Source organism: Engystomops pustulosus, chromosome 7 (assembly GCF_040894005.1).
Source record: "Engystomops pustulosus chromosome 7, aEngPut4.maternal, whole genome shotgun sequence".
Classification (NCBI taxonomy): Eukaryota; Metazoa; Chordata; class Amphibia; order Anura; family Leptodactylidae; genus Engystomops; species Engystomops pustulosus.
Genome location: NC_092417.1, coordinates 180,626,343 through 180,770,521, shown reverse-complemented (window position 1 = coordinate 180,770,521; position 144,179 = coordinate 180,626,343). Strand labels below are relative to the sequence as shown.

The window sequence follows — 144,179 nt, the reverse complement described above, 5'->3', positions numbered from 1 at the left end:
TCAACCAGAAATCAAATATATAGAACGCTACTGTAGGCGTAAGTAAGCTGTTTGTATTCTCCTATGGCTATTTTCTAGCCAAGTATCAAAGCACACTACTATGCCAGATGAGATGACACTGAGTTAGTGCCTAATTGAAATCCAACCCCTACTAAATTTTCCCACTTCGGTCTTTGCTATGGATATGTGCGTCACTAAGCGCAGAACACAGCGGTCGCAAGTCTCACTACAAATTGCTCAGAATTGGCTAGTACATGCACTGCAGAAAGTACAGCCACCAGCAGATCAACCAGAAATCAAATATATAGAACGCTACTGTAGGCGTAAGTAAGCTGTTTGTATTCTCCTATGGCTATTTTCTAGCCAAGTATCAAAGCACACTAATATGCCAGATGAGATGACACTGAGTTAGTGCCTAATTGAAATCCAACCCCTACTAAATTTTCCCACTTCGGCCTTTGCTATGGATATGTGTGCCACTAAGAGCTAAACACAACGGTAGCAAGTCCCCCTGCTAATTCCTCACAAATGGTACTAGATGCAAATTAAAATAAAAAAAGTAGGACGTTATTGTAGCCCTAAGAAGGGCTGTTGGGTTCTTTGAGAATCACTCCTGCCTAACAGTAAGCTAATAGAACACCCTAACGCTTTCCCTGACCAGCAGCAGCTCTCTCCCTAGCGGCATCCAGACACAGAATGATCCGAGCAGCGCGGGCAGCGGCTAGTCTATCCCAGGGTCACCTGATCTGGCCAGCCAACCACTGCTATCGACGTGTAAGGGTACCACGTCATGCTGGGTGGAGTGCAGAGTCTCCTGGCTTGTGATTGGCTCTGTTTCTGGCCGCCAAAAAGCAAAACGGCGGGAGCTGCCATTTTCTCGAGCGGGCGAAGTATTCGTCCGAGCAACGAGCAGTTTCGAGTACCCTAATGCTCGACCGAGCATCAAGCTCGGACGAGCATGTTCGCTCATCTCTAATCAGCATCTAGATGTCTTTGACAAATACCCTTTATCACTTTATTAATTATTTATTACTATTATTCGTTTTTAAAGAAAAAATTAACTCAACTTACAAAAAAACCCTGTCAAATCTTCATTTACAGATAAGCCGGAACTTGAGACTTGCTGATAATAATGAGCAGAGAAAACTGGCAACCAAATACTTCGTCTATAACAGTATAATAATCAACCAAACGTGGTGTAAAGTTTATGTTGTGTCCTTCCTCCTGTACACTACAGAGCATTATAGTATGAAAATGAATGTCACCACAATAACATGGAAAACCGTCAAGAATGAGGTGAGCAGAAAAAGTAAAATGGGTTGTCCGACTATTAGAAAAATGTATCAAGAGGGCTGGGGAGGGCTTTTTAGAAAATAAAACTTTGCTCGCCTCCTTTGGCACTCCCAGTGTCCTGCACCACGGTCCGTCAGAGCCTTCCCCCTGTTTGTTCAACAGCTTCCGCCGGCCTGGCACACCCATCCGTCTCCTGATACAACAATGGGACATAGGGATGGATGGGCCAGGAGTTGCCAGGGCAGAGCTGTCATGTCCCTGTAAACAAACATGGACACAGCTCTGACAACCCGTCAGAAACGGGGCATTGAAACATTGAAGTCTCAAAGTTGAGCACATGCACCAGGTAAGGGATGAGCGTCAACCAGGCTAGTCCCAAAGCGTCTAGTAGGTTGTACACCACCTTGTTGGGCTTAAAGTTCAGTGTCAGACAGATGAGTTTCAACTCAGCATGCTCCTGTTTCCCCATGGCTGTGTACAAGTTGGTGGTGCTGGTGCTGCACTGACTGGATAAGGAGACAGGAGTGGAAGATGTGGAGTCGGAGGAAACAGAAGGCAACGAGTGATATCCGGTAACCATTGGTTGTGGAAGTATATGTGCCTAGCTGCCACTTCATTAACGGAGGGCAGTTAAAGAGACATAAGGTCTCTGTCCATGCCAACTACTCCATGAGTCAGTAATGATGGTCACCTTGCCTATAATGGCATTGCGCAATGCAAACCTTATTTTCTCTGTAACCCATTGGTGCATGGCAGGGATGGCCTGCAGAGAAGGTTGGAAATTACGTATTGTGGGACAGTCACCACCATAAGATTCTTAAAGCCGACCATCTCCAACAGCCTGAATTTCAAAGGCCGGCTATTTTGAAATGCTCCCGTTCAGGACTAAAGCTCATGGGTGAGATGGGCCAAACTTCCAATTTTCCCTGAATTGCCCCGGGCTTTTGCAACACGCAATCAGAATGTGGCGCATCGGCGCCGGCATGCACGCAACGGATTTGAAAAACTGCAGTATTTAAAAAAAAAAGTGTCGCTTGACACGCACTTACCTGCACCCAGTAATGGATAGTGAACTCCAGTGAACACCGACATCGGGCGCACTACCTTAGTGAATCGCCGGAAGACCCGAATCCTCCAGCGAGCACGGATCCAAACAGTGAGGTCTGCTCATCCCGAGCCCAGAGGAGACATCCCTGTAGGAGACATATTATCAAAAGGAGGACAAACCCAATAGGATATTGTGCCCATCAGCTCCGGTACCTTAGAGTCCAGTCAGAAGCTTTTGTAGCAAAACCGATGGTCAACAATTCTTTCTTTATCTCGTATTCGTAGATACCAAAGTCACAATGTACAGAAAGTTGTCAACCAGGAAGCAGAAAGGTCCAAGGGGATTCTATACATCATTGCTGTGTGCCGTGTTCTGAGGGAACAATCTCCAGTGAACCAGGTAGATGATCCCAATGATCTTAACTACAGTCTGTCTGGAATATAGGACATTTCATCTGTTTTTATTTCTCATTACTTCAGACAGTGGAAGCTATAGACCCTGTCCTGACCATGAGTGGCCCAATGAGCACAAGACTCAATGTATCTCCAAACTGGTGGAATGTCTCTCGTTTCCAGAGGACATGATCTCTGTTATTGTTCTAAGTGGATCCTTTGTACTTCTTGTTTCCGCTGCAGTAATATTGAGGATACTTATCAGATATCGTGACACCCCAATAGTGAGAGCCAATAACAGGAGCCTGAGCTTTGTTCTCCTGGTCTCCATCATGCTGAGCTTCCTCTGTGTCTTCTTGTTCCTCGGTCGTCCTGTGGATATAACCTGCATGTTACGTCAGATCTCTACTGGAATATTCCTCTCAGTGTCCATCTCTTCATTGTTGGCCAAGACCATCATGGTTTACATCACCTTCAAAGCCACCAGGCCTGGAAGTGTGTGGAGAACATGGACTGGAGTGAGACTCCCTAATTGTGTGCTCCTGATCTGCTCCTCGGTCCAGGTTGTCCTCTGTATGAGTTGGGTGACCCTCTCTCCTCCCTTCCAGGAGCTGGACACACACTCTTATAAGGAGAAGGTCGTAGTTCAGTGTAATGAAGGGTCAGATCTTTGGTTCTACTCTGTCCTGGGTTATATGGGGGTTCTGGCTGCGGTTAGTTTTATTACAGCTTTCTTAGCCAGGACATTACCAGACAGTTTTAATGAGGCCAAGTACATCACCTTCAGCATGCTGGTGTTCTGCAGTGTCTGGATCGCCATGATCCCGGCTTATCTCAGCACCAGAGGCAAATACATGGTGGCCGTGGAGATATTTGCCATCCTGACCTCTAACGCTGGGCTGCTGGGATGTATATTCCTCCCAAAATGTTATATAATTCTGTTCAAGCCTGAGCTAAATACAAGAAAATATATCCTAGAACATAAACATGCGATGCTACATCAGTGATCATGTTTTGTACAGTGAAGAACGCTATCACTATGACGAGAAATCATCCTTAGACTCCATCCCCACAACAGTTTTTCTCGTGTGAATCCAATGTGATCCATTATCGCACTGGACTTGCACATCACTGTTCAGATATGTTTTGTTTCTTCAGTATAAATCTGCGTTGTGTCACATGTAGAGCATGTCCTACGTAGATGTGAATCTCTGGAAAAAAACACCCTTTGAAGTCTATAGGTGCATGAAAAAAACTGAGGGCACTAAGGAAGTAGCTAAGAGCAGAGAGAATCTGAAACAGGTGAACGATTTGTGCTCCAAAAAATACATTGTTGCATTACACTCAGACTGAACCCTGGCCAGACCATGGCCAATCCCTGGCCAATCCCTGGCCAAACCCTGGCCAAACCCTGGCCAAACCCTGACCAAACCCTGGCCAAACTTATATGTAAGACTTTCCCATAATTTCTGCATATAAACGGCTGAGAAAATACAATGGGAATCCTCTAAGTGGACACCAATAGTAACAGGGTTCCTAAATACTGAAACAAAACACGAACATATAATGAGCTCCTCCTAGTGGTGGTGTATAATGTGTATGTAGTGATCTCCTCCTAGTGGTGGTGTATAATCTGTATGTAGTGATCTCCCCCTAGTGGTGGTGTATAATGTGTATGTAGTGATCTCCTCCTAGTGGTGGTGTATAATGTGTATGTAGTGAGCTCCTCCTAGTGGTGGTGTATAATGTGTATGTAGTGATCTCCTCCTAGTGGTGGTGTATAATCTGTATGTAGTGATCTCCTCCTAGTGGTGGTGTATAATGTGTATGTAGTGATCTCCTCCTAGTGGTGGTGTATAATCTGTATGTAGTGATCTCCTCCTAGTGGTGATGTATAATCTGTATGTAGTGATCTCCTCCTAGTGGTGGTGTATAATCTGTATGTAGTGATCTCCTCCTAGTGGTGATGTATAATCTGTATGTAGTGATCTCCTCCTAGTGGTGGTGTATAATGTGTATGTAGTGATCTCCTCCTAGTGGTGGTGTATAATCTGTATGTAGTGATCTCCTCCTAGTGGTGGTGTATAATGTGTATGTAGTGATCTCCCCCTAGTGGTGGTGTATAATGTGTATGTAGTGATCTCCCCCTAGTGGTGGTGTATAATGTGTATGTAGTGATCTCCTCCTAGTGGTGGTGTATAATGTGTATGTAGTGATCTCCTCCTAGTGGTGGTGTATAATGTGTATGTAGTGATCTCCCCCTAGTGGTGGTGTATAATGTGTATGTAGTGATCTCCTCCTAGTGGTGGTGTATAATGTGTATGTAGTGAGCTCCTCCTAGTGGTGGTGTATAATGTATATGTAGTGATCTCCTCCTAGTGGTGGTGTATAATGTGTATGTAGTGATCTCCTCCTAGTGGTGGTGTATAATCTGTATGTAGTGAGCTCCCCCTAGTGGTGGTGTATAATGTGTATGTAGTGATCTCCCCCTAGTGGTGGTGTATAATGTGTATGTAGTGATCTCCCCCTAGTGGTGGTGTATAATGTGTATGTAGTGATCTCCCCCTAGTGGTGGTGTATAATGTGTATGTAGTGATCTCCCCCTAGTGGTGGTGTATAATGTGTATGTAGTGATCTCCTCCTAGTGGTGGTGTATAATGTGTATGTAGTGATCTCCTCCTAGTGGTGGTGTATAATCTGTATGTAGTGAGCTCCCCCTAGTGGTGGTGTATAATGTGTATGTAGTGAGCTCCCCCTAGTGGTGGTGTATAATGTGTATGTAGTGATCTCCTCCTAGTGGTGGTGTATAATGTGTATGTAGTGATCTCCTCCTAGTGGTGGTGTATAATGTGTATGTAGTGATCTCCCCCTAGTGGTGGTGTATAATGTGTATGTAGTGATCTCCTCCTAGTGGTGGTGTATAATGTGTATGTAGTGATCTCCCCCTAGTGGTGGTGTATAATGTGTATGTAGTGATCTCCCCCTAGTGGTGGTGTATAATGTGTATGTAGTGATCTCCCCCTAGTGGTGGTGTATAATGTGTATGTAGTGATCTCCTCCTAGTGGTGGTGTATAATGTTTATGTAGTGATCTCCCCCTAGTGGTGGTGTATAATGTGTATGTAGTGATCTCCTCCTAGTGGTGGTGTATAATGTGTATGTAGTGATCTCCCCCTAGTGGTGGTGTATAATCTGTATGTAGTGATCTCCCCCTAGTGGTGGTGTATAATCTGTATGTAGTGATCTCCCCCTAGTGGTGGTGTATAATGTGTATGTAGTGATCTCCCCCTAGTGGTGGTGTATAATGTGTATGTAGTGATCTCCCCCTAGTGGTGGTGTATAATGTGTATGTAGTGATCTCCCCCTAGTGGTGGTGTATAATCTGTATGTAGTGATCTCCTCCTAGTGGTAGTGTATAATGTGTATGTAGTGATCTCCTCCTAGTGGTGGTGTATAATGTGTATGTAGTGATCTCCCCCTAGTGGTGGTGTATAATCTGTATGTAGTGATCTCCCCCTAGTGGTGGTGTATAATCTGTATGTAGTGATCTCCCCCTAGTGGTGGTGTATAATGTGTATGTAGTGATCTCCCCCTAGTGGTGGTGTATAATGTGTATGTAGTGAGCTCCCCCTAGTGGTGGTGTATAATGTGTATGTAGTGATCTCCCCCTAGTGGTGGTGTATAATCTGTATGTAGTGATCTCCTCCTAGTGGTGGTGTATAATCTGTATGTAGTGAGCTCCCCCTAGTGGTGGTGTATAATGTGTATGTAGTGAGCTCCCCCTAGTGGTGGTGTATAATGTGTATGTAGTGATCTCCCCCTAGTGGTGATGTATAATGTGTATGTAGTGATCTCCTCCTAGTGGTGGTGTATAATGTGTATGTAGTGATCTCCTCCTAGTGGTGGTGTATAATCTGTATGTAGTGATCTCCCCCTAGTGGTGGTGTATAATCTGTATGTAGTGATCTCCTCCTAGTGGTGGTGTATAATGTGTATGTAGTGATCTCCCCCTAGTGGTGGTGTATAATGTGTATGTAGTGATCTCCTCCTAGTAATGGTGTATAATGTGTATAAAGTGAGCTCCCCCTAGTGGTGGTGTATAATGTGTATGTAGTGATCTCCCCCTAGTGGTGGTGTATAATCTGTATGTAGTGAGCTCCCCCTAGTGGTGGTGTATAATCTGTATGTAGTGATCTCCTCCTAGTGGTGGTGTATAATGTGTATGTAGTGATCTCCCCCTAGTGGTGGTGTAAAATCTGTATGTAGTGATCTCCTCCTAGTGGTGGTGTATAATCTGTATGTAGTGATCTCCTCCTAGTGGTGGTGTATAATCTGTATGTAGTGATCTCCCCCTAGTGGTGGTGTGTAATCTGTATGTAGTGAGCTTCCCCTAGTGGTGGTGTATAATCTGTATGTAGTGATCTCCCCCTAGTGGTGGTGTATAATGTGTATGTAGTGATCTCCTCCTAGTGGTGGTGTATAATCTGTATGTAGTGATCTCCTCCTAGTGGTGGTGTATAATCTGTATGTAGTGATCTCCTCCTAGTGCTGGTGTATAATCTGTATGTAGTGATCTCCCCCTAGTGGTGGTGTATAATGTGTATGTAGTGATCTCCTCCTAGTGGTGGTGTATAATCTGTATGTAGTGATCTCCCCCTAGTGGTGGTGTATAATCTGTATGTAGTGATCTCCCCCTAGTGGTGGTGTATAATGTGTATGTAGTGATCTCCTCCTAGTGGTGGTGTATAATCTGTATGTAGTGATCTCCCCCTAGTGGTGGTGTATACTATATATGTAGTGAGCTTCCCCTAGTGGTGGTGTGTAATCTGTATGCAGTGATCTCCCCCTAGTGGTGGTGTATAATATGTATGTAGTGATCTCCCCCTAGTGGTGGTGTATAATCTGTATGTAGTGATCTCCCCCTAGTGGTGGTGTATAATCTGTATGTAGTGATCTCCCCCTAGTGGTGGTGTATAATGTGTATGTAGTGAGCTCCCCTTAGTGGTGGTGTATAATCTGTATGTAGTGATCTCCTCCTAGTGGTGGTGTATAATGTGTATGTAGTGATCTCCCCCTAGTGGTGGTATATAATCTGTATGTAGTGAGCTCCCCCTAGTGGTGGTGTATAATCTGTATGTAGTGATCTCCTCCTAGTGGTGGTGCATAATCTGTATGTAGTGATCTCCCCCTAGTGGTGGTGTATAATCTGTATGTAGTGATCTCCTCCTGGTAGTGGTGTATAATCTGTATGTAGTGATCTCCTCCTAGTGGTGGTGTATAATGTGTATGTAGTGATCTCCCCCTAGTGGTGGTGTATAATGTGTATGTAGTGATCTCCTCCTAGTGGTAGTGTATAATGTGTATGTAGTGATCTCCTCCTAGTGGTGGTGTATAATGTGTATGTAGTGATCTCCTCCTAGTGGTGGTATATAATCTGTATGTAGTGAGCTCCCCCTAGTGGTGGTGTATAATCTGTATGTAGTGATCTCCTCCTTGTGGTGGTGTATAATCTGTATGTAGTGATCTCCCCCTAGTGGTGGTGTATAATCTGTATGTAGTGAGCTCCCCCTAGTGGTGGTGTATAATCTGTATGTAGTGATCTCCCCCTAGTGGTGGTGTATAATGTGTATGTAGTGATCTCCTCCTAGTGGTGGTGTATAATCTGTATGTAGTGATCTCCCCCTAGTGGTGGTGTATAATCTGTATGTAGTGATCTCCTCCTAGTGGTGGTGTATAATCTGTATGTAGTGATCTCCCCCTAGTGGTGGTGTATAATGTGTATGTAGTGATCTCCTCCTAGTGGTGGTGTATAATCTGTATGTAGTGATCTCCCCCTAGTGGTGGTGTATAACCTGTATGTAGTGATCTCCCCCTAGTGGTGGTGTATAATCTGTATGTAGTGATCTCCCCCTAGTGGTGGTGTATAATCTGTATGTAGTGATCTCCCCCTAGTGGTGGTGTATAATCTGTATGTAGTGATCTCCCCCTAGTGGTGGTGTATAATCTGTATGTAGTGATCTCCCCCTAGTGGTGGTGTATAATCTGTATGTAGTGATCTCCTCCTAGTGGTGGTGTATAATGTGTATGTAGTGATCTCCCCCTAGTGATGGTGTATAATGTGTATGTAGTGATCTCCTCCTAGTGGTGGTGTATAATGTGTATGTAGTGATCTCCTCCTAGTGGTGGTGTATAATGTGTATGTAGTGATCTCCCCCTAGTGGTGGTGTATAATGTGTATGTAGTGATCTCCTCCTAGTGGTAGTGTATAATGTGTATGTAGTGATCTCCTCCTAGTGGTGGTGTATAATGTGTATGTAGTGATCTCCTCCTAGTGGTGGTATATAATCTGTATGTAGTGAGCTCCCCCTAGTGGTGGTGTATAATCTGTATGTAGTGATCTCCTCCTAGTGGTGGTGTATAATCTGTATGTAGTGATCTCCCCCTAGTGGTGGTGTATAATCTGTATGTAGTGATCTCCCCCTAGTGGTGGTGTATAATCTGTATGTAGTGATCTCCCCCTAGTGGTGGTGTATAATGTGTATGTAGTGATCTCCTCCTAGTGGTGGTGCATAATCTGTATGTAGTGATCTCCCCCTAGTGGTGGTGTATAATCTGTATGTAGTGATCTCCTCCTAGTGGTGGTGTATAATCTGTATGTAGTGATCTCCCCCTAGTGGTGGTGTATAATGTGTATGTAGTGATCTCCTCCTAGTGGTGGTGTATAATCTGTATGTAGTGATCTCCCCCTAGTGGTGGTGTATAACCTGTATGTAGTGATCTCCCCCTAGTGGTGGTGTATAATGTGTATGTAGTGATCTCCTCCTAGTGGTGGTGTATAATGTGTATGTAGTGATCTCCTCCTAGTGGTGGTGCATAATCTGTATGTAGTGATCTCCCCCTAGTGGTGGTGTATAATCTGTATGTAGTGATCTCCTCCTAGTGGTGGTGTATAATGTGTATGTAGTGATCTCCTCCTAGTGGTGGTATATAATCTGTATGTAGTGAGCTCCCCCTAGTGGTGGTGTATAATCTGTATGTAGTGATCTCCTCCTTGTGGTGGTGTATAATCTGTATGTAGTGATCTCCCCCTAGTGGTGGTGTATAATCTGTATGTAGTGAGCTCCCCCTAGTGGTGGTGTATAATCTGTATGTAGTGATCTCCCCCTAGTGGTGGTGTATAATGTGTATGTAGTGATCTCCTCCTAGTGGTGGTGTATAATCTGTATGTAGTGATCTCCCCCTAGTGGTGGTGTATAATCTGTATGTAGTGATCTCCTCCTAGTGGTGGTGTATAATCTGTATGTAGTGATCTCCCCCTAGTGGTGGTGTATAATGTGTATGTAGTGATCTCCTCCTAGTGGTGGTGTATAATCTGTATGTAGTGATCTCCCCCTAGTGGTGGTGTATAACCTGTATGTAGTGATCTCCCCCTAGTGGTGGTGTATAATCTGTATGTAGTGATCTCCCCCTAGTGGTGGTGTATAATCTGTATGTAGTGATCTCCCCCTAGTGGTGGTGTATAATCTGTATGTAGTGATCTCCCCCTAGTGGTGGTGTATAATCTGTATGTAGTGATCTCCCCCTAGTGGTGGTGTATAATCTGTATGTAGTGATCTCCTCCTAGTGGTGGTGTATAATGTGTATGTAGTGATCTCCCCCTAGTGATGGTGTATAATGTGTATGTAGTGATCTCCTCCTAGTGGTGGTGTATAATGTGTATGTAGTGATCTCCTCCTAGTGGTGGTGTATAATGTGTATGTAGTGATCTCCCCCTAGTGGTGGTGTATAATGTGTATGTAGTGATCTCCTCCTAGTGGTAGTGTATAATGTGTATGTAGTGATCTCCTCCTAGTGGTGGTGTATAATGTGTATGTAGTGATCTCCTCCTAGTGGTGGTATATAATCTGTATGTAGTGAGCTCCCCCTAGTGGTGGTGTATAATCTGTATGTAGTGATCTCCTCCTAGTGGTGGTGTATAATCTGTATGTAGTGATCTCCCCCTAGTGGTGGTGTATAATCTGTATGTAGTGATCTCCCCCTAGTGGTGGTGTATAATCTGTATGTAGTGATCTCCCCCTAGTGGTGGTGTATAATGTGTATGTAGTGATCTCCTCCTAGTGGTGGTGCATAATCTGTATGTAGTGATCTCCCCCTAGTGGTGGTGTATAATCTGTATGTAGTGATCTCCTCCTAGTGGTGGTGTATAATCTGTATGTAGTGATCTCCCCCTAGTGGTGGTGTATAATGTGTATGTAGTGATCTCCTCCTAGTGGTGGTGTATAATCTGTATGTAGTGATCTCCCCCTAGTGGTGGTGTATAACCTGTATGTAGTGATCTCCCCCTAGTGGTGGTGTATAATCTGTATGTAGTGATCTCCCCCTAGTGGTGGTGTATATTCTGTATGTAGTGATCTCCCCCTAGTGGTGGTGTATAATCTGTATGTAGTGATCTCCCCCTAGTGGTGGTGTATAATGTGTATGTAGTGAGCTCCCCCTAGTGGTGGTGTATAATCTGTATGTAGTGATCTCCTCCTAGTGGTGGTGTATAATGTGTATGTAGTGATCTCCTCCTAGTGGTGGTATATAATCTGTATGTAGTGAGCTCCCCCTAGTGGTGGTGTATAATCTGTATGTAGTGATCTCCCCCTAGTGGTGGTGTATAATGTGTATGTAGTGATCTCCTCCTAGTGGTGGTGTATAATGTGTATGTAGTGATCTCCCCCTAGTGGTGGTGTATAATGTGTATGTAGTGATCTCCCCCTAGTGGTGGTATATAATCTGTATGTAGTGAGCTCCCCCTAGTGGTGGTGTATAATCTGTATGTAGTGTTCTCCCCCTAGTGGTGGTGTATAATCTGTATGTAGTGATCTCCTCCTAGTGGTGGTGCATAATCTGTATGTAGTGATCTCCCCCTAGTGGTGGTGTATAATGTGTATGTAGTGATCTCCTCCTAGTGGTGGTGTATAATCTGTATGTAGTGATCTCCTCCTAGTGGTGGTGTATAAGCTGTATGTAGTGATCTCCCCCTAGTGGTGGTGTATAATGTGTATGTAGTGATCTCCTCCTAGTGGTGGTGTATAATGTGTATGTAGTGATCTCCCCCTAGTGGTGGTGTATAATCTGTATGTAGTGATCTCCCCCTAGTGGTGGTGTATAATGTGTATGTAGTGATCTCCCCCTAGTGGTGGTGTATAATCTGTATGTAGTGATCTCCCCCTAGTGGTGGTGTATAATCTGTATGTAGTGATCTCCCCCTAGTGGTGGTGTATAATGTGTATGTAGTGATCTCCTCCTAGTGGTGGTGTATAATCTGTATGTAGTGATCTCCTCCTAGTGGTGGTGTATAATGTGTATGTAGTGATCTCCCCCTAGTGGTGGTGTATAATCTGTATGTAGTGAGCTCCCCCTAGTGGTGGTGTATAATCTGTATGTAGTGATCTCCTCCTAGTGATGGTGCATAATCTGTATGTAGTGATCTCCCCCTAGTGGTGGTGTATAATCTGTATGTAGTGAGCTCCCCCTAGTGGTGGTGTATAATCTGTATGTAGTGATCTCCTCCTAGTGGTGGTGTATAATCTGTATGTAGTGATCTCCCTCTAGTGGTGGTGTATAATCTGTATGTAGTGATCTCCTCCTAGTGGTGGTGTATAATGTGTATGTAGTGATCTCCCCCTAGTGGTGGTGTATAAAGTGTATGTAGTGATCTCCTCCTAGTGGTGGTGTATAATGTGTATGTAGTGATCTCCTCCTAGTGGTGGTGTATAATGTGTATGTAGTGAGCTACCCCTAGTGGTGGTGTATAATCTGTATGTAGTGATCTCCCCCTAGTGGTGGTGTATAATGTGTATGTAGTGATCTCCCCCTAGTGGTGGTGTATAATCTGTATGTAGTGATCTCCCCCTAGTGGTGGTGTATAATCTGTATGTAGTGACCTCCCCCTAGTGGTGGTGTATAATCTGTATGTAGTGATCTCCCCCTAGTGGTGGTGTATAATGTGTATGTAGTGATCTCCTCCTAGTGGTGGTGTATAATGTGTATGTAGTGATCTCCCCCTAGTGGTGGTGTATAATGTGTATGTAGCGATCTCCTCCTAGTGGTGGTATATAATCTGTATGTAGTGAGCTCCCCCTAGTGGTGGTGTATAATCTGTATGTAGTGTTCTCCCCCTAGTGGTGGTGTATAATCTGTATGTAGTGATCTCCTCCTAGTGGTGGTGTATAATCTGTATGTAGTGATCTCCCCCTAGTGGTGGTGTATAATCTGTATGTAGTGATCTCCTAGTGGTGGTGTATAATGTGTATGTAGTGATCTCCCCCTAGTGGTGGTGTATAATGTGTATGTAGTGATCTCCCCCTAGTGGTGGTGTATAATGTGTATGTAGTGATCTCCCCCTAGTGGTGGTGTATAATGTGTATGCAGGGAGCTCCCCCTAGTGGTGGTGTATAATGTGTATGTAGTAATCTCCTCCTAGTGGTGGTGCATAATCTGTATGTAGTGATCTCCCCCTAGTGGTGGTGTATAATGTGTATGTAGTGATCTCCTCCTAGTGGTGGTGTATAATCTGAATGTAGTGATCTCCTCCTAGTGGTGGTGTATAAGCTGTATGTAGTGATCTCCCCCTAGTGGTGGTGTATAATGTGTATGTAGTGATCTCCCCCTAGTGGTGGTGTATAAAGTGTATGTAGTGATCTCCTCCTAGTGGTGGTGTATAATGTGTATGTAGTGATCTCCTCCTAGTGGTGGTGTATAATGTGTATGTAGTGAGCTCCCCCTAGTGGTGGTGTATAATCTGTATGTAGTGATCTCCCCCTAGTGGTGGTGTATAATGTGTATGTAGTGATCTCCCCCTAGTGGTGGTGTATAATCTGTATGTAGTGATCTCCCCCTAGTGGTGGTGTATAATCTGTATGTAGTGACCTCCCCCTAGTGGTGGTGTATATTCTGTATGTAGTGATCTCCCCCTAGTGGTGGTGTATAATGTGTATGTAGTGATCTCCTCCTAGTGGTGGTGTATAATGTGTATGTAGTGATCTCCCCCTAGTGGTGGTGTATAATGTGTATGTAGCGATCTCCTCCTAGTGGTGGTATATAATCTGTATGTAGTGAGCTCCCCCTAGTGGTGGTGTATAATCTGTATGTAGTGATCTCCCCCTAGTGGTGGTGTATAATGTGTATGTAGTGATCTCCTCCTAGTGGTGGTGTATAATGTGTATGTAGTGATCTCCCCCTAGTGGTGGTGTATAATGTGTATGTAGTGATCTCCTCCTAGTGGTGGTATATAATCTGTATGTAGTGAGCTCCCCCTAGTGGTGGTGTATAATGTGTATGTAGTGATCTCCTCCTAGTGGTGGTGTATAATGTGTATGTAGTGAGCTCCCCCTAGTGGTGGTGTATAATGTGTATGTAGTGATCTCCTCCTAGTGGTGGTGTATGATCTGTATGTAGTAATCTCCTCCTAGTGGTGGTGTATAATGTGTATGTAGTGATCTCCTCCTAGTGGTGATGTATAATCTGTATGTAGTGATCTCCCCCTAGTGGTGGTGTATAATCTGTATGTAGTGATCTCCTCCTAGTGGTGGTGTATAATGTGTATGTAGTGATCTCCCCCTAGTGGTGGTGTATAATCTGTATGTAGTGATCTCCCCCTAGTGGTGGTGTATAATCTGTATGTAGTGATCTCCTCCTAGTGATGGTGTATAATCTGTATGTAGTGAGCTCACCCTAGTGGTGGTGTATAATGTGTATGTAGTGATCTCCCCCTAGTGGTGGTGTATAATCTGTATGTAGTGATCTCCTCCTAGTGGTGGTATATAATGTGTATGTAGTGATCTCCCCCTAGTGGTGGTGTATAATGTGTATGTAGTGATCTCCCCCTAGTGGTGGTGTATAATGTGTATGTAGTGATCTCCTCCTAGTGGTGGTGTATAATGTGTATGTAGTGATCTCCCCCTAGTGGTGGTGTATAATGTGTATGTAGTGAGCCCCCCCTAGTGGTGGTGTATAATGTGTATGTAGTGATCTCCCCCTAGTGGTGGTGTATAATCTATATGTAGTGATCTCCTCCTAGTGGTGATGTATAATCTGTATGTAGTGATCTCCTCCTAGTGGTGGTGTATAATCTGTATGTAGTGATCTCCTCCTAGTGGTGGTGTATAATGTGTATGTAGTGAGCTCCCCCTAGTGGTGGTGTATAATCTGTATGTAGTGAGCTCCCCCTAGTGGTGGTGTATAATCTGTATGTAGTGATCTCCCCCTAGTGGTGGTGTATAATGTGTATGTAGTGATCTCCCCCTAGTGGTGGTGTATAATCTGTATGTAGTGATCTCCTCCTAGTGGTGGTATATAATGTGTATGTAGTGATCTCCCCCTAGTGGTGGTGTATAATGTGTATGTAGTGATCTCCCCCTAGTGGTGGTGTATAATGTGTATGTAGTGATCTCCTCCTAGTGGTGGTGTATAATGTGTATGTAGTGATCTCCCCCTAGTGGTGGTGTATAATGTGTATGTAGTGAGCCCCCCCTAGTGGTGGTGTATAATGTGTATGTAGTGATCTCCCCCTAGTGGTGGTGTATAATCTATATGTAGTGATCTCCTCCTAGTGGTGATGTATAATCTGTATGTAGTGATCTCCTCCTAGTGGTGGTGTATAATCTGTATGTAGTGATCTCCTCCTAGTGGTGGTGTATAATGTGTATGTAGTGAGCTCCCCCTAGTGGTGGTGTATAATCTGTATGTAGTGAGCTCCCCCTAGTGGTGGTGTATAATCTGTATGTAGTGATCTCCCCCTAGTGGTGGTGTATAATCTGTATGTAGTGATCTCCCCCTAGTGGTGGTGTATAATCTGTATGTAGTGATCTCCTCCTAGTGGTGATGTATAATCTGTATGTAGTGATCTCCCCCTAGTGGTGGTGTATAATCTGTATGTAGTGATCTCCCCCTAGTGGTGGTGTATAATCTGTATGTAGTGATCTCCTCCTAGTGGTGATGTATAATCTGTATGTAGTGATCACCCCCTAGTGGTGGTGTATAATCTGTATGTAGTGAGCTCCCCCTAGTGGTAGTGTATAATCTGTATATAGTGATCTCCCCCTAGTGGTGGTGTATAATCTGTATGTAGTGATCTCCCCCTAGTGGTGGTGTATAATCTGTATGTAGTGATCTCCTCCTAGTGGTGGTGTATAATGTGTATGTAGCGATCTCCCCCTAGTGGTGGTGTATAATCTGTATGTAGTGATCTCCCCCTAGTGGTGGTGTATAATCTGTATGTAGTGATCTCCTCCTAGTGGTGGTGTATAATGTGTATGTAGTGATCTCCTCCTAGTGGTGGTGTATAATCTGTATGTAGTGATCTCCCCCTAGTGGTGGTGTATAATCTGTATGTAGTGATCTCCTCCTAGTGGTGATGTATAATCTGTATGTAGTGATCTCCTCCTAGTGGTGGTGTATAATCTGTATGTAGTGATCTCCTCCTAGTGGTGGTGTATAATGTGTATGTAGTGATCTCCTCCTAGTGGTGGTGTATAATGTGTATGTAGTGATCTCCCCCTAGTGGTGGTGTATAATCTGTATGTAGTGATCTCCCCCTAGTGGTGGTGTATAATCTGTATGTAGTGATCTCCTCCTAGTGGTGATGTATAATCTGTATGTAGTGATCTCCTCCTAGTGGTGATGTATAATCTGTATGTAGTGATCTCCTCCTAGTGGTGGTGTATAATGTGTATGTAGTGATCTCCCCCTAGTGGTGGTGTATAATCTGTATGTAGTGATCTCCCCCTAGTGGTGGTGTATAATCTGTATGTAGTGATCTCCCCCTAGTGGTGGTGTATAATCTGTATGTAGTGATCTCCTCCTAGTGGTGGTGTATAATGTGTATGTAGTGATCTCCCCCTAGTGGTGGTGTATAATCTGTATGTAGTGATCTGACCCTAGTGGTGGTGTATAATCTGTATGCAGTGATCTCCCCCTAGTGGTGGTGTATAATCTGTATGTAGTGATCTCCTCCTAGTGGTGGTGTATAATGTGTATGTAGTGATCTCCTCCTAGTGGTGGTATATAATCTGTAAGTAGTGAGCTGCCCCTAGTGGTGGTGTATAATCTGTATGTAGTGATCTCCCCCTAGTGGTGGTGTATAATCTGTATGTAGTGATCTCCTCCTAGTGGTGGTGTATAATCCGTATGTAGTGATCTCCCCCTAGTGGTGGTGTATAATCTGTATGTAGTGAGCTCCCCCTAGTGGTGGTGTATGATCTGTATGTAGTGATCTCCTCCTAGTGGTGGTGTATAATCTGTATGTAGTGATCTCCCCCTAGTGGTGGTGTATAATGTGTATGTAGTGAGCTCCCCCTAGTGGTGGTGTATAATCTGTATGTAGTGATCTCCCCCTAGTGGTGGTGTATAATCTGTATGTAGTAATCTCCCCCTAGTGGTGGTGTATAATCTGTATGTAGTGAGCTCCCCCTAGTGGTGGTGTATAATCTGTATGTAGTGAGCTCCCCCTAGTGGTGGTATATAATGTGTATGTAGTGAGCTCTCCCTAGTGGTGGTGTATAATCTGTATGTAGTGATCTCCCCCTAGTGGTGGTGTATAATCTGTATGTAGTGAAGTGATCTCCCCCTAGTGGTGGTGTATAATCTGTATGTAGTGATCTCCTCCTAGTGGTGGTGTATAATGTGTATGTAGTGATCTCCCCCTAGTGGTGGTGTATAATCTGTATGTAGTGATCTTCTCCTAGTGATGGTGTATAATCTGTATGTAGTAATCTCCCCCTAGTGGTGGTGTATAATCTGTATGTAGTGAGCTCCCCCTAGTGGTGGTGTATAATCTGTATGTAGTGAGCTCCCCCTAGTGGTGGTGTATAATGTGTATGTAGTGATCTCCCCCTAGTGGTGGTGTATAATGTGTATGTAGTGATCTCCTCCTAGTGGTGGTGTATAATGTGTATGTAGTGATCTCCTCCTAGTGGTGGTGTATATTCTGTATGTAGTGATCTCCTCCTAGTGGTGGTGTATAATGTGTATGTAGTGATCTCCTCCTAGTGGTGGTGTATAATCTGTATGTAGTGATCTCCTCCTAGTGGTGGTGTATAATCTGTATGTAGTAATCTCCCCCTAGTGGTGGTGTATAATGTGTATGTAGTGATCTCCTCCTAGTGGTGATGTATAATGTGTATGTAGTGATCTCCCCCTAGTGGTGGTGTATAATGTGTATGTAGTGATATCCCCCTAGTGGTGGTGTATAATGTGTATGTAGTGAGCTCCCCCTAGTGGTGGTGTATAATGTGTATGTAGTGATCTCCTCCTAGTGTTGGTGTATAATCTGTATGTAGTGAGCTCCCCCTAGTGGTGGTGTATAATGTGTATGTAGTGATCTCCCCCTAGTGGTGGTGTATAATGTGTATGTAGTGATCTCCTCCTAGTGGTGGTGTATAATCTGTATGTAGTGAGCTCCTCCTAGTGGTGGTGTATAATGTGTATGTAGTGATCTCCCCCTAGTGGTGGTGTATAATGTGTATGTAGTGATCTCCCCCTAGTGGTGGTGTATAATATGTATGTAGTGATCTCCCCCTAGTGGTGGTGTATAATCTGTATGTAGTGATCTCCTCCTAGTGGTGGTGTATATATTGTGTATGTAGTGAGCTCCCCCTAGTGGTGGTGTATAATGTGTATGTAGTGATCTCCTCCTAGTGGTGGTGTATAATGTGTATGTAGTGATCTCCCCCTAGTGGTGGTGTATAATGTGTATGTAGTGATCTCCCCCTAGTGGTGGTGTATAATATGTATGTAGTGATCTCCCCCTAGTGGTGGTGTATAATCTGTATGTAGTGATCTCCTCCTAGTGGTGGTGTATATATTGTGTATGTAGTGAGCTCCCCCTAGTGGTGGTGTATAATAGTTCTTTTATATCCTGTTATTACAGTGGTCATTAAGGGTTCATCTATTGATTGGAAACCTTTGGATTTCCCGGCCGGGGCTGTGTTATCACTTATTGCCCTCTGGGTCGGAGAAACTCCTCTGAGCGCCCCCTATGGCCGCAGTCACAGACTGACGGTACATCTATACAAGAGATGAGATAAAAATGTAAAGTCTAAAAAGAAAAGCAAAAAAACACCAATACACAAAAATCCCCCCCCAGGCTATAAAATAACTGTAATATTATATATCCCGTCACAGAATCCTGAATCTCCTCATTGTACATTTGTAAATTAGCATCAGACGCTTCCTACAGCTGAGCACCAGAGGGCAGCGCTGCACTGCATGGAGACTGTGCTGCAGCCTCTCACCACTAGAGGGCAGCGCTGCACTGCATGGAGACTGTGCTGCAGCCTCTCACCACTAGAGGGCAGCGCTGCACTGCATGGAGACTGTGCTGCAGCCTCTCACCACTAGAGGGCAGCGCTGCACTGCATGGAGACTGTGCTGCAGCCTCTCACCACTAGAGGGCAGCGCTGCACTGCATGGAGACTGTGCTGCAGCCTCTCACCACTAGAGGGCAGCGCTGCACTGCATGGAGACTGTGCTGCAGCCTCTCACCACCAGAGGGCAGCGCTGCACTGCATGGAGACTGTGCTGCAGCCTCTCACCACTAGAGGGCAGCGGTGCACTGCATGGAGACTGTGCTGCAGTCTCTCACAACTAGAGGGCAGCGCTGCACTGCATGGAGACTGTCCTGCAGCCTCTCACCACTAGAGGGCAGCGCTGCACTGCATGGAGACTGTGCTGCAGCCTCTCACCACTAGAGGGCAGCGCTGCACTGCATGGAGACTGTCCTGCAGCCTCTCACCACAAGACGGCAGCGCTGCACTGCATGGAGACTGTCCTGCAGCCTCTCACCACTAGAGGGCAGCACTGCACTGCATGGGGACTGTGCTGCAGCCTCTCACCATCAGAGGGCAGCGCTGCACTGCATGGAGACTGTGCTGCAGCCTCTCACCACTAGAGGGCAGCGCTGCACTGCATGGAGACTGTGCTGCAGCCTCTCACCACCAGAGGGCAGCGCTGCACTGCATGGAGATTGTGCTGCAGCCTCTCACCACCAGGTGGCAGTGCTGCACTGCATGGAGACTGTGCTGCAGCCTCTCACCACCAGAGGGCAGCGCTGCACTGCATGGAGATTGTGCTGCAGCCTCTCACCACCAGGTGGCAGTGCTGCACTGCATGGAGACTGTGCTGCAGCCTCTCACCACCAGAGGGCAGCGCTGCACTGCATGGAGACTGTGCTGCAGCCTCTCACCACCAGAGGGCAGCGCTGCACTGCATGGAGACTGTGCTGCAGCCTCTCACCACAAGACGGCAGCGCTGCACTGCATGAAGACTGTGCTGCAGCCTCTCACCACCAGGTGGCAGCACGTTTCTTGCCATAAGTATAAAGATGATACAACGAGATTCTCCATCGTCTCATATTGGCATACGAGGGCTTGTTTTCTGTGTCACACATTGCACTTCCCAGTGATGGTATATAATATTTCCTGCCGTGTACTGGGAAGTGGGAAAAAAATTCCAAATGCAGTGAAATTGGTGAAAAAACACATTTGCGCTGTTCCTTGTGGGCTTGGATTTTCCGGCTTTCACTGTTCGCCCCAAATGACGCGTCTACTTTATTCTTTGGGTCGGTGCGATCACGGGGATACGATATTTATACAGGGTTTATGATGTTTTCATACATTTACAAAAATTAAAACCTCTTCTACGAAAATTTTTTTTTTATTATTTTGCCATTTCTGGGGCTAATAACTTTTTCATACTTCGGTGCCCGGAGCTGTGGGTGGAGTCATTTTTTGCGGCTTTTGATGAGGTTTTCAATGCTTCCGTTTTTAGGACTGTACAACGTTTTTATCACTTTTTATTGAGTTTTTTACATTATTCAAAATGGCGAAAAAATTGCATTTACAACTTTGGTGCTATTTTCCGTTACGGGGTTAAATGCAGTGAAAAAACGGTTATTATATTCTGATAGATCGGGAATTTTCGGACGCGGCGATGCCTCATGTGTTTATGATTTTTTTCTGTTTATTGATATTTATATCAGTTCTAGGGAAAGAGGGTGATCTTAATTTTTAGGGGTTTTTTTAACATTTTTTTACAATTTTTTTAAATTATTTTTTAGACCCCCTAGGGTACTTTAACCCTAGGTTGTCCGATCGATCCTACCATATACTTCCAGACTACAGTATATGGGGCATTTCCTCCTCATTTATTACAATGTATGAATCGCACATTGTAATGAAGGGGTTAAAACGAGACAGCCCCCGGGTCCTCGGAAGACCTGAGGCTGTAATGGCGACTGATGGCCACTGCCCAATGGCAGCAGCGATGTAGGGGTTTACACCTGCGATTGTTTCTAGCACCGATCGCGGGTGTCACAGGTAAGTGTTTGCAGCAAAATGCAGCAACTACTTACCGGCTATGGAGAGGGCTCCGCCCATGTGACTTCTCCATGCACCCGGCGTGTGACATACTATTACATCATAAGTCTTTAAGGGGTTAAATATACTCAGGGTAATAAAATATCACATTCTGTAACTCTATGTTATTACAGCATCTCTGCTATTACAGCATCGAGTCCAGCATCTCACAGACATCAGTCCTGGTGCACACCCTGGATCTTCTGACTTAAAGAGAACCCGTCATGCAAAATAACCCCCCTAAACTAAATATATTTTCATACACTGCCATTAGAGAGCATTGTCTCTATTAGAGATGAGCGAGCACTAAAATGCTCGGGTACTCGTTATTCGAGACGAACTTTTCCAGATGCTCGAGTGCTCGTCTCGAATAACGAGCCCCATTGAAGTCAATTTGAGACCCGAGCATTTTTCAAAGGGACCATGGTTCAGGAATAAAATGTGTTATTTAATTGAAAAAGAATGTCTTCTGATAAGTGATCAGATGTATGCAAACATCTGCAATCTATTCTCCACTGTTCCGCGCGTATATTATCTCCCGACAAGTTATCAGATGTGAAGAACAGTGAAGAATAGAATAAAAACGGTGAACACAGGATGATTTAAGTGAAAAACACAGTGCAGAACACAGTGCAGAAAAGATTACAGATGTTCGGCACATCTGCTTACTTGTCGGGGTGATACGCTGTCCCGGGATCCGCTCCTCTTCTTCCACTGAAGTCTCCCCCGTGCTGCCCGATGTCTGTGTCCCCCGTGCTGGCAAATGTCTGTGTCCCCCGTGCTGGCAAATGTCTGTGTCCCCCGTGCTGGCAAATGTCTGTGTCCCCCGTGCTGGCAAATGTCTGTGTCCCCCGTGCTGCCCGATGTCTGTGTCCCCCGTGCTGCCCGATGTCTGTGTCCCCCGTGCTGCCCGATGTCTGTGTCCCCCGTGCTGCCCGATGTCTGTGTCCCCCGTGCTGCCCGATGTCTGTGTCCCCCGTGCTGCCCGATGTCTGTGTCCCCCGTGCTGCCCGATGTCTGTGTCCCCCGTGCTGCCCGATGTCTGTGTCCCCCGTGCTGCCCGATGTCTGTGTCCCCCGTGCTGCCCGATGTCTGTGTCCCCCGTGCTGCCCGATGTCTGTGTCCCCCGTGCTGCCCGATGTCTGTGTCCCCCGTGCTGCCCGATGTCTGTGTCCCCCGTGCTGCCCGATGTCTGTGTCCCCCGTGCTGCCCGATGTCTGTGTCCCCCGTGCTGCCCGATGTCTGTGTCCCCCGTGCTGCCCGATGTCTGTGTCCCCCGTGCTGCCCGATGTCTGTGTCCCCCGTGCTGCCCGATGTCTGTGTCCCCCGTGCTGCCCGATGTCTGTCTCCCCCGTGCTGCCCGATGTCTGTCTCCCCCGTGCTGCCCGATGTCTGTGTCCCCCGTGCTGCCCGATGTCTGTGTCCCCCGTGCTGCCCGATGTCTGTGTCCCCCGTGCTGCCCGATGTCTGTGTCCCCCGTGCTGCCCGATGTCTGTGTCCCCCGTGCTGCCCGATGTCTGTGTCCCCCGGGCGGCTGCCCGATGTCTGTGTCCCCCGGGCGGCTGCCCGATGTCTGTGTCCCCCGGGCTGCTGGCCGATGTCTGTGTCCCCCGTGCTGCCCGATGTCTGTGTCCGCCGGGCTGCTGCCCGATGTCTGTGTCCCCCGGGCGGCTGCCCGATGTCTGTGTCCCCCGGGCGGCTGCCCGATGTCTGTGTCCCCCGGGCGGCTGCCCGATGTCTGTGTCCCCCGTGGTGCTGCCCGATGTCTGTCTCCCTGCTGCTTGATGTCTCCCTGCTGCTTGATGTCTCCCTGCTGCTTGATGTCTCCCTGCTGCTTGATGTCTCCCTGCTGCGCCCGATGTCTCCCTGCTGCTTGATGTCTCCCTGCTGCTTGATGTCTCCCTGCTGCTTGATGTCTCCCTGCTGCTTGATGTCTCTCTGCTGCTTGATGTCTCCCTGCTGCTTGATGTCTCCCTGCTGTGCGATGTCTCCCTGCTGCCGTTCCGCGCGTATCTTCCGACAGGTAAGCAGATGTGCCGAACATCTGTAATCTATTCTTCACTGTGTTCTTCACTGTGTTTTTAACTTAAATGATCCTGTGTTCACTGTTTTTATTCTATTCTTCATTGTTCTTCACTGTGTTTTTTTAATTAAATGCTCGATCTCGAGCAGGGGAAATACTCGTCCGAGCAACGAGCCGTTTCGAGTACCTTAATACTCGAACGAGCATCAAGCTCGGACGAGTATACTCGCTCATCTCTAGTCTCTATCCCTTCATTGTCCCTCTACATGCCTGTAACCCTAAGCAATGAGGTCCTAAAGCTGTATGCAAATGACCTGTGAAATGTCCAATGAAGCATTAGCATATTCAAGCTGTCCACTCTATTCATGAGTGGGAGGCACAGCCACACCCCCAGTGCATGACTGACAGCCTGTGTAATGATGTGAGGCTGTATAATGATGTGCTTCCTGGTGCTGGTGGCCACGCCCCCTGCAGCCTGTGTGTGTATGAGATACTCCTATACACATGACTGACAGCCTGTGTAATGATGTGAGGCTGTATAATGATGTGCTTCCTGGTGCTGGTGGCCACGCCCCCGTCAGCCTGTGTGTATGAGATACTCCTATACACATGACTGACAGCCTGTATAATGATGTGCTTCCTGGTGCTGGTGGCCACACCCCCTGCAGCCTGTGTGTGCATGTGTGTGTGTATAGGAGAGATACAGCAGCTCCAGGCAGCCATGTTACAGCAGAACATGTCAGGTACTTGTGTAGCTGATGTCTGTGTCTCTCACCTGTATATTAGGAGGATGCAGCATGTCAGCAGATGCAGCACACACACCAGCCATGCTTTACTATACATTACACACAGACATAAGCAGGGAGAGGAGAGGGGAGGGGTAACAGGGGTGACATCACTGCCTCTGACCATGTGACCAGCCTCATTTACATAATAAAGAAAAGATGATTTTACAATGAATAATGTATGAAATAACTAGATAAAGGCTGGGATGGGATCCTGGGAGCTGCTCCAACAGGTACTAGTGACACAGACCTGATGACAGGTGTCCTTAAAGGCACGGCAGCTTGTCTGATGCTCTGCAGCTGAGCTCCTCCCTGCACTCTAGCCCCTCCCCCTGCATTCCAGGACAAGCTCAAACTGATACACAGACACTGACTTCCAGCCAGCACGAAGGAGAATCTCCTCCTCTTATACACCCCCAGTCACACACAGCCCCCTCCTCTTATACACCCCCCAGTCACACACAGCCCCCTCCTCTTATACACCCCCCAGTCACACACAGCCCCCTCCTCTTATACACCCCCAGTCACACACAGCCCCCTCCTCTTATACACCCCCCAGTCACACACAGCCCCCTCCTCTTATACACCCCCCAGTCACACACAGCCCCCTCCTCTTATACACCCCCCAGTCACACACAGCCCCCTCCTCTTATACATCCCCAGTCACACACAGCCCCCTCCTCTTATACACCCCCCAGTCACACACAGCCCCCTCCTCTTATACACCCCCCAGTCACACACAGCCCCCTCCTCTTATACACCCCCCAGTCACACACAGCCCCCTCCTCTTATACACCCCCCAGTCACACACAGCCCCCTCCTCTTATACACCCCCCAGTCACACACAGCCCCCTCCTCTTATACACCCCCCAGTCACACACAGCCCCCTCCTCTTATACATCCCCAGTCACACACAGCCCCCTCCTCTTATACACCCCCCAGTCACACACAGCCCCCTCCTCTTATACACCCCCCAGTCACACACAGCCCCCTCCTCTTATACACCCCCCAGTCACACACAGCCCCCTCCTCTTATACACCCCCCAGTCACACACAGCCCCTCCTCTTATACACCCCCAGTCACACACAGCCCCTCCTCTTATACACCCCCCAGTCACACACAGCCCCCTCCTCTTATACACCCCCCAGTCACACACAGCCCCCTCCTCTTATACACCCCCCAGTCACACACAGCCCCCTCCTCTTATACACCCCCCAGTCACACACAGCCCCCTCCTCTTATACATCCCCAGTCACACACAGCCCCCTCCTCTTATACACCCCCCAGTCACACACAGCCCCCTCTTCTTATACACCCCCCAGTCACACACAGCCCCTCCTCTTATACACCCCCAGTCACACACAGCCTCCTCCTCTTATACACCCCCAGTCACACACAGCCCCCTCCTCTTATACATCCCCAGTCACACACAGCCCCCTCCTCTTATACACCCCCCAGTCACACACAGCCCCCTCTTCTTATACACCCCCCAGTCACACACAGCCCCTCCTCTTATACACCCCCAGTCACACACAGCCCCCTCCTCTTATACACCCCCCAGTCACACACAGCCCCCTCCTCTTATACACCCCCCAGTCACACACAGCCCCCTCCTCTTATACACCCCCCAGTCACACACAGCCCCCTCCTCTTATACACCCCCCAGTCACACACAGCCTCCTCCTCTTATACACCCCCAGTCACACACAGCCCCCTCCTCTTATACACCCCCCAGTCACACACAGCCCCCTCCTCTTATACACCCCCAGTCACACACAGCCCCCTCCTCTTATACATCCCCAGTCACACACAGCCCCCTCCTCTTATACACCCCCCAGTCACACACAGCCCCCTCCTCTTATACACCCCCCAGTCACACACAGCCCCCTCCTCTTATACACCCCCAGTCACACACAGCCCCTCCTCTTATACACCCCCAGTCACACACAGCCCCCTCCTCTTATACACCCCCAGTCACACACAGCCCCCTCCTCTTATACACCCCCAGTCACACACAGCCCCCTCCTCTTATACACCCCCAGTCACACACAGCCCCCTCCTCTTATACACCCCCAGTCACACACAGCCCCTCCTCTTATACACCCCCAGTCACACACAGCCCCTCCTCTTATACACCCCCAGTCACACACAGCCCCTCCTCTTATACACCCCCAGTCACACACAGCCCCTCCTCTTATACACCCCCAGTCACACACAGCCCCCTCCTCTTATACATCCCCCAGTCACACACAGCCCCTCCTCTTATACATCCCCAGTCACACACAGCCCCCTCCTCTTATACACCCCCAGTCACACACAGCCCCCTCCTCTTATACACCCCCCAGTCACACACAGCCTCCTCCTCTTATACATCCCCCAGTCACACACAGCCCCTCCTCTTATACACCCCCCAGTCACACACAGCCCCCTCCTCTTATACACCCCCCAGTCACACACAGCCCCCTCCTCTTATACACCCCCAGTCACACACAGCCCCCTCCTCTTATACCCCCCCAGTCACACACAGCCCCCTCCTCTTATACACCCCCCAGTCACACACAGCCCCCTCCTCTTATACATCCCCAGTCACACACAGCCCCCTCCTCTTATACACCCCCCAGTCACACACAGCCCCCTCCTCTTATACATCCCCCAGTCACACACAGCCCCCTCCTCTTATACACCCCCCAGTCACACACAGCCCCCTCCTCTTATACACCCCCCAGTCACACACAGCCCCCTCCTCTTATACACCCCCCAGTCACACACAGCCCTCTCCTCTTATACACCCCCCAGTCACACACAGCCCCCTCCTCTTATACACCCCCCCAGTCACACACAGCCCCCTCCTCTTATACACCCCCCCAGTCACACACAGCCCCCTCCTCTTATACACCCCCCAGTCACACACAGCCCCCTCCTCTTATACATCCCCCAGTCACACACAGCCCCCTCCTCTTATACACCCCCCAGTCACACACAGCCCCCTCCTCTTATACACCCCCCAGTCACACACAGCCCTCTCCTCTTATACACCCCCCAGTCACACACAGCCCCCTCCTCTTATACACCCCCCAGTCACACACAGCCCCCTCCTCTTATACATCCCCCAGTCACACACAGCCCCCTCCTCTTATACACCCCCCAGTCACACACAGCCCCCTCCTCTTATACCCCCCCCAGTCACACACAGCCCCCTCCTCTTATACATTCCCCCAGTCACACACAGCCCCCTCCTCTTATACACCCCCCCAGTCACACACAGCCCCCTCCTCTTATACACCCCCCCAGTCACACACAGCCCCCTCCTCTTACACATCCCCCAGTCACACACAGCCCCCTCCTCTTATACACCCCCCAGTCACACACAGCCTCCTCCTCTTATACACCCCCCAGTCACACACAGCCCCCTCCTCTTATACACCCCCCAGTCACACACAGCCCCCTCCTCTTATACACCCCCCAGTCACACACAGCCCCCTCCTCTTATACACCCCCAGTCACACACAGCCCCCTCCTCTTATACACACCCCAGTCACACACAGCCCCCTCCTCTTATACACCCCCAGTCACACACAGCCCCCTCCTCTTATACACCCCCCAGTCACACACAGCCCCCTCCTCTTATACACCCCCCAGTCACACACAGCCTCCTCCTCTTATACACCCCCAGTCACACACAGCCTCCTCCTCTTATACACCCCCCAGTCACACACAGCCCCTCCTCTTATACACCCCCCAGTCACACACAGCCCCCTCCTCTTATACACCCCCAGTCACACACAGCCCCCTCCTCTTATACACCCCCAGTCACACACAGCCCCCTCCTCTTATACACCCCCCAGTCACACACAGCCCCCTCCTCTTATACACCCCCAGTCACACACAGCCCCCTCCTCTTATACATCCCCCAGTCACACACAGCCCCCTCCTCTTATACACCCCCAGTCACACACAGCCTCCTCCTCTTATACATCCCCCAGTCACACACAGCCCCCTCCTCTTATACACCCCCCAGTCACACACAGCCCCCTCCTCTTATACATCCCCAGTCACACACAGCCTCCTCCTCTTATACACCCCCCCAGTCACACACAGCCCCCTCCTCTTATACACCCCCCAGTCACACACAGCCCCCTCCTCTTATACACCCCCAGTCACACACAGCCCCCTCCTCTTATACATCCCCCAGTCACACACAGCCCCCTCCTCTTATACATCCCCAGTCACACACAGCCCCCTCCTCTTATACACCCCCAGTCACACACAGCCCCCTCCTCTTATACATCCCCCAGTCACACACAGCCCCCTCCTCTTATACACCCCCAGTCACACACAGCCCCCTCCTCTTATACACCCCCAGTCACACACAGCCCCCTCCTCTTATACACCCCCAGTCACACACAGCCCCTCCTCTTATACACCCCCAGTCACACACAGCCCCCTCCTCTTATACATCCCCCCAGTCACACACAGCCCCCTCCTCTTATACACCCCCAGTCACACACAGCCCCCTCCTCTTATACACCCCCTAGTCACACACAGCCCCCTCCTCTTATACACCCCCAGTCACACACAGCCCCCTCCTCTTATACACCCCCCAGTCACACACAGCCCCCTCCTCTTATACACCCCCCAGTCACACACAGCCCCCTCCTCTTATACACCCCCCAGTCACACACAGCCCCCTCCTCTTATACACCCCCCAGTCACACACAGCCCCCTCCTCTTATACACCCCCCAGTCACACACAGCCTCCTCCTCTTATACACCCCCAGTCACACACAGCCCCCTCCTCTTATACACCCCCAGTCACACACAGCCCCCTCCTCTTATACACCCCCCAGTCACACACAGCCCCCTCCTCTTATACACCCCCAGTCACACACAGCCCCCTCCTCTTATACATCCCCCAGTCACACACAGCCCCCTCCTCTTATACACCCCCAGTCACACACAGCCCCCTCCTCTTATACACCCCCCAGTCACACACAGCCCCCTCCTCTTATACACCCCCAGTCACACACAGCCCCCTCCTCTTATACACCCCCCAGTCACACACAGCCCCCTCCTCTTATACACCCCCCAGTCACACACAGCCCCCTCCTCTTATACACCCCCAGTCACACACAGCCCCCTCCTCTTATACACCCCCAGTCACACACAGCCCCCTCCTCTTATACACCCCCCAGTCACACACAGCCCCCTCCTCTTATACACCCCCCAGTCACACACAGCCCCCTCCTCTTATACACCCCCCAGTCACACACAGTCCCCTCCTCTTATACACCCCCCAGTCACACACAGCCTCCTCCTCTTATACACCCCCAGTCACACACAGCCCCCTCCTCTTATACACCCCCAGTCACACACAGCCCCCTCCTCTTATACACCCCCCAGTCACACACAGCCCCCTCCTCTTATACACCCCCCAGTCACACACAGCCCCCTCCTCTTATACACCCCCAGTCACACACAGCCCCCTCCTCTTATACACCCCCAGTCACACACAGCCCCCTCCTCTTATACACCCCCAGTCACACACAGCCCCCTCCTCTTATACACCCCCCAGTCACACACAGCCCCTCCTCTTATACACCCCCCAGTCACACACAGCCTCCTCCTCTTATACACCCCCCAGTCACACACAGCCTCCTCCTCTTATACACCCCCCCAGTCACACACAGCCCCCTCCTCTTATACACCCCCCAGTCACACACAGCCCCCTCCTCTTATACACCCCCCAGTCACACACAGCCCCCTCCTCTTATACACCCCCAGTCACACACAGCCTCCTCCTCTTATACACCCCCCAGTCACACACAGCCCCCTCCTCTTATACACCCCCCAGTCACACACAGCCCCCTCCTCTTATACACCCCCCAGTCACACACAGCCCCCTCCTCTTATACACCCCCAGTCACACACAGCCCCCTCCTCTTATACACCCCCCAGTCACACACAGCCCCCTCCTCTTATACACCCCCCCAGTCACACACAGCCTCCTCCTCTTATACACCCCCCAGTCACACACAGCCCCCTCCTCTTATACACCCCCCAGTCACACACAGCCCCTCCTCTTATACACCCCCCAGTCACACACAGCCTCCTCCTCTTATACACCCCCCAGTCACACACAGCCCCCTCCTCTTATACACCCCCCCAGTCACACACAGCCTCCTCCTCTTATACACCCCCCAGTCACACACAGCCCCCTCCTCTTATACCGTGTAGTACAGTCCAGGTCACATGACCTCCGCTGTCATGTGACCTGTGACGTCACGTCTCCTGTCAGCTAGTGACTACATTTCCCGTCATGCCCCGCGCTGTCTTCTGACTTGTTCTCTGGAGTTTCTTTAGTTTGAGGGGTCGTCGGTCGTTCGTTTGCAGATCGGTGTCGGATGGAGTCGGAGCCTCTCCTGCGGTCGGTGGAGAGGAGCTGGTGTGCGGACCCGGACTTCAGCTCCCAGGAGCGGCCGCAGACAGCGCGGAGAAGCTCCTACTGCTCCACAGCATCCTCAGGACCCGGCCAGGAGGAGAACCATGGTGAGTGCTCACACTGCTGTGCTCTGTGCTCCCTGCATGACATGTGGCTCCCAGGACTGCGCTGGGTTGTATCTCCGTGTTACTCCCATAACTCTTACCCGGACCCTGCTGTGCTCTGATCCTCTGCCGTCATGCGAGTTGTAGGGAATTGTCTACTAAGAAGTGTCCAATCACTGGGGGTCCGTGAAAGTACCAGGATGAGGGTCCCAGATCCCCCTAAAGATTAGAGAGGTCAGGGACAGAAGACATTATACTCAGCGCTGACATTCACAAAGACCCCCAAACTCATGAGCATCAGGTCCTATCGCCTGTGGTTTGCCCATGTCCTGAGTAAGGGTCCTTCAGGTGAGTCCTCACACTGCTGTGCTCTGTGCTCTCTGCAGCCAGTGTTATGTATTGTCCCTGGAGAGATGTGTAATCAGACCTCACACTGCTGTGCTCTGTGCTCTCTGCAGCCAGTGTTATGTATTGTCCCTGGAGAGATGTGTAATCAGACCTCACACTGCTGTGCTCTGTGCTCTCTGCAGCCAGTGTTATGTATTGTCCCTGGAGAGATGTGTAATCAGACCTCACACTGCTGTGCTCTGTGCTCTCTGCAGCCAGTGTTATGTATTCTCCCTGGAGAGATGTGTAATCAGACCTCACACTGCTGTGCTCTGTGCTCTCTGCAGCCAGTGTTATGTATTGTCCCTGGAGAGATGTGTAATCAGATCTCACACTGCTGTGCTCTGTGCTCTCTGAAGCCAGTGTTATGTATTGTCCCTGGAGAGATGTGTAATCAGACCTCACACTGCTGTGCTCTGTGCTCTCTGCAGCCAGTGTTATGTATTGTCCCTGGAGAGATGTGTAATCAGATCTCACACTGCTGTGCTCTGTGCTCTCTGCAGCCAGTGTTATGTATTGTCCCTGGAGAGATGTGTAATCAGATCTCACACTGCTGTGCTCTGTGCTCTCTGCAGCCAGTGTTATGTATTGTCCCTGGAGAGAGGTGTAATCAGACCTCACACTGCTGTGCTCTGTGCTCTGTGCAGCCAGTGTTATGTATTGTCCCTGGAGAGATGTGTAATCAGACCTCACACTGCTGTGCTCTGTGCTCTCTGCAGCCAGTGTTCTGTATTGTCCCTGGAGAGATGTGTAATCAGACCTCACACTGCTGTGCTCTGTGCTCTCTGCAGCCAGTGTTCTGTATTGTCCCTGGAGAGATGTGTAATCAGACCTCACACTGCTGTGCTCTCTGCTCCCTGCAGCCAGTGTTATGTACTGTCCCTGGAGAGATGTGTAATCAGACCTCACACTGCTGTGCTCTGTGCTCTCTGCAGCCAGTGTTATGTACTGTCCCTGGAGAGATGTATAATCAGACCTCACACTGCTGTGCTCTGTGCTCTCTGCAGCCAGTGTTATGTATTGTCCCTGGAGAGATGTGTAATCAGACCTCACACTGCTGTGCTCTGTGCTCTCTGCAGCCAGTGTTATGTACTGTCCCTGGAGAGATGTGTAATCAGACCTCACACTGCTGTGCTCTGTGCTCTCTGAAGCCAGTGTTATGTATTGTCCCTGGAGAGATGTGTAATCAGACCTCACACTGCTGTGCTCTGTGCTCTCTGCAATCAGTTCTGTGCTGTGAGTGACCGCTGTTGCAAACATCTAGAAACCTGCTGCAACAGGGACTGTAGAGGAGGTCAGTGCTGAGAGCTCAGCAGTGTGAGGAAAAATGACAATCTGATTACAATGTCTGTAGGGACAATTTCTGAGCGAGAGAGTGCAGAGGTAGGTGGCCATGATGTGGGTAGTGTGTAGTCAGTGACTGCAGGGTGACGGCGCCTCCTATTTGCCATCAGGACAGAAGCCTCTTACTCCTCAGTCACCTGATAAGAAGTTACAGCTGCAGCAGATACAATGTATCAGCCTGAGCTCCCAGCTGTAGAATAGATACAATTGTAGCAGCATCTCAGCTGTGAATATCTAATCTACCTGTATTCCTACAGGGGCAGCGGACGAGACCCTCTATGTGAATCAGGCAGTCGTGTTCATCGAAGATGCCATCCAGGTAAGTGTCTGACGAATCACAGAGAGCGCAGCTTCGGAGTATAATACAGGATGTAACTCAGGATCAGTACAGGATAAGTAATGTCATGTATGTACACAGTGACTGCACCAGCAGCAGAATAGTGAGTGCAGCTCTGGGGTATAATACAGGATGTAACTCAGGATCAGTACAGGATAAGTAATGTCATGTATGTACACAGTGACTGCACCAGCAGCAGAATAGTGAGTGCAGCTCTGGGGTATAATACAGGATGTAACTCAGGATCAGTACAGGATAAGTAATGTCATGTATGTACACAGTGACTGCACCAACAGCAGAATAGTGAGTGCAGCTCTGGGGTATAATACAGGATGTAACTCAGGATCAGTACAGGATAAGTAACGTCATGTATGTACACAGTGACTGCACCAGCAGCAGAATAGTGAGTGCAGCTCTGGAGTATAATACAGGATGTAACTCAGGATCAGTACAGGATAAGTAATGTCATGTATGTACACAGTGACTGCACCAGCAGCAGAATAGTGAGTGCAGCTCTGGAGTATAATACAGGATGTAACTCAGGATCAGTACAGGATGAGTAATGTCATGTATGTACACAGTGACTGCACCAGCAGCAGAATAGTGAGTGCAGCTCTGGGATATAATACAGGATGTAACTCAGGATCAGTACAGGATAAGTAATGTCATGTATGTACACAGTGACTGCACCGGCAGCAGAATAGTGAGTGCAGCTCTGGGGTATAATACAGGATGTAACTCAGGATCAGTACAGGATAAGTAATGTCATGTATGTACACAGTGACTGCACCAGCAGCAGAATAGTGAGTGCAGCTCTGGGGTATAATACAGGATGTAACTCAGGATCAGTACAGGATAAGTAATGTCATGTATGTACACAGTAACTGCACAAGCAGCAGAATAGTGAGTGCAGCTCTGGAGTATAATACAGGATGTAACTCAGGATCAGTACAGGATAAGTAATGTCATGTATGTACACAGTGACTGCACCAGCAGCAGAATAGTGAGTGCAGCTCTGGAGTATAATACAGGATGTAACTCAGGATCAGTACAGGATAAGTGATGTCATGTATGTACACAGTGACTGCACCAGCAGCAGAATAGTGAGTGCAGCTCTGGGGTATAATACAGGATGTAACTCAGGATCAGTACAGGATAAGTAATGTCATGTATGTACACAGTGACTGCACCAGCAGCAGAATAGTGAGTGCAGCTCTGGGGTATAATACAGGATGTAACTCAGGATCAGTACAGGATAAGTAATGTCATGTATGTACACAGTGACTGCACCAGCAGCAGAATAGTGAGTGCAGCTCTGGAGTATAATACAGGATGTAACTCAGGATCAGTACAGGATGAGTAATGTCATGTATGTACACAGTGACTGCACCAGCAGCAGAATAGTGAGTGCAGCTCTGGGATATAATACAGGATGTAACTCAGGATCAGTACAGGATAAGTAATGTCATGTATGTACACAGTGACTGCACCGGCAGCAGAATAGTGAGTGCAGCTCTGGGGTATAATACAGGATGTAACTCAGGATCAGTACAGGATAAGTAATGTCATGTATGTACACAGTAACTGCACAAGCAGCAGAATAGTGAGTGCAGCTCTGGAGTATAATACAGGATGTAACTCAGGATCAGTACAGGATAAGTAATGTCATGTATGTACACAGTGACTGCACCAGCAGCAGAATAGTGAGTGCAGCTCTGGAGTATAATACAGGATGTAACTCAGGATCAGTACAGGATAAGTAATGTCATGTATGTACACAGTGACTGCACCAGCAGCAGAATAGTGAGTGCAGCTCTGGGGTATAATACAGGATGTAACTCAGGATCAGTACAGGATAAGTAATGTCATGTATGTACACAGTGACTGCACCAGCAGCAGAATAGTGAGTGCAGCTCTGGGGTATAATACAGGATGTAACTCAGGATCAGTACAGGATAAGTAATGTCATGTATGTACACAGTGACTGCACCACCAGCAGAATAGTGACTGCAGCTCTGGAGTATAATACAGGATGTAACTCAGGATCAGTAAGGGATAAGTAATGTCATGTATGTACACAGTGACTGCACCAGCAGCAGAATAGTGAGTGCAGCTTCGGAGTATAATACAGGATGTAACTCAGGATCAGTACAGGATAAGTAATGTCATGTATGTACACAGTGACTGCACCAGCAGCAGAATAGTGAGTGCAGCTCTGGGGTATAATACAGGATGTAACTCAGGATCAGTACAGGATAAGTAATGTCATGTATGTACACAGTGACTGCACCAGCAGCAGAATAGTGAGTGCAGCTCTGGGGTATAATACAGGATGTGACTCAGGATCAGTACAGGATAAGTAATGTCATGTATGTACACAGTGACTGCACCAGCAGCAGAATAGTGAGTGCAGCTCTGGGGTATAATACAGGATGTAACTCAGGATCAGTACAGGATAAGTAATGTCATGTATGTACACAGTGACTGCACCAGCAGCAGAATAGTGAGTCCAGCTCTGGGGTATAATACAGGATGTGACTCAGGATCAGTACAGGATAAGTAATGTCATGTATGTACACAGTGACTGCACCAGCAGCAGAATAGTGAGTCCAGCTCTGGGGTATAATACAGGATGTAACTCAGGATCAGTACAGGATAAGTAATGCCATGTATGTACACAGTGACTGCACCAGCAGCAGAATAGTGAGTGCAGCTCTGGGGTATAATACAGGATGTAACTCAGGATCAGTACAGGATAAGTAATGTCATGTATGTACACAGTGACTGCACCAGCAGCAGAATAGTGAGTGCAGCTCTGGGGTATAATACAGGATGTAACTCAGGATCAGTACAGGATAAGTAATGTCATGTATGTACACAGTGACTACACCAGCAGCAGAATAGTGAGTGCAGCTCTGGGGTATAATACAGGATGTAACTCAGGATCAGTACAGGATAAGTAATGTCATGTATGTACACAGTGACTGCACCAGCAGCAGAATAGTGAGTGCAGCTCTGGGGTATAATACAGGATGTAACTCAGGATCAGTACAGGATAAGTAATGTCATGTATGTACACAGTGACTGCACCAGCAGCAGAATAGTGAGTGCAGCTCTGGAGTATAATACAGCATGTAACTCAGGATCAGTACAGGATAAGTAATGTCATGTATGTACACAGTGACTGCACCAGCAGCAGAATAGTGAGTGCAGCTCTGGGGTATAATACAGGATGTAACTCAGGATCAGTACAGGATAAGTAATGCCATGTATGTACACAGTGACTGCACCAGCAGCAGAATAGTGAGTGCAGCTCTGGGGTATAATACAGGATGTTGTGTCCCCATGTGGCTGGAGGTCAGGGTGGGGTCACATGACGCTCGGTGGTGATATCACTCCTGGCCGGGGGCTTGTTCTGTACTATATTGCGGGGTCTCCATGTGACATGGGAGGGTTTCCAGTCTTTCCTTTAAGCTATTTACATATTTCGGACAATGAGACCCTTTCTTGTGGGGGGTGTAGGATCGGTATGTACGCTCCGGGCATCTCGCTGTGTGGATAGGGGGAGCCTGAGCTTCACCGGGATCTGTGTATATAGCCTCTGTGCAGAACTATGCGTCTCCGTGGTTACAGACTACAGACCTGCCCTGTGTAGTCAGATCCTGTAGTAGAGACATACACTCACCGGCCACTTTATTAGGTACACCTGTCCAGCTGCTCGTTAACACTTAATTTCTAATCAGCCAATCACATGGCGGCAGTGCATTTAGGCATGTAGACATGGTCAAGACAATCTCCTGCAGTTCTCCCGAGCATCAGTATGGGGAAGAAAGGTGATTTGAGGCCTTTGAACGTGGCATGGTTGTTGGTGCCAGAAGGGCTGGTCTGAGTATTTCAGAAACTGCTGATCTACTGGGATTTTCACGCTCAACCATCTCTAGGGTTTACAGAGAATGGTCCGAAAAAGAAAAAAAATCCAGTGAGCGGCAGTTCTGTGGGCGGAAATGCCTTGTTGATGCCAGAGGTCAGAGGAGAATGGGCAGACTGGTTCGAGCTGATAGAAAGGCAACAGTGACTCAATTCGCCACCAGTTACAACCAAGGTAGGCAGAAGAGCGTCTCTGAACGCACAGTACGTCCAACTCTGAGGCAGATGGGCTACAGCAGCAGAAGACCACACCGGGTGCCACTCCTTTCAGCTAAGAACAGGAAACTGAGGCTACAATTTGCACAAGCTCATAGAAATTGGACAGTAGAAGATTGGAAAAACGTTGCCTGGTCTGATGAGTCTCGATTTCTGCTGCGACATTCGGATGGTAGGGTCAGAATTTGGTACAACAACATGGTGGTGTCATGGATCCATCCTGCCTTGTATCAGCGGGTCAGGCTGGTGGTGGTGGTGTCATGGATCCATCCTGCCTTGTATCAGCGGGTCAGGCTGGTGGTGGTGGTGTCATGGATCCATCCTGCCTTGTATCAGCGGGTCAGGCTGGTGGTGGTGGTGTCATGGATCCATCCTGCCTTGTATCAGCGGGTCAGGCTGGTGGTGGTGGTGTCATGGATCCATCCTGCCTTGTATCAGCGGGTCAGGCTGGTGGTGGTGGTGTCATGGATCCATCCTGCCTTGTATCAGCGGCTCAGGCTGGTGGTGGTGGTGTCATGGATCCATCCTGCCTTGTATCAGCGGCTCAGGCTGGTGGTGCTGGTGTCATGGATCCATCCTGCCTTGTATCAGCGGGTCAGGCTGGTGGTGCTGGTGTCATGGATCCATCCTGCCTTGTATCAGCGGGTCAGGCTGGTGGTGGTGGTGTCATGGATCCATCCTGCCTTGTATCAGCGGGTCAGGCTGGTGGTGGTGGTGTCATGGATCCATCCTGCCTTGTATCAGCGGCTCAGGCTGGTGGTGGTGGTGTCATGGATCCATCCTGCCTTGTATCAGCGGCTCAGGCTGGTGGTGGTGGTGTCATGGATCCATCCTGCCTTGTATCAGCGGGTCAGGCTGGTGCTGGTGTCATGGATCCATCCTGCCTTGTATCAGCGGCTCAGGCTGCTGGTGGTGGTGTCATGGATCCATCCTGCCTTGTATCAGCGGCTCAGGCTGGTGGTGGTGGTGTCATGGATCCATCCTGCCTTGTATCAGCGGCTCAGGCTGGTGGTGGTGGTGTCATGGATCCATCCTGCCTTGTATCAGCGGGTCAGGCTGGTGGTGGTGGTGTCATGGATCCATCCTGCCTTGTATCAGCGGGTCAGGCTGGTGCTGGTGGTGTCATGGATCCATCCTGCCTTGTATCAGCGGGTCAGGCTGGTGGTGGTGGTGTCATGGATCCATCCTGCCTTGTATCAGCGGGTCAGGCTGGTGGTGCTGGTGTCATGGATCCATCCTGCCTTGTATCAGCGGGTCAGGCTGGTGGTGGTGGTGTCATGGATCCATCCTGCCTTGTATCAGCGGCTCAGGCTGGTGGTGGTGGTGTCATGGATCCATCCTGCCTTGTATCAGCGGCTCAGGCTGGTGGTGGTGGTGTCATGGATCCATCCTGCCTTGTATCAGCGGGTCAGGCTGGTGGTGGTGTCATGGATCCATCCTGCCTTGTATAAGCGGGTCAGGCTGGTGGTGGTGGTGTCATGGATCCATCCTGCCTTGTATCAGCGGGTCAGGCTGGTGGTGGTGGTGTCATGGATCCATCCTGCCTTGTATCAGCGGGTCAGGCTGGTGGTGCTGGTGTCATGGATCCATCCTGCCTTGTATCAGCGGCTCAGGCTGGTGGTGGTGGTGTCATGGATCCATCCTGCCTTGTATCAGCGGGTCAGGCTGGTGGTGGTGGTGTCATGGATCCATCCTGCCTTGTATCAGCGGGTCAGGCTGGTGGTGGTGGTGTCATGGATCCATCCTGCCTTGTATCAGCGGTCAGGCTGGTGGTGGTGGTGTCATGGATCCATCCTGCCTTGTATCAGCGGTCAGGCTGGTGGTGGTGGTGTCATGGATCCATCCTGCCTTGTATCAGCGGGTCAGGCTGGTGGTGGTGGTGTCATGGATCCATCCTGCCTTGTATCAGCGGGTCAGGCTGGTGGTGGTGGTGTCATGGATCCATCCTGCCTTGTATCAGCGGGTCAGGCTGGTGGTGGTGGTGTCATGGATCCATCCTGCCTTGTATCAGCGGCTCAGGCTGGTGGTGCTGGTGTCATGGATCCATCCTGCCTTGTATCAGCGGGTCAGGCTGGTGGTGCTGGTGTCATGGATCCATCCTGCCTTGTATCAGCGGGTCAGGCTGGTGGTGGTGTCATGGATCCATCCTGCCTTGTATCAGCGGGTCAGGCTGGTGGTGCTGGTGTCATGGATCCATCCTGCCTTGTATCAGCGGGTCAGGCTGGTGGTGGTGGTGTCATGGATCCATCCTGCCTTGTATCAGCAGGTCAGGCTGGTGGTGGAGGTGTCATGGATCCATCCTGCCTTGTATCAGCGGGTCAGGCTGGTGGTGCTGGTGGTGTCATGGATCCATCCTGCCTTGTATCAGCGGCTCAGGCTGGTGGTGCTGGTGTCATGGATCCATCCTGCCTTGTATCAGCGGGTCAGGCTGGTGGTGGTGGTGTCATGGATCCATCCTGCCGTGTATCAGCGGGTCAGGCTGGTGGTGCTGGTGTCATGGATCCATCCTGCCTTGTATCAGCGGCTCAGGCTGGTGGTGGTGGTGTCATGGATCCATCCTGCCTTGTATCAGCGGGTCAGGCTGGTGCTGGTGGTGTCATGGATCCATCCTGCCTTGTATCAGCGGGTCAGGCTGGTGGTGGTGGTGTCATGGATCCATCCTGCCTTGTATCAGCGGCTCAGGCTGGTGGTGGTGTCATGGATCCATCCTGCCTTGTATCAGCGGCTCAGGCTGGTGGTGGTGGTGTCATGGATCCATCCTGCCTTGTATCAGCGGGTCAGGCTGGTGGTGGTGGTGTCATGGATCCATCCTGCCTTGTATCAGCGGGTCAGGCTGGTGGTGGTGGTGTCATGGATCCATCCTGCCTTGTATCAGCGGCTCAGGCTGGTGGTGGTGGTGTCATGGATCCATCCTGCCTTGTATCAGCGGCTCAGGCTGGTGGTGCTGGTGTCATGGATCCATCCTGCCTTGTATCAGCGGGTCAGGCTGGTGGTGCTGGTGTCATGGATCCATCCTGCCTTGTATCAGCGGGTCAGGCTGGTGGTGGTGGTGTCATGGATCCATCCTGCCTTGTATCAGCGGGTCAGGCTGGTGGTGGTGGTGTCATGGATCCATCCTGCCTTGTATCAGCGGCTCAGGCTGGTGGTGGTGGTGTCATGGATCCATCCTGCCTTGTATCAGCGGCTCAGGCTGGTGGTGGTGGTGTCATGGATCCATCCTGCCTTGTATCAGCGGGTCAGGCTGGTGCTGGTGTCATGGATCCATCCTGCCTTGTATCAGCGGCTCAGGCTGCTGGTGGTGGTGTCATGGATCCATCCTGCCTTGTATCAGCGGCTCAGGCTGGTGGTGGTGGTGTCATGGATCCATCCTGCCTTGTATCAGCGGCTCAGGCTGGTGGTGGTGGTGTCATGGATCCATCCTGCCTTGTATCAGCGGGTCAGGCTGGTGGTGGTGGTGTCATGGATCCATCCTGCCTTGTATCAGCGGGTCAGGCTGGTGCTGGTGGTGTCATGGATCCATCCTGCCTTGTATCAGCGGGTCAGGCTGGTGGTGGTGGTGTCATGGATCCATCCTGCCTTGTATCAGCGGGTCAGGCTGGTGGTGCTGGTGTCATGGATCCATCCTGCCTTGTATCAGCGGGTCAGGCTGGTGGTGGTGGTGTCATGGATCCATCCTGCCTTGTATCAGCGGCTCAGGCTGGTGGTGGTGGTGTCATGGATCCATCCTGCCTTGTATCAGCGGCTCAGGCTGGTGGTGGTGGTGTCATGGATCCATTCCGCCTTGTATCAGCGGGTCAGGCTGGTGGTGGTGTCATGGATCCATCCTGCCTTGTATAAGCGGGTCAGGCTGGTGGTGGTGGTGTCATGGATCCATCCTGCCTTGTATCAGCGGGTCAGGCTGGTGGTGGTGGTGTCATGGATCCATCCTGCCTTGTATCAGCGGGTCAGGCTGGTGGTGCTGGTGTCATGGATCCATCCTGCCTTGTATCAGCGGCTCAGGCTGGTGGTGGTGGTGTCATGGATCCATCCTGCCTTGTATCAGCGGGTCAGGCTGGTGGTGGTGGTGTCATGGATCCATCCTGCCTTGTATCAGCGGGTCAGGCTGGTGGTGGTGGTGTCATGGATCCATCCTGCCTTGTATCAGCGGTCAGGCTGGTGGTGGTGGTGTCATGGATCCATCCTGCCTTGTATCAGCGGTCAGGCTGGTGGTGGTGGTGTCATGGATCCATCCTGCCTTGTATCAGCGGGTCAGGCTGGTGGTGGTGGTGTCATGGATCCATCCTGCCTTGTATCAGCGGGTCAGGCTGGTGGTGGTGGTGTCATGGATCCATCCTGCCTTGTATCAGCGGGTCAGGCTGGTGGTGGTGGTGTCATGGATCCATCCTGCCTTGTATCAGCGGCTCAGGCTGGTGGTGCTGGTGTCATGGATCCATCCTGCCTTGTATCAGCGGGTCAGGCTGGTGGTGCTGGTGTCATGGATCCATCCTGCCTTGTATCAGCGGGTCAGGCTGGTGGTGGTGTCATGGATCCATCCTGCCTTGTATCAGCGGGTCAGGCTGGTGGTGCTGGTGTCATGGATCCATCCTGCCTTGTATCAGCGGGTCAGGCTGGTGGTGGTGGTGTCATGGATCCATCCTGCCTTGTATCAGCAGGTCAGGCTGGTGGTGGAGGTGTCATGGATCCATCCTGCCTTGTATCAGCGGGTCAGGCTGGTGGTGCTGGTGGTGTCATGGATCCATCCTGCCTTGTATCAGCGGCTCAGGCTGGTGGTGCTGGTGTCATGGATCCATCCTGCCTTGTATCAGCGGGTCAGGCTGGTGGTGGTGGTGTCATGGATCCATCCTGCCGTGTATCAGCGGGTCAGGCTGGTGGTGCTGGTGTCATGGATCCATCCTGCCTTGTATCAGCGGCTCAGGCTGGTGGTGGTGGTGTCATGGATCCATCCTGCCTTGTATCAGCGGGTCAGGCTGGTGCTGGTGGTGTCATGGATCCATCCTGCCTTGTATCAGCGGGTCAGGCTGGTGGTGGTGGTGTCATGGATCCATCCTGCCTTGTATCAGCGGCTCAGGCTGGTGGTGGTGGTGTCATGGATCCATCCTGCCTTGTATCAGCGGCTCAGGCTGGTGGTGGTGGTGTCATGGATCCATCCTGCCTTGTATCAGCGGCTCAGGCTGGTGGTGGTGGTGTCATGGATCCATCCTGCCTTGTATCAGCGGCTCAGGCTGGTGGTGCTGGTGTCATGGATCCATCCTGCCTTGTATCAGCGGGTCAGGCTGGTGGTGGTGGTGTCATGGATCCATCCTGCCTTGTATCAGCGGCTCAGGCTGGTGGTGGTGGTGTCATGGATCCATCCTGCCTTGTATCAGCGGGTCAGGCTGGTGGTGGTGGTGTCATGGATCCATCCTGCCTTGTATCAGCGGCTCAGGCTGGTGGTGGTGGTGTCATGGATCCATCCTGCCTTGTATCAGCGGCTCAGGCTGGTGGTGGTGTCATGGATCCATCCTGCCTTGTATCAGCGGGTCAGGCTGGTGGTGGTGGTGTCATGGGTCCATCCTGCCTTGTATCAGCGGGTCAGGCTGGTGGTGGTGGTGTCATGGATCCATCCTGCCTTGTATCAGCGGGTCAGGCTGGTGGTGGTGGTGTCATGGATCCATCCTGCCTTGTATCAGCGGTTCAGGCTGCTGGTGGTGGTGTCATGGATCCATCCTGCCTTGTATCAGCGGGTCAGGCTGGTGGTGGTGGTGTCATGGATCCATCCTGCCTTGTATCAGCGGGTCAGGCTGGTGGTGGTGGTGTCATGGATCCATCCTGCCTTGTATCAGCGGCTCAGGCTGGTGGTGCTGGTGTCATGGATCCATCCTGCCTTGTATCAGCGGCTCAGGCTGGTGGTGGTGGTGTCATGGTGTCTTTGGGCCCCTTGGTAACGCCACAGCCTACCTGAGTATTGTTCCTGCCCATGTCCATCCCTTTATGACCACAATGTACCCTGTAACATCTGATGGCTACTTTCAGCAGGATAATGCGCCATGTCATAAAGCTGGAATCATCTCAGACTGGTTTCTTTTTTTTTTTCAAATTCCTTTATTAAAAGAATAACAGGTGTACATATAAAGAGTCACATTTTGGCAGGTACATACTTGTGATTCTCACAACTATATGTAAGTTACAGCATAACTTAGAATATTCATTTAAGTATCTCTATGTCATTGTGAATTGCAGTTCTTGCTTATTGACAGTGTCTAAGTCTAAATTCTTATAACATTGTTGAGATATAAAAACAAAAACAAAGGTTGAACAAGAGTATGGGGATGGAAAGACGCAGGGGGAGAAGGGGGGGAAAAGTTGGGTAGGGTAATCTTAGTCTGTCAGTGTTGTGTATTCAGGTGAGTTTACAAATTTTGTCCAAGGGCTCCATGTTTGTGTGTGTTCTGTCCCTGAGTGGTAAAGCTCTGCAGAGAGCTCCTCCATTTTTTGCAGATGTAGTATTTCACTAAACCAGTCTGTCACTGAGGGTACCCTAGTGGATTTCCATAGTCTTGGAATCAAGGATCTAGCTGCAATTAAGAGGAAGCCGACCAGGGACCTTCTAGCCTTGGAGGGGGGTGTGTCAAACATGGATAGAAGTAGTGGCGCTGGTTCGTTCCTCACATTGTGTCCTGTGACTTTATTTGTGATACTGACAACTCGGGACCAGAAAGGTTGTAAAGATGGGCATTCCCACCAAATGTGAAGCATACTACCCAAGCTCTGTCTGCACCTCCAGCATTCCCCTGGGCATGACGGATACACTGAATTTAGTTTGGCTGGGGTCCAATACCACCTAGACATAATTTTGAAATTAGTTTCCTGTGCTTTACCGGAGATCGATATTTTATGACAGAGTTCAAATGCTTTTTGCCATTCTTCTGGTGTAAAAGTTGTTTCCAGTTCCTTTTCCCATATTTTCACGTATGGCGGAGATGTTTTTGCCCATTCATCTTGGAATAAACCATAGAGAGCTGATATTGTGTGGGGTGTTGCTGAGGAGGATGTGCACAGGTTTTCAAAGGGCCTGGTTTCTCTGTGTAGATTTAGGAGGTCTTTGTGCGAATTGTAAAAGTGGGAAACTTGAGTGTATTCCCAAGATGTGCAGGGGGTGCCTTGATTTGGAGGGGAGAGGCTGTTAAGAGGACGGAGAGAGTCGTTCTCTAAAAGGTCTATGAACCTAAGCGGTGTGTTCCGCCTGAGAGGATTTAAAAAGTCTGGGTGTATCCCTGGGGGGAAGTCAGGATTGTCTGTGATAGGAGTCATGGGCCCGTCAGGGTCAAGTAGTCTGGAGTGGGTGTCCAGTTTTTTAAGTGTTTTGAGAACCTGAAGAGCCACAAAGGGGAGGGTGTTTTGGCGGTGGGTAAATGAGGTGTAAGTTTGCGACCAGGGTAAGGTAGTCAATGGGACTGGAGACAGATTGTCTTCCAGTTGGACCCATAACTTGTTTTTTTTACCGTGAAACCAGTCTAGTATCCTTGCGTAAGTTGTAGCGAGGTAGTAGCTTTTGCAGTCTGGTAATCCCAGACCCCCTTGCAATTTTCTAAGAATTAATGTGGTTCTGGCTATTCTGGGGGGGGAGGCTGACCAGAGAAACTTATTAATGAGGCTCGTTAATTTACGAAAGAATAGTTTAGGTAGAGCTAATGGGATTGTCTGGAAAAGGTATAAGAGTTTTGGTAATAGGGTCATCTTGACTGCATTTACTCTTCCTATCCATGAAATCTGTTTGGAGGACCAATTTATTAATTCCCTTTTTGTTTTTTGTAGGAAAATGTCATAGTTTAATGTGTAAATGGATTTGAGATCTGAAGGAATTTGAATTCCCAAGTATGTGATGGCTTTTTGTTGCCACGAGAAGGGAAATCTAGAGCATAATTCTCTATTCTCTACTTCTGAAAGGCCTATACCTATTGCTACGCTTTTGGTTATATTGATTTTGTGGTTACTAAAATAACCAAAGGTTTCAAGGACATTCATGAGCGCCGGCAATGAGGTGTTTGGGTTGGTTAAGTATAGGAGAACATCATCCGCAAAGGCGGAACATTTATATTCATGGCCCCCAATTGAGATTCCTGTTATTTCAGGGTTTGTTCTGATTGCATTGAGGAGATGTTCTATTACCAGGGCATATAGCAGGGGGGATAGGGGACAACCCTGTCTTGTTCCATTAAGAATAGGAAAAGGAGAGGAGAGTGAGCCATTGATTTTTATTTGCGCTTGAGGGGCGCAATATAGGGATTTGATTTTATCTCTTATTGTTGGGCCCAGACCTATTTGTAGTAAAGTTTCTTCTAGGAAGTTCCAGTTCACCCTGTCAAACGCTTTTTCAGCGTCCAGAGAGAGTAAGAGGGTGGGGATCTTTTTCTGAGTAATATGGTGAACAAGAGAGAATGATTTCAGGGTGTTGTCCCTAGCCTCTCTAGAGGGTATGAACCCTACTTGATCAGGGTGGACCAGGTTCCCCACCAGTTTAGCAAGTCTGTTGGCTATCATTTTTGCATATATTTTGGTGTCTGTGTTGATGAGCGATATGGGTCTGTAACTGGGGCATAATTGGGGGTCTTTCCCATCTTTAGGAATTACCGTGATGTGAGCGTGGAGGAATGAGGGTGGGAAGGGATTGGTTGGAGAGACTGCATTAAAACTAGCTAATAAGCTTGGTGAAGCCTCATTTAGTAGGGTTTTATAGAAGGCTGCAGTATACCCGTCAGGCCCAGGGCTTTTGCCCCCCGGTAGGGAGTTTACTACAGTTTGGAGCTCTTCTAGTGTGAAGGGCAGATCTAGTTTTTCTGTATCTGTTTTTGTCAAGGTGGGGAGAGCCGTGTTCCGGATAAATTGGTTCAATGATTGCATGGGGTGTGGGGGTGCGAAGGTTGTAGATGGCGGGGGGAGATTGTAAAGGGAATGGTAATATGAAGAAAAGGCTTTTGCAATCTCTTCAGTAGTATGGACTGTTGTGCCAGCTTTGTTTTTGATCGAGGCTATGTAGGTTGAGGCCCTTTTGTCACGCAAAGCTTTGGCTAAGAGTCTGCCTGGTTTATTCCCCCATTCATAAAGAGAGCGGGAACATAGGTGTTTGTATCGTTTTTGTTTGGCTTCAATTAGGGTGTTAATTTGGTGTCTTACTGCTGTAAGCTCTCTGAGGGTAGTCAGAAGGAGGTTTTGTTTATGTTTAGCTTCGAGATTGTGGAGAGTGTTCATTAGGGATTTAAGTTTAATCCCCGCGGCTCTTTTTAGTCGTGACCCATGTTTTATAAGGATACCCCTCAGGTTTCTCTTCAAAATCTCCCACTTAAAGGCCGGGGAAGTGGTGTCATGTTGATGGTCTGAGTGAAACCTGTTGGAGACTTCTTTTAATTCTGTGAGACATAGCTGGTCTTGGAGTAGCGATTCGTTTAACCTCCAATTAAAAGGTGTACGTTTCCCTGGTAGGAGGGATAAAGAGCACGTTACTGGGGCGTGATCTGATGAAATGATTGAGCCAATTTCTGAGCTCATTGCGGATGATAGGAGGTGATGCTGTATGTAAATGTAGTCGATCCTACTGTAGGAATTGTGGACCTGGGAATAAAATGTGTAGTCCCTATCCTCTGGATGGTGTAACCTCCATATGTCGCATAATTGTAAAGAGTGAAGAAATTTGCGCAAGCGATTAAGCTTACTGTAGGACACCGAGGATTTGCCTGCCGACGTGTCCAGGAGAGGATTTATTGCGAGGTTAAAATCGCCACAGAGGATTAAGGTGCCTCTTGCAAATTCAGATAAGTCCTCTAGGGTTTTGAGTAGGTAGTTAGTCTGGTCAATGTTCGGAGTGTAAATATTGGCCAAGGTGTATTCTGCACCTTGAATGTCACATTTTATGAAGAGGTATCTGGCCTCGGGGTCTAATTTTGAGTCTAATACTGTACAGTTTGCAGATTTGTGAATAAAAATTGAAACTCCTTTGGACTTACTCTCCGGGTTCGTACAATGGAGTTGCGTGGGGTAATATTTACAGTTAATTATCGGCAAGTGGTTTGTCTTGAAATGTGTCTCTTGCACACATAATACGTGGACCCTCTGCTTATGAAAAGAGTATAAGGTCCGTGCCCTTTTCTCAGGTAGGTTTAAGCCTTTGGCATTGAAGGAGGCAATTTTGAATGGGAGAGCTGATGTTGCACTCATTGTCCCAGGGCCCTTGGGAGTGTCTGACTTTGACTGTAGTGGTGGAATGAGGAGGGAGGGGGGAAGGAAAGGTTTAGGGGAGAGTTGAGGGATAAGGTGTTAAATTCTTATGACGTGGGTCGAGGGGGGGGGGGGGAAAGAAAACTTCCGGGTTGATAGCTTTCCCGGTGAGGGTGCTATTTGAGGTAGTGCTTAAGCACAAATTTCAACCGTAGTGTCTTACTACAGCTACACCTATGGGGGTAGGTGGTTATGACAAGATCACAAAAGTTAAGGTAGTAAATTAATAAAAGAACAGGTAATGTCAAAATGTTCCGTTTAGGCCTTTGGCTTTTATAAGAATAAGAAATACATTTGGGGTTCCTATATGTATGTTGGAAATGCAGATGGGGAATAAGGGTGTAGTATGGTTGCCTTTAGTTTGTGGCATCCCATTTTCGTTTAAGGAATATGGGTTATCTGAGTCACTTTGACTTTTCTGCTATAGGGTAAAGGAACGAATGACTATTTAGTCCAAACCTGAAGAGTTGAGATAAATAACTCCTAGAACCAGGTTGAGACAGTGAAACACCTGTAGGAACATAAGAGTTAATACAAAGGGTATAAAACCTCCAGGTTTGGAGTTTCGCTTATAGACTTTAAATTAGTTCCTTGGATTTAATTAAGAGCAGGTCGTCCCCTGTTTCTTTGGCGTTGTGGTCGAGGTGAAGTAGATCTTGATGACCATCCCGTTCCGGCTGTAGAGGAATCAGAGTGTAAGTTTGGGCGGTCAACTGTTGGGGCATCCCAGTCAGGGAGTGTCATTGGAGGAAGATCTAGAGATCTTAGGAAAGATGGCAACTCTTCCGGATGTGAGAGGGACGCTTGACCTTTACTGGAGCGAGCATGGAGGGCAAAGGGAAAGCCCCATCGGTAAGTGATATTTTTATCTTGCAGAACCTGAAGAAGAGGGCGTAGAATGGCTCTCTGTCTGAGGGTACGCCTGGAGAGGTCTGGGAATAATGCTATTCGTGCTCCATCAAAGTCCAAATCGCCTTTTTGTCTTGCTTTTTGCATTATTTGGTCTTTTACAGCGAAGAAGTGGACTCTGCATATGACATCCCGTGGTCTAGCAGGGTCTGAGCTCCGGGCTCGGAGTGCCCTATGGGCACGGTCGATTTCTATATGTGTATCGACAGGGCGATCCAATAATAAGTTGAATATTCCTGTGAGTGTAGGAATGAGATCAGCGGCGTGTGTTGCTTCAGGGAGGCCCCTGATTCTAATATTGTTTCGACGGTTTCTGTTCTCTAGGTCATCCAAGTGGGAAGCTAGTTGTTTCATTTGAGCAGTTTGGTTTGCAGTTTTCTCTTGTATTTCTGAGATGGCAACAGTGACCTCTTCTCTGAAAGTTTCAAGTGCACCGACTTTTTCTTGTATAGCGTTAACTTCTGTTTGGACCTTCTGTAGGTCCTGATGCCAGGCCCCTTTTAGATCGTTTGCTAGTGTGTCCATATCTCCCTTAGATGGAAGAAGTGCCAAAAGGGCCTGTAGTTCAGGATGGCCCTGTAATGCAAGAATAGCAGCTTCTGGGGATGGAAGGCTAGCTTGTGATATTCCTCCAGTGTCCCTTTCAGTGTCCTTCTGGGGAGTGGGAAGAGATGGCCCTGGTGTATCTATGCTTTCATTCAGTAGGGGGCGCTTGGAGGGAGGACTTTGTAAAGGGGTATTAACCCCTTTGAGCCCTTTTCTTGGTGTTTCTAGGGCTGGTTGTGAGGGAGTTACTGTTGGTGTCTTAAATGGTGGTGCCATTGTGTTGCAGGCTTGTATGCCACTCTCCTGCTGTCTGCTGGATGCGCTCCTGGTGAGGGTTATTCCCTGCTGTGGGTAAGTGGTTTTGATGTGCTCACCTTTAGCTGGGCCTTCTATCACAGTGGAGAGGCCTGGAGCTTTACGTGCACGTGAAGGGGTTTCAGGCTTCTGAGTTCGGGCCTCTGATGACTCCACTCTGGCCGCGTGTGAGGATTTCTGGCGCGTCTTCCGCGCTCTCGTGGCTGAGGGGGAGATCTGAATGCCGTTGGCTCCGCTCTCCGGCAGGGACCGGGATGCGTCCCTACCTCTTGCCCGGTAGTTCTCCTTGCCGCTCGGATGATCGTTCGGGTGGCGGATTGCTGCCGGCGTTCTGGCCTTAACTCCACGCGGCGCGCAAGATGGCCGCGGGCTGGTGGATGGATCGCGGGACTCCGAGTCGGAGGGTGAGTAGTGCTCCCGGAGAGGAGCGAAGAAATTGAAGGTCGGGATTTCTTGTGCCCGTTTTCTTAGTCGGCTGGATGCCTTTCTCGTGCCTAATTTCCCCATATAAAGTGGCTTTTGACCCCTATTTTGCTCGGCCAGGCACGGAGCACTGATTATGTGCGTCTGCTCGGCATCTTGGTCAGGCCACGCCCCCTCAGACTGGTTTCTTGAACATGACAATGAGGTCACTGGACACAAATGGCTCCACAGTCACCAGATCTCAGTACAATAGAGCATCTTTGGGATGTGGTGGAACGGGAGATTCGCATCATGGATGTGCAGCCGACAAATCTGCGGCAACTGTGTGATGCCATCATGTCAATATGGAGCAAAATCTCTGAGGAGCTTCCAGCACCTTGTTGTATCTATGCCACGAAGAATTAAGGCAGTTCTGAAGGCAAAAGGGGGTCCAACCCGTTACTAGCATGGTGGACCTAATAAAGTGGCCGGTGAGTGTATATACTGATGCTCCTGTATACAGGGTGTGTATATATGTATATGGGATGTGTATATATGTGTGTATGTATGTATATGGGATGTGTATATACTGTATATGGTGTAATGATACCCTGTGTGTGTGTGTGTGTGTGTGTGTGTGTGTGTGTATGTATATGGGATGTATGTGTGTATATATGTATATGTGATGTGTTTATACAGACCATCCTCTTCCTCTGTGTCCGCAGTATCGCTCCATAGATCACCGTGTGGACCAGAACTCGCTGCAGCTGTATCGATGGTACTACTCGGACCTGTGCCAGTGGTGAGCTCTCTGCCCAGTGTTCTGTCTGGACCCCATTATCCTCTCTGTGACCTGTATAGGGGGTCATGTGCCCCTCATCCTCTCTGTGACCTGTATAGGGGGTCATGTGCCCCTCATCCTCTCTGTGACCTGTATAGGGGGTCATGTGCCCCTCATCCTCTCTGTGACCTGTATAGGGGGTCATGTGCCCCTCATCCTCTCTGTGACCTGTATAGGGGGTCATGTGTCCCTCATCCTCTCTGTGACCTGTATAGGGGGTCATGTGTCCCTCATCCTCTCTGTGACCTGTATAGGGGGTCATGTGTCCCTCATCCTCTCTGTGACCTGTATAGGGGGTCATGTGCCCCTTATCCTCTCTGTGACCTGTATAGGGGGTCATGTGCCCCTCATCCTCTCTGTGACCTGTATAGGTGGTCATGTGTCCCTCATCCTCTCTGTGACCTGTATAGGGGGTCATGTGCCCCTTATCCTCTCTGTGACCTGTATAGGGGGTCATGTGTCCCTCATTCTCTCTGTGACCTGTATAGGGGGTCATGTATCCCTCATCCTCTCTGTGACCTGTATAGGGGGTCATGTGCCCCTCATCCTCTCTGTGACCTGTATAGGGGGTCATGTGTCCCTCATCCTCTCTGTGACCTGTATAGGGGGTCATGTGTCCCTCATCCTCTCTGTGACCTGTATAGGGGGTCATGTGTCCCTCATCCTCTCTGTGACCTGTATAGGGGGTCATGTGTCCCTCATCCTCCCTGTGACCTGTATAGGGGGTCATGTGTCCCTCATCCTCTCTGTGACCTGTATAGGGGGTCATGTGTCCCTCATCCTCTCTGTGACCTGTATAGGGGGTCATGTGTCCCTCATCCTCTCTGTGACCTGTATAGGGGGTCATGTATCCCTCATCCTCTCTGTGACCTGTATAGGGGGTCATGTGTCCCTCATCCTCTCTGTGACCTGTATAGGGGGTCATGTGCCCCTCATCCTCTCTGTGACCTGTATAGGGGGTCATGTGTCCCTCATCCTCTCTGTGACCTGTATAGGGGGTCATGTGTCCCTCATCCTCTCTGTGACCTGTATAGGGGGTCATGTGTCCCTCATCCTCTCTGTGACCTGTATAGGGGGTCATGTGTCCCTCATCCTCTCTGTGACCTGTATAGGGGGTCATGTGCCCCTCATCCTCTCTGTGACCTGTATAGGGGGTCATGTGTCCCTCATCCTCTCTGTGACCTGTATAGGGGGTCATGTGCCCCTTATCCTCTCTGTGACCTGTATAGGGGGTCATGTGTCCCTCATCCTCTCTGTGACCTGTATAGGGGGTCATGTGCCCCTTATCCTCTCTGTGACCTGTATAGGGGGTCATGTGCCCCTTATCCTCTCTGTGACCAGTATAGGGGGTCATGTGTCCCTCATCCTCTCTGTGACCTGTATAGGGGGTCATGTGTCCCTCATCCTCTCTGTGACCTGTATAGGGGGTCATGTGTCCCTCATCCTCCCTGTGACCTGTATAGGGGGTCATGTGTCCCTCATCCTCCCTGTGACCTGTATAGGGGGTCATGTGTCCCTCATCCTCTCTGTGACCTGTATAGGGGGTCATGTGTCCCTCATCCTCTCTGTGACCTGTATAGGGGGTCATGTGTCCCTCATCCTCTCTGTGACCTGTATAGGGGGTCTTGTGTCCCTCATCCTCTCTGTGACCTGTATAGGGGGTCATGTGCCCCTCATCCTCTCTGTGACCTGTATAGGGGGTCATGTGTCCCTCATCCTCTCTGTGACCTGTATGGGGGGTCATGTGTCCCTCATCCTCTCTGTGACGTGTATGGGGGGTCATGTGTCCCTCATCCTCTCTGTGACCTGTATGGGGGGTCATGTGTCCCTCATCCTCTCTGTGACCTGTATGGGGGGTCATGTGTCCCTCATCCTCTCTGTGACCTGTATGGGGGGTCATGTGTCCCTCATCCTCTCTGTGACCTGTATGGGGGGTCATGTGCCCCTCATCCTCTCTGTGACCTGTATAGGGGGTCATGTGCCCCTCATCCTCTCTGTGACCTGTATAGGTGGTCATGTGCCCCTCATCCTCTCTGTGACCTGTACAGGTGGTCATGTGTCCCTCATCCTCTCTGTGACCTGTATAGGGGGTCATGTGCCCCTCATCCTCTCTGTGACCTGTATAGGGGGTCATGTGCCCCTCATCCTCTCTGTGACCTGTATAGGGGGTCATGTGCCCCTCATCCTCTCTGTGACCTGTATAGGGGGTCATGTGTCCCTCATCCTCTCTGTGACCTGTATAGGGGGTCATGTGTCCCTCATCCTCTCTGTGACCTGTATAGGGGGTCATGTGCCCCTCATCCTCTCTGTGACCTGTATAGGGGGTCATGTGCCCCTCATCCTCTCTGTGACCTGTATAGGGGGTCATGTGCCCCTCATCCTCTCTGTGACCTGTATAGGGGGTCATGTGCCCCTCATCCTCTCTGTGACCTGTATAGGGGGTCATGTGTCCCTCATCCTCTCTGTGACCTGTATGGGGGGTCATGTGTCCCTCATCCTCTCTGTGACCTGTATGGGGGGTCATGTGCCCCTCATCCTCTCTGTGACCTGTATAGGGGGTCATGTGCCCCTCATCCTCTCTGTGACCTGTATAGGTGGTCATGTGCCCCTCATCCTCTCTGTGACCTGTACAGGTGGTCATGTGTCCCTCATCCTCTCTGTGACCTGTATAGGGGGTCATGTGCCCCTCATCCTCTCTGTGACCTGTATAGGGGGTCATGTGCCCCTCATCCTCTCTGTGACCTGTATGGGGGGTCATGTGTCCCTCATCCTCTCTGTGACCTGTATGGGGGGTCATGTGTCCCTCATCCTCTCTGTGACCTGTATGGGGGGTCATGTGCCCCTCATCCCCTCTGTGACCTGTATGGGGGGTCATGTGCCCCTCATCCTCTCTGTGACCTGTATGGGGGGTCATGTGCCCCTTATCCTATCTGTGACCTGTATGGGGGGTCATGTGTCCCTCATCCTCTCTGTGACCTGTATAGGGGGTCATGTGCCCCTCATCCTCTCTGTGACCTGTATAGGGGGTCATGTGCCCCTCATCCTCTCTGTGACCTGTATAGGGGGTCATGTGCCCCTCATCCTCTCTGTGACCTGTATAGGGGGTCATGTGTCCCTCATCCTCTCTGTGACCTGTATAGGGGGTCATGTGTCCCTCATCCTCTCTGTGACCTGTATAGGGGGTCTTGTGTCCCTCATCCTCTCTGTGACCTGTATAGGGGGTCATGTGCCCCTCATCCTCTCTGTGACCTGTATAGGGGGTCATGTGTCCCTCATCCTCTCTGTGACCTGTATAGGGGGTCATGTGTCCCTCATCCTCTCTGTGACCTGTATAGGGGGTCATGTGCCCCTCATCCTCTCTGTGACCTGTATAGGGGGTCATGTGTCCCTCATCCTCTCTGTGACCTGTATAGGGGGTCATGTGTCCCTCATCCTCTCTGTGACCTGTATAGGGGGTCATGTGTCCCTCATCCTCCCTGTGACCTGTATAGGGGGTCATGTGTCCCTCATCCTCTCTGTGACCTGTATAGGGGGTCATGTGTCCCTCATCCTCCCTGTGACCTGTATAGGGGGTCATGTGTCCCTCATCCTCCCTGTGACCTGTATAGGGGGTCATGTGTCCCTCATCCTCCCTGTGACCTGTATAGGGGGTCATGTGTCCCTCATCCTCCCTGTGACCTGTATAGGGGGTCATGTGCCCCTCATCCTCTCTGTGACCTGTATAGGGGGTCATGTGCCCCTCATCCTCTCTGTGACCTGTATAGGGGGTCATGTGCCCCTCATCCTCTCTGTGACCTGTATAGGGGGTCATGTGCCCCTCATCCTCTCTGTGACCTGTATAGGGGGTCATGTGCCCCTCATCCTCTCTGTGACCTGTATAGGGGGTCATGTGTCCCCCAGCCGCTCTCTCCATGTCCTGTTTTCTCCTCAGGATCCTGAATGTCACGATATTCGTGAATCTGGCGTTGGCCTTCGTGGAGAAGCCGTCCTCCCTGACGCTGACCTCAGACGTGCGTTTCCGTGCCGCATCCTGGGAGCCGCCGTGCGGCCTGACAGAGGGGGTGGAGCTCGTCACCTTCCTGCTCTTCACTGCAGATCTCTCTGTGAAGGTGAGAGCCCCGGGGAGAGCCCTTCCCCAGCAGAGGCCACGCCACAAAATCTATCATTTCTGTTTAAAAAAAATTAATCAGAATGTTTTTAAAACTTTTTATTTTTAAGAGTTATTTAATTGGATGGACGGAGTTTATGAAGAACAAGTGGCTCCTGGGCTACATCCTGGTCCTGGCCGTGTCCCTGGCGGATTGGACGGTGTCCATGTGCTTCATGTGCCGGGAGGTAACGTATCTGCAGAGTCATGTGACCATGAGCAGAGATGAGCCGCATTTTACCTGAGATGAGTCAAGTTTAGAGGCTGCAGGCATTAAGCACATAGACCATAGTTCTGGACTCAGCCTCACATAATGACCGTGTTTTATCCCCAGGGGGTGAGGATACGGAGGCTCCTGCGCCCCTTCTTCCTTCTCCAAAACTCCTCTCTAATGAAGAAGACTCTGAAATGTATCAAGAGGACGCTGCCGGAGATGGGCAGGTGAGGGGTACGGGGGGCGTCGGGGAGCCGGTTATGTGGATCCATAGACTCCTGAACCACCAAATTTGCATAAAAGGGCGGGCCAGAGATCTGACTACATTGGTCGTGTTTGTAGTCTGTAACCATGGAGACACATAGGTCTGCATAGGATGTATGCAGTCGTATATTTTATGTAGGTTTTGTCTCGTGACAGTGTGATGCTGCTCCTGGCTCTGCACCTCTGCCTCTTCACCATGTTCGGGATGCTGCTGTTCACTCATTCAAAGGTAAGTACTACACCCCCCACTGTGACCACTAGACACCCCCTCCACCCCCCCCCCCCTCCCCCCCTCCACACTGCAGTTACTTCCTTTTGACTAGTTCAGAAAATCCCTTTAAAGTCTCAGCCCTTTCCTATAAGACGATGCTGAGCCCCCGGAGTCTCTGACCTCTGCTCCCTCCTGAGGCATGATGGGAGTTGTCATCCGTGGTCATAATCTTGTTCTGTATAATTATAATACACGTCACATCGCTGAGGTTTTCGTTGCTTTTAGAATTGCAGATATGACACCCCCTTTAAGACTCCGTGTTATCTGCGCTCTCCCCCTCCTCTGCAGCGCCCCGCGCCCCTTTTCTTGGGGTGCTGATGGGTGTCTTGGCAGCAGAAGTGAAGTATTACATGACTACACTTTGTGGCTATGTAGTCTGTCACCATGGAAACCCTCTGAGTTGCTGCCTCTATTCCTAATTTTGTAGATTTTGTAGCTGTAGATTATACACAAGGAACCGGATGGAACCATTGACACAATCTGGAAAGTAACAGTAACATTCTATGAACATAAAAGCGGGGGGGGGGGGGGGGGGGGAGGGGTAAAGGGGCGGTGCCCAAGGTTACCCCTGATCCTATAGCTCCATACACATAAGGGTTAAGGAGGCACATTGCAGGACCCTCGTGGGTCAGGACCCCTGTAACTTGTACACGTGATCTTTTCTTGTTTCTGTGTAGGTTGACAACTTTCTGTTCCCCTCTGTTGTCAGGACTGTGCTCTCCTCTATGTAAGCAGCTTCTTCTTCCTTCGCCCTCCCCTCCTCTCTTCCTACTCTTCTCTCGCCCTCCCCTCCTCTCTTCCTACTCTTCTCTCGCCCTCCCCTCCTCTCTTCCTACTCTTCTCTCGCCCTCCCCTCCTCTCTTCCTACTCTTCTCTCGCCCTCCCCTCCTCTCTTCCTACTCTTCTCTCGCCCTCCCCTCCTCTCTTCCTCTTTGCCCTCCCCTCGTCTCTCTTCCTCTTCGCCCTCCCCTCCTCTCTTCCTCTTCGCCCTCCCCTCCTCTCTTCCTCTTCCTCTTTGCCCTCCCCTCGTCTCTCTTCCTCTTCCTCTTTGCCCTCCCCTCCCCTCGTCTCTCTTCCTCTTCCTCTTTGCCCTCCCCTCGTCTCTCTTCCTCTTCCTCTTTGCCCTCCCCTCGTCTCTCTTCCTCTTCCTCTTTGCCCTCCCCTCGTCTCTCTTCCTCTTCCTCTTTGCCCTCCCCTCGTCTCTCTTCCTCTTCCTCTTTGCCCTCCCCTCCTCTCTTCCTACTCTTCTCTCGCCCTCCCCTCCTCTCTTCCTACTCTTCTCTCGCCCTCCCCTCCTCTCTTCCTACTTTTCTCTCGCCCTCCCCTCCTCTCTTCCTCTTTGCCCTCCCCTCGTCTCTCTTCCTCTTCGCCCTCCCCTCCTCTCTTCCTCTTCGCCCTCCCCTCCTCTCTTCCTCTTCCTCTTTGCCCTCCCCTCGTCTCTCTTCCTCTTCCTCTTTGCCCTCCCCTCCCCTCGTCTCTCTTCCTCTTCCTCTTTGCCCTCCCCTCGTCTCTCTTCCTCTTCCTCTTTGCCCTCCCCTCGTCTCTCTTCCTCTTCCTCTTTGCCCTCCCCTCGTCTCTCTTCCTCTTCCTCTTTGCCCTCCCCTCGTCTCTCTTCCTCTTCCTCTTTGCCCTCCCCTCGTCTCTCTTCCTCTTCCTCTTTGCCCTCCCCTCGTCTCTCTTCCTCTTCCTCTTCCTCTTTGCCCTCCCCTCGTCTCTCTTCCTCTTCCTCTTCCTCTTCCTCTTTGCCCTTCCCTCGTCTCTCTTCCTCTTCCTCTTCCTCTTCCTCTTTGCCCTCCCCTCGTCTCTCTTTCTCTTCCTCTTTGCCCTCCCCTCGTCTCTCTTTCTCTTCCTCTTCCTCTTTGCCCTCCCCTCGTCTCTCTTTCTCTTCCTCTTCCTCTTTGCCCTCCCCTCGTCTCTTTCTCTTCCTCTTCCTCTTTGCCCTCCCCTCGTCTCTCTTTCTCTTCCTCTTCCTCTTTGCCCTCCCCTCGTCTCTCTTTCTCTTCCTCTTCCTCTTTGCCCTCCCCTCGTCTCTCTCTCTCTTCCTCTTCCTCTTTGCCCTCCCCTCGTCTCTCTCTCTTCCTCTTCCTCTTTGCCCTCCCCTCGTCTCTCTCTCTCTTCCTCTTCCTCTTTGCCCTCCCCTCGTCTCTCTCTCTCTTCCTCTTCCTCTTTGCCCTCCCCTCGTCTCTCTCTCTCTTCCTCTTCCTCTTTGCCCTCCCCTCGTCTCTCTCTCTCTTCCTCTTCCTCTTTGCCCTCCCCTCGTCTCTCTCTCTCTTCCTCTTCCTCTTTGCCCTCCCCTCGTCTCTCTCTCTCTTCCTCTTCCTCTTTGCCCTCCCCTCGTCTCTCTTCCTCTTCCTCTTTGCCCTCCCCTCGTCTCTCTTCCTCTTCCTCTTTGCCCTCCCCTCGTCTCTCTTCCTCTTCCTCTTTGCCCTCCCCTCCTCTCTCTTCCTCTTCCTCTTCCTCTTTGCCCTCCCCTCCTCTCTCTTCCTCTTCCTCTTCCTCTTTGCCCTCCCCTCGTCTCTCTCTCTTCCTCTTCCTCTTTGCCCTCCCCTCGTCTCTCTCTCTCTCTTCCTCTTCCTCTTTGCCCTCCCCTCGTCTCTCTCTCTCTTCCTCTTCCTCTTTGCCCTCCCCTCGTCTCTCTCTCTCTTCCTCTTCCTCTTTGCCCTCCCCTCGTCTCTCTTCCTCTTCCTCTTCCTCTTTGCCCTCCCCTCGTCTCTCTTCCTCTTCCTCTTTGCCCTCCCCTCGTCTCTCTTCCTCTTCCTCTTCCTCTTTGCCCTCCCCTCGTCTCTCTTCCTCTTCCTCTTCCTCTTTGCCCTCCCCTCGTCTCTCTTCCTCTTCCTCTTCCTCTTTGCCCTCCCCTCCTCTCTCTTCCTCTTCCTCTTCCTCTTTGCCCTCCCCTCCTCTCTCTTCCTCTTCCTCTTCCTCTTTGCCCTCCCCTCCTCTCTCTTCCTCTTCCTCTTCCTCTTTGCCCTCCCCTCCTCTCTCTTCCTCTTCCTCTTCCTCTTTGCCCTCCCCTCGTCTCTCTCTCTCTTCCTCTTCCTCTTTGCCCTCCCCTCGTCTCTCTCTCTTCCTCTTCCTCTTTGCCCTCCCCTCGTCTCTCTCTCTCTTCCTCTTCCTCTTTGCCCTCCCCTCGTCTCTCTCTCTTCCTCTTCCTCTTTGCCCTCCCCTCGTCTCTCTCTCTCTTCCTCTTCCTCTTTGCCCTCCCCTCGTCTCTCTCTCTCTTCCTCTTCCTCTTTGCCCTCCCCTCGTCTCTCTCTCTCTTCCTCTTCCTCTTTGCCCTCCCCTCGTCTCTCTCTCTCTTCCTCTTCCTCTTTGCCCTCCCCTCGTCTCTCTCTCTCTTCCTCTTCCTCTTTGCCCTCCCCTCGTCTCTCTCTCTCTTCCTCTTCCTCTTTGCCCTCCCCTCGTCTCTCTTCCTCTTCCTCTTTGCCCTCCCCTCGTCTCTCTTCCTCTTCCTCTTCCTCTTTGCCCTCCCCTCGTCTCTCTTCCTCTTCCTCTTTGCCCTCCCCTCCTCTCTCTTCCTCTTCCTCTTCCTCTTTGCCCTCCCCTCCTCTCTCTTCCTCTTCCTCTTCCTCTTTGCCCTCCCCTCGTCTCTCTCTCTTCCTCTTCCTCTTTGCCCTCCCCTCGTCTCTCTCTCTCTCTTCCTCTTCCTCTTTGCCCTCCCCTCGTCTCTCTCTCTCTTCCTCTTCCTCTTTGCCCTCCCCTCGTCTCTCTCTCTCTTCCTCTTCCTCTTTGCCCTCCCCTCGTCTCTCTTCCTCTTCCTCTTCCTCTTTGCCCTCCCCTCGTCTCTCTTCCTCTTCCTCTTTGCCCTCCCCTCGTCTCTCTTCCTCTTCCTCTTCCTCTTTGCCCTCCCCTCGTCTCTCTTCCTCTTCCTCTTCCTCTTTGCCCTCCCCTCGTCTCTCTTCCTCTTCCTCTTCCTCTTTGCCCTCCCCTCCTCTCTCTTCCTCTTCCTCTTCCTCTTTGCCCTCCCCTCCTCTCTCTTCCTCTTCCTCTTCCTCTTTGCCCTCCCCTCCTCTCTCTTCCTCTTCCTCTTCCTCTTTGCCCTCCCCTCGTCTCTCTCTCTCTTCCTCTTCCTCTTTGCCCTCCCCTCGTCTCTCTCTCTCTTCCTCTTCCTCTTTGCCCTCCCCTCGTCTCTCTTCCTCTTCCTCTTCCTCTTTGCCCTCCCCTCGTCTCTCTTCCTCTTCCTCTTTGCCCTCCCCTCGTCTCTCTTCCTCTTCCTCTTCCTCTTTGCCCTCCCCTCGTCTCTCTTCCTCTTCCTCTTCCTCTTTGCCCTCCCCTCGTCTCTCTTCCTCTTCCTCTTCCTCTTTGCCCTCCCCTCCTCTCTCTTCCTCTTCCTCTTTGCCCTCCCCTCCTCTCTCTTCCTCTTCCTCTTCCTCTTTGCCCTCCCCTCCTCTCTCTTCCTCTTCCTCTTCCTCTTTGCCCTCCCCTCCTCTCTCTTCCTCTTCCTCTTTGCCCAAGGTTACCCCTGATCCTATAGCTCCATACACATAAGGGTTAAGGAGGCACATTGCAGGACCCTCGTGGGTCAGGACCCCTGTAACTTGTACACGTGATCTTTTCTTGTTTCTGTGTAGGTTGACAACTTTCTGTTCCCCTCTGTTGTCAGGACTGTGCTCTCCTCTATGTAAGCAGCTTCTTCTTCCTTCGCCCTCCCCTCCTCTCTTCCTACTCTTCTCTCGCCCTCCCCTCCTCTCTTCCTACTCTTCTCTCGCCCTCCCCTCCTCTCTTCCTACTCTTCTCTCGCCCTCCCCTCCTCTCTTCCTACTCTTCTCTCGCCCTCCCCTCCTCTCTTCCTACTCTTCTCTCGCCCTCCCCTCCTCTCTTCCTACTCTTCTCTCGCCCTCCCCTCCTCTCTTCCTCTTTGCCCTCCCCTCGTCTCTCTTCCTCTTCGCCCTCCCCTCCTCTCTTCCTCTTCGCCCTCCCCTCCTCTCTTCCTCTTCCTCTTTGCCCTCCCCTCGTCTCTCTTCCTCTTCCTCTTTGCCCTCCCCTCCCCTCGTCTCTTCCTCTTCCTCTTTGCCCTCCCCTCGTCTCTCTTCCTCTTCCTCTTTGCCCTCCCCTCGTCTCTCTTCCTCTTCCTCTTTGCCCTCCCCTCGTCTCTCTTCCTCTTCCTCTTTGCCCTCCCCTCCTCTCTTCCTACTCTTCTCTCGCCCTCCCCTCCTCTCTTCCTACTCTTCTCTCGCCCTCCCCTCCTCTCTTCCTACTCTTCTCTCGCCCTCCCCTCCTCTCTTCCTACTCTTCTCTCGCCCTCCCCTCCTCTCTTCCTCTTTGCCCTCCCCTCCTCTCTTCCTCTTTGCCCTCCCCTCGTCTCTCTTCCTCTTCGCCCTCCCCTCCTCTCTTCCTCTTCGCCCTCCCCTCCTCTCTTCCTCTTCGCCCTCCCCTCCTCTCTTCCTCTTCCTCTTTGCCCTCCCCTCGTCTCTCTTCCTCTTCCTCTTTGCCCTCCCCTCCCCTCGTCTCTCTTCCTCTTCCTCTTTGCCCTCCCCTCGTCTCTCTTCCTCTTCCTCTTTGCCCTCCCCTCGTCTCTCTTCCTCTTCCTCTTTGCCCTCCCCTCGTCTCTCTTCCTCTTCCTCTTTGCCCTCCCCTCGTCTCTCTTCCTCTTCCTCTTTGCCCTCCCCTCGTCTCTCTTCCTCTTCCTCTTTGCCCTCCCCTCGTCTCTCTTCCTCTTCCTCTTTGCCCTCCCCTCGTCTCTCTTCCTCTTCCTCTTTGCCCTCCCCTCGTCTCTCTTCCTCTTCCTCTTCCTCTTCCTCTTTGCCCTCCCCTCGTCTCTCTTCCTCTTCCTCTTTGCCCTTCCCTTGTCTCTCTTCCTCTTCCTCTTCCTCTTTGCCCTCCCCTCGTCTCTCTTTCTCTTCCTCTTTGCCCTCCCCTCGTCTCTCTTTCTCTTCCTCTTCCTCTTTGCCCTCCCCTCGTCTCTCTTTCTCTTCCTCTTCCTCTTTGCCCTCCCCTCGTCTCTTTCTCTTCCTCTTCCTCTTTGCCCTCCCCTCGTCTCTCTTTCTCTTCCTCTTCCTCTTTGCCCTCCCCTCGTCTCTCTTTCTCTTCCTCTTCCTCTTTGCCCTCCCCTCGTCTCTCTCTCTCTTCCTCTTCCTCTTTGCCCTCCCCTCGTCTCTCTCTCTTCCTCTTCCTCTTTGCCCTCCCCTCCTCTCTCTTCCTCTTCCTCTTCCTCTTTGCCCTCCCCTCGTCTCTCTCTCTCTTCCTCTTCCTCTTTGCCCTCCCCTCGTCTCTCTCTCTCTTCCTCTTCCTCTTTGCCCTCCCCTCGTCTCTCTCTCTCTTCCTCTTCCTCTTTGCCCTCCCCTCGTCTCTCTCTCTCTTCCTCTTCCTCTTTGCCCTCCCCTCGTCTCTCTCTCTCTTCCTCTTCCTCTTTGCCCTCCCCTCGTCTCTCTTCCTCTTCCTCTTCCTCTTTGCCCTCCCCTCGTCTCTCTTCCTCTTCCTCTTTGCCCTCCCCTCCTCTCTCTTCCTCTTCCTCTTCCTCTTTGCCCTCCCCTCCTCTCTCTTCCTCTTCCTCTTCCTCTTTGCCCTCCCCTCGTCTCTCTCTCTTCCTCTTCCTCTTTGCCCTCCCCTCGTCTCTCTCTCTCTCTTCCTCTTCCTCTTTGCCCTCCCCTCGTCTCTCTCTCTCTTCCTCTTCCTCTTTGCCCTCCCCTCGTCTCTCTTCCTCTTCCTCTTCCTCTTTGCCCTCCCCTCGTCTCTCTTCCTCTTCCTCTTTGCCCTCCCCTCGTCTCTCTTCCTCTTCCTCTTCCTCTTTGCCCTCCCCTCGTCTCTCTTCCTCTTCCTCTTCCTCTTTGCCCTCCCCTCCTCTCTCTTCCTCTTCCTCTTCCTCTTTGCCCTCCCCTCCTCTCTCTTCCTCTTCCTCTTCCTCTTTGCCCTCCCCTCCTCTCTCTTCCTCTTCCTCTTCCTCTTTGCCCTCCCCTCCTCTCTCTTCCTCTTCCTCTTCCTCTTTGCCCTCCCCTCCTCTCTCTTCCTCTTCCTCTTTGCCCAAGGTTACCCCTGATCCTATAGCTCCATACACATAAGGGTTAAGGAGGCACATTGCAGGACCCTCGTGGGTCAGGACCCCTGTAACTTGTACACGTGATCTTTTCTTGTTTCTGTGTAGGTTGACAACTTTCTGTTCCCCTCTGTTGTCAGGACTGTGCTCTCCTCTATGTAAGCAGCTTCTTCTTCCTTCGCCCTCCCCTCCTCTCTTCCTACTCTTCTCTCGCCCTCCCCTCCTCTCTTCCTACTCTTCTCTCGCCCTCCCCTCCTCTCTTCCTACTCTTCTCTCGCCCTCCCCTCCTCTCTTCCTACTCTTCTCTCGCCCTCCCCTCCTCTCTTCCTACTCTTCTCTCGCCCTCCCCTCCTCTCTTCCTACTCTTCTCTCGCCCTCCCCTCCTCTCTTCCTACTCTTCTCTCGCCCTCCCCTCCTCTCTTCCTACTCTTCTCTCGCCCTCCCCTCCTCTCTTCCTACTCTTCTCTCGCCCTCCCCTCCTCTCTTCCTCTTTGCCCTCCCCTCCTCTCTTCCTCTTTGCCCTCCCCTCGTCTCTCTTCCTCTTCGCCCTCCCCTCCTCTCTTCCTCTTCGCCCTCCCCTCCTCTCTTCCTCTTCCTCTTTGCCCTCCCCTCGTCTCTCTTCCTCTTCCTCTTTGCCCTCCCCTCCCCTCGTCTCTCTTCCTCTTCCTCTTTGCCCTCCCCTCGTCTCTCTTCCTCTTCCTCTTTGCCCTCCCCTCGTCTCTCTTCCTCTTCCTCTTTGCCCTCCCCTCGTCTCTCTTCCTCTTCCTCTTTGCCCTCCCCTCCTCTCTTCCTACTCTTCTCTCGCCCTCCCCTCCTCTCTTCCTACTCTTCTCTCGCCCTCCCCTCCTCTCTTCCTACTCTTCTCTCGCCCTCCCCTCCTCTCTTCCTCTTTGCCCTCCCCTCGTCTCTCTTCCTCTTCGCCCTCCCCTCCTCTCTTCCTCTTCGCCCTCCCCTCCTCTCTTCCTCTTCCTCTTTGCCCTCCCCTCGTCTCTCTTCCTCTTCCTCTTTGCCCTCCCCTCGTCTCTCTTCCTCTTCCTCTTTGCCCTCCCCTCCCCTCATCTCTCTTCCTCTTCCTCTTTGCCCTCCCCTCGTCTCTCTTCCTCTTCCTCTTTGCCCTCCCCTCGTCTCTCTTCCTCTTCCTCTTTGCCCTCCCCTCGTCTCTCTTCCTCTTTGCCCTCCCCTCGTCTCTCTTCCTCTTCCTCTTTGCCCTCCCCTCGTCTCTCTTCCTCTTCCTCTTTGCCCTCCCCTCGTCTCTCTTCCTCTTCCTCTTCCTCTTTGCCCTCCCCTCGTCTCTCTTCCTCTTCCTCTTCCTCTTCCTCTTTGCCCTTCCCTCGTCTCTCTTCCTCTTCCTCTTCCTCTTCCTCTTTGCCCTCCCCTCGTCTCTCTTCCTCTTTGCCCTCCCCTCGTCTCTCTTCCTCTTCCTCTTTGCCCTCCCCTCGTCTCTCTTCCTCTTCCTCTTTGCCCTCCCCTCGTCTCTCTTTCTCTTCCTCTTTGCCCTCCCCTCGTCTCTCTTTCTCTTCCTCTTCCTCTTTGCCCTCCCCTCGTCTCTCTTTCTCTTCCTCTTCCTCTTTGCCCTCCCCTCGTCTCTTTCTCTTCCTCTTCCTCTTTGCCCTCCCCTCGTCTCTCTTTCTCTTCCTCTTCCTCTTTGCCCTCCCCTCGTCTCTCTTTCTCTTCCTCTTCCTCTTTGCCCTCCCCTCGTCTCTCTCTCTCTTCCTCTTCCTCTTTGCCCTCCCCTCGTCTCTCTCTCTTCCTCTTCCTCTTTGCCCTCCCCTCGTCTCTCTCTCTCTTCCTCTTCCTCTTTGCCCTCCCCTCGTCTCTCTCTCTCTTCCTCTTCCTCTTTGCCCTCCCCTCGTCTCTCTCTCTCTTCCTCTTCCTCTTTGCCCTCCCCTCGTCTCTCTCTCTCTTCCTCTTCCTCTTTGCCCTCCCCTCGTCTCTCTCTCTCTTCCTCTTCCTCTTTGCCCTCCCCTCGTCTCTCTTCCTCTTCCTCTTTGCCCTCCCCTCGTCTCTCTTCCTCTTCCTCTTCCTCTTTGCCCTCCCCTCGTCTCTCTTCCTCTTCCTCTTCCTCTTTGCCCTCCCCTCGTCTCTCTTCCTCTTCCTCTTTGCCCTCCCCTCCTCTCTCTTCCTCTTCCTCTTCCTCTTTGCCCTCCCCTCCTCTCTCTTCCTCTTCCTCTTCCTCTTTGCCCTCCCCTCGTCTCTCTCTCTTCCTCTTCCTCTTTGCCCTCCCCTCGTCTCTCTCTCTCTCTTCCTCTTCCTCTTTGCCCTCCCCTCGTCTCTCTCTCTCTTCCTCTTCCTCTTTGCCCTCCCCTCGTCTCTCTCTCTCTTCCTCTTCCTCTTTGCCCTCCCCTCGTCTCTCTTCCTCTTCCTCTTCCTCTTTGCCCTCCCCTCGTCTCTCTTCCTCTTCCTCTTTGCCCTCCCCTCGTCTCTCTTCCTCTTCCTCTTCCTCTTTGCCCTCCCCTCCTCTCTCTTCCTCTTCCTCTTCCTCTTTGCCCTCCCCTCCTCTCTCTTCCTCTTCCTCTTCCTCTTTGCCCTCCCCTCCTCTCTCTTCCTCTTCCTCTTCCTCTTTGCCCTCCCCTCCTCTCTCTTCCTCTTCCTCTTCCTCTTTGCCCTCCCCTCCTCTCTCTTCCTCTTCCTCTTTGCCCTCCCCTCCTCCTCATTGACCTGATCCATAATAGGGCAGATTTACTTACCCGGTCTGTTCGCGATCCAGCGGTGCGTTCTTTGCGATGGATTCGGGTCCGGCCGGGATTCATCAAGGCAGTTCCTCCGACGTCCACCAGGTGTCGCTGCTGCGCTGAAGTTCCCCGGAACGCACTCAAGTTCACCGGCCTATTCCTAGTGAAGGTAAGTGCAAGCTCTGCGACATTTTTTATTTTTTTTTAAAATGCGGCGGTTTTTCCGAATACGTCGGGTTTTCGTTCGGCCACGCCCCCCCGATTTCCGTCGCGTGCATACCAGCGCCGATGCGCCTCAGTCCGATCGCGTGCGCCAAAGTCCCACGGCAATACAGGGAAAATCGGCGCAAATCGGAAATATTCGGGTAACACGTCGGGAAAACGCAATTCGGGCCCTTGGTAAATGACCCCCAATGTGTCGATTTTTCACCGTAATCTCGGATATTTCTGACTCCACCTCTCTCTACCTCCAGGACTCTAAGGTGGACGTTGAGTGGTTGAGATACTTCCGCAATCTCCCGGACTCCCTGACCTCACTCCTGGTGCTGCTGACCACCGCCAACAACCCGGACGGTGAGGAGGACCCATATATATTCTATAAGTGACACATTCATGTCATTGTCGGCTGTGTACATACCCATAAAGGGTTAAGAGAATCCTCTATCAAGGGCAGCCAGTGTTATGTATTTTTCCCACACTGCTTTGCTCTGTGCTCTCTGCAGCCAGTGTAATGTATTGTCCCTGGAGAGATGTGTAATCAGACCTCACACTGCTGTGCTCTGTGCTCTCTGCAGCCAGTGATATGTATTGTACCTTGGAGAGATGTGTAATCAGTCCTCACACTGCTGTGCACTGTGCTCTCTGCAGCCAGTGTTATGTATTGTCCCTGGAGAGATGTGTAATCAGACCTCACACTGCTGTGCTCTGTGCTCTCTGCAGCCAGTGTTATGTATTGTCCCTGGAGAGATGTGTAATCAGGCCTCACACTGCTGTGCTCTGTGCTCTCTGCAGCCAGTGCTATGTATTGTCCCTGGAGAGATGTGTAATCAGACCTCACACTGCTGTGCTCTGTGCTCTCTGCAGCCAGTGTTATGTATTATACCTGGAGAGATGTGTAATCAGACCTCACACTGCTGTGCTCTGGTCTCTCTGCAGCCACTGTTATGTATTGTCCCTGGAGAGATGTGTAATCAGACCTCACACTGCTGTGCTCTGGTCTCTCTGCAGCCACTGTTATGTATTGTCCCTGGAGAGATGTGTAATCAGACCTCACACTGCTGTGCTCTGTGCTCTCTGCAGCCAGTGTTATGTATTGTCCCTGGAGAGATGTGTTATCAGACCTCACACTGCTGTGCTCTGTGCTCTCTGCAGCCACTGTTATGTATTGTCCCTGGAGAGATGTGTTATCAGACCTCACACTGCTGTGCTCTGGTCTCTCTGCAGCCAGTGTTATGTATTGTCCCTGGAGAGATGTGTAATCAGACCTCACACTGCTGTGCTCTGTGCTCTCTGCAGCCAGTGTTATGTATTGTCCCTAGAGAGATATGTAATCAGACCTCACACTGCTGTGCTCTGTGCTCTCTGCAGCCAGTGTTATGTACTGTCCCTGGAGAGATGTGTAATCAGACCTTTGTGTATGTTGTTAGTAGCAGCAGGACTATGGTATATGAATTTATTTTTTAGATTCTCCCATCCCAGCCATTCAGCAGATTCAATCCCTCCCATCTGATCTGAATAAAAGCTGAAGCAGACTTCTGGTTGAATATTACAGCACTGGTTCAGTACAGTGCAGCAAACAAAGAATAGATCAGTACAGCAGTACTTCACACTGGCTGCAGAGAGCACAGAGCACAGCAGTGTGAGGTCTGATTACACATCTCTCCAGGGACAATACATAACACTGGCTGCAGAGAGCACAGAGCACAGCAGTGTGAGGTCTGATTACACATCTCTCCAGGGACAATACATAACACTGGCTGCAGAGAGCACAGAGCACAGCAGTGTGAGGTCTGATTACACATCTCTCCAGGGACAATACATAGCACTGGCTGCAGAGAGCACAGAGCACAGCAGTGTGAGGTCTGATTACACATCTCTCCAGGGACAGTACATAACACTGGCTGCAGAGAGCACAGAGCACAGCAGTGTGAGGTCTGATTAAACATCTCTCCAGGGACAATACATAACACTGGCTGCAGAGAGCACAGAGCACAGCAGTGTGAGGTCTGATTACACATCTCTCCAGGGACAATACATAACACTGGCTGCAGAGAGCACAGAGCACAGCAGTGTGAGGTCTGATTGCACATCTCTCCAGGGACAATAATAACACTGGCTGCAGAGAGCACAGAGCACAGCAGTGTGAGGTGTGATTACACATCTCTCCAGGGACAATACATAACACTGGCTGCAGAGAGCAGAGAGCACAGCAGTGTGAGGTCTGATTACACATCTCTCCAGGGACAATACATAACACTGGCTGCAGAGAGTACAGAGCACAGCAGTGTGAGGTCTGATTACACATCTCTCCAGGGACAATACATAACACTGGCTGCAGAGAGCACAGCAGTGTGAGGTCTGATTACACATCTCCCCAGGGACAATACATAACACTGGCTGCAGAGAGCACAGAGCACAGCAGTGTGAGGTCTGATTACACATCTCTCCAGGGACAGTACATAACACTGGCTGCAGAGAGCACAGAGCACAGCAGTGTGAGGTCTGATTACACATCTCTCCAGGGACATTACATAACACTGACTGCAGAGAGCACAGAGCACAGCAGTGTGAGGTCTGATTACACATCTCTCCAGGGACAATACATAGCACTGGCTGCAGAGAGCACAGAGCACAGCAGTGTGAGGTCTGATTACACATCTCTCCAGGGACAGTACATAACACTGGCTGCAGAGAGCACAGAGCACAGCAGTGTGAGGTCTGATTACACATCTCTCCAGGGACAATACATAACACTGGCTGCAGAGAGCACAGAGCACAGCAGTGTGAGGTCTGATTGCACATCTCTCCAGGGACAATAATAACACTGGCTGCAGAGAGCACAGAGCACAGCAGTGTGAGGTGTGATTACACATCTCTCCAGGGACAATACATAACACTGGCTGCAGAGAGCAGAGAGCACAGCAGTGTGAGGTCTGATTACACATCTCTCCAGAGACAATACATAACACTGGCTGCATAGAGCACAGAGCACAGCAGTGTGAGGTCTGATTACACATCTCTCCAGGGACAGTACATAACACTGGCTGCAGAGAGCACAGAGCACAGCAGTGTGAGGTCTGATTACACATCTCTCCAGGGACAATACATAACACTGGCTGCAGAGAGCACAGAGCACAGCAGTGTGAGGTGTGATTACACATCTCTCCAGGGACAATACATAACACTGGCTGCAGAGAGCACAGCAGTGTGAGGTCTGATTACACATCTCTCCAGGGACAATACATAACACTGGCTGCAGAGAGCAGAGAGCACAGCAGTGTGAGGTCTGATTACACATCTCTCCAGGGACAATACATAACACTGGCTGCAGAGAGCAGAGAGCACAGCAGTGTGAGGTCTGATTACACATCTCCCCAGGGACAATACATAACACTGGCTGCAGAGAGCACAGAGCACAGCAGTGTGAGGTCTGATTACACATCTCTCCAGGGACAATACATAACACTGGCTGCAGAGAGCACAGAGCACAGCAGTGTGAGGTCTGATTACACATCTCTCCAGGGACAATACATAACACTGGCTGCAGAGAGCACAGAGCACAGCAGTGTGAGGTCTGATTACACATCTCTCCAGGGACAATACATAACACTGGCTGCAGAGAGCACAGAGCACAGCAGTGTGAGGTCTGATTACACATCTCTCCAGGGACAATACATAACACTGGCTGCAGAGAGCACAGAGCACAGCAGTGTGAGGTCTGATTACACATCTCTCCAGGGACAATACATAACACTGGCTGCAGAGAGCACAGAGCACAGCAGTGTGAGGTCTGATTACACATCTCTCCAGGGACAATACATAACACTGGCTGCAGAGAGCACAGAGCACAGCAGTGTGAGGTCTGATTACACATCTCTCCAGGGACAATACATAACACTGGCTGCAGAGAGCACAGAGCACAGCAGTGTGAGGTCTGATTACACATCTCTCCAGGGATAGTACATAACACTGGCTGCAGAGAGCACAGAGCACAGCAGTGTGAGGTCTGATTACACATCTCTCCAGGGACAATACATAACACTAGCTGCAAAGAGCACAGTGCACAGCAGTGTGAGGTCTGATTACACATCTCTCCAGGGACAATACATAACACTGGCTGCAGAGAGCACAGAGCACAGCAGTGTGAGGTCTGATTACACATCTCTCCAGGGACAATACATAACTCTGGCTGCAGAGAGCACAGAGCACAGCAGTGTGAGGTCTGATTACACATCTCTCCAGGGACAATACATAACACTGGCTGCAGAGAGCACAGAGCACAGCAGTGTGAGGTCTGATGGCTGCAGTCTGCTCTCTCTTAGTGATGTGATATTATAACTCTCTGATCTGTTGCTTTATATATTTCCGGTGACAGTGATGCTTCCGGCTTATTCATACAATCGGGCGTACGCGCTCTTCTTCATCATCTTCACGGTGATAGGTAGGTTGCCATCGGTAGGTTTGGTTCCTGCTGTGCTCACATTGTAACCTGCTTGTATCTTGTCTGTTACAGGAAGTCTGATATTAATGAACTTACTGACGGCCATTATATACAATCAGTTCCGCGGCTACTTAATGGTAAAGGGGCGACAGCCGGAACATGTGTCATGTGATTATATACACAACTTACACTTAAAGGGGTTGTCCAGTATTACATAAACAGCCGCACAGTAGCTTTGTCATTATAATCTTCTACAATCCTTCTAACCGTTTTTGAAGCCATATAAGTCTTTAATACTATATTCTGCTCCTCCTGCTCTATAACATGCTGCCTGCAGATAGGACACTATGTACAATCTGCTCAGCTCCTCCTGCTCTATATTATGCTGACTGCAGATAGGACACTGTGTACAATCTGCTCAGCTCCTCCTGCTCTATAACATGCTGCCTGCAGATAGGACACTATATACAATCTGCTCAGCTCATCCTGCTCTATAACATGCTGCCTGCAGATAGGACACTATGTACAATCTGCTCAGCTCCTCCTGCTCTATAACATGCTGCCTGCAGATAGGACACTATGTACAATCTGCTCAGCTCCTCCTGCTCTATAACATGCTGCCTGCAGATAGGACACTATGTACAATGTGCTCAGCTCCTCCTGCTCTATAACATGCTGCCTGCAGATAGGACACTATATACAATGTGCTCAGCTCCTCCTGCTCTATAACATGCTGCCTGCAGATAGGACACTATGTACAATCTGCTCAGCTTCTCCTGCTCTATAACCTGCTGCCTGCAAATAGGACACTATGTGCAATCTGCTCAGCTCCTCCTGCTCTATAACATGCTGCCTGCAGATAGGACACTATGTACAATCTGCTCAGCTCCTCCTGCTCTATAACATGCTGCCTGCAGATAGGACACTATGTACAATGTGCTCAGCTCCTCCTGCTCTATAACATGCTGCCTGCAGATAGGACACTATGTACAATCTACTCAGCTCCCCCTGCTCTATAAGATGCTGCCTGCAGATAGGACACTATGTATAATATGCTCATCTCCTCCTGCTCTATAACATGCTGCCTGCAGATAGGACACTATGTACAATGTGCTCAGCTCCTCCTGCTCTATAACATGCTGCCTGCAGATAGGACACTATGTACAATCTACTCAGCTCCCCCTGCTCTATAAGATGCTGCCTGCAGATAGGACACTATGTATAATGTGCTCAGCTCCTCCTGCTCTATAACATGCTGCCTGCAGATAGGACACTATGTACCATCTCCAAAGCTCCTCCTACTCTATAACATGCTGCCTGCAGATAGGACACTATGTACAATCTGATCAGCTCCTCCTGCTCTATAACATGCTGCCTGCAGATAGGACACTATGTACCATCTCCAAAGCTCCTCCTACTCTATAACATGCTGCCTGCAGATAGGACACTATGTACAATCTGATCAGCTTCTCCTGCTCTATAACATGCTGCCTGCAGATAGGACACTATATACAATCTGCTCAGCTCCTCCTGCTCTATAACATGCTGCCTGCAGATAGGACACTATGTACAATCTGCTCAGCTCCTTCTGCTCTATAACATGCTGCCTGCAGATAGGACACTATGTACAATCTGCTCAGCTCCTCCTGCTCTATAAGATGCTGCCTGCAGATAGGACACTATGTATAATGTGCTCATCTCCTCCTGCTCTATAACATGCTGCCTGCAGATAGGACACTATATACAATGTGCTCAGCTCCTCCTGCTCTGTAACATGCTGCCTGCAGATAGGACACTATGTACAATCTGCTCAGCTCCTCCTGCTCTATAACATGCTGCCTGCAGATTGGACACTATGTACAATGTGCTCAGCTCCTCCTGCTCTATAACATGCTGCCTGCAGATAGGACACTATGTATAATCTGCTCAGCTCCTCCTGCTCTATAACATGCTGCCTGCAGATAGGACACTATGTACAATCTGCTCAGCACCTCCTGCTCTATAACATGCTGCCGGCAGATAGGACACTATGTACAATGTGCTCAGCTCCTCCTGCTCTATAACATGCTGCCTGCAGATTGGACACTATGTACAATGTGCTCAGCTCCTCCTGCTCTATAACATGCTGCCTGCAGATAGGACACTATGTACAATGTGCTCAGCTCCTCCTGCTCTATAACATGCTGCCTGCAGATAGGACACTGTGTACAATGTGCTCAGCTCCTTCTGCTCTATAACATGCTGCCTGCAGATAGGACACTGTACAAAATGCTCAGCTCCTCCTGCTCTATAACATGCTGCCTGCAGATAGGACACTATGTACAATCTGCTCAGCTCCTCCTGCTCTATAACATGCTACCTGCAGATAGGACACTATGTACTATCTACTCAGCTCCTCCTGCTCTATAACATGCTGCCTGCAGATAGGACACTGTGTACAATGTGTTTGGTGATTGTTCTGATCTGTCAGATGTCATAGCTCAGGTCTTGGTGTGAACAGGGTCTTATTTTATTATTTCATCCAGAAATCGGTGCAGACGTCTCTGCTGCGGAGAAGATTGGGGATCCGTGCAGCGTTTGAGGTCCTTTCCCTGTACAGGGACCTGACATCTCGGACTCGGGACCAGACGTAAGATCTTCTTGTTCTGTTCTTCTTTCTGTAGATCTGGGATTCGTGTTCTCACCTCTGATAACCTGGTGGGTCCAGCAGGGTTGTGTAGCAGACAGGACAGTTCAGGACTATGATGTAGCCAGTGTGTTGTCTCTGCTCCAGGGCCTGTGTGGACTGTGACACATTCATCAAGGTGCTGGAGAAGGTGAAGCTGGATGTGTACTGCAGGCTGGCCATCATAGAGGTGCGCTCTTCCCGCAAACCCCCCCCCTCCCCTGCTGTCCCCTGCTCACCCCCTGCTGCCTGCTGCTCCCTGTTCCCCCCTGCTGTCCCCTGCTCCCCCCTGCTGCCTGCTGCTCCCTGTTCCCCCCTGCTGTCCCCTGCTGCCTCCTGCTGCCCCCTGCTTCCCCCCTGTTCCTTCCCTGTTCCCCCCTGCTGCCTCCTGCTCCTCCCCCCCCCCCCCCCCCCCCCTCCGGCTCCACTCTTTTTACGGCCGTCATCTTCTCCTCTTCTCTTCCAGCGAGCGAAGTGCTGCAGCAGCAGCGGCGGTGTCATCTCTGCGGAGCTCTTCCAGAAGCTGTTCGATGAGCTGGATAAGGACCCGGTCCGGCAGGTAGAGGGTTATTCCTTGTATTTTATCTGGTCCCCCGGCAAGCCACTTCGCCCAATCACAGCTGAGCATTTGGTACAATGTGAGCAAGATGTTTCAGGCTCTGAATGGCGTTGTCAATTTCAAGACCTCTGCTTGCTTTTAGCAAATGAAAACCATCTTCTTCCCTTCCCACAGTGATGACGCCCCCTAGCTGTGACTATGGCGTATTGTGCTGCAGTACCAGGCACAGCCTACGTACTAGAGGGGCGCTGCTTCTTATTATTAACTTACTCCCATCACACAATGACCTTTACCCTCTGACCCTCTGTGTTGGCAGCACCCCCTGCAGCCCGTGTACCAGTCCAGGTGCCTCCAGGTTCTGCAGATCATCGGCAGCCACCGATATTTCGACTACCTCGGGAACGTGGTGGCTCTGGCCAATCTCCTCTCCATCTGTGTGAGTCATTTTCATTCTAATTTGACAGATTTTTTGGAAACTGTGTATCCCCCCTCTCCCCCCTCGGCTTGTAGACTCCACTCTCCGGTGACCTGATGTGGACAGGGACTTATGACCAGATTTAAAGGGGTTTTCCAGAACTCGGGGTGGGTCACAAGTTTTGGCTTAGGTGGAGGAAGGAGACAAGGCGTCTGGTCTGCTGGTCCCAATCAGATTGGTATTTAGGGTCCAGACATGTATCGAGACCCCAAACCTCCCATTGCTGGTCCTAGAGATCCTGACTCCTCCTGCATGACCTGTGGTCGTGGTCACATGTCATCCTTCTGGTATCTGCAGGTCGTATTAATGGTGGATGCTGAGAAATCTGGGAGCGATCGGGATGATTTCTCCTTAGGGGTGAGTATCTGTACATTGGGTGCAGAGGCTGCTGGGATCACAGGGATCACCGATGTCTATCACTATCTCCAGGCCATAAACTTCTTCTTCATCCTCTACTACGTCCTGGAAATGGTCCTGAAGGTTTTCTCTCTGGGGATGAAGAACTACGTCTCGTACCCCAGTAACATATTTGATGGCGTCCTCACAGTCATCCTGACGGTCAGTTACTCTCTCCCTTCTCTTGCTGGTGCTGGGGGAGGGGACATCCAGTCCTCATGGACACATTGTTCTCATCTTTGTAGGTTCTGGAGGTCGCGACCTTGGCCATATACAAGTTCCCGCATCCCGGCTGGTAGGTTCTTGTAACGTTTTCTGATAGTTATTCTGGATGAGGATGATGGGAGTGATCGCTGTGTACGTTGTGTTGCAGGAAGCCGGACATGCAGGGGCTGCTGTCTCTCTGGGAGATGGTCCGACTCGTCAACATGTTCATAGTGTTTAGATTCCTGCGGATAATCCCCAATATGAAGGTGAGGGGTCCGGTGCGGGGGGGGTGTTGGGGTGGTGGGGGTACATACACAATGAGCTGCTGTACAGACCGTATTGTTATGGATGCTATCAGTCAGTCGTGTTTGGTCCATAAAAATAAGAATCCTATATTTCCTGGACTCTACGCAATGCGGTGACCTGTACTCTCTGCAGCATAGCCATGTAAGGTCATACCTACCTGTTATTACCTTGCAGGTATGTCTCCCTGATGGACTACTGTGCAAACATGATTACAGTGCAGGGCAATAGACCGACTGGGGTGCAGGGACTCACCGCATCATGGAGAACAATGTATGACTATGCTGCTGGGAGTACAGGTCCCTGCAACGTGTTTAATCTTGAGAAATCATAGGGTTTATGTTTGTCACGTTGGGTCCATAGTATACATACCATATATTGGCCATGTTTCCTAGACTGTACGCAGTGCAGTGACCTGTACTCTCTGCAGCATAGCCATGTAAGGTCATCTATGCCTCCCTGATGGACTACTGATCAGACTACTGTGCAGGTCAATAGACCTGATGGGGTGCAGGGACTCTCGGCATGATGGAGAACAATGTTGGACTATGCTGCTGGGAGTACAGGTCCCTGCACCGTGTTCAATCTAGAAAAATCTGTCCAGAATATGATTTGCGTTTGTCATGTTTGGTCCATAGTATACATACCATATATCAGACAGATTTCCTAGACTGTAGTGACCTGTACTCTTTGCAGCATAGCCATGTAAGGTCATCTGTGCCTCCCAGATAGACTACTGATCAGACTACTGTGCAGGGCTATAGACCTACTGGGGTGCAGGGACTCTCATCATCATGGAGAACAATGTTGGACTATGCTGCTGGGAGTACAGGTCCCTGCACCGTGTTCAGTCTGGAGAAATCTGGGCAGAATATGATTTGTATATATAGTATCTAACCGTATCTCTGCCATATTTCCAGGACTAAATGCATTGCAGTGTCCTGTACTCTCAGCAGCAGAGTCGTCTGGGGTCATCTATGTCGCTGCCTCCCTGCTGGAATACAGTTCCATACAGCAAACGTGATTACAGTATTAGACGTATGGAGAGCAGGGACTCTGGGTAACTACAGGTGACTATAGGTGGCTATGCTGCTGAGAGCACAGGTCCTCGCAAAGTGTTCAATATAGAGATACCTGGGGAAAATCTAGTATGTATTTCAGTGACTGAGCGTAGCCATAGCTGTGCCCGGTGCTGGTGCAGGAGCCGCCCACATGATGTATAGCCAGAGCAGTGGCTGTGCTGCGGAGCTGAACTCCTACAACTGCCGGGATCTCAGCGCTCATGTTACAGCTCAGTAATCTCCTTCCCCGTCTCTTCCAGGTGATGGCGCTGGTGGCCGGCACGGTGCTGGATCTGGTAAAGAATCTGCGGGCGTTTGCCGGTATCTTGGTGGTAAATGTCTCTTACTATGACTTTCTAGCTGAGCTCCGTCCTGCCTGCTGCCTCCACCAGGGGGCGTCCACTGCATACAGATTTATTACTGAGGTTAATACACTGAGCTGTATACACTGAGTGCCCCCTAGTGGTGACTAGAGGCAGACACATTGTAGCATTTAGACACCGGAGTGATTCTGTTGTATCCAGTGTGGAAGCCGCCTCCGCGATACATGGAGCGGCTCCTGGGTCATCAGTGACGTCTCCTGGACTTCACCTTTAACCCCGCTGCCCCTGGTAATCTCTTTCCTCTGTGTAGGTCGTGTACTACGTATTTGCTATCATCGGTATCGACCTCTTTAAAGGCGTCATCCCTAATCCTGGAAATGTGAGGTAGGTGAGCACTTCTTAAAGGGGTCCTCTTCTGACTTCAGTCGCCCGGTTATTATGGGGTTAACCTTCCCCCGTTCCCCGTGTTTGGTCTTTCAGCTCCTCTGATGAAGGGTCCGGTAACGGGACGTCGCCGTGCGGCAGCTTCGAGCAGCTGGAGTATTGGCCCAATAACTTTGATGACTTTGCGGTGAGTGCGGCGCCTCCTCCTGGCAGCGCCTGGTGCCTGTAGGCTGGGGCTTAACTCTTCGTTCTCTGTGTGGCAGGCGGCCCTGGTCACCCTGTGGGACGTGATGGTGGTGAATAACTGGCAGGTGTTCCTGGAGGCCTACGCCCGATACAGCAGCCCGTGAGTAACGCACCGCAGCGGGAGCGCAGCTCTGGAGGTCAGAGCTCCACCATAGAGGGGCGGCCGATCATTACATTTCCAGAGCATTCACTGACCCATGACGCCCCCTTCTGTGTGGTGCCCGGGGTGTGGGACGCCCCCTTCTGTGTGGTGCCCGGGGTGTGGGACGCCCCCTTCTGTATGGTGCCCGGGGTGTGGGACGCCCCCTTCTGTGTGGTGCCCGGGGTGTGGGACGCCCCCTTCTGTGTGGTGCCCGGGGTGTGGGACGCCCCCTCTGTGAGGTGCCCGGGGTGTACGAAGCTTTGCCTGTGGTGTGTACTTGTTGCTGTGTTTGGTGTGCACCATGTAGTTGACCTGTGCCCCCCCTGTAGGGTCCTGTATTTTGGGGTCTTTCTGTTGGGTCCAATATCTTCACCCTTGTCTCGTCTCCAGGTGGTCCAAGTTGTACTTTGTGGCCTGGTGGCTCGTGTCCTCTGTTGTTTGGGTGAATTTGTTTGTGGCGCTGATCCTGGAGGTAAGTCCTGTGTGTGCCCGGGGGGAGGGGGGCAGCGCTGGTGTCATATATACATGCAGTGTGTAACAGTGTATATAATGTGTGTGTATATAATGTATCTATATAATGTGTGTATGCACTCACTGGCCACTTTATTAGGTCCACCATGCTAGTAACGGGTTGGACCCCCTTTTGCCTCAATTCTTGGTGGCATAGATACAACAAGGTGCTGGAAGCTCCTCAGAGATTTTGGTCCATATTGACATGATGGCATCACACAGTTGCCGCAGATTTGTCGGCTGCACATCCATGATGCGAATCTCCCGTTCCACCACATCCCAAAGATGCTCTATTGGACTGAGATCTGGTGACTGTGGAGCCATTTGTGTCCAGTGACCTCATTGTCATGTTCAAGAAACCAGTCTGAGATGTTCCAGCTTTATGACCTGGCGCATTATCCTGCTGAAAGTAGCCATCAGATGTTACAGGGTACATTGTGCTCATAAAGGGATGGACATGGTCAGCAACAATACTCAGGTAGGCTGTGGCGTTACCAAGGGGCCCAAAGACACCATGACACCAGCACCACCAGCCTGACCCGCTGATACACGGCAGGATGGATCCATGACACCACCACCACCAGCCTGAGCCGCTGATACAAGGCCGGATGGATCCATGACACCAGCACCACCAGCCTGACCCGCTGATACAAGGCAGGATGGATCCATGACACCACCACCAGCCTGACCCACTGATACAAGGCAGGATGGATCCATGACACCACCACCACCAGCCTGACCCGCTGATACAAGGCAGGATGGATCCATGACACCACCACCACCAGCCTGACCCGCTGATACAAGGCAGGATGGATCCATGACACCACCACCAGCCTGACCCGCTGATACAAGGCAGGATGGATCCATGACACCACCACCACCAGCCTGACCCGCTGATACAAGGCAGGATGGATCCATGACACCACCACCACCAGCCTGACCCGCTGATACAAGGCAGGATGGATCCATGACACCACCACCACCAGCCTGAGCCGCTGATACAAGGCAGGATGGATCCATGACACGACCACCACCAGCCTGACCCCCTGATACAAGGCAGGATGGATCCATGACACCACCACCACCAGCCTGACCCGCTGATACAAGGCAGGATGGATCCATGACACCACCACCACCAGCCTGACCCGCTGATACAAGGCAGGATGGATCCATGACACCAGCACCACCAGCCTGACCCGCTGATACAAGGCAGGATGGATCCATGACACCACCACCACCAGCCTGACCCGCTGATACTAGGCAGGATGGATCCATGACACCACCACCACCAGCCTGACCCGCTGATACAAGGCAGGATGGATCCATGACACCACCACCACCAGCCTGACCCGCTGATACAAGGCAGGATGGATCCATGACACCACCACCACCAGCCTGACCCGCTGATACAAGGCAGGATGGATCCATGACACCAGCACCACCAGCCTGACCCGCTGATACAAGGCAGGATGGATCCATGACACCACCACCACCAGCCTGACCCGCTGATACAAGGCAGGATGGATCCATGACACCACCACCACCAGCCTGAGCCGCTGATACAAGGCAGGATGGATCCATGACACCACCACCACCAGCCTGACCCGCTGATACAAGGCAGGATGGATCCATGACACCACCACCACCAGCCTGACCCGCTGATACAAGGCAGGATGGATCCATGACACCAGCACCACCAGCCTGAGCCGCTGATACAAGGCAGGATGGATCCATGACACCACCACCACCAGCCTGACCCGCTGATACAAGGCAGGATGGATCCATGACACCAGCACCACCAGCCTGACCCGCTGATACAAGGCAGGATGGATCCATGACACCACCACCACCAGCCTGAGCCGCTGATACAAGGCAGGATGGATCCATGACACCACCACCACCAGCCTGACCCGCTGATACAAGGCAGGATGGATCCATGACACCACCACCACCAGCCTGACCCGCTGATACAAGGCAGGATGGATCCATGGCACCACCAGCACCAGCCTGAGCCGCTGATACAAGGCAGGATGGATCCATGACACCAGCACCACCAGCCTGAGCCGCTGATACAAGGCAGGATGGATCCATGACACCACCACCACCAGCCTGACCCGCTGATACAAGGCAGGATGGATCCATGACACCACCAGCACCAGCCTGACCCACTGATACAAGGCAGGATGGATCCATGACACCACCACCACCAGCCTGAGCCGCTGATACAAGGCAGGATGGATCCATGACACCACCACCACCAGCCTGACCCGCTGATACAAGGCAGGATGGATCCATGACACCACCACCACCAGCCTGACCCGCTGATACAAGGCAGGATGGATCCATGACACCACCACCCCCAGCCTGACCCGCTGATACAAGGCAGGATGGATCCATGACACCACCACCACCAGCCTGACCCGCTGATACAAGGCAGGATGGATCCATGACACCACCAGCACCAGCCTGAGCCGCTGATACAAGGCAGGATGGATCCATGACACCACCACCAGCAGCCTGACCCGCTGATACAAGGCAGGATGGATCCATGACACCACCACCACCAGCCTGAGCCGCTGATACAAGGCAGGATGGATCCATGACACCACCACCACCAGCCTGAACCGCTGATACAAGGCAGGATGGATCCATGACACCACCACCACCAGCCTGAGCCGCTGATACAAGGCAGGATGGATCCATGACACCACCACCACCAGCCTGAGCCGCTGATACAAGGCAGGATGGATCCATGACACCACCACCACCAGCCTGACCCGCTGATACAAGGCAGGATGGATCCATGACACCAGCACCACCAGCCTGAGCCGCTGATACAAGGCAGGATGGATCCATGACACCACCACCACCAGCCTGACCCGCTGATACAAGGCAGGATGGATCCATGACACCACCACCACCAGCCTGACCCGCTGATACAAGGCAGGATGGATCCATGACACCACCACCACCAGCCTGACCCGCTGATACAAGGCAGGATGGATCCATGACACCACCACCACCAGCCTGAGCCGCTGATACAAGGCAGGATGGATCCATGACACCACCACCACCAGCCTGACCCGCTGATACAAGGCAGGATGGATCCATGACACCACCACCACCAGCCTGACCCGCTGATACAAGGCAGGATGGATCCATGGCACCACCAGCACCAGCCTGAGCCGCTGATACAAGGCAGGATGGATCCATGACACCAGCACCACCAGCCTGAGCCGCTGATACAAGGCAGGATGGATCCATGACACCACCACCACCAGCCTGACCCGCTGATACAAGGCAGGATGGATCCATGACACCACCAGCACCAGCCTGACCCACTGATACAAGGCAGGATGGATCCATGACACCACCACCACCAGCCTGAGCCGCTGATACAAGGCAGGATGGATCCATGACACCACCACCACCAGCCTGACCCGCTGATACAAGGCAGGATGGATCCATGACACCACCACCACCAGCCTGACCCGCTGATACAAGGCAGGATGGATCCATGACACCACCACCCCCAGCCTGACCCGCTGATACAAGGCAGGATGGATCCATGACACCACCACCACCAGCCTGAGCCGCTGATACAAGGCAGGATGGATCCATGACACCACCAGCACCAGCCTGAGCCGCTGATACAAGGCAGGATGGATCCATGACACCACCACCAGCAGCCTGACCCGCTGATACAAGGCAGGATGGATCCATGACACCACCACCACCAGCCTGAGCCGCTGATACAAGGCAGGATGGATCCATGACACCACCACCACCAGCCTGAACCGCTGATACAAGGCAGGATGGATCCATGACACCACCACCACCAGCCTGAGCCGCTGATACAAGGCAGGATGGATCCATGACACCACCACCACCAGCCTGAGCCGCTGATACAAGGCAGGATGGATCCATGACACCACCACCACCAGCCTGACCCGCTGATACAAGGCAGGATGGATCCATGACACCAGCACCACCAGCCTGAGCCGCTGATACAAGGCAGGATGGATCCATGACACCACCACCACCAGCCTGACCCGCTGATACAAGGCAGGATGGATCCATGACACCACCACCACCAGCCTGAGCCGCTGATACAAGGCAGGATGGATCCATGACACCAGCACCACCAGCCTGACCCGCTGATACAAGGCAGGATGGATCCATGACACCACCAGCACCAGCCTGAGCCGCTGATACAAGGCAGGATGGATCCATGACACCACCACCACCAGCCTGACCCGCTGATACAAGGCAGGATGGATCCATGACACCACCACCACCAGCCTGACCCGCTGATACAAGGCAGGATGGATCCATGACACCACCACCACCAGCCTGAGCCGCTGATACAAGGCAGGATGGATCCATGACACCACCACCACCAGCCTGAGCCGCTGATACAAGGCAGGATGGATCCATGACACCACCAGCACCAGCCTGAGCCGCTGATACAAGGCAGGATGGATCCATGACACCACCACCACCAGCCTGACCCGCTGATACAAGGCAGGATGGATCCATGACACCACCAGCACCAGCCTGAGCCGCTGATACAAGGCAGGATGGATCCATGACACCACCACCACCAGCCTGAGCCGCTGATACAAGGCAGGATGGATCCATGACACCACCACCACCAGCCTGAGCCGCTGATACAAGGCAGGATGGATCCATGACACCCCCACCACCAGCCTGACCCGCTGATACAAGGCAGGATGGATCCATGACACCACCACCACCAGCCTGACCCGCTGATACAAGGCAGGATGGATCCATGACACCAGCACCACCAGCCTGACCCGCTGATACAAGGCAGGATGGATCCATGACACCAGCACCAGCCTGAGCCGCTGATACAAGGCAGGATGGATCCATGACACCACCACCACCAGCCTGACCCGCTGATACAAGGCAGGATGGATCCATGACACCACCACCACCAGCCTGACCCGCTGATACAAGGCAGGATGGATCCATGACACCACCACCACCAGCCTGAGCCGCTGATACAAGGCAGGATGGATCCATGACACCAGCACCACCAGCCTGAGCCGCTGATACAAGGCAGGATGGATCCATGACACCACCACCACCAGCCTGAGCCGCTGATACAAGGCAGGATGGATCCATGACACCACCAGCACCAGCCTGACCCGCTGATACAAGGCAGGATGGATCCATGACACCACCACCACCAGCCTGACCCACTGATACAAGGCAGGATGGATCCATGACACCACCACCACCAGCCTGACCCGCTGATACAAGGCAGGATGGATCCATGACACCACCACCACCAACCTGACCCGCTGATACAAGGCAGGATGGATCCATGACACCACCACCACCAGCCTGAGCCGCTGATACAAGGCAGGATGGATCCATGACACCACCACCACCAGCCTGAGCCGCTGATACAAGGCAGGATGGATCCATGACACCACCACCACCAGCCTGACCCGCTGATACAAGGCAGGATGGATCCATGACACCAGCACCACCAGCCTGACCCGCTGATACAAGGCAGGATGGATCCATGACACCACCACCACCAGCCTGACCCGCTGATACAAGGCAGGATGGATCCATGACACCAGCACCACCAGCCTGACCCGCTGATACAAGGCAGGATGGATCCATGACACCACCACCACCACCAGCCTGAGCCGCTGATACAAGGCAGGATGGATCCATGACACCACCACCACCAGCCTGACCCGCTGATACAAGGCAGGATGGATCCATGACACCACCACCACCAGCCTGACCCGCTGATACAAGGCAGGATGGATCCATGACACCAGCACCACCAGCCTGACCCGCTGATACAAGGCAGGATGGATCCATGACACTACCACCACCAGCCTGAGCCGCTGATACAAGGCAGGATGGATCCATGACACCAGCACCACCAGCCTGACCCGCTGATACAAGGCAGGATGGATCCATGACACCACCAGCACCAGCCTGACCCGCTGATACAAGGCAGGATGGATCCATGACACCAGCACCACCAGCCTGACCCGCTGATACAAGGCAGGATGGATCCATGACACCAGCACCACCAGCCTGACCCGCTGATACAAGGCAGGATGGATCCATGACACCACCACCACCAGCCTGACCCGCTGATACAAGGCAGGATGGATCCATGACACCACCACCACCAGCCTGAGCCGCTCATACAAGGCAGGATGGATCCATGACACCACCACCACCAGCCTGAGCCGCTGATACAAGGCAGGATGGATCCATGACACCAGCACCACCAGCCTGACCCGCTGATACAAGGCAGGATGGATCCATGACACCACCACCACCAGCCTGAGCCGCTGATACAAGGCAGGATGGATCCATGACACCACCACCACCAGCCTGAGCCGCTGATACAAGGCAGGATGGACCCATGACACCACCACCACCAGCCTGAGCCGCTGATACAAGGCAGGATGGATCCATGACACCACCACCACCAGCCTGAGCCGCTGATACAAGGCAGGATGGATCCATGACACCAGCACCACCAGCCTGACCCGCTGATACAAGGCAGGATGGATCCATGACACCACCACCACCAGCCTGACCCGCTGATACAAGGCAGGATGGATCCATGACACCACCACCACCAGCCTGACCCGCTGATACAAGGCAGGATGGATCCATGACACCACCACCACCAGCCTGAGCCGCTGATACAAGGCAGGATGGATCCATGACACCACCACCACCAGCCTGAACCGTTGATACAAGGCAGGATGGATCCATGACACCACCACCACCAGCCTGAGCCGCTGATACAAGGCAGGATGGATCCATGACACCACCACCACCAGCCTGAGCCGCTGATACAAGGCAGGATGGATCCATGACACCACCACCACCAGCCTGAGCCGCTGATACAAGGCAGGATGGATCCATGACACCACCACCACTAGCCTGAGCCGCTGATACAAGGCAGGATGGATCCATGACACCACCACCACCAGCCTGAGCCGCTGATACAAGGCAGGATGGATCCATGACACCACCACCACCAGCCTGAGCCGCTGATACAAGGCAGGATGGATCCATGACACCACCACCAGCCTGACCCGCTGATACAAGGCAGGATGGATCCATGACACCACCACCACCAGCCTGACCCGCTGATACAAGGCAGGATGGATCCATGACACCACCACCACCAGCCTGAGCCGCTGATACAAGGCAGGATGGACCCATGACACCACCAGCACCAGCCTGACCCGCTGATACAAGGCAGGATGGATCCATGACACCACCACCACCAGCCTGACCCGCTGATACAAGGCAGGATGGATCCATGACACCACCACCACCAGCCTGACCCGCTGATACAAGGCAGGATGGATCCATGACACCACCACCACCAGCCTGACCCGCTGATACAAGGCAGGATGGATCCATGACACCACCACCACCAGCCTGAGCCGCTGATACAAGGCAGGATGGATCCATGACACCAGCACCAGCCTGACCCGCTGATACAAGGCAGGATGGATCCATGACACCACCACCACCAGCCTGAGCCGCTGATACAAGGCAGGATGGATCCATGACACCACCACCACCAGCCTGAGCCGCTGATACAAGGCAGGATGGATCCATGACACCACCACCAGCCGGAGCCGCTGATACAAGGCAGGATGGATCCATGACACCACCACCACCAGCCTGAGCCGCTGATACAAGGCAGGATGGATCCATGACACCAGCACCACCAGCCTGACCCGCTGATACAAGGCAGGATGGATCCATGACACCACCAGCACCAGCCTGAGCCGCTGATACAAGGCAGGATGGATCCATGACACCACCACCACCAGCCTGACCCGCTGATACAAGGCAGGATGGATCCATGACACCAGCACCACCAGCCTGACCCGCTGATACAAGGCAGGATGGATCCATGACACCACCACCACCAGCCTGAGCCGCTGATACAAGGCAGGATGGATCCATGACACCACCACCACCAGCCTGAGCCGCTGATACAAGGCAGGATGGATCCATGACACCACCAGCACCAGCCTGAGCCGCTGATACAAGGCAGGATGGATCCATGACACCACCACCACCAGCCTGACCCGCTGATACAAGGCAGGATGGATCCATGACACCACCAGCACCAGCCTGAGCCGCTGATACAAGGCAGGATGGATCCATGACACCACCACCACCAGCCTGAGCCGCTGATACAAGGCAGGATGGATCCATGACACCCCCACCACCAGCCTGACCCGCTGATACAAGGCAGGATGGATCCATGACACCACCACCACCAGCCTGACCCGCTGATACAAGGCAGGATGGATCCATGACACCAGCACCACCAGCCTGACCCGCTGATACAAGGCAGGATGGATCCATGACACCAGCACCAGCCTGAGCCGCTGATACAAGGCAGGATGGATCCATGACACCACCACCACCAGCCTGACCCGCTGATACAAGGCAGGATGGATCCATGACACCACCACCACCAGCCTGACCCGCTGATACAAGGCAGGATGGATCCATGACACCACCACCACCAGCCTGAGCCGCTGATACAAGGCAGGATGGATCCATGACACCAGCACCACCAGCCTGAGCCGCTGATACAAGGCAGGATGGATCCATGACACCACCACCACCAGCCTGAGCCGCTGATACAAGGCAGGATGGATCCATGACACCACCAGCACCAGCCTGACCCGCTGATACAAGGCAGGATGGATCCATGACACCACCACCACCAGCCTGACCCACTGATACAAGGCAGGATGGATCCATGACACCACCACCACCAGCCTGACCCGCTGATACAAGGCAGGATGGATCCATGACACCACCACCACCAACCTGACCCGCTGATACAAGGCAGGATGGATCCATGACACCACCACCACCAGCCTGAGCCGCTGATACAAGGCAGGATGGATCCATGACACCACCACCACCAGCCTGACCCGCTGATACAAGGCAGGATGGATCCATGACACCAGCACCACCAGCCTGACCCGCTGATACAAGGCAGGATGGATCCATGACACCACCACCACCAGCCTGACCCGCTGATACAAGGCAGGATGGATCCATGACACCAGCACCACCAGCCTGACCCGCTGATACAAGGCAGGATGGATCCATGACACCACCACCACCACCAGCCTGAGCCGCTGATACAAGGCAGGATGGATCCATGACACCACCACCACCAGCCTGACCCGCTGATACAAGGCAGGATGGATCCATGACACCACCACCACCAGCCTGACCCGCTGATACAAGGCAGGATGGATCCATGACACCAGCACCACCAGCCTGACCCGCTGATACAAGGCAGGATGGATCCATGACACTACCACCACCAGCCTGAGCCGCTGATACAAGGCAGGATGGATCCATGACACCAGCACCACCAGCCTGACCCGCTGATACAAGGCAGGATGGATCCATGACACCACCACCACCAGCCTGACCCGCTGATACAAGGCAGGATGGATCCATGACACCAGCACCACCAGCCTGACCCGCTGATACAAGGCAGGATGGATCCATGACACCACCAGCACCAGCCTGACCCGCTGATACAAGGCAGGATGGATCCATGACACCAGCACCACCAGCCTGACCCGCTGATACAAGGCAGGATGGATCCATGACACCAGCACCACCAGCCTGACCCGCTGATACAAGGCAGGATGGATCCATGACACCACCACCACCAGCCTGACCCGCTGATACAAGGCAGGATGGATCCATGACACCACCACCACCAGCCTGAGCCGCTCATACAAGGCAGGATGGATCCATGACACCACCACCACCAGCCTGAGCCGCTGATACAAGGCAGGATGGATCCATGACACCAGCACCACCAGCCTGACCCGCTGATACAAGGCAGGATGGATCCATGACACCACCACCACCAGCCTGAGCCGCTGATACAAGGCAGGATGGATCCATGACACCACCACCACCAGCCTGAGCCGCTGATACAAGGCAGGATGGACCCATGACACCACCACCACCAGCCTGAGCCGCTGATACAAGGCAGGATGGATCCATGACACCACCACCACCAGCCTGAGCCGCTGATACAAGGCAGGATGGATCCATGACACCAGCACCACCAGCCTGACCCGCTGATACAAGGCAGGATGGATCCATGACACCACCACCACCAGCCTGACCCGCTGATACAAGGCAGGATGGATCCATGACACCACCACCACCAGCCTGACCCGCTGATACAAGGCAGGATGGATCCATGACACCACCACCACCAGCCTGAGCCGCTGATACAAGGCAGGATGGATCCATGACACCACCACCACCAGCCTGAACCGTTGATACAAGGCAGGATGGATCCATGACACCACCACCACCAGCCTGAGCCGCTGATACAAGGCAGGATGGATCCATGACACCACCAGCACCAGCCTGAGCCGCTGATACAAGGCAGGATGGATCCATGACACCACCACCACCAGCCTGAGCCGCTGATACAAGGCAGGATGGATCCATGACACCACCACCACCAGCCTGAGCCGCTGATACAAGGCAGGATGGATCCATGACACCACCACCACCAGCCTGAGCCGCTGATACAAGGCAGGATGGACCCATGACACCACCAGCACCAGCCTGACCCGCTGATACAAGGCAGGATGGATCCATGACACCACCACCACCAGCCTGACCCGCTGATACAAGGCAGGATGGATCCATGACACCACCACCACCAGCCTGACCCGCTGATACAAGGCAGGATGGATCCATGACACCACCACCACCAGCCTGACCCGCTGATACAAGGCAGGATGGATCCATGACACCACCACCACCAGCCTGACCCGCTGATACAAGGCAGGATGGATCCATGACACCACCACCACCAGCCTGAGCCGCTGATACAAGGCAGGATGGATCCATGACACCAGCACCAGCCTGACCCGCTGATACAAGGCAGGATGGATCCATGACACCACCACCACCAGCCTGAGCCGCTGATACAAGGCAGGATGGATCCATGACACCACCACCACCAGCCTGAGCCGCTGATACAAGGCAGGATGGATCCATGACACCACCACCACCAGCCTGAGCCGCTGATACAAGGCAGGATGGATCCATGACACCAGCACCACCAGCCTGACCCGCTGATACAAGGCAGGATGGATCCATGACACCACCACCACCAGCCTGAGCCGCTGATACAAGGCAGGATGGATCCATGACACCACCAGCACCAGCCTGACCCGCTGATACAAGGCAGGATGGATCCATGACACCACCACCACCAGCCTGACCCGCTGATACAAGGCAGGATGGATCCATGACACCACCACCACCAGCCTGACCCGCTGATACAAGGCAGGATGGATCCGTGCTTTCATGTTGTTGTACCAAATTCTGACCCTACCATCCGAATGTCGCAGCAGAAATCGAGACTCATCAGACCAGGCAACGTTTTTCCAATCTTCTACTTGTGCAATTTGTAGCCTCAGTTTCCTGTTCTTAGCTGAAAGGAGTGGCACCCGGTGTGGTCTTCTGCTGCTGTAGCCCATCTGCCTCAGAGTTGGACGTACTGTGCGTTCAGAGACGCTCTTCTGCCTACCTTGGTTGTAACTGGTGGCGATTTGAGTCACTGTTGCCTTTCTATCAGCTCGAACCAGTCTGCCCATTCTCCTCTGACCTCTGGCATCAACAAGGCATTTCCGCCCACAGAACAGCCGCTCACTGGATGTTTTTTCTTTTTCGGACCATTCTCTGTAAACCCTAGAGGTGGTTGTGCGTGAAAATCCCAGTAGATCAGCAGTTTCTGAAATACTCAGACCAGCCCTTCTGGCACCAACAACCATGCCACGTTCACAGGCCACAAATCACCTTTCTTCCCCATACTGATGCTCGGGAGAACTGCAGGAGATTGTCCTGACCATGTCTACATGCCTAAATGCACTGCCGCCATGTGATTGGCTGATTAGAAATTAAGTGTTAACGAGCAGCTGGACAGGTGTACCTAATAAAGTGGCCGGTGAGTGTATAATGTGTGTATATAATATATGTGCTGTGTATAATGTGTGTATATAATATATGTGCTGTGTATAATGTGTGTGTATATAATATATGTGCTGTGTATAATGTGTGTGTATATAATATATGTGCTGTGTATAATGTGTGTGTGTATATAATATATGTGCTGTGTATAATGTGTGTGTGTATATAATATATGTGCTGTGTATAATGTGTGTGTGTATATAATATATGTGCTGTGTATAATGTGTGTGTGTATATAATATATGTGCTGTGTATAATGTGTGTGTGTATATAATATATGTGCTGTGTATAATGTGTGTGTGTATATAATATATGTGCTGTGTATAATGTGTGTGTGTATATAATATATGTGCTGTGTATAATGTGTGTGTGTATATAATATATGTGCTGTGTATAATGTGTGTGTGTGTATATAATATATGTGCTGTGTATAATGTGTGTGTGTATATAATATATGTGCTGTGTATAATGTGTGTGTGTATATAATATATGTGCTGCGTATAATGTGTGTGTGTGTATATAATATATGTGCTGTGTATAATGTGTGTGTGTATATAATATATGTGCTGTGTATAATGTGTGTGTGTATATAATATATGTGCTGTGTATAATGTGTGTGTGTATATAATATATGTGCTGTGTATAATGTGTGTGTGTATATAATATATGTGCTGTGTATAATGTGTGTGTGTATAATATATGTGCTGTGTGTATAATGTGTGTATATACAATGTATCTATATAATATTTGTGTGTGATTTATTTCTGCGCCGTAGAACTTCATCCATAAATGGGATCGCAGTTACCGGGACTCTGCGCTGTCCCCGGCCCAGCAGGTGGAATATCACATGACGGTGCAGCTGATGTTCAGGTGGGTGACAGTGACCCCCCCCCCCCCCCCATGCAGGAATATGACAAATAGTAAGAAATAAACTGAGAAAAGCGAATCAGAAAAATGATCAAAGTGACTTTATAAATGGGGGAAAACAATCCAAAAGGAAATGAGGAAAAAAATAGAAAATTTAATAAATATTGATAAATAACACATTAAACCCAAGCCTGATAACCAGGGACATTACTCCTAGATCCAGGCCCCGGGACTGTGGGATCTCCTCCCTTCTAATACCATCATAATTATGCTAATGAGCCAGAAGCACTCTGGGGGTGTTACCAGAGCTCCTCTGTGCTGCAGCTTCACAGGCTGTTATAGTGTACGGGAGCACTCCCCCCCCCACCCCCACCCTTCTGTGTGAAAGTACAACAGCCAGTGTAAGAGCCCATCAAGCTACAGCACAGAGGGGCTCTGGTAACAGCCCCTGGAGTGCTTCTGGCTCATTAGCATAATCATAAAAGTTTATTTAAGAAGAAAAACATTTTTTTTTAAATATAACAAAGGATCTTGTGTTGGAGCCTCGTCTGTTAGGGTCTCCCCGATGGTCGTCCTAGTGGTCGGCCGCAGTGTGTGGCAGGTGTTTGGTCTCCCTGCAGCGCCCCCTGAGGCAGGAGGAGGTATTACACAGGTGACCTGTACATGAGGGTCTCGGAGCGTGTCGTGACCCTATAAATAAATCTGGCAGAGCCCCTAACCATCCCCGATTCTCTCCCCCACATACAGGGAAGACTTGGAGGAGCCGACGGACGAGGAGCTGCTGGAACGGCTGTACCACCACCCGCACCTGCACCTCTCCAGGTGACCCCCGGCACCTGCCGGCCGCCCCATCTGGACTGGACAATCACTAAAATCTGCCAAAACCGAAGCTGCTGCTCGTTATATACGGGACTAATAGACCGCCGCCCTCTTCTGGGGGTCTCCGCCCTCTTCTGGGGGTCTCCGCCCTGTTCCGGGTGTATGTTTAGCACTTTAGCTGCTGATAAGACTTTGTTCTGTGATGTTTTAGATCAATTCTGTTACATTTCCCTCTTATGTCTCCTATTCCATTACTACATTCTCCCAGGAACAGCGCCACCACTGTCCACAGGCTGTGACCGGTACTGCAACTGAGCTTGTAGACATTTCAGGAGAGCAAAGCCCCAATACATGATGGATACATTATAAGAGGCCCAAAGGGAATCTGTCAGCAGGTGTGACCATGTGGAGTAGCAGCAGGACTGTGAAATATGAATTATATTCCAGAATGTGCTCTCTGTGAGTTGCTTCACTCCTATGCTGTGGCTGTTGTAGTGTTTCACCAGAATCCTACCACAGCTTTTTTTCCAGAGAGCAGCAGTGTGAGCTCACTACGGAGCTAAGAGCACAGCAGTGTGAGCTCACTACAGAGCTAAGAGCACAGCAGTGTGCACTCACTACGGAGCTAAGAGCACAGCAGTGTGAGCTCACTACAGAGCTAAGAGCACAGCAGTGTGCACTCACTACGGAGCTAAGAGCACAGCAGTGTGAGCTCACTACGGAGCTAAGAGCACAGCAGTGTGAGCTCACTACGGAGCTAAGAGCACAGCAGTGTGAGCTCACTACGGAGCTAAGAGCACAGCAGTGTGAGCTCACTACGGAGCTAAGAGCACAGCAGTGTGCGCTCACTACGGAGCTAAGAGCACAGCAGTGTGCGCTCACTACGGAGCTAAGAGCACAGCAGTGTGCGCTCACTACGGAGCTAAGAGCACAGCAGTGTGAGCTCACTACGGAGCTAAGAGCACAGCAGTGTGAGCTCACTACGGAGCTAAGAGCACAGCAGTGTGAGCTCACTACGGAGCTAAGAGCACAGCAGTGTGAGCTCACTACGGAGCTAAGAGCACAGCAGTGTGAGCTCACTACGGAGCTAAGAGCACAGCAGTGTGAGCTCACTACGGAGCTAAGAGCACAGCAGTGTGAGCTCACTACGGAGCTAAGAGCACAGCAGTGTGAGCTCACTACGGAGCTAAGAGCACAGCAGTGTGAGCTCACTACGGAGCTAAGAGCACAGCAGTGTGAGCTCACTACGGAGCTAAGAGCACAGCAGTGTGAGCTCACTACGGAGCTAAGAGCACAGCAGTGTGAGCTCACTACGGAGCTAAGAGCACAGCAGTGTGAGCTCACTACGGAGCTAAGAGCACAGCAGTGTGAGGACTCTCCCCTAGTGCACAGCTGCTGACAGTATCCCCTGACAGTGGTACCATTTAATTGCCGGGACAAATCTCTTACGATGTGAGTTCCGATATTCCATGGGTTGTGCGGGACTAGCGCCACCTCTGTGCACAGGCCGTTTGTGGTATTGCAGCTCTGCACTACTCACAGCTGCAGTACCAGGCACGACCTGTACATAGATGTGGCAGCATTTCTGGAAGAGAAATCAAATCTCATATCATATATCCCTTTCATGTTGTTTTTTTTTTTTATTATTTTTGTAATTTTTTTTGTGGCTGTGACTGTTCCTCCTGGTTTTGTTGCTTTTTCTTGTGATGTCGATCGTCTTTGCCGTGAGGTGATGGTGGTGACCAGTGTCCGATCCTGTAGGGAAGTGATGACTGTGGCCCCTCCTCCTCCATGTCATTTGTTACAATGTTGCCAAAGAAACCAAGTGACCAATGGGAAAGCATTGAGGCTTCAGGCCACTCCCCCATCCGGATCTCCATTAGTAATCAGATTTTTTTTTAAAGAATAAACTCACAATTAGAAGCCACTTTAATGACGTCGTGACCCCCGGCCTCGGCCTCGCTATAGTCGGAGCGACCTCACGGATTCTTCAGTTACTTCTGGTTCTCAACTAGTGGGCGGTCCTGAGCTGAAGTAGAGAATCTGGCTCCTCCCAACTGACAGCAAAAAGTTGTAGATGGGGTTTTCGGGACACTGTGAGCAGTGAGGGCGGGGCTTATGTGACACTGTTAGTGTGTGGGTGGAGCTTATATGGCACTGTGTGGGTGTGGCTTACAGAGCATGGTCAGTGAGCGTGGGTGGGGCTTACACAGCACGGTGAGTGTGGGTGGGGCATGAGTCGGATCCTTCCCATGATGCACTGGTCTCCAGGTCTCTTAATTGATGTCGGTTCTTGTTCTGGTGTTTTCGCACTTTTTATGGCACGTTTCATATTTTTACCACTATGTAAAGTTCTGAGGCGGCAGCCGAGACGTCTTGTGGGTGTCCTGAGGCTTTGGCACAGCAGAGTGAGGAGCCCCTGAGGCCACTGTCCTCCTCATACAGTTACAATGAAGATTGGGGAAAATCCTTCACTTTTTGGGGATTTGCACTTTTTTTATGTTTTTAAGCAAAATGAGAAAAATAAATATTTTCAACAAATTGTCTGCGTGTTCTGTGTGATGTCACCAGATGTACGGGAACCGGCGTCCTATCACCTCAGGGTCCTGCAGTCATTATATCCAGTGTTAGAGGGAACCTGTCAGCAGGAGAGACCAGACAGCAGCCAGTGTTTTGTATTGTCCTCACACTGCTGTGCTCTGTGCACTCTGCAGCCAGTGTTATTGCCTCTGCACGGCTGGTTATGTGATGTCACACAGATGCACGGCTCATTATATCCCTGGTCATGTGATGTCACACAGGTGCACGGCTCGTTATATCCCCGGTCATGTGATGTCACACGGGTGTACGGCTCGTTATATCCCTGGTCATGTGATGTCACACAGGTGCACGTTATATTCCTGGTCATGTGATGTCACACAGGTGCACGGCTCATTATATCCCTGGTCATGTGATGTCACACAAGTGCACGGCTCATTATATCCCTGGTCATGTGATGTCACACAGGTGCACGGCTCATTATATCCCTGGTCATGTGATGTCACACAGGTGCACGGCTCGTTATATCCCCGGTCATGTGATGTCACACGGGTGTACGGCTCGTTATATCCCTGGTCATGTGATGTCACACGGGTGCATGGCTCGTTATATCCCCGGTCATGTGATGCCACACAGGTGCACGGCTCGTTATATCCCTGGTCATGTGATGTCACACAGGTGCAAGGCTCATTCTATTCCTGGTCATGTGATGTCACACAGGTGCACGGCTCATTATATCCCTGGTCATGTTATGTCACACAGGTGCACGGCTCATTATATCCCTGGTCATGTGATGTCACACAGGTGCACGGCTCGTTATATCCCCGGTCATGTGATGTCACACGGGTGTACGGCTCATTATATCCCCGGTCATGTGATGGTGCACGGCTCTTTATATCCCCGGTCATGTGATGTCACACAGGTGCACTTCTCCTTATATCCCTGATCATGTGATGTCACACAGGTGCACGGCTCGTTATATCCCTGATCATGTGATGTCACACAGGTGCACAGCTCGTTATATCCCTGGTCATGTGATGTCACACAGGTGCACGGCTCGTTATATCCCTGGTCATGTGATGTCACAAAGGTGCACGGCTCGTTATATCCCTGGTCATGTGATGTCACACAGGTGCACTTCTCCTTATATCCCTGGTCATGTGATGTCACACAGGTGCACAGCTCGTTATATCCCTGGTCATGTGATGTCACACAGGTGCACAGCTCGTTATATCCCTGGTCATGTGATGTCACACAGGTGCACATTATATCCCTGGTCATGTGATGTCACACAGGTGCACTTCTCCTTATATCCCTGATCATGTGATGTCACACAGGTGCAGGGCTCGTTATATCCCTGGTCATGTGATGTCACAAAGGTGCACGGCTCGTTATATCCCTGGTCATGTGATGTCACACAGGTGCACGGCTCGTTATATCCCTGGTCATGTGATGTCACACAGGTGCACTTCTCCTTATATCCCTGATCATGTGATGTCACACAGGTGCACGGCTTGTTATATCCCTGGTCATGTGATGTCACACAGGTGCACTTCTCCTTATATCCCTGGTCATGTGATGTCACACAGGTGCAGGGCTCGTTATATCCCCGGTCATGTGATGTCACACAGGTGCACGGCTCGTTATATCCCTGGTCATGTGATGTCACACCGGTGCACAGCTCGTTATATCCCTGATCATGTGATGTCACAAAGGTGCACGGCTCGTTATATCCCTGGTCATGTGATGTCACACAGGTGCACGGCTCGTTATATCCCTGGTCATGTGATGTCACAAAGGTGCACGGCTCGTTATATCCCTGGTCATGTGATGTCACAAAGGTGCACGGCTCGTTATATCCCTGGTCATGTGATGTCACACAGGTGCACGGCTCGTTATATCCCCGGTCATGTGATGTCACACAGGTGCACGGCTCGTTATATCCCTGGTCATGTGATGTCACACCGGTGCACGGCTCGTTATATCCCTGGTCATGTGATGTCACAAAGGTGCACGGCTCGTTATATCCCTGGTCATGTGATGTCACACAGTTGCACTTCTCCTTATATCCCTGGTCATGTGATGTCACACAGGTGCACTTTTCCTTATATCCCTGATCATGTGATGTCACACAGGTGCACAGCTCGTTATATCCCTGGTCATGTGATGTCACACAGGTGCACTTTTCCTTATATCCCTGATCATGTGATGTCACACAGGTGCACAGCTCGTTATATCCCTGGTCATGTGATGTCACACAGGTGCACTTCTCCTTATATCCCTGATCATGTGATGTCACACAGGTGCACGGCTCGTTATATCCATGGTCATGTGATGTCACACAGGTGCACGGCTCGTTATATACTTGGTCATGTGATGTCACACGGGTGCACACGTGTACAGAAAGTATATTGGAAAATTGAAAATCCATAATTTGCTCCTTTAACCTCCTTGAAGGATCCTACTTATGTACAGGAGGCCGGGTGACCTATTCCTGGTGCAGATCTACCACCACGTTCAGGTATCTGGTGGCCCCCAGGAGCCCCGGCTGAAGCGTCTGCACTGTCCTGAGGATGTGGGAGCACCTGGCAGGTAGGTCTTATCTCCTCACCTGCTCCTCATACATCCGTGTGCTCAGCTGCCATGACTCGGGCGACGACCTTTGAGACACTGATTGTCCTCTCGCCCTCTGCTGTTTCCATTTGCACCTGCACCGGTTATTTGTCCAGCGTTATGCGCTCAATGTCCGGAGGCTGCCGGAAGGGCAGGATCTGCTGTGAGACCTCCGTATGATGGTGGCCGTAGGCCTCAGGACTTTAGTGGTGACCCTACTGTAATTACACAGTTGGAATGTTGGTGGTAGATGTATCTTAAAGGGGTTCTCCAGGCCCATGACCTGTTGCTTACTGATTACCATTACCGTGTTTCCTGGTGTACCCCCGGTCCTTGCTTCCATTGAGGTCAATGATGGCCCATCAGTGGTAGAAGGTAGTGGCAGTGCTTAGCAGGGAAACCTCATGTCCTGGTCCTATGTGGATCAATCATCTATGGGATGTGCAGGAAACACAAGTCCATTCCATGTAGGCTACACCGAGCATCATACAGGACCTGCTGTGGACACCTAGGTCCTCGGTACCATGGGATTTTCTCAGGCATGTTGAGGAGTTCCGGTCTTGATGGGTCAATGCTGGAGACGCAACACAATATCAGAGCTGGTTGTAACGTTATGGATCATTGATGGTCCTGTATTCTAAGGCCAAAGGTCACAGGTAGCTGCACCAAGCAACGCACAGGACTTGTCACTAGATACCACAGGACTTGTTACTAGATAGGAGATCCTTCAGACGTCTTGAGTCCAGCTCTCCATGGCTCAAGGATAGAGACCCTGCACAATATGAGGCTGGAGGTTGTCATTTTATGGTGGAAGGTCTTGTCTTCTCATTTGGCTGCACTGAGCAATGCATGGGACGTACAGGATGTGCTTCTAGATACCACAGGACTCCTTCATCTGTCTCGAGTCCAGGCCTCGATGGGTCAGGGTTAGGGGTCCTACACAATTTCATGCAGGTGATTGTAATGTTATGAAACTTGCTTGGTCCTTCCTACGAAGACCATGACCAACATTTGGCTGCACAGAGCAATCAACAAGACTTGTAGGATCTTCTAGTAGATGCCACCAGCCTTCTGACACCTTGACTCCAGACCTTGATGGGTCCAGGATGGAGACCCTACCCAGTCTTCTCTTAGATTTCCATGAGACACATTTGGTTGTGCCGAGAAATGCAGAGAACCTACAGGACCTTCTACTGGATACCAAAGGACTGTCTCTGATATCTTGAAGAGTCCAGGCCTGAAGACCTCGGATTTGGAGAACCTGCACAGTATCAGGCAGGTGCCTGTAATTTTATGGCTGGTTTTGGCCGCCATCTTTTTGTCCGTGAATCTTCTGGCCTCCATTGGAGCCTCCTGATCCTTAAAGATGAATATAGTGAAAGGGTCTTGGATGTGACATTGGTCTCCAGCAGTAACCGGTTTCAGCACCTCCACGGTTAATCCCCCGTTGTGCGTGATCTTGGGTTACCCCACCATTAGACGTGTCGGTGTCCTGTGTCACACTTACTGTAATTGCTGAGTGTCCGGGATTGAAGAAGTCCAGAACAAAGCTTCGAGGTGCAAGAAAAGGTTTAGCTGAAAGTGAGGGACAGGATGCCAGAAAGGGAGCAGCTCTTCCCGTAACCCCCGGCACCCCGAGCAGAGCGCTCACTCATACTCATCAGATTACTCCAAAAGTGAGAAGACGGTAACTCTCTATGTAACTCAATCAATGCTGCCTCTGGCCACCGTCACCTGCTCCGAGGAAGTGGACCATGATTGGTCATGACCTTGGACCTAAAGAGGGGTTTCCAGAACTATCCCACTTACTTGCCAGGACCCCGGACACAGAGACCAGGACCGGATAGGGGCAGTGGCGTAACGATCATGATCGCAGGGTGCGGGCCCGAGAGTGGATCGGGAAGCAGTTCTACCTGTGTCCTTGAGCCTCACATATAATTGATTCAGCGGACACGTCCCGCGATGACTATATGGCCCCCGCGTCCTACACGTGCGCAGGGCGACAGAGGGCGGGGACGTGCCACGCTGCTTATGTGAAGATGAGAAGTCGCCAGGGAGCGCCGGAGCAGGGAGGAGAGGTAAGTCATACCGTAAGGACAGTATATTATTAGGGGGGGATCCTGGACCGTATGAACAGTATATTATTAAGGGAAGGGGTGGAAACTGCTGGACAGTATATTATTGGGGGACTCCTGGACAATATATTATAAGGAGGGGGGAAAATTATGGACTGTATGGACAGTTTATTATTAGGTGGGGATGGGTCGCTGGACTGTATATTAGAAGGGGGGGGAGACTCCTGGACAGTATATTATAAGGGGGAGGACCATATAATAGATGACTGCTGGACAATTGGGGGCAGCTAGACATTATATTTATTACAGCAGGACGCATGGTGAGAATCCGGAGTTGCCTGTGCCGCACACATGTGACCAGTAGGGGTCAGCAGAGCGCCGGGGGATGAGAGGTCGGGGGTGCGTGTGTCCTAGAGAGCACATGGCGCTCTCTGGCAGATGGTGCATTGTACACGTTCCCCGGGCAAAGACCTGGGATAATACAGGGGCCCCGCGACCTCCAGCCGCAGTGTGAGGGGTCATACACTCGTGCCCTCACCAGATGTAGTGATGTCATCATAGTGGAGACCCTGACTGGTGATGTCACAGCAGCTCACACCTGGGATGATAAGATGATAGAGGACATGGATGAGACGTGACCTGTAGGGAGAACATTCCGCGTTCCGTCCTGTATCGCGTTTTATTACATCATCATAATGTGAAGGATTTAGCCTCTGGGTCCTCGCACTGGACGCTACTTTTGGAAACCTGGAAAAATGGAAAAATTTGACCCCATACATGACCCTACCATCGGGTACATAGAGGGCGATGCAAAAGTCTTCAAACCCCTCCTCCTCATATAGGAACTTCACAGCCACAAACTTCCATGAGTTCTATTGATACTTTGCAGGGGGGGGGGGGGGAGGGAGTTTTGGGGGTGCAGAGCGTGCGGTCACAACCGGGCCCAAGAGGCTTAGGGGGCCCAGAAGGTGTCACTTTCCCATATGAGAAGACCATCCGTTATATTCGGGGGGCGGGCACAGACTCTGCACTGGGGTTCCCCTGCTTCATGTTACGTCACTGACACAAAGTATCAAGTAAGAAAATGCTACAGGTTTTACCAAACTTTAGCACATAAAAAAACTGCTCTGTGTGACCTGCATCTGTATTTACCCCCCCTGCACCCTAATCCCCCTAAATATAATTTGAGGTCCCGATGCCTTTAGAAGTTTCCTCAATCATAAATGGAGAAGATCAGGATGTGATAAACCTCAGTGTAACTACAGGTGTTCTGAGGTTTGTTACAGAACATTAGTGAACAAACAGCATCAGTTAAACCCGGGAGCACAGCAGCCGGCGCAGGGATAGAGCTGCGGCACAGAGCACAGCGGCCGGCACAAGGATAGGGCTGTGGCACAGAGCACAGCGGCCGGCACAGGGATAGAGCTGTGGCACAGAGCACAGCGGCCGGCGCAGGGATAGAGCTGTGGCACAGAGCACAGCGGCCGGCGCAGGGATAGAGCTGTGGCACAGTGCACAGCAGCCGGCGCAGGGATAGCGCAGCGGCACAGTGCACAGCGGCCAGCACAAGGATAGGGCTGCGGCACAGAGCACAGCGGCCGGCGCAGGGATAGAGCTGCGGCACAGTGCACAGCGGCCGGCACAAGGATAGGGCTGTGGCACAGAGCACAGCGGCCGGCACAGGAATAGGGCTGTGGCACAGAGCACAGCGGCCGGCGCAGGGATAGAGCTGTGGCACAGAGCACAGCGGCCAGCACAGGGATAGGGCTGTGGCACAGGGATAGGGCTATGGCACAGAGCACAGCGGCCGGCACAGGGATAGAGCTGTGGCACAGGGATAGGGCTGTGGCACAAAGCACAGCGGCCGGCGCAGGGTAGAGCTGCGGCACAGAGCAAAGCGGACAGCTCAGGGATAGCGCTGCGGCACAGGGCACAGCGGCCGGCTCAGGGATAGCGCTGCGGCACAGGGCACAGCGGCCGGCTCAGGGATAGAGCTGCGGCACAGAGCACAGCGGCCGGCTCAGGGATAGAGCTGCGGCACAGAGCACAGCAGCCGGCTCAGGGATAGAGCTGCGGCACAGAGCACAGCAGTCGGCCCAGGGATAGAGCTGCGGCACAGAGCACAGCAGTCGGCACAGGGATAGAGCTGTGGCACAGAGCACAGCAGTGTTAGGAGGTTCTGTATGATGGCGCCTTCCTTCCCCGAACTGTAACGTCTCTTTGTGATCTTATTGTAAGGAAATATTGGAGCGCTGCAGATTTTCCCACAGTCCTGAGACAATATCCTCACCCGCTGCCAAGAGGCCAATCACCCTGATCCCTCAGCGTCTCCAGGTACAGAAGAGAATACTTCAGCCTGTGCCAGCCCCCCTCCACCCATTGTTATCACCTAAGGAAACCCTCTGCATGCCGAGACCCGGAGATGTCCTGCACCCTGAGCCGCCAGGAGCCGCCAAGTCTAACGAGAGAACTACAGAGGAGCCTAATCCTGAGCAAATACCGGATACAACCGGATAAGGTGACAACCGCTGCCAGGGATAGAGAGAACGCGTCACCGAGGAAAATTTATAGTATATTCCACCTTGTTACTGCATTTTATAAGCAGATGTCAACAGAAACAGAACCTACAGAATTTTACATCCTGTATTATGCTCCAGAGGCGCACTCACTGTTCTGCAGTTTGTGTGGTGCCGCTGGTTGGCTGGCGTTGGGCTTTGTGTGACGGGCAGGTCTTTAATTGGAGCCACCCGCCGCCATAATACTGTTGGCTTTGATGTCACAGCCAAGTGTTGGGGACGTGTGGGGGGTGCAGCCTTGTGCCAGCTATAATAAATGCCAGGACAAGCTTCTTGTCTCGGTAGACGTGTGCCAGGCTGGGCAGTAATTGGCGCTCGTCAGGAGTTCTGCATCCCGGGCTTTGTGTTTACATCTAGGCATGAAACGCTGGGACATGACTTCTTCATCCTGATGAAGGCAGCAAGTTCAGAAACCAGAAAATCCATGTGATCAGTGTCATCTGTCAGCGTCAGCCGTCAATCATGTCATCATTATCATCATCATGTGCCCGGAGAGGAGGAGCACCCAGCAGGTCCAATCACTAATTATCACTCATCAGTGATACATTACTGATAAATGACAGGTCATCACTATCAATCATCATCACCCAGTATTCATTTTTACATTTTCATTGATAAATATCATCAATTATTATTATTATCGCTCATCAATCAGATCCATATCCTTCATCAGCAACTTATCTGTCAACATCATCAATCATCATTATCAATGACTCTATAAGAGACATAAGTCATGTATCAGAGTAAGAATTATTACCAAGAGCAGGAGATGGATAACTGGCACCAGGGGGAGGACATATTAGGCGTTGGAGGAGGTCACTCCAAGAAGCTGATGCATTCAGAAGCAGGAAAAGGAGCGAGCAAGACGATCTAGGGCAGTGGTGGCGAACCTATGGCACGGGTGCCAGAGGCGGCACTCAGAGCCCTTTCTGTGGGCACCCGGACCATCGCCCCAGCACACCAGTCAGGACTCAAAGAATCTTCCTGAAACTCCAAGCTACTTAAGAGATGCTACTTTCCGTCATATTTTAAAGTGATACTTAACTGGATAATTGGGACTGTAGGAAGAGGGAGAATGTATAGACAGGGCCGAATTATCTTTGGAGGACCTCTTGCCAGCCTCACGATTCTCTGAGTACAGAGGAAAACTGGAAAGCAGCTAAAATGATGCAAATTTTCCATCTTTCTACTGTGTTGCTGTCCTCAGGAGGCCAATATGATTGAAAGTTGTTGAAGAACAGGGAGCAATAAGATACTGCTCTAATTTTTGGTTGGCACCTCGCGATAAATAAGGGGGGTTTGGGTTGCTTTTTGGGCACTCGGCTGCTAAAAGGTTCGCCATCACTGATCTAGGGGTTAAAGAGCAATAGCAAATACTGGATCAGAACATCTCCAAAGGAATTCCCATGCTGACCCCTGACCACTGCTGGCTATGGTAGAAAGGTGTCAGGACACAGGACATGGCAGCTCGCTGTGTATGGGGGGTGTAGTCACAGAGGGGTCAGAGCGCCCATGCTGACCCCTGACCACTGCTGGCTATGATAGAAAGGTGTCAGGACACACAGGACATGGCAGCTCGCTGTGTATGGGGGGTGTAGTCACAGAGGGGTCAGAGCACCCATGCTGACCCCTGACCACTGCTGGCTATGATAGAAAGGTGTCAGGACACAGGACATGGCAGCTCGCTGTGTATGGGGGGTGTAGTCACAGAGGGGTCAGAGAGCCCCATACTGACCCCTGACCACTGCTGGCTATGATAGAAAGGTGTCAGGACACACAGGACATGGCAGCTCGCTGTGTATGGGGGGTGTAGTCACAGAGGGGTCAGAGCACTCATGCTGACCCCTGACCACTGCTGGCTATGATAGAAAGGTGTCAGGACACACAGGAAAAGGCAGCTCGCTGTGTATGGGGGGTGTAGTCACAGAGGGGTCAGAGCACCCATGCTGACCCCTGACCACTGCTGGCTATGATAGAAAGGTGTCAGGACACACAGGACATGGCAGCTCGCTGTGTATGGGGGGTGTAGTCACAGAGAGGTCAGAGCACCCATGCTGACCCCTGACCACTGCTGGCTATGATAGGAAGGTGTCAGGACACACAGGACATGGCAGCTCGCTGTGTATGGGGGGTGTAGTCACAGAGAGGTCAGAGCACCCATGCTGACCCCTGACCACTGCTGGCTATGATAGGAAGGTGTCAGGACACAGGACATGGCAGCTCGCTGTGTATGGGGGGTGTAGTCACAGAGGGGTCAGAGAGCCCCATACTGACCCCTGACCACTGCTGGCTATGATAGAAAGGTGTCAGGACACACAGGACATGGCAGCTCGCTGTGTATGGGGGGTGTAGTCACAGAGGGGTCAGAGCGCCCATGCTGACCCCTGACCACTGCTGGCTCTGATAGAAAGGTGTCAGGACACAGGACATGGCAGCTCGCTGTGTATGGGGGGTGTAGTCACAGAGGGGTCAGAGCACCCATGCTGACCCCTGACCACTGCTGGCTATGATAGAAAGGTGTCAGGACACACAGGACATGGCAGCTCGCTGTGTATGGGGGGTGTAGTCACAGAGGGGTCAGAGCGCCCATGCTGACCCCTGACCACTGCTGGCTATGATAGAAAGGTGTCAGGACACACAGGACATAGCAGCTCCCTGTGTATGAGGGTGTAGTCACAGAGAGGTCAGAGCGCCCATGCTGACCCCTGACCACTGCTGGCTATGATAGAAAGGTGTCAGGACACACAGGACATGGCAGCTCGCTGTGTTTGGGGAGGTGTAGTCACAGAGGGGTCAGAGCGCCCATGCTGACCCCTGACCACTGCTGGCTATGATAGAAAGGTGTCAGGACACACAGGACATGGCAGCTCGCTGTGTATGGGGGGTGTAGTCACAGAGGGGTCAGAGCACCCATGCTGACCCCTGACCACTGCTGGCTATGATAGAAAGGTGTCAGGACACAGGACATGGCAGCTCGCTGTGTATGGGGGGTCTAGTCACAGAGGGGTCAGAGCGCCCATGCTGACCCCTGACCACTGCTGGCTATGATAGAAAGGTGTCAGGACACACAGGACATGGCAGCTCGCTGTGTATGGGGGGTGTAGTCACAGAGGAGTCAGAGCGCCCATGCTGACCCCTGACCACTGCTGGCTATGATAGAAAGGTGTCAGGACACAGGACATGGCAGCTCGCTGTGTATGGGGGGGTGTAGTCACAGAGAGGTCAGAGCACCCATGCTGACCCCTGACCACTGCTGGCTATGATAGAAAGGTGTCAGGACACACAGGACATGGCAGCTCGCTGTGTATGGGGGTGTAGTCACAGAGGGGTCAGAGCACCCATGCTGACCCCTGACCACTGCTGGCTATGATAGAAAGGTGTCAGGACACAGGACATGGCAGCTCGCTGTGTATGGGGGGTGTAGTCACAGAGGGGTCAGAGCGCCCATGCTGACCCCTGACCTCTGCTGGCTATGATAGAAAGGTGTCAGGACACACAGGACATGGCAGCTCGCTGTGTATGGGGGGTGTAGTCACAGAGGGGTCAGAGCGCCCATGCTGACCCCTGACCACTGCTGGCTATGATAGAAAGGTGTCAGGACACACAGGACATGGCAGCTTGCTGTGTATGGGGGGTGTAGTCACAGAGAGGTCAGAGCGCCCATGCTGACCCCTGACCACTGCTGGCTATGATAGAAAGGTGTCAGGACACAGGACATGGCAGCTGGCTGTGTATGGGGGGTGTAGTCACAGAGGGGTCAGAGCACCCATGCTGACCCCTGACCACTGCTGGCTATGATAGGAAGGTGTCAGGACACACAGGATATGGTAGCTCGCTGTGTATGCGGGGTGTAGTCACAGAGGGGTCAGAGCGCCCCTGCTGACCCCTGACCACCGCTGGCTATGATAGAAAGGTGTCAGGACACACAGGACATGGCAGCTCGCTGTGTATGGGGGATGTAGTCACAGAGGGATCAGAGCGCCCATGCTGACCCCTGACCACTGCTGGCTATGGTAGAAAGGTGTCAGGACACAGGACATGGCAGCTCGCTGTGTATTGGGGGGTGTAGTCACAGAGGGGTCAGAGCGCCCATGCTGACCCCTGACCACTGCTGGCTATGGTAGAAAGGTGTCAGGACACAGGACATGGCAGCTCGCTGTGTATGGGGGGTGTAGTCATAGAGGGGTCAGAGCTCCCATGCTGACCCCTGACCACTGCTGGCTATGATAGAAAGGTGTCAGGACACACAGGACATGGCAGCTCGCTGTGTATGGGGGAGTAGTCACAGAGGGGTCAGAGTGCCCATGCTGACCCCTGACCACTGCTGGCTATGATAGAAAGGTGTCAGGACACACAGGACATGGCAGCTCGCTGTGTATGGGGGGTGTAGTCACAGAGGGGTCAGAGCCCCCATGCTGACCCCTGACCACTGCTGGCTATGATAGAAAGGTGTCAGGACACACAGGACATGGCAACTCGCTGTGTATGGAGGGTGTAGTCACAGAGGGGTCAGAGCGTCCATGCTGACCCCTGACCACTGCTGGCTATGATAGAAAGGTGTCAGGACACAGGACATGGCAGCTCGCTGTGTATGGGGGGTGTAGTCACAGAGGGGTCAGAGCGCCCATGCTGACCCCTGACCACTGCTGGCTATGATAGAAAGGTGTCAGGACACAGGACATGGCAGCTCGCTGTGTATGGGGGGTGTAGTCACAGAGAGGTCAGAGCGCCCATGCTGACCCCTGACCACTGCTGCCTATGATAGAAAGGTGTCAGGACACACAGGACATGGCAGCTCGCTGTGTATGGGGGGTGTAGTCACAGAGGGGTCAGAGCGCCCATGCTGACCCCTGACCACTGCTGCCTATGATAGAAAGGTGTCAGGACACACAGGACATGGCAGCTCGCTGTGTATGGGGGGTGTAGTCACAGAGGGGTCAGAGCACCCATGCTGACCCCTGACCACTGCTGGCTATGATAGGAAGGTGTCAGGACACACAGGATATGGTAGCTCGCTGTGTATGGGTGGTGTAGTCACAGAGGGGTCAGAGCGCCCATGCTGACCCCTGACCACCGCTAGCTATGATAGAAAGGTGTCAGGACACAGGACATGGCAGCTCGCTGTGTATGGGGGATGTAGTCACAGAGGGGTCAGAGCGCCCATGCTGACCCCTGACCACTGCTGGCTATGGTAGAAAGGTGTCAGGACACAGGACATGGCAGCTCGCTGTGTATGGGGGATGTAGTCACAGAGGGGTCAGAGCGCCCATGCTGATCCCTGACCACTGCTGGCTATGATAGAAAGGTGTCAGGACACACAGGACATGGCAGCTCGCTGTGTATGGGGGGTGTAGTCACAGAGGGGTCAGAGCGCCCATGCTGACCCCTGACCACTGCTGGCTATGGTAGAAAGGTGTCAGGACACAGGACATGGCAGCTCGCTGTGTATGGGGGATGTAGTCACAGAGGGGTCAGAGCACCCATGCTGACCCCTGACCACTGCTGGCTATGGTAGAAAGGTGTCAGGACACACAGGACATGGCAGCTCGCTGTGTATTGGGGGGTGTAGTCACAGAGGGGTCAGAGCGCCCATGCTGACCCCTGACCACTGCTGGCTATGGTAGAAAGGTGTCAGGACACACAGGACATGGCAGCTCGCTGTGTATGGGGGGTGTAGATACAGAGGGGTCAGAGCGCCCATGCTGACCCCTGACCACTGCTGGCTATGATAGAAAGGTGTCAGGACACACAGGACATGGCAGCTCGCTGTGTATGGGGGGTGTAGTCACAGAGGGGTCAGAGCGCCCATGCTGACCCCTGACCACTGCTGGCTATGATAGAAAGGTGTCAGGACACACAGGACATGGCAGCTCGCTGTGTATGGGGGGTGTAGTCACAGAGGGGTCAGAGCGCCCATGCTGACCCCTGACCACTGCTGGCTATGATAGAAAGGTGTCAGGACACACAGGACATGGAAGCTCCCTGTGTATGGGGGGTGTAGTCACAGAGGGGTCATAGCGCCCATGCTGACCCCTGACCACTGCTGGCTATGATAGAAAGGTGTCAGGACACACAGGACATGGCAACTCGCTGTGTATGGGGGGTGTAGTCACAGAGGGGTCAGAGCGCCCATGCTGACCCCTGACCACTGCTGGCTATGATAGAAAGGTATCAGGACACACAGGACAAGGCAGCTCGCTGTGTATGGGGGTGTAGTCACAGGGAGGTCAGAGCACCCATGCTGACCCCGGACCACTGCTGGCTATGATAGAAAGGTGTCAGGACACACAGGACATGGCAGCTCGCTGTGTATGGGGGTGTAGTCACAGAGGGGTCAGAGCGTCCATGCTGACCCCTGACCACTGCTGGCTATGATAGAAAGGTGTCAGGACACACAGGACATGGCAGCTCGCTGTGTATGGGGGTGTAGTCACAGAGGGGTCAGAGCGTCCATGCTGACCCCTGACCACTGCTGGCTATGATAGAAAGGTGTCAGGACACACAGGACATGGCAGCTCGCTGTGTATGGGGGGTGTAGATACAGAGGGGTCAGAGCGCCCATGCTGACCCCTGACCACTGCTGGCTATGATAGAAAGGTGTCAGGACACACAGGACATGGCAGCTCGCTGTGTATGGGGGGTGTACTCACAGAGGGGTCAGAGCCCCCATGCTGACCCCTGACCACTGCTGGCTATGATAGAAAGGTGTCAGGACACACAGGACATGGCAACTCGCTGTGTATGGGGGGTGTAGTCACAGAGGGGTCAGAGCACCCATGCTGACCCCTGACCACTGCTGGCTATGATAGAAAGGTATCAGGACACACAGGACAAGGCAGCTCGCTGTGTATGGGGGTGTAGTCACAGGGAGGTCAGAGCGCCCATGCTGACCCCTGACCACTGCTGGCTATGATAGAAAGGTGTCAGGATACACAGGACATGGCAGCTCGCTGTGTATGGGGGTGTAGTCACAGAGGGGTCAGAGAGCCCATGCTGACCCCTGACCACTGCTGGCTATGATAGAAAGGTGTCAGGACACAGGACATGGCAGCTCGCTGTGTATGGGGGGTGTAGTCACAGAGAGGTCAGAGCACCCATGCTGACCCCTGACCACTGCTGGCTATGATAGAAAGGTGTCAGGACACACAGGACATGGCAGCTCGCTGTGTATGGGGGGTGTAGTCACAGAGGGGTCAGAGCGCCCATGCTGACCCCTGAGCACTGCTGGCTATGATAGAAAGGTGTCAGGACACACAGGACATGGCAGCTCGCTGTGTATGGGGGGGTGTAGTCACAGAGAGGTCAGAGCGCCCATGCTGACCCCTGACCACTGCTGGCTATGATAGAAAGGTGTCAGGACACACAGGACATGGCAGCTCGCTGTGTATGGGGAGGTGTAGTCACAGAGAGGTCAGAGCGCCCATGCTGACCCCTGACCACTGCTGGCTATGATAGAAAGGTGTCAGGACACACAGGACATGGCAGCTCGCTGTGTATGGGGGGTGTAGTCACAGAGGGGTCAGAGCGCCCATGCTGACCCCTGACCACTGCTGGCTATGATAGAAAGGTGTCAGGACACACAGGACATGGCAGCTCGCTGTGTATGGGGAGGTGTAGTCACAGAGAGGTCAGAGCGCCCATGTTGACCCCTGACCACTGCTGGCTATGATAGAAAGGTGTCAGGACACACAGGACATGGCAGCTCGCTGTGTATGGGGGGTGTAGTCACAGAGGAGTCAGAGCGCCCATGCTGACCCCTGACCACTGCTGGCTATGATAGAAAGGTGTCAGGACACAGGACATGGCAGCTCGCTGTGTATGGGGGGGTGTAGTCACAGAGAGGTCAGAGCACCCATGCTGACCCCTGACCACTGCTGGCTATGATAGAAAGGTGTCAGGACACACAGGACATGGCAGCTCGCTGTGTATGGGGGGTGTAGTCACAGAGGGGTCAGAGCGCCCATGCTGACCCCTGACCACTGCTGGCTATGATAGAAAGGTGTCAGGACACACAGGACATGGCAGCTCGCTGTGTATGGGGGGTGTAGTCACAGAGGGGTCAGAGCGCCCATGCTGACCCCTGACCACTGCTGGCTATGATAGAAAGGTGTCAGGACACAGGACATGGCAGCTCGCTGTGTACGGGGGGTGTAGTCACAGAGGGGTCAGAGCGCCCATGCTGACCCCTGACCACTGCTGGCTATGATAGAAAGGTGTCAGGACACACAGGATATGGTAGCTCGCTGTGTATGCGGGGTGTAGTCACAGAGGGGTCAGAGCGCCCATGCTGACCCCTGACCACTGCTGGCTATGATAGAAAGGTGTCAGGACACACAGGACATGGCAGCTCGCTGTGTATGGGGGATGTAGTCACAGAGGGGTCAGAGCGCCCATGCTGACCCCTGACCACTGCTGGCTATGGTAGAAAGGTGTCAGGACACAGGACATGGCAGCTCGCTGTGTATGGGGGATGTAGTCACAGAGGGGTCAGAGCACCCATGCTGACCCCTGACCACTGCTGGCTATGGTAGAAAGGTGTCAGGACACAGGACATGGCAGCTCGCTGTGTATGGGGGGTGTAGTCACAGAGGGGTCAGAGCGCCCATGCTGACCCCTGACCACTGCTGGCTATGATAGAAAGGTGTCAGGACACACAGGACATGGCAGCTCGCTGTGTATGGGGGGTGTAGTCACAGAGGGGTCAGAGCGCCCATGCTGACCCCTGACCACTGCTGGCTATGATAGAAAGGTGTCAGGACACAGGACATGGCAGCTCGCTGTGTATGGGGGATGTAGTCACAGAGGGGTCAGAGCGCCCATGCTGACCCCTGACCACTGCTGGCTATGATAGAAAGGTGTCAGGACACACAGGACATGGCAGCTCGCTGTGTATGGGGGGTGTAGTCACAGAGGGGTCAGAGCACCCATGCTGACCCCTGACCACTGCTGGCTATGATAGAAAGGTGTCAGGACACAGGACATGGCAGCTCGCTGTGTATGGGGGGTGTAGTCACAGAGGGGTCAGAGCGCCCATGCTGACCCCTGACCACTGCTGGCTATGATAGAAAGGTGTCAGGACACAGGACATGGCAGCTCGCTGTGCACCGGGGGTGTAGTCACAGAGGGGTCAGAGCGCCCATGCTGACCCCTGACCACTGCTGGCTATGGTAGAAAGGTGTCAGGACACAGGACATGGCAGCTCGCTGTGTATGGGGGATGTAGTCACAGAGGGGTCAGAGCGCCCATGCTGACCCCTGACCACTGCTGGCTATGGTAGAAAGGTGTCAGGACACAGGACATGGCAGCTCGCTGTGTATGGGGGATGTAGTCACAGAGGGGTCAGAGCACCCATGCTGACCCCTGACCACTGCTGGCTATGGTAGAAAGGTGTCAGGACACACAGGACATGGCAGCTCGCTGTGTATTGGGGGGTGTAGTCACAGAGGGGTCAGAGCGCCCATGCTGACCCCTGACCACTGCTGGCTATGGTAGAAAGGTGTCAGGACACAGGACATGGCAGCTCGCTGTGTATGGGGGGTGTAGTCATAGAGGGGTCAGAGCTCCCATGCTGACCCCTGACCACTGATGGCTATGATAGAAAGGTGTCAGGACACACAGGACATGGCAGCTCGCTGTGTATGGGGGGTGTAGATACAGAGGGGTCAGAGCGCCCATGCTGACCCCTGACCACTGCTGGCTATGATAGAAAGGTGTCAGGACACACAGGACATGGCAGCTCGCTGTGTATGGGGGGTGTAGTCACAGAGGGGTCAGAGCCCCCATGCTGACCCCTGACCACTGCTGGCTATGATAGAAAGGTGTCAGGACACACAGGACATGGCAACTCGCTGTGTATGGGGGGTGTAGTCACAGAGGGGTCAGAGCGTCCATGCTGACCCCTGACCACTGCTGGCTATGATAGAAAGGTGTCAGGACATGGCAGCTCGCTGTGTATGGGGGGTGTAGTCACAGAGGGGTCAGAGCGCCCATGCTGACCCCTGACCACTGCTGGCTATGATAGAAAGGTATCAGGACACACAGGACATGGCAGCTCGCTGTGTATGGGGGGTGTAGTCACAGGGAGGTCAGAGCACCCATGCTGACCCCTGACCACTGCTGGCTATGATAGAAAGGTGTCAGGACACACAGGACATGGCAGCTCGCTGTGTATGGGGGGTGTAGTCACAGAGGGGTCAGAGCGCCCATGCTGACCCCTGACCACTGCTGGCTATGATAGAAAGGTGTCAGGACACAGGACATGGCAGCTCGCTGTGTATGGGGGGTGTAGTCACAGAGAGGTCAGAGCGCCCATGCTGACCCCTGACCACTGCTGGCTATGATAGAAAGGTGTCAGGACACACAGGACATGGCAGCTCGCTGTGTATGAGGGGTGTAGTCACAGAGAGGTCAGAGCGCCCATGCTGACCCCTGACCACTGCTGGCTATGATAGAAAGGTGTCAGGGCACGCAGGACATGGCAGCTCGCTGTGTATGAGGGGTGTAGTCACAGAGGGGTCAGAGCACCCATGCTGACCCCTGACCACTGCTGGCTATGATAGAAAGGTGTCAGGACACACAGGACATGGCAGCTCGCTGTGTATGGGGGGTGTAGTCACAGAGGGGTCAGAGCGCCCATGCTGACCCCTGACCACTGCTGGCTATGATAGAAAGGTGTCAGGACACACAGGACATGGCAGCTCGCTGTGTATGGGGGGTGTTGTCACAGAGGGGTCAGAGCTCCCATGCTGACCCCTGACCACTGCTGGCTATGATAGAAAGGTGTCAGGACACACAGGACATGGCAGCTCCCTGTGTATGGGGGGTGTAGTCACAGAGGGGTCAGAGCGCCCATGCTGACCCCTGACCACTGCTGTCTATGATAGAAAGGTGTCAGGACACAGGACATGGCAGCTCGCTGTGTATGGGGGGTGTAGTCACAGAGAGGTCAGAGCGCCCATGCTGACCCCTGACCACTGCTGGCTATGATAGAAAGGTGTCAGGACACACAGGACATGGCAGCTCGCTGTGTATGGGGGTGTAGTCACAGAGTGGTCAGAGCGCCCATGCTGACCCCTGACCACTGCTGGCTATGATAGAAAGGTGTCAGGACACACAGGACATGGCAGCTCGCTGTGTATGGGGGGTGTAGTCACAGAGGGGTCAGAGCGCCCATGCTGACCCCTGACCACTGCTGGCAATGATAGAAAGGTGTCAGGACACACAGGACATGGCAGCTCCCTGTGTATGGGGGGTGTAATCACAGAGGGGTCAGAGCACCCATCCTGACCCCTGACCACTGCTGGCTATGATAGAAAGGTGTCAGGACACACAGGACATGGCAGCTCGCTGTGTATGGGGGGTGTAGTCACAGAGAGGTCAGAGCATCCATGCTGACCCCTGACCACTGCTGGCTATGATAGAAAGGTGTCAGGACACACAGGACATGGCAGCTCGCTGTGTATGGGGGGTGTAGTCACAGAGGGGTCAGAGCGCCCATGCTGACCCCTGACCACTGCTGGCTATGATAGAAAGGTGTCAGGACACAGGACATGGCAGCTCGCTGTGTATGGGGGGTGTAGTCACAGAAGGGTCAGAGCGCCCATGCTGACCCCTGACCACTGCTGGCTATGATAGAAAGGTGTCAGGACACAGGACATGGCAGCTCGCTGTGTATGGGGGGTGTAGTCACAAAGGGGCAGAGCGCCCATGCTTACCCCTGACCACTGCAGGCTATGATAGAAAGGTATCAGGACACACAGGACATGGCAGCTCGCTGTGTATGGGGGGTGTAGTCACAGAGGGGTCAGAGCACCCATGCTGATCCCTGACCACTGCTGGCTATGATAGAAAGGTGTCAGGACACACAGGACATGGCAGCTCGCTGTGTATGGGGGGTGTAGTCACAGAGGGGTCAGAGCCCCCATGCTGACCCCTGACCACTGCTGGCTATGATAGAAAGGTGTCAGGACACACAGGACATGGCAGCTCGCTGTGTATGGGGGGTGTAGTCACAGAGGGGTCAGAGCGCCCATGCTGACCCCTGACCACTGCTGGCTATGATAGAAAGGTGTCAGGACACACAGGACATGGCAGCTCGCTGTGTATGGGGGGTGTAGTCACAGAGGGGTCAGATCACCCATGCTGACCCCTGACCACTGCTGGCTATGATAGAAAGGTGTCAGGACACACAGGACATGGCAGCTCGCTGTGTATGGGGGGTGTAGTCACAGAGGGGTCAGAGCGCCCATGCTGACCCCTGACCACTGCTGGCTATGATAGAAAGGTGTCAGGACACACAGGAGATGGCAGCTCGCTGTGTATGGGGGGTGTAGTCACAGAGGGGTCAGAGCGCCCATGCTGACCCCTGACCACTGCTGGCTATGATAGAAAGGTGTCAGGACACAGGACATGGCAGCTCGCTGTGTATGGGGGTGTAGTCACAGAGGGGTCAGAGCGCCCATGCTGACCCCTGACCACTGCTGGCTATGATAGAAAGGTGTCAGGAAACACAGGACATGGCAGCTCGCTGTGTATGGGGGAGTAGTGACAGAGGGGTCAGAGCAACCATGCTGACCCCTGACCACTGCTGGCTATGATAGAAAGGTGTCAGGACACACAGGACATGGCAGCTCGCTGTGTATGGGGGGTGTAGTCACAGAGGGGTCAGAGCACCCATGCTGACCCCTGACCACTGCTGGCTATGATAGAAAGGTGTCAGGACACACAGGACATGGCAGCTCGCTGTGTATGGGGGGTGTAGTCACAGAGGGGTCAGAGCACCCATGCTGACCCCTGACCACTGCTGGCTATGATAGAAAGGTGTCAGGACACAGGACATGGCAGCTCGCTGTGTATGGGGGGTGTAGTCACAGAGGGGTCAGAGCACCCATGCTGACCCCTGACCACTGCTGGCTAGGATAGAAAGGTGTCAGGACACACAGGACATGGCAGCTCGCTGTGTATGGGGGGTGTAGTCACAGAGGGGTCAGAGCACCCATGCTGACCCCTGACCACTGCTGGCTATGATAGAAAGGTGTCAGGACACACAGGACATGGCAGCTCGCTGTGTATGGGGGTGTAATCAGAGAGGGGTCAGAGCACCCATGCTGACCCCTGACCACTGCTGGCTATGATAGAAAGGTGTCAGGACACACGGGACATGGCAGCTCGCTGTGTATGGGGGGTGTAGTCACAGGGGGGGTCAGAGCGCCCATGCTGACCCCTGACCACTGCTGGCTATGATAGAAAGGTGTCAGGTCACACGGGACATGGCAGCTCGCTGTGTATGGGGGGTGTAGTCACAGAGGGGTCAGAGCGCCCATGCTGACCCCTGACCACTGCTGGCTATGATAGAAAGGTGTCAGGTCACACGGGATATGGTAGCTCGCTGTGTATGGGGGGTGTAGTCACAGAGGGGTCAGAGCGCCCATGCTGACCCCTGACCACTGCTGGCTATGATAGAAAGGTGTCAGGACACAGGACAAGGCAGCTCGCTGTGTATGGGGGGTGTAGTCATAGAGAGGTCAGAGCACCCATGCTGACCCCTGACCACTGCTGGCTATGATAGAAAGGTGTCAGGTCACACAGGACATGGCAGCGCGCTGTGTATGGGGGATGTTGTCACAGAGGGAACAGAGCGCCCATGCTGACCCCTGACCACTGCTGGCTATGATAGAAAGGTGTCAGGACACACAGGACATGGCAGCTCGCTGTGTATGGGGGGTGTAGTCACAGAGGGGTCAGAGCACCCATGCTGACCCCTGACTACTGTTGGCTATGATAGAAAGGTGTCAGGACACACAGGACATGGCAGCTCGCTGTGTATGGGGGTGTAGTCACAGAGGGGTCAGAGCGCCCATGCTGACCCCTGACCACTGCTGGCTATGATAGAAAGGTGTCAGGACACACAGGACATGGCAGCTCGCTGTGTATGGGGGTGTAATCACAGAGGGGTCAGAGCGCCCATGCTGACCCCTGACCACTGCTGGCTATGATAGAAAGGTGTCAGGACACACAGGACATGGCAGCTCGCTGTGTATGGGGGGTGTAGTCACAGAGAGGTCAGAGCACCCATGCTGACCCCTGACCACTGCTGGCTATGATAGAAAGGTGTCAGGACACACAGGACATGGCAGCTCCCTGTGTATGGAGGGTGTAGTCACAGAGGGGTCAGAGCGCCCATGCTGACCCCTGACCACTGCTGGCTATGATAGAAAGGTGTCAGGACACACAGGACATGGCAGCTCGCTGTGTATGGGGGGTGTAGTCACAGAGAGGTCAGAGCACCCATGCTCACCCCTGACCTCTGCTGGCTATGATAGAAAGGTGTCAGGACACACAGGACATGGCAGCTCGCTGTGTATGGGTGGTGTAGTCACAGAGGGGTCAGAGCACCCATGCTGATCCCTGACCACTGCTGGCTATGATAGAAATGTGTCAGGACATACAGGACATGGCAGCTCGCTGTGTATGGGGGTGTAGTCACAGAGGGGTCAGAGCGCCCATGCTGACCCCTGACCACTGCTGGCTATGATAGAAAGGTGTCAGGACACAGGACATGGCAGCTCGCTGTGTATGGGGGGTGTAGTCACAGAGGGGTCAGAGCGCCCATGCTGACCCCTGACCACTGCTGGCTATGATAGAAAGGTGTCAGGACACAGGACATGGCAGCTCGCTGTGTATGGGGGGTGTAGTCACAGAGGGGTCAGAGCACCCATGCTGACCCCTGACCACTGCTGGCTATGATAGAAAGGTGTCGGGACACACAGGACATGGCAGCTCGCTGTGTATGAGGGGTGTAGTCACAGAGGGGTCAGAGCGCCCATGCTGACCCCTGACCACTGCTGGCTATGATAGAAAGGTGTCAGGACACACAGGACATGGCAGCTCGCTGTGTATGGGGGGTGTAGTCACAGAGGGGTCAGAGCACCCATGCTGACCCCTGACCACTGCTGGCTATGATAGAAAGGTGTCAGGACACAGGACATGGCAGCTCGCTGTGTATGGGGGGTGTAGTCACAGAGGGGTCAGTGCGCCCATGCTGACCCCTGACCTCTGCTGGCTATGATAGAAAGATGTCAGGACACACAGGACATGGCAGCTCGCTGTGTATGGGGGGTGTAGTCACAGAGGGGTCAGAGCGCCCATGCTGACCCCTGACCACTGCTGGCTATGATAGAAAGGTGTCAGGACACACAGGACATGGCAGCTCCCTGTGTATGGGGGTGTAGTCACAGAGTGGTCAGAGCGCCCATGCTGACCCCTGACCACTGCTGGCTATGATAGAAAGGTGTCAGGACACACAGGACATGGCAACTCGCTGTGTATGGGGGGTGTAGTCACAGAGGGGTCAGAGCGCCCATGCTGACCCCTGACCACTGCTGGCTATGATAGAAAGGTGTCAGGACACACAGGACATGGCAGCTCGCTGTGTATGGGGGGTGTAGTCACAGAGGGGTCAGAGCCCCCATGCTGACCCCTGACCACTGCTGGCTATGATAGAAAGGTGTCAGGACACACAGGACATGGCAGCTCGCTGTGTATGGGGGGTGTAGTCACAGAGGGGTCAGAGCACCCATGCTGACCCCTGACCTCTGCTGGCTATGATAGAAAGGTGTCAGGACACACAGGACATGGCAGCTCGCTGTGTATGGAGGGTGTAGTCACAGAGGGGTCAGAGCGTCCATGCTGACCCCTGACCACTGCTGGCTATGATAGAAAGGTGTCAGGACACAGGACATGGCAGCTCACTGTGTATGGGGGGTGTAGTCACAGAGGGGTCAGAGCGCCCATGCTGACCCCTGACCACTGCTGGCTATGATAGAAAGGTGTCAGGTCACACAGGACATGGCAGCGCGCTGTGTATGGGGGTGTAGTCACAGAGGGGTCAGAGCACCCATGCTGACCCCTGACCACTGCTGGCTATGATAGAAAGGTGTCAGGACACAGGACATGGCAGCTCGCTTTGTATGGGGGGTGTACAAACAGAGAGGTCAGAGCACCCATGCTGACCCCTGACCACTGCTGGCTATGATAGAAAGGTGTCCGGACACACAGGACATGGCAGCTCCCTGTGTATGGGGGGTCTAGTCACAGAGGGGTCAGAGCGCCCATGCTGACCCCTGACCACTGCTGGCTATGATAGGAAGGTGTCAGGACACACAGGACATGGCAGCTCGCTGTGTATGGGGGGTGTAGTCACAGAGGGGTCAGAGCACCCATGCTGACCCCTGACCACTGCTGGCTATGATAGAAAGGTGTCAGGACACAGGACATGGCAGCTCGCTGTGTATGGGGATGTAGTCACAGAGGGGTCAGAGCACCCATGCTGACTCCTGACCACTGCTGGCTATGATAGAAAGGTGTCAGGACACACAGGATATGGTAGCTCGCTGTGTATGGGGGGTGTAGTCACAGAGGGGTCAGAGCGCCCATGCTGACCCCTGACCACTGCTGGCTATGATAGAAAGGTGTCAGGACACACAGGATATGGTAGCTCGCTGTGTATGGGGGTGTAGTCACAGAGAGGTCAGAGCGTCCATGCTGACCCCTGACCACTGCTGGCTCTGATAGAAAGGTGTCAGGACACACAGGACATGGCAGCTCGCTGTGTATGGGGGGTGTAGTCACAGAGAGGTCAGAGCGCCCATGCTGACCCCTGACCACTGCTGGCTATGATAGGAAGGTGTCAGGACACAGGACATGGCAGCTGGCTGTGTATGGGGGGTGTAGTCACAGAGGGGTCAGAGCACCCATGCTGACCCCTGACCACTGCTGGCTATGATAGAAAGGTATCAGGACACACAGGACAAGGCAGCTCGCTGTGTATGGGGGTGTAGTCACAGGGAGGTCAGAGCACCCATGCTGACCCCTGACCACTGCTGGCTATGATAGGAAGGTGTCAGGACACACAGGACATGGCAGCTCGCTGTGTATGGGGGGTGTAGTCACAGAGGGGTCAGAGCGCCCATGCTGACCCCTGACCACTGCTGGCTATGATAGAAAGGTGTCAGGACACACAGGACATGGCAGCTCGCTGTGTATGGGGGGTGTAGTCACAGAGGGGTCAGAGCGCCCATGCTGACCCCTGACCACTGCTGGCTATGATAGAAAGGTGTCAGGACACACAGGACATGGCAGCTCGCTGTGTATGGGGGGTGTAGTCACAGAGGGGTCAGATCACCCATGCTGACCCCTGACCACTGCTGGCTATGATAGAAAGGTGTCAGGACACAGGACATGGCAGCTCGCTGTGTATGGGGGTGTAGTCACAGAGGGGTCAGAGCGCCCATGCTGACCCCTGACCACTGCTGGCTATGATAGAAAGGTGTCAGGAAACACAGGACATGGCAGCTCGCTGTGTATGGGGGAGTAGTGACAGAGGGGTCAGAGCAACCATGCTGACCCCTGACCACTGCTGGCTATGATAGAAAGGTGTCAGGACACACAGGACATGGCAGCTCGCTGTGTATGGGGGGTGTAGTCACAGAGGGGTCAGAGCACCCATGCTGACCCCTGACCACTGCTGGCTATGATAGAAAGGTGTCAGGACACACAGGACATGGCAGCTCGCTGTGTATGGGGGGTGTAGTCACAGAGGGGTCAGAGCACCCATGCTGACCCCTGACCACTGCTGGCTATGATAGAAAGGTGTCAGGACACAGGACATGGCAGCTCGCTGTGTATGGGGGGTGTAGTCACAGAGGGGTCAGAGCACCCATGCTGACCCCTGACCACTGCTGGCTAGGATAGAAAGGTGTCAGGACACACAGGACATGGCAGCTCGCTGTGTATGGGGGGTGTAGTCACAGAGGGGTCAGAGCACCCATGCTGACCCCTGACCACTGCTGGCTATGATAGAAAGGTGTCAGGACACACAGGACATGGCAGCTCGCTGTGTATGGGGGTGTAATCAGAGAGGGGTCAGAGCACCCATGCTGACCCCTGACCACTGCTGGCTATGATAGAAAGGTGTCAGGACACACGGGACATGGCAGCTCGCTGTGTATGGGGGGTGTAGTCACAGGGGGGGTCAGAGCGCCCATGCTGACCCCTGACCACTGCTGGCTATGATAGAAAGGTGTCAGGTCACACGGGACATGGCAGCTCGCTGTGTATGGGGGGTGTAGTCACAGAGGGGTCAGAGCGCCCATGCTGACCCCTGACCACTGCTGGCTATGATAGAAAGGTGTCAGGTCACACGGGATATGGTAGCTCGCTGTGTATGGGGGGTGTAGTCACAGAGGGGTCAGAGCGCCCATGCTGACCCCTGACCACTGCTGGCTATGATAGAAAGGTGTCAGGACACACAGGACATGGCAGCTCGCTGTGTATGGGGGATGTTGTCACAGAGGGAACAGAGCGCCCATGCTGACCCCTGACCACTGCTGGCTATGATAGAAAGGTGTCAGGACACACAGGACATGGCAGCTCGCTGTGTATGGGGGGTGTAGTCACAGAGGGGTCAGAGCACCCATGCTGACCCCTGACTACTGTTGGCTATGATAGAAAGGTGTCAGGACACACAGGACATGGCAGCTCGCTGTGTATGGGAGGTGTAGTCACAGAGGGGTCAGAGCGCCCATGCTGACCCCTGACCACTGCTGGCTATGATAGAAAGGTGTCAGGACACACAGGACATGGCAGCTCGCTGTGTATGGGGGTGTAATCACAGAGGGGTCAGAGCGCCCATGCTGACCCCTGACCACTGCTGGCTATGATAGAAAGGTGTCAGGACACACAGGACATGGCAGCTCGCTGTGTATGGGGGGTGTAGTCACAGAGAGGTCAGAGCACCCATGCTGACCCCTGACCACTGCTGGCTATGATAGAAAGGTGTCAGGACACACAGGACATGGCAGCTCCCTGTGTATGGAGGGTGTAGTCACAGAGGGGTCAGAGCGCCCATGCTGACCCCTGACCACTGCTGGCTATGATAGAAAGGTGTCAGGACACACAGGACATGGCAGCTCGCTGTGTATGGGGGGTGTAGTCACAGAGAGGTCAGAGCACCCATGCTCACCCCTGACCTCTGCTGGCTATGATAGAAAGGTGTCAGGACACACAGGACATGGCAGCTCGCTGTGTATGGGTGGTGTAGTCACAGAGGGGTCAGAGCACCCATGCTGATCCCTGACCACTGCTGGCTATGATAGAAATGTGTCAGGACATACAGGACATGGCAGCTCGCTGTGTATGGGGGGTGTAGTCACAGAGGGGTCAGAGCACCCATGCTGACCCCTGACCACTGCTGGCTATGATAGAAAGGTGTCAGGACACAGGACATGGCAGCTCGCTGTGTATGGGGGGTGTAGTCACAGAGGGGTCAGAGCGCCCATGCTGACCCCTGACCACTGCTGGCTATGATAGAAAGGTGTCAGGACACACAGGACATGGCAGCTCGCTGTGTATGGGGGTGTAGTCACAGAGGGGTCAGAGCACCCATGCTGACCCCTGACCACTGCTGGCTATGATAGAAAGGTGTCAGGACACAGGACATGGCAGCTCGCTGTGTATGGGGGGTGTAGTCACAGAGGGGTCAGAGCGCCCATGCTGACCCCTGACCACTGCTGGCTATGATAGAAAGGTGTCAGGACACAGGACATGGCAGCTCGCTGTGTATGGGGGGTGTAGTCACAGAGGGGTCAGAGCACCCATGCTGACCCCTGACCACTGCTGGCTATGATAGAAAGGTGTCGGGACACACAGGACATGGCAGCTCGCTGTGTATGAGGGGTGTAGTCACAGAGGGGTCAGAGCACCCATGCTGACCCCTGACCACTGCTGGCTATGATAGAAAGGTGTCAGGACACACAGGACATGGCAGCTCACTGTGTATGGGGGGTGTAGTCACAGAGGGGTCAGAGCGCCATGCTGACCCCTGACCACTGCTGGCTATGATAGAAAGGTGTCAGGACACACAGGACATGGCAGCTCGCTGTGTATGGAGGGTGTAGTCACAGAGGGGTCAGAGCGCCCATGCTGACCCCTGACCACTGCTGGCTATGATAGAAAGGTGTCAGGACACACAGGACATGGCAGCTCGCTGTGTATGGGGGGTGTAGTCACAGAGGGGTCAGAGCGCCCATGCTGACCCCTGACCACTGCTGGCTATGATAGAAAGGTGTCAGGACACACAGGACATGGCAGCTCGCTGTGTATGGGGGGTGTAGTCACAGAGGGGTCAGAGCCCCCATGCTGACCCCTGACCACTGCTGGCTATGATAGAAAGGTGTCAGGACACACAGGACATGGCAGCTCCCTGTGTATGGAGGGTGTAGTCACAGAGGGGTCAGAGCACCCATGCTGACCCCTGACCACTGCTGGCTATGATAGAAAGGTGTCAGGACACACAGGACATGGCAGCTCGCTGTGTATGGGGGGTGTAGTCACAGAGGGGTCAGAGCGCCCATGCTGACCCCTGACCACTGCTGGCTATGATAGAAAGGTGTCAGGACACACAGGACATGGCAGCTCGCTGTGTATGGGGGGTGTAGTCACAGAGGGGTCAGAGCACCCATGCTGACCCCTGACCACTGCTGGCTATGATAGAAAGGTGTCAGGACACAGGACATGGCAGCTCGCTGTGTATGGGGGGTGTAGTCACAGAGGGGTCAGTGCGCCCATGCTGACCCCTGACCTCTGCTGGCTATGATAGAAAGATGTCAGGACACACAGGACATGGCAGCTCGCTGTGTATGGGGGGTGTAGTCACAGAGGGGTCAGAGCGCCCATGCTGACCCCTGACCACTGCTGGCTATGATAGAAAGGTGTCAGGACACACAGGACATGGCAGCTCCCTGTGTATGGGGGTGTAGTCACAGAGTGGTCAGAGCGCCCATGCTGACCCCTGACCACTGCTGGCTATGATAGAAAGGTGTCAGGACACACAGGACATGGCAACTCGCTGTGTATGGGGGGTGTAGTCACAGAGGGGTCAGAGCGCCCATGCTGACCCCTGACCACTGCTGGCTATGATAGAAAGGTGTCAGGACACACAGGACATGGCAGCTCGCTGTGTATGGGGGGTGTAGTCACAGAGGGGTCAGAGCCCCCATGCTGACCCCTGACCACTGCTGGCTATGATAGAAAGGTGTCAGGACACACAGGACATGGCAGCTCGCTGTGTATGGGGGGTGTAGTCACAGAGGGGTCAGAGCACCCATGCTGACCCCTGACCTCTGCTGGCTATGATAGAAAGGTGTCAGGACACACAGGACATGGCAGCTCGCTGTGTATGGAGGGTGTAGTCACAGAGGGGTCAGAGCGTCCATGCTGACCCCTGACCACTGCTGGCTATGATAGAAAGGTGTCAGGACACAGGACATGGCAGCTCACTGTGTATGGGGGGTGTAGTCACAGAGGGGTCAGAGCGCCCATGCTGACCCCTGACCACTGCTGGCTATGATAGAAAGGTGTCAGGTCACACAGGACATGGCAGCGCGCTGTGTATGGGGGTGTAGTCACAGAGGGGTCAGAGCACCCATGCTGACCCCTGACCACTGCTGGCTATGATAGAAAGGTGTCAGGACACAGGACATGGCAGCTCGCTTTGTATGGGGGGTGTACAAACAGAGAGGTCAGAGCACCCATGCTGACCCCTGACCACTGCTGGCTATGATAGAAAGGTGTCCGGACACACAGGACATGGCAGCTCCCTGTGTATGGGGGGTCTAGTCACAGAGGGGTCAGAGCGCCCATGCTGACCCCTGACCACTGCTGGCTATGATAGGAAGGTGTCAGGACACACAGGACATGGCAGCTCGCTGTGTATGGGGGGTGTAGTCACAGAGGGGTCAGAGCACCCATGCTGACCCCTGACCACTGCTGGCTATGATAGAAAGGTGTCAGGACACAGGACATGGCAGCTCGCTGTGTATGGGGGGTGTAGTCACAGAGGGGTCAGAGCGCCCATGCTGACCCCTGACCACTGCTGGCTATGATAGAAAGGTGTCAGGACACACAGGATATGGTAGCTCGCTGTGTATGGGGGTGTAGTCACAGAGAGGTCAGAGCGTCCATGCTGACCCCTGACCACTGCTGGCTCTGATAGAAAGGTGTCAGGACACACAGGACATGGCAGCTCGCTGTGTATGGGGGGTGTAGTCACAGAGAGGTCAGAGCGCCCATGCTGACCCCTGACCACTGCTGGCTATGATAGGAAGGTGTCAGGACACAGGACATGGCAGCTGGCTGTGTATGGGGGGTGTAGTCACAGAGGGGTCAGAGCACCCATGCTGACCCCTGACCACTGCTGGCTATGATAGAAAGGTATCAGGACACACAGGACAAGGCAGCTCGCTGTGTATGGGGGTGTAGTCACAGGGAGGTCAGAGCACCCATGCTGACCCCTGACCACTGCTGGCTATGATAGGAAGGTGTCAGGACACACAGGACATGGCAGCTCGCTGTGTATGGGGGGTGTAGGCACAGAGGGGTCAGAGCGCCCATGCTGACCCCTGACCACTGCTGGTTATGATAGGAAGGTGTCAGGACACACAGGATATGGTAGCTCGCTGTGTATGCGGGGTGTAGTCACAGAGGGGTCAGAGCACCCATGCTGACCCCTGACCACTGCTGGCTATGATAGAAAGGTGTCAGGACACACAGGACATGGCAGCTCGCTGTGTATGGGGGGTGTAGTCACAGAGGGGTCAGAGCGCCCATGCTGACCCCTGACCACTGCTGGCTATGATATGAAGGTGTCAGGACACACAGGACATGGCAGCTCGCTGTGTATGGGGGGTGTACAAACAGAGGGGTCAGAGCGCCCATGCTGACCCCTGACCACTGCTGGCTATGATAGAAAGGTGTCCGGACACACAGGACATGGCAGCTCCCTGTGTATGGGGGGTCTAGTCACAGAGGGGTCAGAGCGCCCATGCTGACCCCTGACCACTGCTGGCTATGATAGGAAGGTGTCAGGACACACAGGACATGGCAGCTCGCTGTGTATGGGGGGTGTAGTCACAGAGGGGTCAGAGCGCCCATGCTGACCCCTGACCACTGCTGGCTATGATAGAAAGGTGTCAGGACACAGGACATGGCAGCTCGCTGTGTATGGGGGGTGTAGTCACAGAGGGGTCAGAGCGCCCATGCTGACCCCTGACCACTGCTGGCTATGATAGAAAGGTGTCAGGACACACAGGATATGGTAGCTCGCTGTGTATGGGGGTGTAGTCACAGAGAGGTCAGAGCACCCATGCTGACCCCTGACCACTGCTGGCTATGATGGAAAGGTGTCAGGACACAGGACATGGCAGCTCGCTGTGTATGGGGGGTGTAGTCACAGAGGGGTCAGAGCCCCCATGCTGACCCCTGACCACTGCTGGCTATGATAGAAAGGTGTCAGGACACACAGGACATGGCAGCTCGCTGTGTATGGGGGGTGCAGTCACAGAGGGGTCAGAGCGCCCATGCTGACCCCTGACCACTGCTGGCTATGATAGAAAGGTGTCAGGACACACAGGACATGGCAGCTCGCTGTGTATGGGGGGTGTAGTCACAGAGAGGTCAGAGCGCCCATGCTGACCCCTGACCACTGCTGGCTATGATAGAAAGGTGTCAGGACACACAGGACATGGCAGCTCGCTGTGTATGGGGGGTGTAGTCACAGAGAGGTCAGAGCGCCCATGCTGACCCCTTACCACTGCTGGCTATGATAGAAAGGTGTCAGGACACACAGGACATGGCAGCTCGCTGTGTATGGGGGGTGTAGTCACAGAGAGGTCAGAGCGCCCATGCTGACCCCTGACCACTGCTGGCTATGATAGAAAGGTGTCAGGACACACAGGACATGGCAGCTCGCTGTGTATGGGGGGTGTAGTCACAGAGGGGTCAGAGCACCCATGCTGATCTCTAACCACTGCTGGCTATGATAGAAAGGTGTCAGGACACACAGGACATGGCAGCTCGCTGTGTATGGGGGGTGTAGTCACAGAGGGGTCAGAGCGCCCATGCTGACCCCTGACCACTGCTGGCTATGATAGAAAGGTGTCAGGACACACAGGACATGGTAGCTCGCCGTTGTATCGGGGGTGTAGTCACAGAGGGGTCAGAGCGCCCATGCTGACCCCTGACCACTGCTGGCTATGATAGAAAGGTGTCAGGACACACAGGACATGGCAGCTCGCTGTGTATGGGGGGTGTAGTCACAGAGGGGTGAGAGCACCCATGCTGACCCCTGACCACTGCTGGCTATGATAGAAAGGTGTCAGGACACACAGGACATGGCAGCTCGCTGTGTATGGGGGGTGTAGTCACAGAGGGGTCAGAGCGCCCATGCTGACCCCTGACCACTGCTGGCTATGATAGAAAGGTGTCAGGACACACAGGACATGGCAGCTCGCTGTGTATGGGGAGTGTAGTCACAGAGAGGTCAGAGCGCCCATGCTGACCCCTGACCACTGCTGGCTATGATAGAAAGGTGTCAGGATACACAGGACATGGCAGCTCGCTGTGTATGGGGGGTGTAGTCACAGAGGTCAGAGCGCCCATGCTGACCCCTGACCACTGCTGGCTATGATAGAAAGGTGTCAGGACACACAGGACATGGCAGCTCGCTGTGTATGGGGGGTGTAGTCAACGAAGGGGTCAGAGCACCCATGCTGACCCCTGACCACTGCTGGCTATGATAGAAAGGTGTCAGGACACACAGGACATGGCAGCTCGCTGTGTATGGGGGGTGTAGTCACAGAGAGGTCAGAGCGCCCATGCTGACCTCTGACCACTGCTGGCTATGATAGAAAGGTGTCAGGACACAGGACATGGCAGCTCGCTGTGTATGGGGGGTGTAGTCACAGAGGGGTCAGAGCGTCCATGCTGACCCCTGACCACTGCTGGCTATGATAGAAAGGTGTCAGGACACACAGGACATGGCAGCTCGCTGTGTATGGGGGGTGTAGTTACAGAGGGGTCAGAGCGCCCATGCTGACCCCATGACCACTGCTGGCTATGATAGAAAGGTGTCAGGACACACAGGACATGGCAGCTCGCTGTGTATGGGGGGTGTAGTCACAGAGAGGTCAGAGCGCCCATGCTGACCCCTGACCACTGCTGGCTATGATAGAAAGGTGTCAGCACACACAGGACATGGCAGCTCGCTGTGTATGGGGGGTGTAGTCACAGAGGGGTCAGAGCGCCCATGCTGACCCCTGAGCACTGCTGGCTATGATAGAAAGGTGTCAGGACACAGGACATGGCAGCTCGCTGTGTATGGGGGGTGTAGTCACAGAGGGGTCAAGCACCCATGCTGACCCCTGACCACTGCTGGCTATGATAGAAAGGTGTCAGGACACACAGGACATGGCAGCTCGCTGTGTATGGGGGGTGTAGTCACAGAGGGGTCAGAGCGCCCATGCTGACCCCTGCTGGTTATGATAGAAAGGTGTCAGGACACACAGGACATGGCAGCTCGCTGTGTATGGGGGGTGTAGTCACAGAGGGGTCAGAGCGCCCATGCTGACCCCTGACCACTGCTGGCTATGATAGAAAGGTGTCAGGACACACAGGACATGGCAGCTCGCTGTGTATGGGGGGGGGGGGGGTGTAGTCACAGAGGGGTCAGAGCACCCATGCTTACCCCTGACCACTGCTGGCTATGATAGAAAGGTGTCAGGACACACAGGACATGGCAGCTCGCTGTGTATGGGGGGTGTAGTCACAGAGGGGTCAGAGCGCCCATGCTGACCCCTGCTGGTTATGATAGAAAGGTGTCAGGACACACAGGACATGGCAGCTCGCTGTGTATGGGGGTTAGAGGGCCAACGTTGTACAAAATTATTAACATCATCCTCTGAAGACGTCTCAGCTGTCAACTTTTCTTTCAAAACTTTCTTGAAGTGAATTTTGTTTCGGAATAAAAAAGCCACTTTTCCTCCCCTCCTGCCCCTCGCTGTTCCCCTCCACAAGCTGCTGGCGCTCTCAGTTCTGGCTTTTGTGCCGAGCCTCACACAGTGAGTTTCTGCCACAACCAACAAGCTGTCAACATTTTCTCGGCGTTGAGCTTTGAGCCTTTGTCCCTCGCCCGCACGAGCCTTGCAGCTGGTGTTAGAAGCCACCGGAGCCGCCTGTGATCAATCGTCTGTGAAATTCCCCCTGAAGAGCCAATGTATCCGTCATCTCTCATCCCTAATGATGCCCGGATTCCCGGCTATTCACTGGCAGTAAAACTTTACAAGGGCCGAGTGTTGGGGCCACAAGAATAGCACGACTAATGGCTTAAAAAGCAACTGTGAACGTTAAAAATTAGGGCACGCATGGGGGCCCCCGCATGGGCTCCTTTACACCCCAGAGCAAGCTGATTTCATTATTTTAATACAAATGCAATGGGGACAATGAGGGAACAGTTGTTAGATGTAACAATCCAATGGAGGACGGGAGTTTTGGGCTGACAGTGATTCTTGGCTTTTTTTTCCTTTCGAGGCTTTCGAATACAAAGTTACATAAATTATGGATCTAAATTCTATTCCGAGAGGGGGGTCGGGTGAGCAACAGTAATGTAGGACAAGAGGGGCGGCCACATGGACACTTGTAGGACAGCGAGAAGCCCAGGAGAAACTTCTAAGCTCTTGGGACTTCACAAGACGTCATTGATTGGGTCTTTCCATTGGATTGGGCGCTAAAGATTAGGTTAAGGGACTGTTGACTCTTGGTTGGTCCAACAAGTGATTAGACATCATCATTTATTTAAGAACAGTAAGTTCTTGAGATTTATGAGGAGCATTTTATGTGGACCCCTTAGCAGATGTGGCTCTAGAAGAGATGCCACCTTGAGGAAAAGATGATGCTCAACGTGGTCTTTTGGGCTGCCATGTAGTTGTTCCTCAAGTTGAACATCTTATACTAAAGTATCATGTGACCACCATGTCTAAGTCCTAAGAGCTGATGGATGATCGTAAACTGAGGATATAATCTAACGTGATGGAGATACATCCAGGGCACCATCCAGGGCACCATCGCTTGTGTTGAAACACCCATGAAACAAGTGCAGGTAGATGGACTGAATGCTTGTCATTGACAAATGACCATTGTGGTATCATTTACTAAGGGCCTGATACGCGTTTTCCAGACGTGTTACCCAAATATTTCCGATTCGCCCCGATTTCCCCTGTATTGCCCCGGAATTTTGGTGCACGCGATGGGATTGTGTTGCATCGGCGCCGGCATGCACGTGACGGAAATCGGGGGCCGTTGCCGAACGAAAACCCGACAGATTCGGAAAAAACGCCGCATTTTTAAAAGAAAGTGTCGCTGGACTCGCGCTTACCTTCACCAGGAATAGGATCGTAAACTCCGGCGGACCTCGGTGGACTTCAGCGCAGCAGCGACCCCTGGTGGACGTCGGAGGAACTGCCTTAGTGAATTGCCGGAAGACCCGAATCCACCGCAGAGAACGCACTGCTGGATCGCGAATGGACCGGGTAAGTAAATCTGCCCCATTGTGTTGCGTATTGACCAATAAATACTCTGTTTCTATCACTGGGATGGTCACTTCTCTGCACAACCACCTGTTGATGACTGAGTAATGACTTTGACAACATCCAACCAAAAGAGGTTGTAGCCACTACAAAGGTCTCCATCTATTTGTTCATTTATATCGTGAAGGCAGAAGAACCAATAACCATAAGAAGAGAGAACTTTATGGTGTTGACCAAAACTTTGGGTTAGACCATAAGATATGGGGGGAAGATATTGGATTGGGCAGATTTGTTGAACATTAGAGATCCCAATTAGTAGGTGGAGGAAGGTTTTATTTGCTCGATTCAGCTTCTAAGATGACTTGTACCAAGAGTTGGAAGCCATATGAGATACTACTAGATTGTTCTGGTGGCAGGTTATGATCACTCGTGTTGTTGGATGGAGACTGTGACTTATTTCTGCTTCAGTCCATGGTGGGAAGAAACAACTGGCAGCCTCTTCCTTCTACGTCTGGTTTCTGGGGTCTACAAAACAGGACCTTTAGCGATGGACCCTACTCATTGTTGGTATAGTGAGGAACCTGCGAGTTGTGTCCAGGTTTAGGTAGGAAATGTGTGTCACTGAGGCTGGTCAGAAGGAGAAGAGAAGAATTTGGTGCTCAAATACGATACAAAGACACAAGAAGATGGAGCCAAAATACACAAAGTACAAGGTTCCTGTCTGATGATTTATAGTCCATCAACATTAAGTTGTAATATTTCTCTTCAAAGCCTTGGGGGCTCCCAAGATTTGTCCCCTTGAAGGACTTCGAACATCTCAAGGTGACACGTGATATCAGACACATTCTTAACACCGTTGTGTTGACTCTCTCTGAGACCTAATCTTTGTGGTGCACCATGGGAGTTTACATAAAGCGGAGAAACGCGTTGATCATGTCTTCGTGACTTTCAGCTGAGGCTAATAGGAAGGAGAAGGCAGTCGATTAGGACGAGCGTCCACCACGTAAGTCGTGATGATTCCCCTTTTTAACAGTTTATCCTTTAGTTACACATTGTTTTGTAAATGGGTCAGGAATTGGAGATACGTGAGAGAGTCTGTGTCTGATCTTAGAACATCTACTGAGGCTTTGACCGTGAAGGTCTCGGATGTTCTGAAGACCTCTGTTCTGTATCTCTGATGGTCTGAAGACCTCTGTTCTGTGTCTCTGATGGTCTGAAGACCTCTGTCTTTTGTCTCTGATGGTCTGAAGACCTCTGTTCTGTGTCTCTGATGGTCTGAAGACCTCTGTTCTGTATCTCTGATGGTCTGAAGACCTCTGTTCTGTATCTCTGATGGTCTGAAGACCTCTGTTCTGTGTCTCTGATGGTCTGAAGACCTCTGTCTTTTGTCTCTGATGGTCTGAAGACCTCTGTTCTGTGTCTCTGATGGTCTGAAGACCTCTGTTCTGTATCTCTGATGGTCTGAAGACCTCTGTTCTGTATCTCTGATGGTCTGAAGACCTCTGTTCTGTATCTCTGATGGTCTGAAGACCTCTGTTCTGTGTCTCTGATGGTCTGAAGACCTCTGTTCTGTGTCTCTGATGGTCTGAAGACCTCTGTTCTGTATCTCTGATGGTCTGAAGACCTCTGTTCTGTATCTCTGATGGTCTGAAGACCTCTGTCTTTTGTCTCTGATGGTCTGAAGACCTCTGTTCTGTGTCTCTGATGGTCTGAAGATCTCTGTTCTGTGTCTCTGATGTTCATCCAATCGTCACACTACGAGTGAGTTGAGAAGACGTAGAGGACAGACTATGGCTGTAGGTACGATGGAGGCGGCTCTAGGTCCCTCAGGGAGATGGAGACCAGATCTAGTTGATTCCTTTAGTTGTTGGGTTCAAGCCGTGAAGTTGTTCCAATTTGGGGGAGACAAACTTTGATCGTAGTGTTATATCTAATAGGGTACAGAGGTCCTAGTTGGGAAAGTACCAGGACCTCACCTTACATCTCTGACTCCTATAGACTAACAATATATATCATCTTTTTATACAGATTTACCAAATTTTGAACATTGGAGCTGAAGACCTTGTGTAACGACAAAGACCTTTACCCAATGTCTACTGGGCTCCGCGTTGGTGGAGGACTGAGAGCTGTAAACCAGGGACTGGTCCTATCCTGAGATCCAGTGTACTGCCGGAGGGATGGAAGGTTACTGACCCCAGTGCTGCGCCGTATTACTCCTCTGTGCCGGACATGGAGTCGGAATCGGGGGTCCTGGTATTTTTGCTGGTTATCATCATCCTATCACGGTTCCTGTTATGGTCCTGTCTGAGCACCTACATAGACTACAAACTCGCTAAGAGATTCCCAAATAGACCAAAGAATGACTGATGCGGGAGTCAGTGTCACAACCGGGAACGAGTCCTCGGGATGGGACTGAATGTTTTTTATAAAGATATTTTAGGTGTTTGATTGAATAAATCACATACAATGTCTAGAAATATTCCAGTTACTGTAAAAGAGACTGGAGCACTCACAGGTCTGTTTTCTGTAGATAATTTGGTGGCTTTGCTGTGTAGATTGGGACAGAATAGGAAGAGTCATCTCCTTATCATATCCCTGCTCCTCGTGATCACACAATAGACTGACACAGCCTGCTCTGCTATTTATTTGTCAGCTTTGCTGTGTAGATTGGGACAGCATAGGCAGAGTCATCTCGCTATAAGAGACCCTTGTGCTTTGTAGATTGGGACAGAATAGGCAGAGTCATCTCCTTATCATATTCCTGCTCCTCGTGATCACACAATAGACTGACACAACCTGCTTTCTGCTATTTATTTGTCAGCTTTGCTGTGTAGATTGGGACACAATAGGCAGAGTCATCTCACTATAATATTCCTGCTCCTCATGATCAAACAATAGACTGACACGACCTGCTTTCTGCTATTTATTTGTCAGCTTTGCTGTGTGGATTGGGACAGAATTGGGAGCAGAGTCATCTCACTTAATAGACTGCAGAAGATTTAATGACTGTGGCAATGTCCTGCTGGAATCTGCAAAGTAAAGTCTTCTGCATTACCCTCACACTGCTGTGCTCTTTGCATCGATTTGTTGCAAAGCCCCCTCAGGTCTGCTCTGGATGACTTCTGTAAGAAAGAAAGAAAAGAGAAAAAGTTCTCTATTCAGTTCTTTCCATTCGGTCTCTTTAGAACGTTTATGGGACTGAGCTGCAATACTGCACACGACCTGCGCACAAGAGTGGCGCTATTTCTTGAGCAAATCTCCAATACCTATATATTGTGCAACCTTTAAGAACAATGGGGCACATTTACTAAGGGACCGCGGGACCGCTATACCGTCGGGTTTCCCGAATATTTCTTTTTTGCCCTGAGTTGCGTGGCTATCGGACAACCCAACGGATTTAAAAACGGAATTGTGTCGCAAGACAAGGCACTCAAATGCACCAGGAAGAAGAAGGTAATCTCCGGCGGACCTCGGCGCAGAAGCGACACCTGGTGGATATCGGGCGCACGACCTTAGTGAATCGCGGCAGAACCCGAATCCTCATCGGAGAACGCACCGCTGGATCGTGACTGGACCGGGTAAGTAAATGTGCCCCAATGTTCTGACTGTTATGGGAAAAGGATTGTTACACAGAAAAACCTTCAGTTACCTAAAACCAAACGATGCAGTCATGAGGATATGTAGACGCCCAGACAGGACTGAGGACAGAACGGGTCTGACTCACCCAGACCGGGACCAGAGATACTGCAGCTCTGTGTCTCCTCCATGCTTTACACTGCAGCTCTGCGTCTCCTCCCTGCTTTACACTGCAGCTCAGTGTCTCCTCCCTGCTTTACACTGCAGCTCAGTGTCTCCTCCCTGCTTTACACTGCAGCTCAGTGTCTCCTCCGTGCTTTACACTGCAGCTCTGTGTCTCCTCCATGCTTTACACTGCAGCTCTGTGTCTCCTCCATGCTTTACACTGCAGCTCAGTGTCTCCTCCCTGCTTTACACTGCAGCTCTGTGTCTCCTCCGTGCTTTACACTGCAGCTCAGTGTCTCCTCCGTGCTTTACACTGCAGCTCTGTGTCTCCTCCATGCTTTACACTGCAGCTCTGTGTCTCCTCCATGCTTTACACTGCAGCTCTGCGTCTCCTCCCTGCTTTACACTGCAGCTCTGTGTCTCCTCCATGCTTTACACTGCAGCTCTGCGTCTCCTCCCTGCTTTACACTGCAGCTCAGTGTCTCCTCCCTGCTTTACACTGCAGCTCAGTGTCTCCTCTGTGCTTTACACTGCAGCTCTGTGTCTCCTCCATGCTTTACACTGCAGCTCAGTGTCTCCTCTGTGCTTTACACTGCAGCTCTGTGTCTCCTCCATGCTTTATACTGCAGCTCTGTGTCTCCTCCATGCTTTACACTGCAGCTCAGTGTCTCCTCTGTGCTTTACACTGCAGCTCTGTGTCTCCTCCATGCTTTATACTGCAGCTCTGTGTCTCCTCCATGCTTTATACTGCAGCTCTGTGTCTCCTCCATGCTTTACACTGCAGCTCAGTGTCTCCGCCCTGCTTTACACTGTAGCGGATTCGTTATTGTTATTGAGCAATTGCCCTTTTATTGATGCTCTAACAGGATACATACTGAAAATAGCATTTTCCTGACACAAAGCTCCAAATCCTCTGCACAGAACTTCTGTAAAGCTAAATGATTAACCTCTGGTTTGCTGCAGCCAGCACTAGAGGGCGCTGGTGAGCTCACCTGCTGTACAATAACCTGATCTGCACTGAGCTCCTGAGCGCCCCCTAGTGCTGCCACCAAGAAGGGATCCTATAACTTTCTTCCTATGCAGGGGATTTGGAGCAGTGTATCAGGAAGGTTGCAGCGTTTTGGGAGAGGACGTGGTTTTTGCTGAGTGCTCGCTGCGGCACCTGTGATGGAAGGGTTAACGCGGTGACAATAATGTGCAGCTTGTGTTTGTCTTGTCCCTGTCCCAGGATCTGCACAGCACCCGGGGCGCACCCCTCACCCTCTGTGTAGGCAGCAGGACTTGGCTTCCTCTCCGGCTCCACATGTTTAAGGGGATTTCCTCCTCTTTCATCTTTCGCTCCCACATTCCTGTACAAGCCAAATAGACAGAAAGCGCCCGGGGAGCAGCGCCTCCAGCAGGGAGTACTGCGCACCTGCGACACCCGAGAGGTTACCTAACAACATCCTACAGGAGCCCATGGTCAGGGGAGGAACCTACAGCCAGTGCTACGTATCGTCCTCACACTGCTGTGCTCTGTGCTCTCTGCAGCCAGTGTTATGTACTGTCCCTGGAGAGATGTGTAATCAGACCTCACACTGCTGTGCTCTGTGCTCTCTGCAGCCAGTGTTATGTATTGTCCCTGGAGAGATGTGTAATCAGAGGTCTGCATGTGAGGTCTGATTACACATCTCTCCAGGGACAATACATAACACTGGCTGCAGAGAGCACAGAGCACAGCAGTGTGAGGGCTGATTACACATCTCTCCAGGGACAATATATAACACTGGCTGCAGAGAGCACAGAGCACAGCAGTGTGAGGTCTGATTACACATCTCTCCAGGGACAATACATAACACTGGCTGCAGAGAGCACAGAGCACAGCAGTGTGAGGTCTGATTACACATCTCTCCAGGGACAATACATAACACTGGCTGCAGAGAGCACAGAGCACAGCAGTGTGAGGTATGATTACACATCTCTCCAGGGACAATACATAACACTGGCTGCAGAGAGCACAGAGCACAGCAGTGTGAGGTCTGATTACACATCTCTCCAGGGACAATACATAACACTGGCTGCAGAGAGCACAGAGCACAGCAGTGTGAGGTATGATTACACATCTCTCCAGGGACAATACATAACACTGGCTGCAGAGAGCATAGAGCACAGCAGTGTGAGGTCTGATTACACATCTCTCCAGGGACAATACATAACACTGGCTGCAGAGAGCACAGAGCACAGCAGTGTGAGGTATGATTACACATCTCTCCAGGGACAATACATAACACTGGCTGCAGAGAGCACAGAGCACAGCAGTGTGAGGTCTGATTACACATCTCTCCAGGGACAGTACATAACACTGGCTGCAGAGAGCACAGAGCACAGCAGTGTGAGGTATGATTACACATCTCTCCAGGGACAGTACATAACACTGGCTGCAGAGAGCACAGAGCACAGCAGTGTGAGGTCTGATTACACATCTCTCCAGGGACAATGCATAACACTGGCTGCAGAGGACACAGAGCACAGCAGTGTGAGGTCTGATTACACATCTCTCCAGGGACAATACATAACACTGGCTGCAGAGAGCACAGAGCACAGCAGTGTGAGGTCTGATTACACATCTCTCCAGGGACAATACATAACACTGGCTGCAGAGAGCACAGAGCACAGCAGTGTGAGGGCTGATTACACATCTCTCCAGGGACAATATATAACACTGGCTGCAGAGAGCACAGAGCACAGCAGTGTGAGGTCTGATTACACATCTCTCCAGGGACAGTACATAACACTGGCTGCAGAGAGCACAGAGCACAGCAGTGTGAGGTCTGATTACACATCTCTCCAGGGACAATACATAACACTGGCTGCAGAGAGCACAGAGCACAGCAGTGTGAGGTCTGATTACACATCTCTCCAGGGACAATACATAACACTGGCTGCAGAGAGCACAGAGCACAGCAGTGTGAGGTCTGATTACACATCTCTCCAGGGACAATACATAACACTGGCTGCACAGAGCACAGAGCACAGCAGTGTGAGGTCTGATTACACATCTCTCCAGGGACAATACACAACACTGGCAGCAGAGAGTACAGAGCACAGCAGTGTGAGGACAATACATAACACTGGCTGCAGAGAGTACAGAGCACAGCAGTGTGAGGTCTGATTACACATCTCTCCAGGGACAATACATAACACTGGCTGCAGAGAGCACAGAGCACAGCAGTGTGAGGACTGATTACACATCTCTCCAGGGACAATACATAACACTGGCTGCAGAGAGCACAGAGCACAGCAGTGTGAGGTCTGATTACACATCTCTCCAGGGACAATACATAACACTGGCTGCAGAGAGCACAGAGCACAGCAGTGTGAGGTCTGATTACACATCTCTCCAGGGACAATACATAACACTGGCTGCAGAGAGCACAGAGCACAGCAGTGTGAGGTCTGATTACACATCTCTCCAGGGACAATACATAACACTGGCTGCAGAGAGCACAGAGCACTGCAGTGTGAGGTCTGATTACACATCTCTCCAGGGACAATGCATAACACTGGCTGCAGAGAGCACAGAGCACAGCAGTGTGAGGTCTGATTACACATCTCTCCAGGGACAATACATAACACTGGCTGCACAGAGCACAGCAGTGTGAGGTCTGGATACACATCTCTCCAGGGACAATACATAATTCTGGCTGCAGAGAGCACAGAGCACATCAGTGTGAGGTCTGATTACACATCTCTCCAGGGACAATACATAACACTGGCTGCAGAGAGCACAGAGCACAGCAGTGTGAGGTCTGATTACACATCTCTCCAGGGACAGTACATAACACTGGCTGCAGAGAGCACAGAGCACAGCAGTGTGAGGTCTGATTACACATCTCTCCAGGGACAATACATAACACTGGCTACAGAGAGCACAGAGCACAGCAGTGTGAGGTCTGATTACACATCTCTCCAGGGACAATACATAACACTGGCTGCAGAGAGCACAGAGCACAGCAGCGTGAGGTCTAATTACACATCTCTCCAGGGACAATACATAACACTGGCTGCAGAGAGCACAGAGCACAGCAGGGTGAGGTCTGATTACACATCTCTCCAGGGACAATACATAACACTGGCTGCAGAGAGCACAGAGCACAGCAGTGTGAGGTCTGATTACACATCTCTCCAGGGACAATACATAACACTGGCTGCAGAGAGCACAGAGCACAGCAGTGTGAGGTCTGATTACACATCTCTCCAGGGACAATACATAACACTGGCTGCAGAGAGCACAGAGCACAGCAGTGTGAGGTCTGATTACACATCTCTCCAGGGACAATACACAACACTGGCAGCAGAGAGTACAGAGCACAGCAGTGTGAGGACAATACATAACACTGGCTGCAGAGAGTACAGAGCACAGCAGTGTGAGGTCTGATTACACATCTCTCCAGGGACAATACATAACACTGGCTGCAGAGAGCACAGAGCACAGCAGTGTGAGGACTGATTACACATCTCTCCAGGGACAATACATAACACTGGCTGCAGAGAGCACAGAGCACAGCAGTGTGAGGTCTGATTACACATCTCTCCAGGGACAATACATAACACTGGCTGCAGAGAGCACAGAGCACAGCAGTGTGAGGTCTGATTACACATCTCTCCAGGGACAATACATAACACTGGCTGCAGAGAGCACAGAGCACAGCAGTGTGAGGTATCATTACACATCTCTCCAGGGACAATACATAACACTTGCTGCAGAGAGCACAGAGCACAGCAGTGTGAGGTCTGATTACACATCTCTCCAATGACAATACACAACACTGGCTGCAGAGAGCACAGAACACAGCAGTGTGAGGTCTGATTACATATCTCTCCAGGGACAATGCATAACACTGGCTGCAGAGAGCACAGAGCACAGCAGTGTGAGGTCTGATTACACATCTCTCCAGGGACAATACATAACACTGGCTGCAGAGAGCACAGCAGTGTGAGGTCTGATTACACATCTCTCCAGGGACAATACATAACACTGGCTGCAGAGAGCACAGAGCACAGCAGTGTGAGGTCTGATTACACATCTTTCCAGGGACAGTACATAACACTGGCTGCAGAGAGCACAGAGCACAGCAGTGTGAGGTCTGATTACACATCTCTCCAGGGACAATACATAACACTGGCTGCAGAGAGCACAGAGCACAGCAGTGTGAGGTCTGATTACACATCTCTCCAGGGACAATACATAGCACTGGCTGCAGAGAGCACAGAGCACAGCAGTGTGAGGTATCATTACACATCTCTCCAGGGACAATACATAACACTTGCTGCAGAGAGCACAGAGCACAGCAGTGTGAGGTCTGATTACACATCTCTCCAATGACAATACACAACACTGGCTGCAGAGAGCACAGAACACAGCAGTGTGAGGTCAGAACATAACACTGGCTGGACCCTGGCAGAGATGAATGGACCACACTGGGCTCCGCTCTGTCTTTCCATTAGCTCCAGGTTATCGTCCTCTCTCTCCGGCACCTGAACCTCTCACCTCCATCATGGCAGCGCTGCCCTGACACGGGGTGACGGCAGGTAAGTAGGGGTTGGGCCGGCAGAGGATGTACCTCATAAAACCCTCTGCGCCTCTGATGACCCGGCTCTTCATTGTTCATTCTTCTTTATGGTTTCAACCCTCGAAATGTTAATATTGACACAAATATTTAGGATGAAGCTTCTGCCGGGACAGCGCGTTCCAGGACATTGTGGTCTTGGGGTCAGTCCCTCCTGGCTCGGGGTACAGTCAGGCCCCCTATAATCCGACACTGATCTGCTCTGCACATGGAATATGTCCTAATAATATGGAAAGCCCCTTAAAGAGGTAAAGTTAAAGGGGTTTGCCCACAAATCAAACTTTGGATAGAGAGTTGGGGGTCTAACATCTGGGACCACGGGAAGATGGGGTCCAATACCATCCACTCCTCTTGGGTTCCCCAACATCCAGCACACCCACAGATCAGGTGATAAGATGAGAAGGGATCAGGAAGAAGACAGCACCGCTCTCTGTGTAGTGGTGGAAGTGAGTACTGCAGCTTACTTCCCATGTTAAGTGGAATGATCTGCAGTTACCTCATCTGACCACCGCACAGAGGACCGCGCTATCCTCTTCCACTTCCGTTCTCTGTGTACCACCTGATTTTTGGGGGTGCTGATTGTTGGGGGATACCCAATGAGGCTTTTTGATGGACTTTTTAGCCCAGAAAACCCCTTTAAATGTTGCCACATGTGAGAAGGGCCACAATGTATAATGACATTCTCCAGATAATAACTGAGATACGTCTTCGCTGTATCACTGATGATGGATGTGTCTGATCCAGGTGTCCCCAGCCGTGTGCTCAGGGGGTGTGGTGCGCCCCCATTACGGTCCCCTTGGATTATCAGTAATAGCATTTCCCATATCCATGTCATACGTGTGATGGTCCTGCTGACAGCTCATGGAGATGGATGAGTCTGTGCTCGGGTGTAACTGCACCAGTAGACGACCTGATAACGAGGCAGATAACGAGATACCGAGCCAGTGGATATCCTCCGGCAATACTGAGAGCTCAATGTCAGGCAGGTGCACACAGCAGCTGGGCAAACAGTGCTTCACCTTGTAACGTGCTTTCAATTGGCTTTGGAGGGTCCATATGGTAATCGGATTGTAGAGAAATGCTGATCCAGTAACAAAGAGGAGGCAATAAAGCTTCAGGGGCCATAAAAAGCTCAAACAGGTAACGGCTAAGTGATAGAATGTACAGGTGGTGCGGAGGACTTACGCATTTCAGTACACGGTGCGCTCCAGCATGCAATCAATGGGTGGTTTATGACATCTCTAATGGACTCCCGGCCCAAGGACAAGTGCACGAGCTGCCATAAAGTGAAGATTTTATAGAACTTTTTGGATGCACAGGGTGAAGAGCATCAATAAGAGACATGGGAGGAAGTTCTAGAAGATCTGGGGTCTCAAATCTTCTTTAGTTCTCAGACTCTTCAGAAATGTAAAAAGTTTCTTGATTGGGAAGTCGGACCCACAAAGAACCCCACAAGAGCTACAATTTTTGGTTGAGTTGAGTTTGAGTTTGAGTTGAGTTTGAGTTTAATTGAGTTGAGTTTGGTTGAGATGAGTTTGAGTTGAGGTTGAGTTGAGTTGAGTTTTTTGGTTGAGTTTGGTGCTGATATGGAGAAGAGAATCAATAAGAGACAGAGGAGAACATTTTGAAGATCTAGATCTATCCTCGTCTAGGTGTGGAAGATTTGAGATACCCTCAACCATCAGATTATGGATTTCCACCATGGATGATATGGAAGACGTAGCAAGTTGTGGTCTCTCAGTAGACACTGAGTATATGGCCCCGGTGCTTGCCCTCTGCTAGTTTGACTCATATGGTCTCTATTGAGGTTGGGGAATTCATGTATGTTGCTGAGCATGTGCGATGAATGTGTCCACAAGATAAGGACCGTTGTTTGGTGGAGCTTGGTGGTGATGAGATGGAAAGCATCAGTAAGAGATCAATGTTAATCTTGTGAGAGAAGAGTCGGGATCCCTCCACCGTTGGTTTTTGGTATTCGAACACTGAATGAAAGTACAGTCTTGTCTTTGGTAGTATTTATGGACAATGTGGTCCCTCTCATCTGCCATTTGTCCTATTCACATTTGACTTGTTCCTCCATACTAAATCCCTCATAATATAATAATAATATTTGAGGTTGAGATTGTATGAGATACCAGTTGTTGAGGAGGTGGGTTGCATCAGAGATAGATGGGAACCTCCACCATTGGCTTATGGTCTTCAAACATGGATGAAAATAGAAGACCAAGAGGGCCATGTGTTTGGTTCTTTTTGGTACATGTTCTGACCATGTTCTTTTTGGTACAAAGTTCTGACCACATGGCCCTTCCATCCCTCGTGCCTGTTCTAAAAAAATTGAGGTTGGGTAAATCATTCAAGCAGCTAAACACATTCTACACTACTGGACACCTTTTTAACAGAAAAAGCTTTGAAACCTCCTTCCGCACCAGATCTGGAGGTGATGCTTGGGCTTGGTCCACCTCATAGATTGTGGACATTTGGTTCTGGTTCATCTGGTTCACCAGGTCTTGGCTCACCTCATAGATTGTGGACATTTGGTTCTGGTTCACCTTGTTCACAAGGGCTTAGTCCACCTCATAGACTGTGGACATTTGGTTCTGGTTAACCAGGACTTGGTCCACCTCATAGACTGTGGACATTTGGTTCTGGTTCACCTGGTTCACCAGGACTTGGTCCACCTCATAGACTGTGGACATTTGGTTCTGGTTCACCTGGTTCACCAGGACTTGGTCCACCTCATAGACTGTGGACATTTGGTTCTGGTTCACCCGGTTCACCAGGACTTTGTCCACCTCATAGACTGTGGACATTTGGTTCTGGTTCACCCGGTTCACCAGGACTTGGTCCACCTGATAGACTGTGGACATTTGGTTCTGGTTCACCCGGTTCACCAGGACTTGGTCCACCTCATAGATTGTGGACATTTGGTTCTGGTTCATCTGGTTTACCAGGGCTTGGTCCACCTCATAGACTGTGGACATTTGGTTCTGGTTCACCTGGTTCACCAGGGCTTGGTCCACCTCATAGACTGTGGACATTTGGTTCTGGTTCACCTGGTTCACCAGGACTTTGTCCACCTCATAGACTGTGGACATTTGGTTCTGGTTCACCCAGTTCACTAGGACTTGGTCCACCTCATAGACTGTGGACATTTGGTTCTGGTTCACCCGGTTCACCAGGACTTGGTCCACCTCATAGACTGTGGACATTTGGTTCTGGTTCACCCGGTTCACCAGGACTTGGTCCACCTCATAGACTGTGGACATTTGGTTCTGGTTCACCCGGTTCACCAGGGTTTGGTCCACCTCATAGACTGTGGACATTTGGTTCTGGTTCACCCGGTTCACCAGGGTTTGGTCCACCTCATAGATTGTGGACATTTATAGCACATGGTGATGTTTACATCCAAAACTTGATTGACTTGTTCATATTCCCTACAGATTCCTAATCGGAGCACAAAGCCATCCCCATATTGTTTTGTATTTTTGTCTCCTCAGGCCACAGAGATCATTGTTCTCCACATTGGAGCCGACATGAGAAGTTCTATAATCCTTTAATCTTCCTGGGTGTGAGAGCCATTAGTGTCTAGGATTTCATGTCATTCAGTGTCATACAACACCAGGACCAACTCCACCACAAATGTGCAATAATCACACATCTCCGGAGAGCTCCACCAGTCCAAGGTCATACACTCAACATCTTCTTTGTAATCCAAGTGGATTTCTTTTCCCAAAGCAAAAATCTATTCATGTGTTTGGAAATTAGAGCAGCAGCCAGAGGTCTGTCATACAGGAAGTGCGGCCATATTGGTTGTCATTGTACAAGTATCTACTCAAGCACTAAAGAAGACCTACCTCCAGGCTATTCTGAGAGATTCATGGTATGTGACGAGTAGCCACCAATATGGCTTCATTTCCTGTGGTCAGTTTCTCAAAGTACATACGACCGAACAACCCAATGTCGGAATAACACTTAACACTCTATTGTTGGATGTATGACTTGGTTAGAAACCCTCTAGGTTGACCATGAGATTGGTGGGTCTTCTTGTCAAGTATTGGGTTGGGTTTCTCGAAGCCAAGGGTTTAGCTTCAGGGCATTTACTGCTGAGGTGAGTTGTTGGAGTTACTTGCTATTCTTGTAGACACCAGACATATCATCAATATGACCTTGTAGATCATCGCTAGAGGTCAATGATTCCATAGTCAATATCATCTCTGCCAGGATCTTCTCCTTTCTCTCTATTTACAGCACATGAACCCTTGTATCAGTCTGAGGTTAACCGACATCCATCATGAAGCTTCCAAATTATGTTGGCTTCTGCTGAACCTCTGGCTTCCAGTGTTGAGTACGACCCAAGTAGACCAGTCCATACCTCTTCGGGACAACGTCCTATCAATTCTGAACATATCACATCCACTTACAATGTAATCATAATATTCACTGGACTTCAAATGAGAGTTGTCTTCTTCTGGCCTTCTGAGAACCAAGATTGGGACAAATCCTGTCCACTCGTACACTGTTGGGTGGATTGATTTGATCTTTAGGGACATCAGCAGTTGCCAGATCATTTCCCGATCTACCCCTTCACCAGACATGCACCCTTGGCTGTATACATGTGTAGGGGTAGCTATAAAAGGAGTAGGCCCTCACCAATGGCCATAGCCTGGTGGTACCATCTACAGTACATTTCATGTATAGCCTTGTCAGGTATCTGTGTGCACAGGATTGGCCGCGCGGGCCACTGTAGCGCTCCTGTGCTGATATTTAGGCTCTGAACTCACACTGAAGCGGATCCGACTTTGTTCTGGGAGCTTTTGTTTTCTTGGGTTACTGTCATAATACCCTCATTGTGTTTACGCTGTATGTAAACATATCCCCGCCACCATTTGTTCTCCCTCATGCCGTTATCTCTCCTTGCATCTGATTGAACTTTTTTTTAAACAATGTAAAACATTGTCTTTATCATATGAGATTTGGACTAATAGGTCACCGGGGCTAAGATTCTGTAAAGGGCAGCCGGTTATTTGATTCTTTCGCACTTCCTTTGGCTGCTGTATTTACAGAAGCGTGTCATGGAGGCAGATGAGGGCGTGTGATACTCCAGGTTTCTGGGTGGTAGGCCCCCGGCCTGTGGCGGGGGAGCTATATTTAGTACCACTAAAAGTAAACTTTGACTTCTCCTCCCATGATCCCAAGGTAGAGCCACTCCATGTACTGGAGCCATAAGGAGACAACCTGGTAGTAGAGACACAAGGATTGGGCTCCTGGAACCAAGACCCCAAACCAAACCTATGAGAGACCCGACCTACCATTGCCAATTATTATAATGTTGACGAATTACTACCAAATATTGTGGTCACCAGGTATCCAGCAGTAGATACAGTAAAGCCATGGAAGTTATCACGTGAACTCCTCAACAATAAGGTCCTCCATCGCCAAAGCTTCTTAAGATCCCTTATTACCCAACCACTAGGGATAGTTGGCAATTTAAAACGTGTTCCCTATCCTTGTACATCAAACCCCAATACAGTTTGGTACTTGGTATCACAACCTGAAAATTCTACAAAACCTACGATACCACACATGACTTTGGTTGGGTTCTGTTTTCGGAAAAAAGCAGCCATGTTTTTCTAATACTGAAGAAAATCGTTGTCCCATGAAACAAACTTTATCTCTAAGTACCAGGATAGGGAACACGTTTTACATTGCCGGGGGTCCAACTATTAGGAACTCTAGTGGTCGGGTAATGAGGGATCTTAAGAAGCTTTGGCGATGATGGAGGACCTCATGGTTGAGGAGTTGACTTGATGACTTCCATGGCTTTACTGTATCTGCTGTTGGATACCTGGTGACCACAATATCTGGTAGTTATGTGTCCGCACTAACATTTTCCGCCCCAATAAATTAGTGGTCTACAACCTGTGGTTCTCCACTCCTTGTGACACTGCAGCTCCCAGCATGACCCAATGATAGGGTCCACCAGGAGCAGTTCACACCAGGATACAAGGTAACAGAGGCCTTTGTGTGGTTGTCACCGGTGTGAAATCGGTTACGGTTCCCAAAGCAAGACATGAACCTGCAGCTATTTTTGCAGGTCTGTCATTGATCTGATAAGCAGGGGAGGGGGGTGAGGGCTTATTTTCACATCGTCCTCACACCCACTCATTGAATTTCGGAGACATCTGAACATTAACCGTGGATCCTGCTTTGTAATGGAGCCATTAAATGATAAAGAGCCATATGATTGCCCTAAGGCTCCAACGTCTCTGGCACAGGAACCAAGACGATGAGAGATGGAATTTAATTGGGGAGAGATGACTCTGTGCTTCATCCCTTATCATCTTCCGAGGAAATCATGTTCCCAGGACGGCAACTTTATGAGTTTATTAGTTTTACAGGATAAATATGTGACAAATATGACAAAGGCTCCAGGGTTTGTGTTCTTGATTGAGGTAAAGTCAAGACCAGATTTGTCGACCAGAGTAACTGGAGATCTGAAAAATTTCTCCCAAGGATTATTTTTTATGGGATTATCAGAAATTATCTAGGGGTAACATGGAAGGCGGACCTTAGGAAGATCCACGAAACTGAAATGGACTCTATGATGGTCACCATTTGCCTTGGTTTGGTTTGTCTTGGACAATGTCTTGAGTCACAAAAAATGTGGCCAATTTAAAGTTTTTTGCTTTAAGCTTTGGGAGAAAATTGTCCCATCAAATGATCCATCAAAGAAACGTATAATAGGGCTACCAAAGCTACATCTGACCATAAACATTAGATGTATATCGTATGGGATTTCTGCAGGACCAGTTGGCCATTAAATCTATAGGGGGCTCCTAGACTTTCTCCTGATAAGGCCTAAATAAGGCGTGATGGATTTCAACACTCGATCCTCTGAAGGATGTGGTGCTGATGTGGTCATCTAGTAGCATCTGTGTCCCCTCTCCTCATCTATACATGGACTCTCAGTTAAGACAATATTCCACAAGAGGTTTGGAGTTGACAACCGACATCTAACTATGAGTCCTCCTGGTGACTTTTTGAGGATCCTGTTGGTGGAAGGATCCTGTTGCTTGGATCCATTAAGATAATCACCACCGAGTATTCGTTTTTTTTAACAACCAGATTGGGGCCAAATCTCTAAAAACTAAAGCCAATTATTATTAAAAAAGTATATCAGAATGTTTTTAGCCGTCGAGCGACCAGTTTCCAGTGAGGGACCTCTCACCTCCTCCAGCAACTACAACTACTTTAATAGGTTCTGCTCCAGTGATTCTACTATTTCTTCAGCCTCAGTTCTGTTAATTTTGTAACCAATTTGCTATTTAGACTCTACCGTCAGATGGGCTTTGGAAGCTGCTTGAGACCACTCACCAGTAGACAGTAGAGAATCTAATGATATTGGGTGCTCATTC

At 51.8% G+C, this 144,179-nt stretch overlaps 3 protein-coding genes across 3 annotated transcripts in view; all 3 read left to right on the top strand.

Moving 5' to 3' along the window:
* The window catches only part of LOC140070286 (vomeronasal type-2 receptor 26-like), a 12,384-nt gene extending 8,644 nt beyond the window's left edge, over positions 1-3,740 (top strand). Inside the window, exons 2-3 of the mRNA XM_072116639.1 lie at positions 2,050-2,191; positions 2,821-3,740. Of these exons, the coding sequence (XP_071972740.1) occupies positions 2,050-2,191; positions 2,821-3,740 (1,062 nt within the window). The remainder of the gene's footprint in view (positions 1-2,049; positions 2,192-2,820) is intronic.
* Positions 3,741-30,213: 26,473 nt separating this feature from the next.
* Positions 30,214-90,836, top strand: TPCN2 (two pore segment channel 2). The gene is made up of 25 exons (XM_072119130.1): positions 30,214-30,488; positions 32,474-32,535; positions 49,845-49,921; positions 53,892-54,069; positions 54,179-54,295; positions 54,442-54,548; positions 54,742-54,814; positions 64,972-65,071; positions 69,093-69,158; positions 69,231-69,295; positions 71,684-71,787; positions 71,932-72,013; positions 72,290-72,382; positions 72,699-72,818; positions 73,155-73,214; positions 73,287-73,415; positions 73,499-73,548; positions 73,627-73,726; positions 75,085-75,156; positions 75,458-75,531; positions 75,628-75,718; positions 75,795-75,877; positions 76,310-76,391; positions 89,286-89,380; positions 90,125-90,836. Exons 1-25 carry the CDS (start codon positions 30,344-30,346, stop codon positions 90,201-90,203), a joined length of 2,304 nt encoding a protein of 767 aa, XP_071975231.1. The 5' UTR covers positions 30,214-30,343; the 3' UTR covers positions 90,204-90,836.
* A 37,503-nt stretch (positions 90,837-128,339) lies between these two features.
* Positions 128,340-129,859, top strand: SMIM38 (small integral membrane protein 38). The gene is made up of 2 exons (XM_072114406.1): positions 128,340-128,417; positions 129,443-129,859. The coding sequence occupies exon 2, from the start codon at positions 129,644-129,646 to the stop codon at positions 129,779-129,781; it is 138 nt and encodes a 45-aa protein (XP_071970507.1). The 5' UTR covers positions 128,340-128,417; positions 129,443-129,643; the 3' UTR covers positions 129,782-129,859.
* The last annotated feature ends 14,320 nt before the right edge of the window (positions 129,860-144,179 follow it).

Excerpts from the sequence above, each read along its gene's own strand:
- SMIM38 (XM_072114406.1), top strand. The coding sequence starts at position 129,644 with ATGGAGTCGGAATCGGGGGTCCTGGTATTTTTGCTGGTTATCATCATC.
- TPCN2 (XM_072119130.1), top strand. The coding sequence starts at position 30,344 with ATGGAGTCGGAGCCTCTCCTGCGGTCGGTGGAGAGGAGCTGGTGTGCG. Across the intron at positions 32,536-49,844 it reads TCATCGAAGATGCCATCCAG|TATCGCTCCATAGATCACCG; the intron begins GTAAGTGTCTGA and ends CTGTGTCCGCAG. Across the intron at positions 73,727-75,084 it reads GGATAATCCCCAATATGAAG|GTGATGGCGCTGGTGGCCGG; the intron begins GTGAGGGGTCCG and ends CGTCTCTTCCAG.